The sequence below is a fragment of the Zonotrichia leucophrys genome, chromosome 10, assembly GCF_028769735.1.
Source record: "Zonotrichia leucophrys gambelii isolate GWCS_2022_RI chromosome 10, RI_Zleu_2.0, whole genome shotgun sequence".
Lineage (NCBI taxonomy): Eukaryota > Metazoa > Chordata > Aves > Passeriformes > Passerellidae > Zonotrichia > Zonotrichia leucophrys.
In genome coordinates this window covers 19,957,181-20,068,892 of record NC_088180.1, presented here as the reverse complement: position 1 = coordinate 20,068,892, position 111,712 = coordinate 19,957,181, and the positions used below count along the sequence as shown (strand labels likewise).

The window sequence follows — 111,712 nt, the reverse complement described above, 5'->3', positions numbered from 1 at the left end:
GGCCTAAGCCTTGGAAGCTCTCAGTGGTGTTTCCATCACCCTCTGTATCTTCCAGAGGGATCTGAACTGAACCAGCCCCATGGGGGAGTCCAGAGGCTGGGCCTGGCACCAACCCCAGCCCAGCCCAAGGCCGCCTGCCCCCAGTGCTGCAGGGCTGCTGTCCTTGGGGCAGTGGGACCCTCACCCCCTGAGCACTGGGCACGCTGGGGCTGTCCCTGGGCACTGCTCATGCCCAGGTACCCCCCAGCCTCTGCCCCTCCAGGCACATCCCTGTGTCTGCTCAGGGGGCTTGGCAGCTCCTTCCATACAATAATTATACAATTATTGTTGTTATTAATGCCAGCTGCCCAGCTGTTGTTGCATCCAGGACTTTGCAGGCTGCCACAGGGGTCTCTTTCTGTGCCACTGTTCACAGGTGGCAGCTTTGGCACAGGAGGCACTTCTGCTTGGTGCTGAGCCCCCTCTCAGCCCTGGTGGGGGCTGCAGCAGTGAAAGGGGACGTGGGACCTCCCTGATGGGGCTGGAGAATGGGAAGGGAGAGAGCCCTGGCCATGGAGGGGAGCTGGCCGTGCTGCTGGGAAAGCCCTGGAGCTGCAAATCCCCCTGCAGCTGGGCACAGGGGCAGGAGGGGAGGCTGAGGGGCAGGGCTTGGGCTGAGGGGCAGGGGTTGGGGCAGTGCATGGCTCCAGCTCTGCTCTGGCACAGACCCAGGGGCAGGGCTTGGGCTGAGGGGCAGGGTCGGGGCAGTGCCTGGCACCAGCCCTGCTCTGGCACTCGCGCCGTGTCCCTGAGGTGGCCGTGGGCACTGTTCCAGCAGTACCCAGGCCAGGCAGCTCCATCCTGGCAGTGCCAGCACCTTTCCCAATTCCAGCCTGTTCCCTCCCGTTCCCATGGCAACCTGTGACCTCAGCGGGCTCCTCAGAGCTCTGCCAGCGTTTTCAGCAGAAATGGAGCCAATGACCGGGGCTGGCCTGCTGTCCCCCTGTCTGTGGGGGTCTGTCACACGTGGGGCTCGGCTCAGGGCTGGCCCTGCTGCAGGGCTGAGGCGCCACATTGCAGGTGCCACCCTCGGTGCCACGGCTGTGGCATCTGGCTGACCCGGCGCTCCTGGCAGCGCAGGGCCCTGGGGTACAGGGGCACCAGGGCACTCCCTCCCTGCACAGGCTTCAGCTGCAGCCAGGGCCTGCTCTCCAGTGCCCACGCTTCCCAGTTTTGCCCTGCTCGGCAGAGCCCACAAGGCAGGATCGAGAAGAGGGATCAGGAGTGAGACAAACAGAAATAAAACCAGAAATAAATGGAGAAACTGGTCCCTGTGCTCTGCCTGCTGGTGCCACTTCTCTCGAGGTCCTCCCCTGCCCAAGGGTCCCTTTTGGCCTGGGATCCACCTCCCCAGGGCTCCCATCTGGTCTGGGATCCCTCCCGGCCGAGGCTCTGGCTGTTCCGGGGGTCTCTCGTGCCCGGGGGTCCCCCTTGCTCTCGGGGTTCTGCGTGTTTGGAGCTGCCTCAGCTCTGGCTGTGCCCGGGGCTCCCCCTCTGCCCGGGGGTCTCTCGGTGCGGGGATCCCTGGCGGTGCGGAGCTGCCGGTGACGGTGCTGGCGGCGGCCCCGGCATCCCGCGGCCCGGGGGCGGCCCCGGCGAGCGCAGCGCGGCGCGACCACCCCCGCAGCCGGCGGCAGGGAGGGAGGCTCGGGAGAGCGGCAGCGAAGGAGGGCCGCGGCTCCGCTCGGCTCCGCTCGGCTCGGCGCGGCTCCGCTCGGCGCTGACGGTCCCCGGTGCCGCCGCCGTCACTCGCCCCGCCCGTGCGCGGTTCGGCGCGGCGGGTGCGGGACCCGGACCGGGACCGGGCTCGGCGGCGCAGCCGGGCCGCGGGATGAGCGCCCGGCGGCTCCCCGGGGGCAGCGGGGGCCGCTGATGCTGCGGGGCCCGCGGGCTCTGCGGGGGCGGCGGGGGTGGCTCGGCGCGGCCCCGCCCGCGGCGGGGGCCATGTGAGCGCGGAGCCGGCAGGATGCAGAAGGGGATGCGGCTCAATGACGGGCACGTCGCCCACCTGGGGCTGCTGGCGAAGAAGGACGGGGCCCGGCGCGGATACCTGAGCAAGCGGAGCGCCGACAACACGAAATGGCACACCAAGTGGTTCGCGCTGCTCCAGAACATGCTCTTCTACTTCGAGACCGACTCCAGCTCCCGGCCCTCGGGGCTCTACCTGCTCGAGGGCTGCGTCTGCGACCGCGCTCCCTCCCCCAAGCCGCCCCTCTCGGCCAAGGACTCCCTGGAGAAGCAGGTGGGGACACGGGGGTCCCGCCGAGGGGGAGGGAGGGTGCCCCGTGGGGGGAGTCCTGGCCCCTCGCCCCCGGAGCTTGCGGCGCCCGTGACCGGCGCCACGCGTGACCGCGATGGGGAGGTGAGGAAGAGGCCGGTCCGTGCGGGGGAAGGGGATGATCCCCGGGGCTGCAGTGCCGGAGCAGCGGGCGGGCTCACTGTGGGGGTGTCGGGCTCTGCCCGGGGCACCCCCGCTCCCCCTCCCGTCTAATTAACCGCCGGTAATTAGCGCGGGGCTGCGGGGCGCCTCCCAGCGGCCGCGCTGGGCACTGCAGAGCCCCGCGCCCCCCGCGCGTCCCCCCCGGCCCGGCGGGTTCGGGGTTCGGGGTCTGGAGCGGGGGCACGGCAGAGCTCCCGTGGGGCGGCCCCGGCGCGCGGCCCCGCTGTTGCCAGCCCCCGTGCCCCCTCCGTGCCCCTCCGTGCCCGTGGTGTGCGGGCAGCGCCCCCGGCCCGGCGGTGCGAGCAGCCTGCGGTGGGTGCGCGCTGCTCGGCGGGGGCAGCTCAGGGCCTTGTTTTCAGGCGGATTTCACCCTGCTCCCCTCGCCACGTGTGCGGTTTGCGCCTGCATCCCCATCCCTGGCGGGGAAAGGCAGAGTGCGGGTCCCCGAGCCCCCCGAGCTGGCTCCGGCGTCCTTTGGCCCCGCTGATGGCTGCGGGCGATCAGCGCGGACACACCTGGCGAGAGCCGGGGGCCATCCAGGTGCCCCCAGCCCCGGGGCTGCTGCGGTCCCCGCCGTGAGCGCCGCAGCCCCTGGCGGGCCCGGGTGGGTTTCTCGCACCAGCTGTGCCTTTCCCGGCCGGGCAGGGCATCCCGGAGCAGCCCGGCAGGGAGGCTGGCAGCCCCTGGCGTGTTTTCGGGGTGCTTGGCTGGAGCTGGGGTGCGCCGCAGCAGCCGGGAGAGCGGGGATGGTGCCAGGCAGGGGGAGAGGGGCTGGATTCCAGCTGCGGGGGCAAATCCCACTGCATTGCCTCCAGAGCCACCCCCGGTCTCATCAGCGGGGACGGGAGCCGGCTGGAGTCACCCTCTGACCCCCTGGCGGTGTGTGCAGCGTGGCCGGGTGCCCTGCGGGCGGCACCGGGGCCCCTCCGTGGGGCAGCGGGAGGTCCCGGACCCCCATCCCGGGCGGGCACCGCGCGTTCGGGTCCGGCTCTGCAGGGCTTGCATAATTCTGCCTGGCGGGCTCGGGAGCGCCGGGAGCGCTGCCGGGGACTGCAGGATGGGCCCGGGGCACCCCCGGCACCTCCGGGGCATGGACAGCCGGGGAGGAAACCAGCCCCTGATTCTGGCTGTTCTGGCACCTGGAAAACCCTGCCCCGAGAGCCAGGCATGCAGCACCACTGCTCCCTGGCACATCCCTCCCGCCTGGCTTGGAGCACAGAATATTCCCTGCTCCTTTCAGCCCAGCTGAGGGGAGCAGCACCTCGGGGGCTGTGGCAGTGAGGGGGGTCTGCAGTGGCAGGGGTCACACTGCCGTGGCTGTCACTGCTGTCCCTTCAGAACAGACGCTGTGTGCTCCTAGCTCAGCCTCCATGAAGTTCAGCAGCCAGGCTGCCATCAGCCCTCCTGCCAGGCTGGAATCCAGCTGGGAATCCAGGCTCTGGGTCCTGGTGTTTGTGCAGGAGGGTTTCCACCCCTCAAACCCCATGGGGAGGCTGTCACATCCCCTCTCCAGCTCCAAACGCACCCCGAGTGTTGGTGCTCGCTGTGAGTGAGGGGCTGCTGGCACAGGGAGCTCCTGCCATGGCACACACATCCCCTGCCTCTCACGGATTTGCCGCGGTTCAGCGCCCGGCCTGGAATGCTGTGGAATTCCTAGGGCCAAACCGGAGGGACTGCCAGCCCCAGCGCTGGGTGCCCGCTGCTCTGCAAGCTAATTAACGGCCCGGGGATGAGATAAGCGGCGAACATTGATGGTGCAGATCCGCAGGGCCGTGCTCGGGCAGGGTCTGTGCCCCCACGCCAGGCAAAGCCTGAGAGCCAGCCGGGCCAGCAGCCTCTGGGGAAGGTGCTGAGGAAATTTCCAGCACTGCCCGTGTTCCCAATTAGCCGTGGGTATTTATCTATCCGTGCATTCCAGCTCTGAGGACACTGCTCCTTGCAGCACAGGAGCTCCAGCTCTGGATTCCTTCCTGGCTGGAGTGCAGCCTGACAGGTTCCCTGTTCCCTGCAAAGGAGAAACTTTAAGAGATGCAGCTTTCAACCCCCTCCCTTTTAACGTACTCATGATTTGCTTTGGGGGGATTTTTCCCTGCAATACAGTGAATTTTAGCATTGGTATATGTGAGAATGAGGGAGCAAAGACATGTGGAAAACTGGAGCACCAAAGAGGAATTTGCTGCCTCTGGAAACTTTGTTCTGTTTTTCCAGAAATGGATTTTCCTTCCAACCAGTTGGATGGGGAAGATAATTTCCCATTATTCTTCTGCTGGGTGAGGTCAGGCTGTGGCCTGGGAAGGGTCTGGGGGTTGGGATGGGGAGCTGTGATTTGGCTGCTCAGGGCAGCAGTGCCAGCAGTGCTGGGGGACCCGGGCTGGCAGTGAGCCCCCTTTCCCTGCTGTGGTGTCTGGGTCGTGGCACGCCCCAGCCCTGCTGCTCCCAGCCCATGAGGTGTTGGGATGTGCTCTCATGGGTCACTGTCCCCTCCCTGGGCAGGATGAGGGTCCCCAGGTGGGAGGGCATGGCCCAGGTGAGGTCCTGGTGGAGGAGCTGAGCAGGTGCAGGGTGCAGAGCTGATCCCACCAAGCCCAGAGACGCCCCAGTGTGGGGTGAGGGCTCTGCTTTGCCAGCTGGGCAGCGGCAATCACGGCTGGGTTTGCTCTCAGGATCCAGCCTGGGGCTGGATTTACAGTCCAGCACCACTGGGGCTGGATGAGCCCCCTGAGCCCCTCAGCCCAAGCATTCCCTGCAGAGCCCTGCACCCACACAGCTTTGGGCAGCTCCAGGATGGGCACTGCACAGTGCCCGGGCAGCCTGGGCTGGTGTCCAGGGCCATTTCCCAGTGCCCTGGGCTGTTCTGGGCAGGAGCCCTCAGTGAGAGCCAGCGTGCAGCTGAGTCAGGCCCAGGACTGGGCTGTGTCCCCGGCTGGGGCTGCTCCTGAGCTCACGCTGCCCGTGGATGGGATTTCCCTCCCCTCTGCAGAGCCTTTTCCAGGGACGGGGCCAGGGAGCACCGAGTTCAGCCTGTGCTGTGGCCCCCGTTCCTGTCAGTCCGGGATATCTGGGTGCCCTGAGGCCGTGCAGCAGCCCCAGCTGTCCCAGCTGTCCCAGTGCCAGCCCTGCTGGAGCCATTCCTGCAGTGCCAGGGCCTGGGCAGCTCTGTGGGGTGCAGCAGTGGGGCCCAGCCGTGCCCAGCCCCGCACGGGGGTCCTGGGTACCCCCAGGAGGGCCCTGCAGGGTGCTCGGGGGGCCAGACCTGTCAGTGGGGCAGGGCTGGGCAGGGCACCGTGGGCATCCTGAGCAGGGCAGGTCACTGTGGGCATCCTGAGCAGGGCAGGGCACCGTGGGCATCCTGAGCAGGGCAAGGCCACCGTGGGCATCCTGAGCAGGGCAGGGCACCGTGGGCATCCTGAGCAGGGCAGGTCACCGTGGGCATCCTGAGCAGGGCAGGGCACCGTGGGCATCCTGAGCAGGGCAAGGCCACCGTGGGCATCCTGAGCAGGGCAAGGCACCGTGGGCATCCTGAGCAGGGCAGCTGCCAGGCTGTTCCCAACTTCAGGATTGATGTTCCAGGCACTGGATCCCCAGATCCCAGCGCTGGCTGCAGGTCCATGAGCATCAGCCATCCGGGCCAGTGAGAATTCTTCTACCTGAACGTCGTTCCAGGCAATCTGATATTTGGAGACTGTAAATCATAATTTATGGACTTAAACCTGAACTATTCCTCAGCGTGGGGGTGACGCTGGGTTTTTAATTAATTAGTGTATTGAGTGGTGCCATGTGGGGATTTCTGAGTGAGGGGATGCTCACGGTGTTGGTCCCAGCCATGCCTGCACGCCTGCCTGCCAGCATCACTGGATAAAATCAGGGGGAAAATTGATTTATTTTAATTATTTTACAAATATTTCTGTGCATGACTCTGAGCCTGCTCCACAAGGGTGATGCTCACCTCTAGTATCCATTTCCAAATATCCTGACAGCCCGTAGTGAAACAAAGAGGGGAAATTGCAGCCTCTGGGATATTTTTCCTTATTGTCAGCACGGAAATGAGCTGCTGGAGCATCCAACTCCGAGGTCCTGTTTTCCCAGAGCACATGGTATGTAGGTCAGGGATGTTAAAAGCTGCCATGGCTGGCTGTGGATTTTTAGACTCATCCATCCAGAGCAGGAAAATTCTCCTCCTCTTGCCCTTTGTGTCAGCTGGAATAACCATCAGCTTCACGAGCAGGCGGCTGTGGATCCGCAGGGCGGGCAGCTCCCGGGGTGCTGGGGCATCCCTGTGGGGAGAGCCCCAGAGATGGCACCCCAAAGCCAGGACAGGGGGGCAGTCCCTGCTCTGCTGTTGCTGGGGTGCCTCTCCCGTGGTCCCCCCTGCAGGGACCATTGTGGGGGTGCTGGGAGAGCGCCCACCCCCAGCCACAGCCACCCAAGGGGTCTGGTGGGTTCTTCAGGCTGGAAAATGCCCTTCTGCAAATTCTAAAAAATTCTGTGAGAGGCTGACTTTCTGCTTTGGAAATAATGTGTAGCTTTAAAGCTAATTTGAGTTTATTTTGGAGCCTTTCTGCGCACCAGGGGCCTTGGGAACGGGGCTGTGGTGGCCTGGAGAGCCGGGTGACTGTCACCTGCTGGGGTCATGGGGCTGTGGGTGCCCCTGGGGATGCTCTCATCTTTCCCTTGGTGACCTGGGACGCTCCCACGGCATTGTTTGGGGCAGAATTGCTGTGAATTGCTGTGAAATCCGTGAGGTCTGGGTAGCTGGGCATGCCCAGGGGTGGTTCCAGGGGCTGTGTGTCCGGCGGTGCCAGACGGACACACGGCCACAGCCCGGGGGCTGTGGGGGCACCATGGAAACGGGAGGATGGAAAACTCCACAAGGAGGGATCCTCCAGGAGCCAAATGTGCTCATTCTGGAGAGCAGAGCGAGGGGGTGGGATGAGGGGGGGTCTGGTCTCAGGGCTGGGGTTGTTGAGGTGATAAATGAATAAAAACCGGGCGCAAGGAGAAGCAAAGTGAGGCTGTGGGCAGCTCTGCCCTGCCCCGGGGATGCCCTGGTGGGGCTGGGGGCTCACACTGGCACTCCCAGTACAGTGGCTGGTCCTGTGCTGGTTGTGACCATGGGTCCAGCCCCGTCCGTGGGTCCAATGCTCAGGATGCAGCGAGTGCCAGGACGCGCTCCCGGGCTGTTGGTGCCGTGTGTCACTGCGATGGCAGAGAGGGATCATCGTTTAGGCGGAGATAAAAGGTGGTGGGAGTTTTATTATTCAAATATAAAATAACTTCCTCCTTCCCAGCACGCTGCACTTCCTGGGAATTGTGTGGGGATAAACGGGAGCAGCGCATGGAGGGGGTGTGTGCTGGCAGGAGCCGGGCTGGGCTCCCAGCCTGGGACAGAGCAGCCCAGTGTGGCACTGGGAGCTGCTGGGGCACCAGGGGCACTAGAAGGGGCTCCCCCACTCCTCCTGGTGTTTAGGGGGGCATTTCCAGCCTTGCCAACCTGATGAGCTCCTCTTGATGCAGTTGCAAGGGAAGGGATGTCAGGTGGGTGTAGAGCTGGGGTACAGAACCCTCCCCATGGGGATCTCAGTTTTTTGGTGAGTTTTCCCTCAGAGCTGTGTCTTTGCCAGTAAAAGCCTTTGGGAGTGGGAGGGAGGGAAAGGGGGTGGGATGCTGAGGCTGGGGAGCTGCTGCAGCCCCAGGGGTGTCCTGCAGGCACCCACGGAGCTCTGGGCACCTGAACCTGGCAGGGGAAGGGGTGGGCAATGGGTGGTGGTGTCTGACACTGGGGTGTGTGATGGGTGGTGGTGTTTGACATGGGGCATAGCTCTGTAAGGTGAAAGCTGGGCCACAGGAGCAGCAGTAAAGGTTCCTGCACTCAGAGGATCCATGGCAGGAGTGAAGGAGCTGCATTCCCCAGGGCCCTGCAGCTGCGGCCCAAAGGTGGAAGCTGTCTCTGGAGGAGGGCCCTGCTGTGCCCATGGGCATCGTGGGCTCCTGGCCCCCTCTCCTCCTCTGCTGGACCCGGAGGGGCTGGGTGAGCTCTGAGGGTGCCCCTGAGCCTGGGCACGGGCTGGGGCTGCTGGCTCTGCTGTGCCCTGTCTCCCCATCATCCTGCTGTGCTCTCTGGGGGTCCTTGTGCCCAGCACCCCTGGGCCTGCTGGGGACAGGAGGGGAAGGGCATTGTGGTGCCCACGGGTGTTTTCAATGGGGGCTGCCCAGGCTGTGCTCCTGGGTTTGAGGCAGGTTTTACCCGTGAATTCAGGTCCCTGGTGAAGGCCAGCAGATGATGTCAGGATGAGCTCGTTCCAGCGGGCTCGGTTTAGCCCAGTTATTCCGGGCAGCATCCGGCACTGCAGCGTGGTACCTGTTTCCTTGGAGACTGCAGGGAAGCAGAGCAGCGGCACAAACCCGGCGGCGGCACCGCACACAATCAGCACAAACACGGGAAATGTCAAGGGAGCCTAAAAATAGCCCCGCACCGCGGCCACCTTCCCCCCGAGCCGGGGAGGGGACGCGGGGACCCGGCTGTGCCCGCCGCCCCCTCCGGGGGGCTCCGGGGGGCTCGCTGGCCAGGGCCGGGCTGCAGCAGGGAGCACAGCCAGGGGAGCGCTGGGGATGGAAAATCCCTCTGAGGGCAGCATTAACTGTGGTGTGGGATGCGGGTGCAGCTCAGCATCCCTGCTCCTCTGCCTGCTCCCCAGGTGAGCAGTGGGTGGCCACAGGTTCAGCAGACTGCAGTGCCCTGGCCTTGGGTGGGCTTGGTGGATTTAGGCTTTCCTGGAGCTGGGTCTTTGCCCAGCAGGATTTCCCCTCTGATTTTCCTCACCAGTGGCTGGCTGTGCTGAGGGCACATCATGGCTGGGCTCCTGGTGTTCCCAAAGCTGCATTTTGGGATAAAATAAACATCAAAGCTGTTTATTTTCAATGACACAGCCTGGGGTGGGTCAGGAAATCAGGTCCAGAAATACTTTCTGCCAGCCCTGTGCGGGGTGTGACCGTGCCCCCTGTGCAGGGTGTGACCGTGCCCCTGTGACCGTGCCCCTGTGCAGGGTGTGACCGTGCCCCTGTGCAGGCTGTGACCGTGCCCCCTGTGCAGGTGTGACCGTGCCCCTGTGTGGGGTGTGACCGTGCCCCTGTGCAGGGTGTGACCGTGCCCCTGTGCAGTTTGTCGCTGTGACCGTGCCCCCTGTGCAGGGTGTGACCGTGCCCCCTGTGCCGGGTGTGACCGTGCCCCCTGTGCAGGGTGTGACCATGCCCCTGTGCAGGGTGTGACCGTGCCCCTGTGCAGGGTGTGACCATGCCCCTGTGCAGTTTGTCACTGTCACCGTGCCCCCTGTGCTCCCCTCACAGCACTACTTCACGGTGAACTTCAACCATGAGAACCAGAAGACGCTGGAGCTGCGCACGGAGGACGCCAAGGACTGCGACGAGTGGGTGGCAGCCATTGCTCACGCCAGGTGTGCCCCGTGGGTGAGGGTGAGGGGAAGCCGTGCTGAGGGTGGCTGGGGAGCAGGGTGAGCTGGGCACTGCCAGCAGGCCGAGCAGGACACTTCTGTCCCCCTGATGCTGAGCGGGGGCTGTGCTCAGGTGTTCCCCTGTTCCCATCCCAGTGCCATGGCACCAGCCCCCCTGGCACGCTGGCACTGCCCGTCCCAGCCTGCAGCCAGAGGGACTCACCCTCAGGCTGAGGGAATCTGGGAAGGGATGGCAAACCTGGTGGGGACAGGGATTGTCCAGGCTCCTGTCTGTGCCCTGGCAGTGCTGGCACAGCCCAGCTGCCACGGAGAGCAGTGAGGAGCCAGCATAGTGCAGCTGCCTCTGGGGAAGGAAATGAGGTGTGGGAGCACGGAATGGGACAAACACCATCCCCTGCAGCCCCTGCCAGGAGCAGGGAATGGGACAAACCAAACACCATCCCCTGCAGCCCCCACCAGGAGCAGGGAATGGGACAAACACCATCCCCTGCAGCCCCCACCAGGAGCAGGGAATGGGACAAACACCATCCCCTGCAGCCCCCACCAGGAGCAGGGAATGGGACAAACCAAACACCATCCCCTGCAGCCCCTGCCAGGAGCAGGGGCCTGGTAGAAGCTTGTGCCACTCATGTCCTTCAAAACTCTTGGAACATGGCTGTTTGCAGAGGTTTGGCCACGGGTGTTTGGGGGTCCTTTCTGACTCCTGTGCTTTCATTACCGTTTGCTCTGTCCCTTCTGTGTGCCCCTTGTGGGAGCCCATGCCCACGGGGCCCTTTGGGAGCAGCAGCACTCCCAGCCGCAGGAGCTGCCCTGGGGGCTGTGAGCAGGGGGGAGCAGGGAGGATCCCAAAGCCCCCATCCCGGTGCTGCAGGGCAGGCTCCGGGGCAGGGATGCTCACGGCCGTGTCTCTGCAGCTACAGGAACCTGGCGACGGAGCACGAGGCGCTGATGCAGAAGTACCTCCATCTCCTGCAGATCGTGGAGACCGAGAAGACTGTTGCCAAGCAACTCCGGCAGCAGATCGAGGACGGGGAGATCGAGATCGAGCGCCTCAAGGCCGAGGTGAAGCGCCCGCGGATGCTCTGGCGCGCCGGGGTGACCGTGGGGGACGGGTGCCATCCCTGTGTGGGCAGGGGTGGCACCGCCGGGGGTTCTGCTGCTTTCAGCGACACAGGGCTGGCCCTGCCTCCCTCGGGGGTTTCCCTGGCAGGAGGGGCGCAGCAAGGGGCTGTGGCTGTGCCCCCCAGCACGGAGCCCTGGAAGCTGCTGGAACACTGAGGGGGTCCCTCAGCCAGGAGCACTGGGAGCGGGCTGGGGAGCCGGGCATTGCCTCTGGCGGGAGAGGAAAGCAGTGACTGTGTCCCGGAATGCCAGAAGGGGTTGGGAGGGATCCCCCAGACCGTCCTGTCTCTCTGTGTCCCCTCTGAGCCACCCCAGCAGCTCCAGGTCCCTCTGCTGCCGGGGTCCCGGAGCTGGGGCCGCGCTGCCCTGGGGCTCACCCGAGCGGGCAGAGGGCACCGGGTGCTCCCCGATATCGCTGTGCTCCCTGCAGAGGGCACCGGGTGCTCCCTGTGCTCCCTGCGGGATCAGCCCCTGCCTGCCGCCTGCCCCAGAGCTCCGCAGCGATTCCCTCCCTCGGGCTCGGGGTGGGAAGGGTGACACGAGGCCAGGAAAGGCAGACGGCAGCGAGGTGCACAGATGACTCAGCGGGGACACGCGTGTCCCTGAGGCATCTGGAGGAGGAGGCTCAGGAGATGCCCGGCAGCGGGGGTGATGCTCCTGGGAGCGGGGGAGAGCCCTGAGTGCTCGGGGCGCTGTCGGGGTGCTCCTGGCAGTGGGTATCCCCATCCCTGGCCATCCCGTGCTGCCTGACGCTGCCTGCAGCTCTGTGCCCTCTCCCTGCCTGGGCTGTGCCCGGGGTGGGTGCTGGCCCTGCCGCAGTGGGTGGGCAGCGGGCACAGCGAGTGTGGGGCACCCTGTGCTCTGCCAGGCTCTCCTCGTGCCTGGCACGGCGTTGGGAACCAGCCGTGGGGTGGAGGCAGCCAGGAGTGGGCTGGCAGGGCTGGGACCTTGACCCCAAATCCCTCAGAATCCCAACATCGTCCCAGAAGGGGCATCTGAGGAGGATGGGAGGTTTCATCTGTCCTAATGGTGGGGTTTTCCTAAAATTTTCAGTTTTTGGGTTAAAATGTGCAGGTCAGTAACAATCCCTGACCATGTGTTGGGGTGTGCAACAAGCTCTAAAATCTCCTCTAACATCTGATCCATATAATGAAATGGGGTGAAACAGATGTGTAGAAGCTGGATGAGTGACCATGAGCCTGTGGCCGCCAGTTCTGGTGTATTTCTGCTTTTTCCACCAGTCCAAACTCCACCTTTTTTCCTCCTTTCTCTCCAAAATGGGACATCTTCCCCCTCCCCCCCAGGAAAGCACTCTTTCCAAGTTGTTTCCTTCCAAATCCAAACCCAGATCACATTTTCCCAATTTCCCACGTTCTGGATGGCACATGTGCTGTTTCTTGCCTTTTCCTGTCACTTTCCAAGTGGTTTTGGCCGTGGGGGCCGGGACAGGCGATGAGCAGAGGAGGGAGAGAAAGCACAGGGAGAAACAGTGAAAGCAAACCCGGGAGCTGATGGCTCTGATCCCACATGGGAGGGAGTGCCTGGGGGCTGCTGCCCGCCTGCACATCTCGGGGTCCAAATGCTCATTGGATTTTTCTGCCATTTTCTCCCCAAGCTGTGTTTGCTGAGTTGCTGTGAAGGCTTTTTTGGGAGGCAGGGATGGGGCTTGGATTGGGCACCCATCAGGATTTCCAGGTGCTGGTCCTGGCAGGGTTCAGAGGTACTGAGGAGTTGGTGACAGCTCTGCCACCTTTCCTCACCTGCTTCATCCACCAATTGAATCCCCACCCCTGGAGAGGTTTAAAAGCCGTGTGCATGTGGCACTTGGGGACAATGGTGGGCTAGTGGCAGCGTTGTGATCGGGTGGGCTTGATGATCTCAGAGGGCTTTTCCAGCCTGAAGCACTCGGTGGCTCTGTGAGTGTGTGATGGCCATTAGGACAGACCCAGCACAAGGTGTGCCTGTGTCTGTCATTAACCCAGAGGCTCACGCTGTTCCTGGCACCCGGGAATGCCCGGGTTGCCCTCAGCCCCTGGGATACCCCGGGATGCCCCCAGCCCCTGGGATACCCCGGGATGCCCCCAGCCCCGGGCAGTGCAGGGCCCCTGCTCACTCACCCCTGTGCCCGCAGATCGCGTCCCTGCTCAAGGACCACGAGCGCATCCAGGCCAGCCAGGGCAGCGCGCCCAGCGACGACGACAGTGACATCAAGAAGATCAAGAAGGTGGGTGGTGGTGGCGAGGGCTGGCACTGGGGGCCCAGCAGGCACGGCAGACGTGGGCCCTGGGGGCTGGAGGAGGTGTCTGAGCCAGTGCTGCTGTCAGCAGGGTTTCAGGAGGAAAATGTGTTCTGCCCAGGCGGGAGCCCATCTGTTGGCAGGGCACTCGCAGCATTGCTGGGAGCACGAGGCTTCCCAGCCAGTGCTGGCTCCTGCACCTCCAGCCCCTCTGGCTTCTGCTCCCATGGCTGTCACAGCTCCTATTGTGGCCAAGGAAAAGCCATCATCACCTGGCAGCATTACCACAGGGAGCAACAGCCCCAGGCACCCCCTGTGCTGGGGAGGGAGCCCTGGGCAAGAGCAGGACGTGCTGCCGGTGCCCAGCTACACCAGGAAGGGATCTGAAACCTCATCTCCTTCCACCCCCTGTTGTGGGCTGGCACACTTTTCACTGTCCCAGGCTGCTGCAAGCCCCATCCAACCTTCCCCTGACCACGTCAGGGATGGGGCAGCCATGGCTGTGTGGGCAGCCTGTGCCAGGAGCTTGGACGAGCTGTTGGATCCCCAGCCTGGAGGGCTCAGAGCAGCACCGGGGAGAGGCAGCAGCACACACACCTGGGTACAGAGCCAGGGACCTCACTGTGCTCACCGAGGGTCCCTGCCTGGCCCCAGCCCCGTCCCTGAGCCCAGCCCTGCTCCCCCAGGTGCAGAGCTTCCTGCGGGGCTGGCTGTGCCGCAGGAAGTGGAAGACCATCATCCAGGACTACATCAGGTCCCCCCACGCCGACAGCATGCGCAAGAGGAACCAGGTGGTGTTCAGCATGCTGGAGGCCGAGGCCGAGTACGTGCAGCAGCTCCACATCCTGGTCAACAACTTCCTGCGGCCCCTGCGCATGGCCGCCAGCTCCAAGAAGCCGCCCATCACCCACGACGATGTCAGCAGCATCTTCCTCAACAGGTGAGCTCTGTCCTGGGCTCCGGGAGCTCGGTGGTGTCCCAGCAGCTCTGCACACCCGCTGCCCTTCCTGGTGCTGGGGGTCTGCACTCCACCATCCCTGGTGCTGGGGGTCTGCAGCTCCACCATTCCCTGGTGCTGGAGTCTGTCACTGCATCATTCCCTGGTGCTGGAGTCTGCAGCTCCACCATCCCTGGTGCTGGAGTCTGTCACTGCACCATTCCCTGGTGCTGGAGTCTGTCACTGCACCATTCCCTGGTGCTGGAGTCTGCAGCTCCACCATTCCCCCCTGTGCCCTCAGGCACCCTCTGCACTGCCTCGAGCAGCTGCCCCCAGCCAGCACAAGGGCCCCCTGCTGCCCCTGGGCTGGGGAATTTGTCTAATTCCTCCTTATTTACCTCTTACTCACTGTACATCTGTCTGTTCTTGGTTCCTCTTCCAGTGAAACAATCATGTTTTTGCACCAAATTTTCTACCAAGGCCTGAAGGCGCGGATCTCCAGCTGGCCCACGCTGGTGCTGGGTGAGTGCTGCTGCCCCCTCCTCATCCTCCTCCTCATCCTCCTGCTGCTGCTGCTCCTTTTCCTTCTGCAGCTTCACAGGCATTTGCCAACCAGCAGCAGAGCACTGCACACCATGTCCTGGCTTGGTCATGAGCCAGGAGTACACAACCACAGAGTACAAACCGCAGAGTGACCAAATTCTGGCGTTCCTGGTTCTGCTGGGAGGTGGGGCTGGAGTGTGCACAGGAGGCTGATGCTGGAGAGCATCGCTGGGTCCCATCAGACCCTCCTGAGCTCAGCAGGGCAGAGCTGGGGGGCACGAGGAGCAGGACAGCCCGGGGCTGCTCTGGCTCCCAGGGGGGGCTGCAGCAGCCCACCCACCCACGCCCCTGCTCTGCCTGCAGCCGACCTGTTTGACATCCTGCTGCCCATGCTGAACATCTACCAGGAGTTTGTGCGGAACCACCAGTACAGCCTGCAGATCCTGGCGCACTGCAAGCAGAACCGCGACTTCGACAAGCTGCTCAAGCACTACGAGGCCAAGCCCGACTGCGAGGAGAGGACCCTGGAGACCTTCCTCACCTACCCCATGTTCCAGGTGAGCCCTGCGGCCAGGGCTGGCCCCGGGGGGCTGGGGAGGTGGGATGGCCAGCGCACACCGATGCCCACAGCTGGCAGTGCACACCCCGTGCCCACAGCTGGCAGTGCAAACCCCGATGCCCACAGCTGGCAGTGCACACCCCGTGCCCACAGCTGGCACTGTATGGTGGAGGCAGAGCCTGGGTGAGGCTGCCCTGGGGCTGCACCCTGGTGGTCCCACATGGTGGTCCAGGGCCTGCTTGGGGCGTCTCTGTGGGGGACTCTGGGTGCTGCTGGCTCCCCAGTCATCCTCTGGGACTGGGACAGGGACCAGCAGGGTCCTGGGCACAGCCCCACGTTGTGCCCCCTCTTCATTCAGCTTTGGCACAAGGAGCTTTGGAGCTTTAACCACTCAGGCTGGGGTGTCCCCAGGCATGGCAGGAGCAGCCCAGGGTGGGCCCTGCTGTCCCCTGTGCCCCGCTGACCTCAGCTCTGTCCCTCGTGCTGCAGATCCCCAGGTACATCCTGACCCTGCACGAGCTGCTGGCCCACACGCCCCACGAGCACGTGGAGAGGAACAGCCTGGATTATGCCAAGTCCAAGCTGGAGGAGCTGTCCAGGTGAGAGCTGCTGATCCATCCCTGCGCTGTGGATGGCTCCTGGCTCCTCTGGCCAGGGGCAGTGTTTCCCTGGGCTCCTGGAGGATGGAATGAGGGCTTTGGAAGGCTGGGATGGTGCGAGTGTCTGGTTCTGGCCTCTGCTCAGGGCTGGTGGGGCTGCCCCATGGGAAGGCACCAAGTGCCTCCAAGATCTCCACATGAGCACTTGGGAATTGGCCATAATTCCCTGCTTTCTATCCTCTTCCTTCCCAGCCTGTGGACTGTTCTGGAGTGTTCTGAATGTTGGTGCCAAACCCACCCGCACACTTTAAGTCCTGTAAAGAGTTTCCATCCCTTTTCCCACTCCTCAAGGAGCAGGGATATCACAGGGGGCTAGTGAGAGGGGGGGTCTGTCTGCCCTGAATCTGAATTTTGTGATTTCCAAGCACTCCCATTTCAGTGTCTATCAGCCTGGTGGCACAGCCTGGGCAGATGTACAGGTCACCTCTGGAGCTCCTGGCTCTGTCTGGGTGGATCCTCCTGCAATTGCCTTGACATTCCTTCCGTTTTGGTTTTACCTGCTGCAGCCCCACCATGTGTCCAAAGGGAAAACTTGTGCAGATCCCAGCCCAGCTCTGATTTTCTCCTCTCCATCCTTCAGGATAATGCACGATGAAGTGAGTGAGACTGAAAACATTCGGAAAAACCTGGCAATAGAGAGGATGATCATCGAGGGCTGTGAGATCCTGCTGGACACCAGCCAGACCTTCGTCAGACAAGGTCTGTGTCAGTGCCAGCGTCCCTCCCCTCTGTGGTGAACGTGAGCCCCGTGGCCCTGTCCCTGCCCTGTGTGCTCTGGTGACCTGGGAAATTTAAAGACATAACTCAGTAATGCGTTTTCACTGATCAGAGGCACATCAGTTCGGGCAGCTCTGGCACTTTGGGGCAGTTTTGTCCTTGCGCTTTCCCCATCAGGGCACGGGAGGTGCACCTTGGCTGTTGCTGGTGCCCAGTGGGGAGGCAGCATCACCATGCTGAGCTCTGGTCCCGGAGTGGGCTGGGGGTGCAGGGTGGGCTGGGTCTGGGGGCAGCCCTGGCTCCGGGGCACACTGGGGCTGTGCTGATCCAGGTGCCCATGTCGGAGAAAGGGAAGATCACACAGGGCTGGGCTGGGGGCAGCTGGGGGGCACACAGGGGCTGTGCCATGCGGGGCTGACACCGTGTCCCCGCAGGCTCCCTCATCCAGGTGCCCATGTCGGAGAAAGGGAAGATCACGCGGGGCCGGCTGGGCTCGCTGTCGGCAATGGGGCGTGCCATGCTGGCTACCCTTCCCTGCACCTCCATCATCCAGGGCCCTGTGGGAAAGGCAAACTCACCCCAAAGGTGAGCGGCCGCGGGCGCTGCTCCCGCCCGGGGGACACAGGGGCAGTGCCCATGTGGGGTCCCGGACACCTTGTCCCCGGCACGCCCCTCCTAGTCCACGGTATCACCATTGTCGGAGAAAGGGAAGATCACGCGGGGCCGGCTGGGCTCGCTGTCGCTCCGCAAGGAGGGCGAGCGGCAGTGCTTCCTCTTCTCCAAGCACCTCATCATCTGCACCCGCGGCTCCGGGGGCAAGCTGCACCTCACCAAGGTGAGCGGCCGCGGCTGCTGCTGCTCCCTGCCCGTGGGGGGACACAGGGTGGCCCAGCTGCAGCCCCAGCTGGTGACACAGGGGTCCGGGACCACCTTGGCCTCCCCTGACACAGCCCCAGGGATGCTGGGCTGGGAGCCTGCGCCCACCTGGATTTACTTCACGTGGTCCTTGTCGGAGCTGAGTCATGGGAGAGATGAGAAACTACACGATCTTGATAAAAGAATTCACCCTGGCTTGCAGAGAAATGTTGACAGCCTGTTCTGGAAGAAGCTGGAATCACAGCCTGGGCTGTCTGTAGCACTCCCAGCTCCTCTGGTTGCTCCCTGGGTTCCCGTGTTTATTTGGGAAAGTTTGGCAGTTAATTGAGCAAGAATCTTACAGAAATTGCTTGTTACTGGCATTAAATTATCAGTTTGAAGAATTACAGTCCGTGGCAAAGAGCTGATAATTGCAACAACAGACTTTGGGAAAATTAAATTTAAAGCTCCTATTAAATAATTTATAAACGAATTAGTTGATCAATTTGACAAGGAAAGCCCAGAGATCCCAGCAGGCACAGATCTTCTTCCCAGTGCAAGCAGGGGCTGTGTGTGTGTCCCCTCCCCTGGGCTGTCCCCTGGGGACACGGACCTGTCCCCAGCCCTGGGGTGGGGGACAAGCACAGAGGAACCCTGGGGGGGTCCCACTGCCGAACCCTGACTCCCGGCCTGGTGGGGCTGTGCTGGGGATGCCCAGCCCCAGGCTGGCAGGGCTGAGCCCCCTTTGTCCCTGCAGAACGGGGTGATCTCCCTCATCGACTGCACGCTGGTGGAGGAGCCCGAGAGCACCGACGAGGACGGTGGGTGCTGGGGAGCTGGCTGGGTGTGCTTGGGGAGGGGGTCACATCCAGGTGCCAGTAGAGTCAAGGAATCCATGATTGAGGTTTAATTAGATTAATTAATTACTGTGAACCAAGCCGACCCACACTTAGACCTGACCTTCCTGGGGCAGCCAAAAACCCACAAAAACCTGAATAAACCTTCCTTGAAAGCTGGCTGGAAGAGAGGGGATGGGAAAGGCTTTCCCAATCACTGTGTGGGCTTTTTCTGTTCCAAAGCCAAAACATCAGGACAAGACATTGACCACCTTGACTTCAAAATCGTGGTGGAGCCGAAGGATTCCTCATCTTTCACCGTTATCCTGGTGGCCTCATCCAGGCAGGAGAAGGCTGCATGGACCAGTGACATCAGCCAGGTAGGACCCAGCAGGGAGGGCTGTGGAGCTCTCAGCACGAGGAGCTGCCACGGGGTCCCTGCTGGGTTGGGGCACGCAGGTAAAGCTGGGTTTGCTGTGTGTGCCCATGGCCCCACTGCCCACCCTGAGCCTGGGTTTGCACCCTTGGAGCTTTCCTGGCGCCCCTGGGGTGTGGGAACCCGCAGGGAGCAGGGATGTCACTGCTCTGGGGAAAGCCCAGCCCTGAGCTCCTCCACCTGCTGCCCATGTCTCTCCAGTGCGTGGACAACATCCGCTGCAACGGGCTGATGATGAACGCCTTCGAGGAGAACTCCAAGGTCACCGTGCCCCAGATGATCAAGTGAGTGTGCAGGGCCAGGACACGGCTCCTGGGGCAGCCCAACGCTGCCAGGAGCCTCGGGAGCACTGGGACCCCCTGGGACCTCACCGTGTGCTCCAGGGGCCGTCCCAGTGTGGTGATTAGCAGCATTAATTGGCTGCTGAGGGATTTGTGCCTGCTGGGGAGGTGGGATTGCCAAGGGGGAGGGTTCAGGGAAAAATAGCAATAGTAAAGAGGGGGTAAAAGTGCCAGAAGGGAGGGGCAGGGAGGCTGTCCTCTCTGTAGGTCCTGGGGTGCAAAGGCTGTGCTGGGACATGTGTGGGATGAGGGGGGCTGTTCCCAGCTGGGGGGACGGGGCAGCACGGGGTGTTCCTGCCCCATTCCCTGCTGCCAGACAGGGGAGGGGGCTTGGCTTGTGTGCACCTGGGGATGGCCTGTCCACATCCCTCTGCCTGCTGAGCACTCCACCATTCCAGGAGCCCATTCCAGGGTGTGGGTTCCTGGGTTTTCCCCTGGGAGCATCCCCACCCGTGTTTCCCTTGGGGACACCCATAGGAACAGGGCTCCCTCCTGCACTGCTTCCCATGGTCTCTTGGTTTCGTTCCAGGCTGGAGCCACAGAAATCTCGTTTCTCTGCAGGTCTGATGCCAGCTTGTATTGTGATGATGTTGACATTAGGTTCAGTAAAACGATGAATTCCTGCAAGGTCCTGCAGATCCGCTATGCCAGCGTGGAGCGGCTGCTGGAGAGGCTGACGGACCTGCGCTTCCTGAGCATCGACTTCCTCAACACCTTCCTGCACTCCTACCGCGTCTTCACCACCGCCCTCGTCGTGCTCGACAAGCTCATCACCATCTACAAGAAGCCCATCAGTGCCATCCCTGCACGGTGAGGCTGCAGAGGGACCTGCGCTGTCCCTGCTGCCACCCTGGGACTGTCACGGCTCCCCGTGAGCTGTGATAACCCCAAACAGGGGATGGAGATGAATCCAAGCTGTGCGGGTGTCCCCGCTCCTGGGAAGGCCAGGAGCTGCCCACAGGGTGATGGGGCTCACGTTGGCTCTGCTGCTGTGCCTGGAGGGACACCCTGGGGTCCCAGCGCCACAGGGGATCCCCAGCACCTCGTGGGCAGGGCGGGTGCCAGCTCAGCCTGTCCCTGTCCCTGCCAGGTCGCTGGAGCTGCTGTTTGCAAACAGCCAGAACAACAAGCTGCTCTACGGGGAGCCCCCCAAGTCGCCCCGGGCCAACCGCAAGTTCTCGTCGCCGCCGCCGCTGTCGCTGAGCAAGTCGTCGTCGCCCAGCCGGCGCAGGAAGCTGTCCCTCAACATCCCCATCATCACCGGCGGCAAGGCGCTCGACCTGGCCGCGCTCAGCTGCTCCTCCAACGGCTACGCCGGCGTCTACTCCTCCATGGCCCCCTTCAGCAAGACCACGCTGGACATCAACAAGCTCTACGTGTCCAGTGCCTATCCAAACAAGATCCCCGACGAGGGAGAAGCGGCCGCGGAGAAGCAAGAGGAGTCCCTGCCGGGCAAGCAGAGTGAGTCCCTGTGGGTTTGGGCTCTGGCACTCAGGGGCTGGTTTAGGTGCACGCACAGAGAGATCCTGCCTCCTGAAAACTCAGTAATTTTTAAAAACAAAGCAAAAAAAATCCACCCAAATCCCTCCACCTCAAGGAAAAAACCTGTTCCAAAGTATCCCACAGAAACGGCAGACATCTGTACCTTTCCCACACATGGTAGCTTTGTCCCCAGCTGGAATGGGGCAGACTTGAGGAAAATGGGGAAGAACTAAAAGGTGGCTGTGTTTGTGTGCAGCGGGTGTAAAGGGGTTCCCTGTCCTCCCAGGCTCAGAGGTGTCTGTCAGGGAAGAGTCGGACACAGATCCCAACCACAGCGATGAAGCAGAAGCTGAAGCTTCCCCAACAAAATCTCCAACGACTCCCAAGTCCGTCAAGTGCAAAAATTCATCAGGTAACGAGTGAGGTCTGGGGGTGCCCGCGTCTCGGGGGGCTGGCACGTGTGGGGCCCTGTCTGGCAGCAGCAGTGCCCACAGGGGTGTTGGATTTCCTCTCCCGCAGATTTCTCGCTGTTTTCCTACAACAATGGCATGGTGATGACGTCCTGCCGGGACCTGGACAGCACCCGCAGCGCCCTGTCTGCCACCTCCGCCTTCGCCATCGCCACGGCGGGGGCCAACGAGGGCACCCCCACCAAGGAGAAGTACCGCAGGATGTCCCTGGCCAGCGCAGGTACCTGCCCCAGGGGCACCCACTGCCACCAGGGGGGTTTCCCTGCAGGCACACTGTGGGCTGGGGGAGCCCAGAGCCCCCAGAGCCTGCTCCAGCTGTGCCCTGGGCTCTGGGCATGGCACTGCCCAAGGGCTGTGCAGGTCCCCGGGTGTCCCCCTGCCTGCTGACACAGGGAGGGGGTGCTCCTCTGGCAGCCCCAGAGGGGCTGCGAGCCCTTCCCGAGGAGCTGTGCCGTGCTGAGGGCTCCTGGCAGTTTCAGGGTTCCCGACGGACCAGCGGAACGGGGACAAGGAGTTTGTGATCCGCAGAGCCGCCACCAACCGCGTGCTGAACGTGCTGCGGCACTGGGTGTCCAAGCACTCCCAGGTGGGCAGCGCCGCCTTCCCCCGCGTGCTGGGCAGCTCAGCCAGCACTGCTGAGAGGGCAGTCTGGCACTGAGGGCCTGACGGAGCAGTGCAGATGGTGAGGGGCAGGGAACAGGGTCACATCAGTGTTTGCACAGCTGGGGTGCAGAGGAGGGGAGCTGGGCCTGCCAGCACCCCTGGCTGGTGCAGAGCAGGGGCAGTCTCTGGGTTTGGTGCCTGTTGGGATGCCCAGGATGGGGTCAGGGCACCCCTGGCTGGTGCAGAGCAGGGAGAGTCTCTGGGTTTGGTGCCTGTGGGATGCCCAGGATGGGGTCAGGGCACTGGGAGCCGTCCCTGCTGTGCTGTCCCTCCTGCACTGGTGGCGGGGCAGTGGCAGCAGTGCTGTGCTGGTTCTCACTGGGAATACACAGCTCTCCCAGGCTGGGGATGCTGATGCAATGGGACTGAGCGAGCCTGCTGCCCTCCCGTGCTGGGACTGTGCTGGAAGATACAGCCCCTTGCCCAGCCGGGAAGGAAGCAGCTCTGCTGGATCAGGGTCACTCCAGCACAGTAATTAATCCCAGGCTGTGCTGGCCTTGGCAGGACTTTGAGACCAACGAGGAGCTGAAGTTCCGGGTGATTGGCTTCCTGGAGGAGGTGATCCACGACCCCGAGCTCCTGACGCAGGAGAGGAAGGCAGCTGCCAACATCATCAGGTGAGGGGCTGCAGGTTTTGTGCCAGGCCTGTCCTGGCACTGCCAGCTGCTGGCTGCTCCTGCTCTCACCCGGGAGCACAGCAGGCTCAGCAGGGGCTGGGAGCAGCCAGGGAGGAAGATGAGGAGGAGGCTGGCTGCTCTCAGCCTCAGGGCAGGGTGGGTGTGAGCCCCTTGGTGCCCTGCTGAGGTTCAGTGCTGAGCCCACAGGGTGCTGGCCCTGCTGCTGCCGGGTGCTGGTGTGGCACCGTGGCTCCCAGGCTGTGCTGGCACTCAGCGTGTGCCCACCCCTCACTGAGGGCAGGACTCTTGTCTTGCAGCAGGGCTGACACTTGTGGGGACACTGGCCACGGCTAAGGAGTGCTTTTCTCTGTAAAATGAGGAATGGCACTGAGGGGGTCTCCTGACACACAGGCTGAGCGTTGCAGCCGTGCTGTTCCTCGGGGCTGTGCTGTCCTGCTGGAGCTGTGTGGGTCTGGTGCTCTCCCAGCTGCAGTAATCCTCTCTTTCTGTGCCACAGGACCTTGACACAGGAGGATCCAGGAGACAACCAGATAACCCTGGAGGAGGTGGTGCAGATGGTAAATACACCTTCCCTGCCTGCCTGCCCCTGGTGCCTTGGGGGGGTGGAAGGGGAGCAGCCAAAGGTCCTGGTGCTCACTCAGGCAGAGCCAGCCCCCGGGGCAGTGCCAGGGGTGCAGCTGCACAGCAGGAAAGGCTTTCTGGGAGGGGCCAGCTGTGAGCACAGCTGGATCTGTTAGGGCAGAGGCAGCACCAGCCAGCCCACAGGCACATTATTCCCCTGCAGTCAGCAGAATGGCTGCAGAGGGCACAGAGACACCTGCCTGCTGCTGCCTGTGCCCCAGGGGCTCCCATCATGTCCCCAAAGCCGTTCCAGTTCCAAACGAGGGGCTCTGGCTCAGCCAGCATCACTGGAAAGGGAGCCCTGGGAATGTGCATGGATTTAGAGCCCCCAGGGCAGCTGCAGAGCACTTGCTGCCCTTCTGCACTGAAAAAACCCAACCAAACCTGTTCCCAGAAGAACACAAGAGCCACTTGAAACGGGCCTGGAGCACCTGAAACACCCACGACTCCGTCCCCTGGCTCTGCTGGTGCCTTCTGGAGGGGGCACTCCCTCCTGGGCTTTGTTTGGGCTGTTCCCATAACTGCATGTTCTGGAAACTTCCTCTGAAGAGGAGAGGACAGAAGAGCCCTGAGGGCTTTGCTCTGCCCCTCAGGCTGGGCAGCAGCACCTGCAGTCCAAGGGTGCTGGGATGTGAGGGTGCCCTGGGCTTTGGGGTGCACACCATGAGCAGGGGGCTGCGTTGTTTGCTGGAGCTTTCCCAAGCCCTGTCCCAAGGGATTGTGCAAGGGGCTCTTGCCCTGTGCTGTGCTCTTGTGTGTGTGTGTTGATCCTGGGGGGTTCTCCTGTGTCACCAGGGCAGTTTGGGGTTTATTTGGGCGGGATGCCAGTGCGGTTTGTTGTGTTTGGTGGCTGATCTTCTCCCTGAAGGCAGCAGGGTGGAGCTGTTGCAGGGAGTGGCACCAGCCCCTGGTGGTGTTGCAGGAGTGGCACCAGCCCCGTCCAAGCCCTGTTTGTGGGGCTGTTGTGGGGGGTGTGGGGTGATCCTGAGCTGTGCCCAAGGACTGGTCTCAGTGACCATGTCTCTGTGATGGTTTAGGACAGTCACCAGTGGCTCTGTGCAGTCGGGACCTCAGGCCTTGGCTCCATGTGGGGGCACCCTGAGGCCTGCTGTGCTGCTTGGCCAGAGCCAGGCAGTGGGACAGGGTCCATCCGTGCTCCCCTGCTTTCCTGGAAATCCCTTGGCAGGCCCGCCTTGCCCCTCCTGGGCAGGGGCAGCGGTGCTCCAGCTGGGATCCCTGGGTGCTTTGCTAATTAAACAGCCAAAGGCTGCATGATTAAATCCCCGGGGTTCTCGAGGCTGGCAGGAGCACAGTGTGGGCTGGGGTGTCTCTGGAGCACTGCACAGCCCAGCTCTGCTGGGGAAGGCCTTTGGCCTGGCAGCCTGGCTTGGCTCTGGGCCTGTGTCCATGGCATGTGGGATTCTCTCTGAGCTCCTGCCTGCTGAGCCCCACTGTTCTCTGTCCCACAGGCCGAGGGGGTCAAAGCAGAGCCCTTTGAGAACCATTCAGCCCTGGAGATCGCAGAACAGCTGACGCTGCTGGACCACCTGGTCTTCAAGAAGATCCCATATGAGTGAGTGATCCCCGTGGGTCAGGAAAGGCGGCTCTGGTCACCCAGGGCCCCATGGGCAGCCTGGCTGGGCTGACCCCAGACAGTGCAGAGCCTTCCTGGGCTTTGCCAGTAGCCCAGCCTGGGCTCAAGGGCAGATTTGGAGCCCTGTGGCTTCTCTGCTTTTGTGGGATGTCCCAAGGTAATCGGCTCAGGGCCACCCTCCCACAACCAGCACACCTCCAGCCACATCCATGGTCCCTTTCCAGCAGTGTGGGGCAGACCCCGGGATCTCCATCCTGTGCAGAGGCAGTGGAGCTTGCAGGGCTTGGACATCCCACAAAACTGATGAATAAAAGTTGACCTGAGCACTGTGATTTGCAGGGAATTCTTTGGGCAAGGCTGGATGAAGCTGGAGAAGAACGAGAGGACTCCATACATCATGAAGAACACAAAGCACTTCAATGATGTAGGTGCAGCTGCAGGGCACAGGGGGGTGGGCACGGGGGAGGCAGCTCAGCCCCCTCCCCAGGGCTGGGCTGAGGGAGGGTCACCTGCCCCATGGCCCTGCCTGTCCCACGGGCCCTGCCTGCGCCACAGGCCCTACATGCCCCATGGGCTGTCCCTGCCCCACAGGCCCTGCCTGTCCCACGGGCCTGGGGCAGCTGCTGCTGGTGGGGCTGCAGCAGCACGGGGAGATCTCACCCTGCTGTGAGGCTGGGTTGCCCAGAGCCACGCTGAGGGCCGGGCTGGGGTGCCCAGAGCCACGCTGAGGCCAGCTGGGGCCAAGCCATGTGAAGTCGGGCCTGGGTGCCCAGAGCAGCTGAGGGCTGGCTGGGTGCCAGAGCCAGCTGAGGCTGGATGGGTGCCCAAGCCATGTGAAGGCTGGGTGGGTGCCCAGAGCCACGCTGAGGGCTGGATAGGTGCCAAATCCATGCTGAGGGCAGGCTGGGTGCCCAGAGCCATGTTGAAGGTCGGGCTGGGGTGCCCAGAGCCACGCTGAGGGCCGGGCTGGGGTGCCCAGAGCCATGTTGAAGGTCGGGCTGGGGTGCCCAGAGCCACGCTGAGGGCTGGGATGGGGTGCCCAGAGCCACGCTGAAGGCCAGGCTGGGGCTGTGTCTCCCCAAGGTCAGCAACCTGATCGCCTCGGAGATCATCCGCAACGAGGACATCGCGGCGCGCGCCAGCGCCATCGAGAAGTGGGTGGCGGTGGCCGACATCTGCCGCTGCCTGCACAACTACAACGCCGTGCTGGAGATCACCTCCTCCCTCAACCGCAGTGCCATCTTCCGCCTCAAGAAAACGTGGCTCAAGGTCTCCAAGCAGGTAGGGCCGGCCCCTCCGGGGAGCTGGGCTTGCTGCAGGGCGTTGGGGCAGGGTCAGGAGTTAGGAAATGGGGAGAAGGGTTTCAGGTTGTTCTCAGGAGGGAGGTGGTGGGTGGACAGGCAGAGCCTGCCCTGCAGTCTGGTTATTCATGGAAACACAGGATTGTTTGGCTTAGAAAAGCTCTCTGAGACTGTGCAAATCCAGCTGTTCCTTCAGCACTGCCAAGGCCACCACTAACCCCTGTCCCCAAGTGCCACATCCACGTAGCTGTTAAATCCCTCCACTGACTCCACCACTGCCCTGGGCAGCTGTGCCAGGGCTGGACAGCCATCAAGAAATTTTCCTAGTATTAAATCTAAACTTCTCCTGACACAACTCCTCTCCCTTGTCTTGTCACTAATTACCTGTGAGAAAACACTGTCCCCACCTGCAAGGCAGAGGTGCAGTTAAACCTCTCTGAGCTGGCACCACTGTGGGCTCCCACCAGCCAGCAGCAGTCATTTTTGCTATAAAATGAGAAACCTGTGAATGAAAACAGGTGAGGGCAGAGGTGGGAGCAGTGGAGGCAGCGAGGCCTGCTCACCTGCAGCCAGGTGTGACAGCCAGGGCACACGAACAGCTGCTGGAAGTGCCCCCGTGGCTCTGCAGGCTGCCCCCCAGCCACAGGGAGTGGGGGCTCTCCCAGGGGCCCAGCCAGCAGCACTCTGTTTTCTTGCAGACCAAGGCTCTGATTGATAAGCTCCAGAAGCTGGTGTCGTCGGAGGGCAGGTTCAAGAACCTGAGGGAGGCACTGAAAAAGTGAGTGAGTGGTGCTTCTCCTCCTGCCCCAGGGCTGCTCTGGGGCCTGCAGGGGGGGGGAGCTGAGTTCTGCTCCCAGGGGTGCTCAGAGCCTGCACTGAAGGCTGCCCTGTGGAGCCAGCACAGTGCCTGGCAGTCATCCCCAGGACTGAGCTGCTCCTTTGGGCAGCGTGGGGAAAAATGGGAATAAAAGGGACTGCAAAGGGGAAAATCACTGCCAGGCACCAGAGAACAATTTTTCCCATCACTGTCACAGAATCATCAAATCTCAGAACGGTTTAGGTTTGAAGGGACCTTAAAGCTCATCCTGTTCCATTCCTCTCTGTGGGCAGGGCCCCCTTCCCCTAGACCAGGTTGCCCATGGAAGCTTCTAAAGGTCTTCCTGACCCTCTGTGCTGTCTAAGCTGCCCCAGCTCATCTCCTGTATCCTATGGCTTTGTGAGGGGCACAGCCACAGGTCCTGCCTGTCCTGCTGTGCTGGTGGGATGAGGCCCAGGACACCAGGAGCCTTCCCTGGGAGAGCCCTCCTATATCAGAGAGAATCCTTCCACCTCTGCTGGCTGCAGAGCTGTTCCCCTCTCCTCTGCCCTGCCCCAAGCTCCAAAGTGAGGGAGTTTTGCTCCTCACTCCTTTCTGGTTCACTCCTGAAGTTGTGACCCCCCGTGTGTCCCCTACCTGGGCATGTACCTGACGGACCTGGCCTTCATCGAGGAGGGCACCCCCAACTACACCGAGGATGGCCTGGTGAACTTCTCCAAAATGAGGATGGTGAGTGCTCCAGGGGCTGGGCTGGGGCGATGTGGCTGTGGCCAGGTCTGCGTCCCCTCAGCCTCCACCTGCACAGCACCAGCAGGCCACATGTGTCCCCTGCACACACCTGGGGCTGTTCCCAGTGTCTGGAAGGGACAAAAGGCCTCTGCATTGTGCTGTGCTGGGTGCCCCTGCCCTCCTGGGCACTGGGACGGGTTCTCTGGGTGATGGCTGAGCCATGAGCACCTCCTGTGTTTTACCCCTGCACAGATCTCACACATCATAAGGGAGATCCGCCAGTTCCAGCAAACCTCCTACAAGATCGAGCACCAGCCCAAGGTACAGCCCTGTCCCAGAGCCTCGGGCAGGCTCTGCCCCTCATGTCCCTCTTCCATCACAGCATCTAAGCCTTCTAACCTGGCAGCTCCCTGCTGGAGTCTGTTGGAGGGGTCAGGGGATGGAGGGAGGCTGTGGGGGCTCAGCAGGCTCCCCCGTGGGCCCCAGGCAGCCGCAGCAGAGGGCAGCACCGATGGACAGCCCCGGAGTGCTCAGGGGGGCGCCCGGACACGCTGAGGAGCAGCGGTGTAAGGGCAGCACACCCTCCCCGGGAGCAGAGTGTGCCCCGCCGCCCCACGGCCAGCACCGGCTGGCATCTGCCCCACCATGCGACGGGCTGGCAGCTCTCACCCTGCCCTGCGGCAGAGTTTGGGTGCCCCCGCTGTCGGGCTGTGCCCTCACGGCCCGCTCCGTCCCCAGGTGACGCAGTACCTGCTGGACCAGTCGGGTGTGATGGACGAGGAGTCCCTGTACGAAGCTTCTCTGCGGATAGAGCCCAAGCTGCCTTCGTGAGCGGCGCGGCCGCCGGACTCTCGCTGTACCCCTGTACATAGCCCCGCTCCACGGGCGCCCTGGAGCGACCCCCGTCCGTGCTTCCCCCGCCCCGGCCCGGCCCCGGCCCCGCCGCGCTCGTGTAGGATTCCCCGCCCCGTCACGGTTTAACGCGCCGACACTTCGCTGGAGTCCCGGGCTCTTTTCCATGATGTTACTTTTGTCATTTGTTCCTCTTGGGGGGCTGGTGGTCGGGCAGGCGAGTTCCCGCGGGGCAGGTGAGTCCCTGTGGGGCAGGTGAGACCTGTGGGGCAGGTGAGTCCCCCTGGGGCAGGTGAGCTCCGTGTCCCCGCGGGGCTCTGGGGCAGCACAGAGCAGCTCTCCCTCGGGCAGTGCTGGCGGTGACATCCCAACTCTGTAAGGTGGCAGAAGGGAGCGCATTAAAGGTTGTCCCTCGGTGTGAGCTGCCCTCTGTGTGTGTGCCGCCCTGGTGCTGGCCGGGCACGGGGGGCCCTGGCTGCTGCCCTGGTGCCCCCGAAGCTGGGAAGATGGAAGCATCCCCTCGCCTTTCCTCTCCTCGCTGCATCCGGCTCCTGTTGATATGCTGTAGATCCGTGCCCTTGTGCCCACTCTGAGTACCATGACGTAGAGTTAGAGATGACGAGTGTTTTTATTACATCTACTGTAATCCTGGCTAACCACCCGCTAGCAGGATATAGTAATGTAGTGCTTATTCTGTGAATAGTACCTGGGTTTTTTACATTGTACAGTCCCTGACACGGTTCCCCGGCAGTGGCAGGCATGCTCCACTCACACAACACTTGCTGTAAGCAATACCTCGTGGTATGGGAATTCTCTTTCAAGCCCTAAAACTATTTCAACTTACAGCTTGTTTGGGAAAAAAAAAAGATATTTCCATTTTTTTTGTAAAAATATATGTTTCCTGATTACCTCTTGCTAATAAATCTATTCTATCTCAGGGTGAACCGGGGTTTGTGATAGTTTTGCGGGCGGGATAACGCCGGACCCGCCGGGCCGCAGGCCACGCCCAGAGCCGATGCCCCGCCCAGTGCCCCGCCCAGTGCCGTACCCCGCCCATACCACGCCCACCCAATGTCCCGCCTCTTGTCCCGCCCCCTGGCCGCGGCTCGGCCCGTTTCGGCTCCGTTCGGCCGCGCTCGGCTCGGCTCGGCTCGGCGCGGTTGGGTTCCGCTGCGTCCCGCCCGTCCCGGTTCGGCCCGGCGCGGTTCCGCCATGGGCTGGCCCGTGCTGCTGAGCGCGGCCGCGCTGCTGGCCGCCGCCGCCGCCGCCTGGGAGCCCTCGGCCGAAGGTACAGGGGCACCGGGAGGGCAGGAGGCGGCTTGGCACGGCCCGGCCCGGCTCGGCTCGGCTCGGTTCGGGCCGGCCCCCGGTGCAGCAGAGCCGTGGCGGTGCCGCTGACGGGCCCGTTCTCTCCCGCAGAGGAGCAGCTGTTCAAGGCCTGGATGCTGCAGGTGAGCTCGGGGCCGGGCCGGGCCGGGCCGGGCCGGGTTCGGGGCCCTGACGTGCCGGTTCCCCGCAGAACGAGCGGCGCTACGGCCCCGAGGAGTACCCGCGGCGGCTGCGCATCTTCCTGGGCAACAAACGGCGCGTGGAGGAGCACAACGCCGGCAACCACAGCTTCCAGAGTAGGAGCCCGAGCCCGCCCGGCCGCGGCCGGCCCTGGGCAGCACCCATCGCTGAGCACAGTGTCCCCTTTTCCTCCCTCTAGTGGGCCTCAACCAGTTCTCGGACCTGACCTTCGCGGAGTTCAAAAAGCTCTACCTGTGGAGTGAGCCGCAGGTAAATGCTGGCTGGGCAGGGAAGGAGGGGGTCCAGTGCACCTGTGAGAGGGTTCTGTAGCGATCTGTACCCTTGTGAGGGGGTTCTGCATGACCCACACCCGCTGCTGGGCCAGCACCCCTCGCTGTGCTGCCTGCAGTCTGCTGTGATCAGGTCACATCCTGTGCTACCAGCACTGGGCAAGAGCCAGGTCAACCCTGTTCCCCACCTTCATGGCTTTTAGTGCCTTGCCCCTGACTCCAGCCCAGCTGTCTGTTCTGCTGGCAGCTCCCTGCGCAGCCGGGGCACTGCAGCCAGGGCTGTAGGGGTGCAGGCTGGCAGTGCTCCCTGCTGCAGTGGCCAGGGTGTGGGCTGGTCACCAGCCCTCACCCGGGCAGGGTGGCTGTCGTGGCCCACTGGCCTGGCGGCTCACCACAGCCCTCCTGCCCCACCTGCAGAACTGCTCAGCCACCAAGGGGAACCTCCTGCGCAGCTCTGGGCCACATCCCGACTCCATTGACTGGAGGAAGAAGGGGAATTTCGTGACACCCGTGAAAAACCAGGTGAGGGGAGTGTGACACGGCCGGAGGGGGCTGATGGCTGCGGGCAGGCGCCGTGCCCGAGGAGCAGGGCTGGGTGCCTGTGCCAGGGGAGCTCCTCCAGAGCTGTGCCATGCCTGGGGCTGAGCCGAAGGCCAGGCCCAGCTGCCAGCACGGAGTGGAGGCTCTGCACTGCTGCCATGTCCCCCTGCCTGTGTTTTGGGGAGCCTGGTGAGCCTGCAGCACCTCCTGGAGCAGTTCCTCTCCTGTTCCTCGTGCAGGGTCCCTGTGGGAGCTGCTGGACCTTTTCCACCACGGGCTGTTTGGAGTCTGCTATTGCCATTGCCACGGGAAAGCTGCTCTCTCTGGTGAGAGGTGTTCAGAGCCCTTTGGGGAGCAGGATGTGTCAGAGGGGCTGGAGGCTGCTGGGAGAGGTGTGGGGACAGAAGCTGTGCCTGGCCCTGCCTGCCAGCCTCACTGCAGGCAGCACATTGGGACATGTTGGTTTTTCAGCTCCGGGAGGATTTATATTCCTGAAGAACTAGAAAGACAGTAGCCACTTACACAACTTAGCAGAATAACTGAGGGCTGGGTGTGTTAAAAACATACCTGACCTTTGGAAAACATCTCAGCCAGTGCTTCTGGGGCATGGATTCCTGGCAGGCGTGAGGAGGAATGCCTCTGGCAGCCAGGGCACCCCAGGCTGCTGCTCCAGGTCTTCCTTGTCTGCCTCCCTGGGACATGGAGCCATTTCCAGGGACTCCCAGGGGTAAAGCAGTGCTGGTGGTGGTTACAGCCAGCTGCACGGATAAACCAGCTCTCAGTTCCTGCTGTGCAGTTGCTTTTTGAGTCACTGACTCTGAGCACAGGTGTGGGACAATCACTGACTCAAAACTCTCAAGCACTGACTCAAAACCCTTCTCTGCAGGCAGAGCAGCAGTTGGTTGATTGCGCCCAGGCCTTCAACAACCACGGCTGCAGTGGGTAAGTCACAGAGGGTCAGAAAGAGCAGAAATTGGAGAATCTTATATCCTGTGATGGACAGCCTTCCTCCAGATCTAGGGTCAGGCTCCTTCCACATTACAGAATGGCTTTTGTCTTCCCACAGCTGCAATGTGTCAGGGGAAGCAACTTTGGATTTGGTTGCTTGTTTTAATTTCACCCTCTGTAGAGGTTACGATGTTTCACTAAATCTCCAGCATTTCCCAACCTCTGCTGTTCCTCTTTTGTTGTTTTTTTATCTGAGGTTTTTTCACACAGCAGCTGTAGGCTGGGCTCTGATGGGCTCTGGGACAGCAAGGGGACTTCTGGCTGTTCTGCCCTGAGTCACGTGTGTCTCGTGGCACCCTGAAGAACCCACAGAAACTTTAACTTCCTCTTTGGGAAGTACCTCCTGGCCTTGCCAGAGAAGGCAGAGAGTAGAGCTTTCTGACTGCTTGTGTTTTCTGTGAGATAAGCTGCCCTGGAGGGACGCTCAGAGCTGAGCAAAGCCACTCTTGGTGCTTTTTATCTCTCTTGTGACTCCTCCTTGGGCGTTTCCACATCAGCACTTCTGATCATCTCTCTTTTCTTCCCTCCTGAGATGTGCTTCTGGAAGGTGGCCAGGGAAGGGAGCAGCTGCTTGCTGGAGCTGTGGGTGTCTCAATGTCCCCCAGCCAGGCTGGGCAGAGGGCACCAAAAAACACCTTTCATTTAGTATGTGAGGCTAGTGCTGTGTGGGCCAGCTGGTGGCACACCCTCAGGGCTCCTGGTGCTCTCCAGGGATCTGGCAGCTGGAGAATGACCATGCTAGGCAGCCCAGGCAGGGAGATGCTGCAGGCACGGACACTGCCCCTCCCTGGCTGGTGAGAGTGGGCTGCACAGTGGGGAATGTCGACGGCTTTGCTCTGCAGAGGCTGCAGCATTACTGAGTTCATCGTTACTAATTAGCTGTTAGCATCCTAACGGAGCTGTGTTGTCTCGCAGGGGCCTGCCCAGCCAAGCCTTTGAGTACATCCTGTACAACAAGGGGCTCATGGGGGAGGACAGCTACCCCTACCGGGCCAAGGTACTGCAGCACAGCCCCGGCCACCACCGTGGGGGCACAGCAGGGCTGGCACAGCCCCCACAGCGCCTCTCTGTCCCCACAGAACGGCACCTGCAAGTTCCAGCCCGAGAAAGCCATCGCCTTTGTCAAGGATGTGATCAATATCACACAGGTGAGGCCCCGAGGGCTGAGATTCCAGACTGCCAGGGCTGTGCCAAGGGGAGGTGCTGGGGTGCCCAAGGTGTGCTGGGCTCACAGCTGCAGCCTGTGTGCTCCTGGGGAGAGAGAGCTGCTGGGCACACTCCTGCTGTCCTGCACACCTTTTGGAAGTGGCACCAAGGAGGTGCTGGAGCCAAAACGCAGGCCCTGGGTTCCTGCCTGCTTCCCTGGGGTGCCCCTCCAGGCTGGCACAGAGTCCCGGTTCTCCTGTTACAGCTCAGTGCTGGATTCCTTGTCCTGCAGGACAGCAGGGTTATCCATCCCCCGTGGCCTGGCCAGCACAGCCAGGAGATGATGAGGATGATGAGATGATGACCCGGATCCTCTCTTGCAGTATGACGAGGACGGCATGGTGGAAGCTGTGGGGAAGCACAACCCAGTGAGCTTTGCCTTTGAGGTGACGAGTGACTTCATGCACTACAGGAAAGGAGTGTATTCCAAGTGAGTGTGTGCCCCTCGTTTGGTGAGGTGAGGGCAAGGGGAGCAGGTAGGGCTGGAGTCACGTGCATCCCTGTTTATCCTGCTGCGTGCAGGAACACTGCACTGCGTTCTCACACTTCTTTTAAGTAGAAAATAGAAAAAAAAAGGGTAAACAGAGCCTTGATGTACTGGTTCCTGAGGGGATGAGGGTGCAGCACAGGGAGGAGGGCTGCAGGCTAGGAACCTGTCCAGCCTGGAGACCAGGTTGTGGTGGAATGAAGGTCAGTGAGTCAGGCAGCTCGGGGCACTCTGCAGCTCCCCATGGGGCTGGGGCTGTCCCAGCAGGGGAAAGTGTGTGTTTGGAGAAACAGAAAAATATTTGGGAGTAATGAACCCTCGGTCATGCAGAACTGCAGCGAAAGTGCAAGGGAGAGGCTGAGGCTGGGGATCTGCACCAGGGAGCTCTCAGGAAGGAGCAGGTGGTGATTCCAGAGGCTTTGCTGGGCCAAGAGCCAGTGATGCCACAGGTCAGTGCCAGCCCTGGGCAGGTGTGAGCTGTGAGGGCAGGGACTTGGTCAGAGGAACACGCCAGCAGCAGTTATCCTGTGGATTTACAGTCTGAGGTGGATTTGAAGTCAGAGTGCATGGAATAATTGATGCTCCAGTGCTTTCAGCACAGAGCAGCTGTTAACAGATCAAAAAAAAAGAAATTCTGAGGTGGATTATTGATCTTTTCCTGTGATGCAGTTTGAAAATGTTTAAAAATAGATGCTCTTGAGATGGGAGCATGTAGCATGAGCTGTCTTGTTTCACACCACAGGCAGCAGCTTTCAGCAAGTGCAGTTTAAAGGTTGAAAATTTAGAGGAAACACATATTTAGACCCAAGAACTCATCGTTCCTGTGCAAAACATGAAGCAGTGCCCTTGAATTTCAGGGCAGTACAAATGAGCACTGGGAAGCACTAAGAGCTGCTGGTTCCAGTTGGGAAAGTTCCTTTACCCTGTAGCTCATCTTGGTGGGCCAGGAGCTCAAAAGTGCATGGATCCCCTAACTCCACATATGGCTGGTAGTTTCAGAGTGGAGAAACAGAGCAGTGTCTCCTTTCTGTGCCTGCCCTCGCTCCTCTGCAGAGCTGGGAGTCAGAGCATCCCCAGCTGTGTTTGCAGTGTGGTCAGCACTGCTGCTTGAGCAGTCCCTGGCTAATTGCAGGCTGCTGCTCAGAGCACCCCGTGTTGTCTCCCTGCAGCCCCCGCTGCGAGCACACCCCTGACAAGGTGAACCACGCCGTGCTGGCCGTGGGCTACGGGGAGGAGGATGGCACTCCCTACTGGATCGTCAAGAACTCCTGGGGCCGCCTGTGGGGCATGCAGGGGTAAGGCTGCCTGGGGCTGCCCCCTCCACGCTGTGCCTGGGGCTGGGCACACACCCTCAGCCCTGCAGTGAGCTCTGGCAGCTGGGAGGGTGTGGGCAATGGTGCCAGGCTGGGCGGTGGCACGGCTCACCAAGCCTGGCCTGGGCTCCCTGCCCAGCACAGCCTTGGCCCAGTGGAGCTGCTGAGGTGCCCAGGGCACAGCCAGCCTGGCAGAGCTGCTGGTTCCCTGGCTTCTCCCTGCTGGTCACACAGCCACTGAGAACAGCTTGTGCCAGGAGTGAGATCCCAACCTCACAAACGTTCCCAGCTTCACAAGTGGGATTCTTGGGAGTGAGATGTAAATTCTGGTTTGTTCAGGGTGTAAGGGGCAGGGGATGGCATTGCCTGGAGAGCTGAGGGGGAAGGGACCTCACAGCCTGTCCAGTGCCACCCCTGCCGTGGTGGGGACACCTCCCACTGCCCTGGGTACTCCAGCCCCATCCAGCCTGGCCAGGGAGCAGGGGCAGCCACAGCTGCTATGGGCACCTGTGCCAGGGCCTGCCCACGCTCACCTGCCACAGGAGGGAACTCTCACTCACAGCCATTTCTGTCTCTTTCAGGTATTTCCTTATCGAGCGAGGCAAGAACATGTGTGGGCTGGCTGCCTGTGCCTCCTACCCCGTTCCTCGGGTGTAGCAGGGCACAGGCTGGCCCAGGGCACGGGGCTGCAGTGCCTGACGTGCTCCAGGGCTGAGGCTGGTACCAGAGGGGCAGAACCGGTGCCAGGCCCGCCTGCTGGCGGTGTCACTGCTGGGGGTGTCACCTGCAGGCAGCCTGGCCCTCACACACAGCAGCCAGGTTCTCCTGCAGCAGCAGCCCGAGCTGAGCCTGCCCTGTCCCTGCCAGGTTCCCTCCTCCTGCCGTGCTCAGGTGTGCCCAGGTGTGCCTCCATCCACCCCGGGGGCAGCAGGGCCCGCCTGGGTGCAGGGAAATCCCACAGGAACCGATTGAGGGCACACAGAGCTCCCCCAGCCCCTCGGTGGCTTTCCTGCAATCACCAGGTGTAAATTGTAGCGATTTTAAAATTTTCCTTGAAGGCAATTTCCCTGTTCTTTATAGGAAGGATGAATGAGTGCTGTGATTTGTACACTTTTACCAATTTTGATGAAATGCTTGCTATATTTTGTATTAAAAACCAGGGTATTTTGATGCACATAGAGAAGAAACGGGTGATTTTTTTTTAACCCATCAGCGAAGACCGCAGAACCTCGGTGCCGAGGAAATGAAGCCGCGTGTGAGCAGGGGCACGTGTGTGTTGTTTCACAATGAAATCTGTCACTGACAATAAAGCTGCCTCGTCACCCGAGCGCTGTGCTGTGAGCTCTGAGCTGGGGGCTGAGGGGCTCCGGCCTCCCGGCGCGGGCCAAGGCCGTGCGGGGCGCCGAGCGGGTCCGAGCCGGGAGGGAGCGGGCCCGGCCTGAGGGCGGCGCCGCCATTTCCGGAAACACGTCCATTTCCGCCGCATGCTTCCCGTCGCCGTGCGTCACTTCCGTCCCGTCGCCTCCGGCCAATGGGGGGCGGGGGCGGTTTTGGCGGCGAATGCGAAGCGCGGGCGGGAGGCTGCGGCGGGCGCCCCCTGGCGGCGGGGCGGTGCCGCGATGGCGGCCGTGCCGCAGAACAACCTGCGGGAGCAGCTGCAGCGGCACTCGGCCCGCGGGGCCCTGCGCGCCGCGCCGCCGCCGGCGCGGGACCGCCCGCCGTGAGTACCGGGGCGGCGGGGCGGGGCGGGGCGGCCGCCGCCGCGGCTGGGGAGTCACCGGGGCTCCTCTCCTTGCAGGGGCTTCACCTTCAAGAAGGCGCCGCGGGGCCTCGGCGCCGCCGCCGTGCTGAGGGACAAGGACGTGAACATCTCGCTGGCCCTGCCCGCCTCGGCTCCGCCGCACGCCAAGGCGCCGCCGCGGGGCTGTGTTCCGGCCTCCCCCGCGGCTCCCGCGGCCAGGCCGGCCAGCGCCGCTCCCGCCGGGAAGGCCGGCTCCGCTCCCGCTCCCGGCCCCGGCTCCGCTGCGGGCCCCGTTATCAGCTTCGGCGATGAGTGGGATGACATCGATGACTTCGACCTGTCGGGAATCGAAAAGAAGTTCTGTCGGCCGCCGCTGGTGTCCCCCAAGGGGCTGCGAGCCCCCGTTAAGGAGCCCCCGCGGCCCGGCCCCAGCCCGGCCCCGCGCGGCTCTCCCGGGACCCCGGGGCCCGGCGGCGGCGGGGAGGCAGCGGCGGAGGCCGAGCCGCGGCCCTGCTCGCAGAGCTCCGTGATCTGCCTGGAGGACTCGGCTGCGGGGCCCGGCTGCGGGGACCTGGATGCTGCTGAGCCCCGCCGGGATGCGGGCAGCGCCGGGGCGCGCCCAGGTAAGGGCTGGGTGTGCAGGTACCGGGCTGGGTGTGCGGGTACCGGGCTGGAGGAACGGCTGGGTGTGCGGGTACCGGGCTGGAGGAGCAGCTGGGTGTGCAGGTACCGGGCTGGGTGTGCAGGTACCGGGCTGGGTGTGCGGGTACCGGGCTGGAGGAGCAGCTGGGTGTGCAGGTACCGGGCTGGGTGTGCGGGTACCGGGCTGGGTGTGCGGGTACCGGGCTGGGTGTGCGGGTACCGGGCTGGGTGTGCGGGTACGGGCTGGGTGTGCGGGTACCGGGCTGGAGGAGCAGCTGGGGTGCAGGTACCGGGCTGGGTGTGCGGGTACCGGGCTGGAGGAGCAGCTGGGTGTGCAGGTACCGGGCTGGGTGTGCGGGTACCGGGCTGGAGGAGCAGCTGGGTGTGCACCCCGGGGCTTGGCTTGCCGTGGCTGCTCAGGAGTCACGGGTTGCTCCGTGCTCGGCTCTGGCAAGCAGCCCCGATTCCCTTCTGGGTACCCCCAGTCTGGAAGCGGGACAGCGTCCTGCAGGAGCAGCAGCTGCTCTTGTACTGCAGTTACAAGATTTATGGCATTCCTGAAATGATCGATAACCTATAGGGATGCTATGGAGAGAAAAACACTCAGAAAATTCATGCAGGAGACACCTGAACAGACCTGAATGCAACAAACCAGAAAAAGTGATTGCTCTCCATTTTTAACACAAGCATAAACATCACAAAAAAACTCCAACTCTCAGTTATGATCACAAAATTCCTGCCTGTCATTGCTTTGGCAGCTCTGTCCCACAGAACTGCTTTATTTTAGATTCCTTACCTCCTGTGTTTTGAAACTTTGGACCTTTATTTGGGAAATTAACATGTTTATGCAACTGAAAACATCAAAGAATGTTCCGGGATGCTGCCCTTACACTGAGTGGTGAAAACATTTGTGAACTGTATTTCTGTTTTTAATATTTTGTTGTCTTTTCCTTTCTCGGTGAAATTAATTTCAATAAGTTAATGATATTGACCTCTCTTTGTAGGATTTGCCTTTTAAGACACAATACATGTACATTTACCTTCCAGTTCCAGTACAGGGATTGTGCCAGCTAATGAGTCTGCACTCTTTTAAGGCTAGGATTTCATATAATAGGAGCTTTTAATAGAAACAGGTTTTTGTAGAAAAGTATTGCAGAAAAATAGATCTCTTCAGTGTTTCACTTCTGCCAAGGACAGGTGACTGTATGGTTTATTCGTATCACTTTTCCACTTCCATGAGGGTTTGTGGGGATTTGTCTGTCTGTTTTACTGGGGAGACAAGGGAGCAGCAGGTTTTATCCTCTGGAACTCAGAAGCCGTATCCAACGAGCGTTTTGAAGCCTGGCTGCTGTTTTCCCCTCTGTCTGTGGCAGGCTGGCGCAGTGTGCAGTGTCACCCAGCAGTGTCAATGCCCTTCTCTTGCAGCTGCAGGGGGCCAGGAGCCACAGCGGGCTGGGAGCAGCTCCCCGACGCTGGATGAGGCCGCGGGGCCGTGGGCAGGCGCTGACATCGCGGAGGATGACCTGGACATCATCCCTCCCTCCCCGGAGGAGGAGGAGCTGCCGCCCTTCTCCCCCTCTGCACAGAGCGCCGGGTAACCAGAGCTCACTGCTGAAACCATCTGTCTGCTGCAGGAGCACGGAAATACCAAAAACAGCCCAAACTCCTGCTTGTTAGTGAGGCACAGATTGAGCTCTGTCTCTTTGCTGCTTGCCAGGTTGATGGCTGGCAGCTGCAATTAATGCTTTATCAAATACTAATTTTATGGCTGATAAAATTAGTTTTAGCTGGCTTTCACTTCAGAAAAAAGCAGAGTGACTTCTGTAGTGGGATGGGAGAAAATTCTACATGTTGGCACCCAGGATGAGTGATTGCTCAGCTCTTGGGTTCTGCCTGGGCCTTCAGGAATTTATCTTACCACACGCCTTAAATCCCACTGTTCTGTGGAAGTGCCTCAGTTTACAGAGATCTGTATTTTCATGGCTTTTCCTTTTGGTGTTAGCAGTGTTTTCAGAGACTCTCCCACTGGAGGAAGGTGCACACCTGGCATCTCTGAGGCCAGGCAGGAGAAAGTTCCCTCAGCACATCCTGGTGATGCCAATGCAGGAGATTCAGGTACACAAAATGCTTTGGAATTTCATATCTCTAATTTTGGGGGTAGTTTGTAACTATTTATTATCCTGTGTAATCCAAGAACATTAACAGATGGAGAATGAACATCTGTAGATGGAGAGTTGACATAAATGGTTGGATTATAGACAGATAAAAAAAGACAAGGGCAAAAATATGTAGATTCATGGAGTTCCTGCACACAGAAACAGTTTCTTTGTGCACATGGACTAAAAGTATGTTGGAAGTAAATTGCTCAGACGGATTGAGTGCAGTCACTGTCCTCTGGAGGGTGGTATCCCGTGGGCACTGTTGTGATCAAAGTGCCTGTGCTGAGCTCCCTCCCCGTGGCAGGTGAGGCCGTGCCGGTGGCGCCGCAGCTGCTGGCGGTCATGGAGGCCATCTGCGAGCTGGTGGATGCCATCCCCCTGCAGGAGCTGCAGGCCCTGCGCTCTGCCCGCGCCCTGCTGCAGCACCGGGACCTCAGGTAGGCGGGAGCAGCTCCGTGTGGAGCAGGGAGCCGCCTGCAGGTGTCCCCAGCACTCTGGAGAACGAAGCTGGGAGCGCCGGCTGAGGGAGGGAACAGAATGCCCCGAAGTGCTGCAAGCGCTGGCGTCCCTGTGTGCTGCCAGAGCCAGGATCCAGCCCCACGGGCAGCCTGAGGAGCTGCCTGGCACCAGGGGCTTCTGCACCCACAGGGGATGTGCTGTGACCTGCCAGGTGTCCTCCTCAGTAATCCTGCCATGGGCAGTCAGCTTGGTGCTGTCTCCCCCCTCGCTGACTGCAGGGATGGGGATTTCTCCTAATACCCCCAAACTTGTCATCTTCCAGTGGAGTTATTGCTGCCACAACCTGCTGCTCTGTCTGCTGCCTCATCTGAGGCACAATGCATGGATAAAGTATTGGGATTTGGCATTTTGCTTAGATTCTTCCTTGAGTGGGACCATTGAGCTTCTGTAAATGTTCTCAGTTCAGCAACTTGTTTTATTTCTCATTGTTGTAGTCAGACATAGTCTTTAGAGAGTACCTAAAAACATGATGTGGTTCAGGCATACTTTTAACTTCAGGTTTTGCTTCTTAAGGATTTATTTTTTATATTCTACCTTGCCTGGATCTGTTCCTTGCTTTTAGGAATTGTTTTATATTGTGTCTGTAGAGATGATGTCACAGTTTTGTCATTGGTTTCTTCTGGTGGTATTTTCTCTTCCTTAGATTTGTTTGAAATCATTTTCAAACATGGTGACTCAGAACCATATGTTAAGATGTTTAATAGCAGTGAGACAAAACTGTTTAATGAATGTTGTAGAACTTGGTAAATCATTGCTTGTGACTAAATATACATTTTTTTCATTCTTCCTTCCCTTGCTATCTCTCCCAGGAGAAAACTGCTGGCTAATTCTGTCAGTTTGAAACAGAATGGCATCAACACCAGTGTTCCTAGAAGCTGGAAGTCTCCCATGGAGCAGAGCCCTCGTGTGTGTCCTGGTGCAGGCTCTGGCCCAAGCTGGAGCTTCAGTTCTGACAGAAACTCTCCCAAATCCACAAACCTCCCGTCGGTGCTTTCTGTTCATTCCAGCAGCTCTTCTGCCAAAGCCAACCAAACCCTGGACAGCTCTTGTGCTCCAAGGCAGGGTGCTGAGGAGACGCCGTGCCCTGCAGCGCTGCCTGGTGCCAGGGCAGGTGCCAGGGAGGGAGCTTCCCTCAGGCTGAGCCTGCAGTCCTGCGACAGCAGCTGGGACAGCAGTCCTGGGCCGAGGAGCGGGGTGCAGCCCCTGACCAGCACAGCCCTGAGGGCCCAGAGCGCAGTTCCCACCGCAGGGCACAGCCTGGGCAGCGACCTGGAGCTGGATGCGTTTGACATCGATGACCTGGAGGAGGAGGACTGGGACAGCCCGGTGCCCGTGCCCGCCCCGGCGGGGCCGCCCACGCCGCTGCGCCCGCCCTGCCCGCAGGGGCCTCCTGCCCAGTCCCTCCTGTCCAAGATCATGTCCCGGGCCAAAGGGTCGGCTGTGGGCTCCACTCCTGCTGCTGCACAGCCAGCCCTCCCCATGGCAGCAAAGAACCATCCAGGTGAGCTGCACTCCTGAGGGTTGTTGGGGTTTGCCATTTTTAAATTCTTATTTATTTCTTTTTGAATCTAATACCAAGTAACTACTACAGATCACATCCATGCCTTTTGTTTCTGTGGAAGTTTCTTTTGGTTCCTTTTTTGCAAAGTCATCTTGGGGTTTTTTTTCCTCTAAATGATGCTAAACTTGAATATTCCCTTCCTGTGCTGGTTTCAGGCTGCTGGAAGATGAGGCTGCTAAAATTGGAAATGAGGGTATTTCTATGTTTTAGTTAAATAATGATTCTGCAGCTTTTGATTCAAAGTGGTACGATGGTTTTCACTGCAAGATGTTCCAAAATGGGTTTGTAGAAGCAAACTCAGTCCCCCCAGGGCCCAGGGTTGGTCAGTGTCATTTCAGGTTAATATAGGGACAGGCTGGCAAAAGGGGAGGTGAAAATCAGAGTCAGAGAATGGTTTGGGGTGGAAGAGACCTTAAAACCCATCCAGTGCCCCCCCTGCCATGGCAGGGACACCTTCCACTGTCCCAGGGTGCTCCCAGCCCTGTCCAGCCTGGCCTTGGGCACTGCCAGGGATCCAGGGGCAGCCCCAGCTGCTCTGGGCACCTGTGCCAGGGCCTGCCCACCCTCACAGGGAACAATTCCTTCTGTAACTTCATGTCATAACTTGCTCTAATTACATTTTTTTGTCTTCCAGATCCAGTGGTTCATAACCCTGCACTGGAGCGTTTCAGGGGCATGAAATTTCCCCATTCTGCAGAAATGATGAATATATTCCACAAGAAGTTTGGATTGCACTGTTTCCGGACAAACCAGCTGGAGGCCATCAATGCTGCTCTGCTGGGGGAGGATTGTTTCATCCTCATGCCCACAGGTACAGGGTACCAACCTGCAGCTCCTTTTGCAAGCTTTGGGACAAGCTTTTCTTTTCCTCTGTGCCTTTGAGCTGCTGGAATTCTGTGACTGCAGGATTTCAGGACTATTTTTGCACTGGGGTATTTTGAGTGAGGGGATTGAATTTCTGCTTTCCTTAGTAATTCACACAGTAACACTTCCTTATCCTACAGGTGTCACTCAGTGGCAGGCATTGGTCGAAATGTGTTGTTTCCGGGGGTGCTGTAAAATGGGAAATAAGGAGTAGGTGTCCATCCCTTTTCTCCATAGCCAACCCTTGCTGTGTTGTCTCATCCTCACAGGAGGTGGGAAGAGCCTGTGCTACCAGTTACCAGCCTGTGTCTCTGCCGGGGTCACCATCGTTATTTCTCCGCTCAGGTCGCTCATCATCGATCAGGTTCAGAAGCTGAAGACTTTAGATGTAAGTTCCAGCAGCTTTATTGAGTGAAGCTGCAGGTAACTGGATTAGAAATCTGAAATTTTACAGCAAATCTTGTGTCTCCCAGATATAAACTGCATAAATAGATTAGGTGGACACTGTGAACGGCACAGGAAGTTGCCTGGGAAGAGCTAAATTGGATGAACTCGAATATCTTGGCAGTGTGACCGCTGGATTTATTGCTGCTCCTGGTGTTGGGTGTTGGAGCTGTGTTTTGCAGAGCAGGGGCTGGTTCTGAGGTTTGTGATCACTGGCCTACACAGGAGCAGCCTGGCCCTGCAGTGGGAGCGAGCCCCAGGGGCTCCTGAGCTGGGGGGGTTCTGGAGGTGCTAAACATCTTTGGAAACATGATATACAGAGCAGAAATGCAGGTGCAGGAGATCACGGGATCCCAGGATGGTTTGGGTTGGAAGGGATCTTAAAGTTCACCTTGTTTCACCCCTCACCATGGGCAGGGACACCTTCCCCTGGCCCAGGCTGCTCAGATGTGTGTTCCAAACGTGTGTTCCCAAGGCTGTCTGCTTAGGAAATGGTTTGTAGTGAGAGGTTGGGAGCTTCTTCATTTGGAGGTTCTGTTTTGCATGTAATAAAACTCAATATATGTATTTATAATTTTTTTTTTAATATAGATTGCTGCAACATACCTGACTGGTGACAGAACAGATGCTGATGCCTCAAAAATCTACATGCAGTTGTCGAAGAAAGACCCTGTGATAAAGCTGCTGTATGTCACCCCTGAGAAGGTCTGTACTTTATCTTCAGTTGTAAAACCATAGGGGCTAAGAGGGGGGGATGTGAGGTGCTGAAAATCTGCACTCAGAGTAGGCTTCTGGGGAAAAAAATGCTAGGTTTTGGGTAACTCATTAAGAATCTATACGGATGTAGCTAATTTCAATCAGTAATTAGCCAAGAATAAGAACTGAGTATGTCTGTAAAATGTAAATTCCTACAACAAGCTCCCATGCCCAGCTGTTTCAATCTATCTTGATGCACATTAGTGTTAATCACTGTCCTGTAGCTACTAAATCCAGACTGCTCTGAATAGGGTAATACAGGAAAAATGCAGCATTGTCAGGGTGATAGGGAATTGTCAGAGCTTGCCTTGGGCTGCATTATATGCTGCCTTAAAAATATGTTATTGCACAAGAGCTTTGTAAGAGGGGGCTGGTTAGCGTGCTGATTGTGTTTCTCTCTTCAGCATTATTTTTCTCTGTTTCCTGACATAAGTAATTTAAATTTACTGCAGTTTCCTCAGAATGAGGGGCCTTGGGGTGGGTGATCCCAGAACCTGGTGGGAATCCCACAGCAGCTGCTTGGTTAGAACGCAGCTGGCTGGGATCATCTCTGTGCCCTGAGCACTCAGCTGGGCAGTGCAGGGTGATTCTGCAGCGTAGGACAGCGGTTTGTGTGCTCTCAGCCAGCCCAGCTGACACTTGCAGCCCAGGTATTTTGCTTTCCATTCCCACTGGTGGCGTGTCCCAGGTGTGTGCCAGCAGCCGCCTGATGTCCGCCCTGGAGAACCTCTACGACAGGAAACTCCTGGCACGTTTTGTCATTGACGAGGCCCACTGTGTCAGCCAGGTAGAGCCTCCCCTTGTTTTCAGGAATGCCGGAGGGCTCAGCTGGAGCGTTGTACTGAGTTGCACTGAAATTGTGTTTTCCACGCAGTGGGGCCATGACTTCCGCCAGGACTACAAGCGGCTGAACACGCTGCGCAGGAAGTTCCGCTCCGTGCCCATGATGGCCCTGACTGCCACCGCCAACCCCCGCGTGCAGAAGGACATCCTCAACCAGCTCGAGATGCTCAAGCCACAAGTGTGAGTTGCTCCGCAGGCTTCTGGAACCCTTTGTGTGGTGCCGCGGAATTTCTGAGTGGAACGCTTAGCGAAGTAAAAAAAGCCTCACAGGTCCATCTAAAATCCTTGTGTAGCTGTATCTGATGAAATGAAATTAAATTAAATGCATGCATGGAGTTTAATAGGAGGTAGATTTAAAATATTAACGTAAGAAGCAAAAAACTCGCCAAGCCCCTCCTTGCATGATGAAGGAAGCTGTTTAACACAACATAGCTGTATCCATAAGGCTGACAAGCACCATGAACTGTCACATTTCAGGTTTACAATGAGCTTCAACAGGCATAACTTGAAATATGATGTGTTGCCCAAGAAGCCAAAGAAGGTGGCGATGGATTGCTTGGAATGGATTAAAAAATATCACCCCCGTGAGTACTCAGCAGCATGGTGCCCACAGGCCTTTTCATGAACCACTTCTCAAGGCAGTAAAAGCTTTCATAATGCTGTAATAGTGATATATTTACCAGAAAAGCAAGATGGGGGTAAAGTGATGTTACTGAAAATGGGAATCAGATTTATGTGCATTCTAAAGTTGAGAATTTAAGTTAAGATGGAAAAGTCAATTGTGCTGATGCTCTTGAATGACCCTTCTGGAGCCTGCCAGAGCTTTTAGGATCATGTCTTCAGAGAATAAAGGTCACCCAATATCTTAATTGTTTAATTGCGTTGGTCTGCTTATCTGTAATTCCCCCTGAAGCTATCTTCAGAGATTCCCATCTTTCTAGGCTCACTTTGGAGTCCTGCAGCTCCTGCTGCTGGAACTGGATTACACCAAGCTCCCTCAGAGCTTCTCCCATGCTGTACCCTCAGAGAGAGCATTTCCTGGAATGCTCTAACTCTTGAATTATATAGGTTTCGTTCATGGATGCTAAATCCTGAGATTGCAAAATACTGATGAGGAAAACATTTCTTCATTCCACCTCATCAAAAGCCCAAAAAGACTGTGTAGGAAAGACTGTCGAGACTATTTGTACTGATAAAATAAGTTCTATAGTGAAGCAGTTATATCTTTACTCTTATCTTTATTCCGCTGGGGAGAGGTCAGTGTCTGCTTGGCAGGCTGAGCAGGGAAAGCAACTAAAACTGTACTGTAGTTCAGATTTCTTTTCCCATCTCTTTGCAGATGACTCTGGGATAATCTATTGCCTTTCCCGGCACGAGTGTGACACCACAGCAGCCATCCTGCAGAAGGAGGGGCTGGCTGCCCTGGCCTACCACGCCGGCCTCACCGATTCCAACAGGGATCTGGTGCAGCAGAAGTGGGTTAATCAGGAGGGATGCCAGGTGAAGAAAAAATGGGAGAAAAAGGGAAGAAAATTTGGGCACTTTTATCCCTCTTGGCCTGGGAAATAATAGGGAAGTTGTTATTACCGAATGCAGTATTGAATAGCTGATCCCAGCAGCTCCACCTTCCACTGGGAATTCTGTGATTGAAAGGTTGTAGCACTGCACCGAGGTGTGCTACTCCAGCAGGGAGGACCTGAGCAGGGCAGGCTTAAGAAACAGCTCCCGGCACACTGCTGTGCAGAGCCTGGGGTTTGGGTTTTCCTGTGTGTGGAGCAGCTCCTCCAACAGGAGGGGAGGTTGTTGCTGTTTTGTGCTTGTTCTGCACTGTTACAGCTGAAATTCTGAGTCCTCCAGGTTTGCCAATCCAGGTCCCTCATGGAAAGGTCTGCTTTCCATGCAGTGCTGCAGGAGTGATTTCCCTAATGTGTGTCTAGAGCATGATGATCTCCTTCCCAGGTGATATGTGCAACAATTGCCTTTGGAATGGGCATCGACAAGCCCGACGTGCGCTACGTTATCCACGCGTCCCTTCCCAAATCCATCGAGGGCTACTACCAGGAGTCTGGCAGAGCTGGCAGGGATGGAGAGATGTCCCACTGCCTGCTCTTCTACAGCTACAGTGATGTCACCAGGCTGAGAAGGCTTATCCTGAGTGAGTTCTTCTCTGGGGACTTGGAGATGACATTACAGCATCACATTGTTGCTGGTCTCATTTTAGCCTGTGTTACTTTCCTTTTACAAATGCCATGGATAGTTCAGTATTGCAGGGAGGGAAGAACTGGGAATCCTTACCTGGATGGTTTTCATTCAGGTGCCAGGAGCAGGATTTTTGTCACTTGTACTTAATTTTAGTTAAAACCATTTTGCTTCACAGAATCGTGGAATTGTTAAGGGTGGAAAAACCTTTAATATCATCAAATCCAACTGTCAGACCAACTCCACCCCCCTGTTCACCACTAGAACATGTCCTCAAGTGACACATCCAGATACTTTTTGAGCACTTCCAAACATACTGACTCCATTTAGGGCATCCTGTGCCACGGCTTTGCTACCCTTTCTATGTAGAAACTGTTCTTGATATCTTATCTAAATCTCTCCTGACACAACTTGAGGCCACTTTCTCTCATGCTGTCATGCTTACCCTTCTCTTGATTTTTGTCATTCTAGCCTTATTTCCCTTCTCCAGTTCTCTAAAACTTGAGAGATAAAATCTGTCCTACATCTGTTCTGTACTAACCCACTCATCTTTTCTTGAGCAAAGCCAATATTGCGTTTTAAACAAAGGCAGTATTGCGGGTTTTTTAAGCAAAGCCAGTTTTTATTCGCATTCCATGAAAGGGCAGAGGGGCAGCTTTAGCAAACACCACTGAATTTGCTGTGTTTCAGTGGAGAAGGATGGGAACAGCCACACGAGGCAGACCCACTTCAACAACCTGTACAGCATGGTGCACTACTGCGAGAACGTGGTCGAGTGCCGCCGCGTCCAGCTGCTCGCCTACTTCGGGGAGACCAACTTCAACCCCACCTTCTGCAAAGATCACCCAGAGGTGATTTGTGACAACTGCAGTAGAAAGAAGGTAAACCCCAAAGGTTTTATTTGTAGTGGTGTTAAACTGAATTTGTATTTAGTTGCATCTGTAAGCGGTTACACGACAGGGAAGGGATCCTGATCAGTTTTGTACCTGTGGATATTGTGTCTCAGCTCTGTGTTTGAAACATTTCCTTATACAGCTGTGATTGGAACCAAATTTGATGAGGATCATGCCTATTTAGTCTCATTCTAATGTTCTAGAGCACAGCAGGATAATTACAGGAATGCTTCCCAAATGATTTACCTTGATTGCCAGTATTTACCCAGCAATCTTGCACCTCACTCTACACAAATAACCCTGGGGGGATTATATACAGTCAGTTGGACTGGTTTTGTGTTACCACATCCAGAATCCCTGTGACTGTATCCCTGTAGGTTTCTAACTAGGAAATCACGGTTTCTTTATTTGGAACAAACTCAATTCACAGCTGAGAAAAGCTCAATCACGAAAACTGAGGCTGTCAGTAACAGCCTGCATTAGGGCAGGAACACGTAATGGCATGTCCTGATGGGGTGTGACTTGACAGGATTATAAATCACGGAATGTGACCGAGGATGTGAAGAGCATCGTGCGGTTTGTGCGCGAGCACTGCGCGCAGGCGGGGCGGATCAACGGCAGCAGGAACCCAGGCTCTGGCCGGTACACCCTCAACATGATGGTGGACATTTTCCTAGGTGAGTGTTCTCCCAGAAACTCCTCAATGACCTGGTGCACAAATCCCTGACCAGGAATCAAGAGGGCTGTGCAGTGCCAGCAGGTGTTTAAAAAAAAACGTGTATTTCGCAAAGTTAATTTTCCCAAGAATCTCATGGTGGTAAGTGATCCAAAATAAATGAAACTGAAGATTTAATCCATTTTAGGTTGCTATAGTGATAATATTGGTTTTCCAGTGTTTAAAGGCTTTTTTGAATGTGAATAGACTGCCTTGGGAATCTCCCACACATCTGTAAATGCGTGTACATGGGCTATGTGAGCACAAGCTCATCCTATGCTTTCTGTTGCACAGGTTCAACGAGTGCCAAGATTCAGTCTGGAATATTTGGGAAGGGAGCTGCCTATTCCAGGCACAATGCTGAAAGGCTGTTCAGAAAGCTGGTCCTGGACAAGATCCTGGATGAGGATTTGTACATCACAGCTAATGACCAGGCAGTGGCCTATGTCATTCTGGGAGAGAGAGCTCAGGCTGTGCTGGATGGGTCACTCCAGGTGTGTAACTATTTCATTTCTTGAAGGCATTGTTTTAAGGAAGGTGCTGCAGTTTTCCTTTAGCATATTCCCTCGGGTAGCTTAAACACAGTTTGCCTCCAGCTGAACTGATGTCTGGTAGGTGGAAGGAACAGAATCCAACACGTGTGATTCCTAGCCCAGTATTCCAGTAATAATATTGTGGGGCAAAAAGTGAGTTTGAGAGGCTTGGAGAGGTCTAAACCTTTCTCTTCTTCCCCACCCATCTAATTCCTGCTGGACAGTGAAGGAAAGTTCTGACCTCCACAGAAAGATGGCTAAGAAGAGAAAGAAGAAGAACCAGCACTCCCTTCTTTGTTTTCTACTCTATTTTTTCCTAGTCATTGATGGGATCTGATGGAATAGGCACTTCATGAAGGTCGTGGAACAGTCCCAGGTTTCTTGAAGCAACACCTTCTCTGCATTAGTGCTGTGTTTGGAGCAGGACAGAGCCCTCAGCATTACCCCAGTGACCTCTGTTTGAAGCCAGCTGGGAATTGGGCTCTTGGAGGTTTTCCTTCTCTCTAAACTCTTCCAGCCCTTTGTTGAGGAAACTGGGGTGGGGCTGAGTAACCTGTAAAAACTTATTTTAAAAATGTGTGCTGGGTGAACAGCTTTTTTTGGTCCATCAGAGGATATCTCAGTTTCCTGTGCTGTGTCCCTGTGCTATCAGTCAGGGTGTGCAGGAACTCCCTGGCAGCAGTTACCGATGGCTCATTTTAACAGGTGGAGTTCCACGAGACAGAGAGTGCCAGTGCCATCAGAAGGCAAAGGGCTTCCATGGCAAAGATGTCCCAGCGGGAAGAGATGGTGAAACAGTGCCTCAGTGAACTTACAGACACCTGCAAAACCCTGGGCAAAGTCTTTGACGTGCATTACTTCAATATCTTCAGTACTTCCACCCTAAAGAAAATAGCAGGTAAGGCCAGATTTCTCAGAAGTCCTTTGGGGCTTCTGCACAGAGGGGCATGGAAAGGAATTTATTTCCTTCTTTATAAAGAGGTATCTTTATAAAAAGTTATTTGTTTGACATGTCTGAGGGATACTTTTGTGCTGCAGAAACCTTGTCCTCAGACGTGGAGGTGTTGCTGCAGATCGATGGTGTCACAGAAGACAAACTGGAGAAGTACGGTGCAGAAATAATTAAAGTGATGGATAAGTACTCAGAATGCTCCATCCCAGGTGTGCTTTGTACCTCAACATGTACTTCTGTTCAGTGCCTTTCTCTCCTCCTCTAGCAGATGGTTGATTCAAAAGTTACCATGATTTAATCACAAATAACTAATTTTTACAGTTCAATAATTCCAAAAGGGAGCAATCACTTTCGGAACACACCAAAGTCTTTCTGCCTTCCCACTAGAGATAAATTCAGGTGTGGGGCAGTGCAGAGGAGGTGAGGAACGGCCAGGACAGATGTTCTGACGCCAGCAGAGTGTCCTGACTGGCCTGGGTGCTCCCTGACTGAGTTGGTTTTCCCTCCCTGCCTGTGTAGAAGATGCCGCCTGCCCGGGCGGGGACACGGCCACGGGGAGCACGGGCTCGCTGGGGAGCGATGGGGAAGCAGAGGATGCAGGCACGACCTCCAGCTATTTTGGCAATAACACAAACCAGAGGAGGAAGAGGAAGCGGGCGCCCACCTCCAGGGACACCAAGAGGAAAAGGACGGGTGGTGGTGGCAGCCAGCAGTTCCACCCCAGAGGGTACGTGCCTGGGGTCGCTTCTCTCTGCAGCAGTTATCCCACTGCACTTAAATGGGCTTAAATAATGCTGTTAAAACTATCCAGGTGCCTGGTCAGAGCTGCTCCGCTGTGCTTTTCTGCATGTTTGCTTTTTAAAGCTGGTGAGGAAGGATATTTAACAGCTGTCCTCACACTTGACTGCTGCAGGCTGAGCAGGGAACACTCCATTTCAGTGTTCTGCCATAGCCAGCATTAGCAGGCTCACCAGGTTCCTTGCTTGAAATCACAAACAGGTCTTAAAACTTTGAACATTTGATGGAATATTTGAACTTCAGCCCCTTGTTAATTCAGATTCTCCTTCTGATTGTATCATGCAAAGCAACACCTGCATCTGCTGTTGGTTGGTCTTGAACTTCTCAGGCAGATCTCCCACTTCCCAAGGATTTCCCCTTCCCTCCCCCAATTCTCATCATTCTGCTCCCTGGTTTTTGTAGCAAATGGTTTTCCCAGCCCAGCAGGTTTTGTCCCATCCTTGGAACTTTCCCATCTACTGGAATATCTGTCATTAACTCTGCTGCCTCGGAAGTGTCGCTTGCTGTTGCTGCTCACCCTTGGGTACATCCCAGAGCAATAGCTGTACTGTTTGCATTTCAGAGGTCGTTTTGCAGCCATGTGTGTAAAAAAAAAAAAAAATCACAAAATGAGTGTGTAGTCTTCCAGAAAATGCAGTGGTGGTGCCTGTGTGAGCGCAGGCTGGTGCAGGGGCCAGGGCAGGTGCCACAGGTGTCTCACACACACCTTCTCTGATTTTTGCAGTGGCTACAGCAGGTACAGAAGGACCAAGAAGCTGCCGAGTTCAAAGGCTCCAGCCTCCTCCGGTGCCAGCTCCGGGTCCTACAGCGTTGGTGGCACACAGGGAGCTGCTGGGAAGCTGGCCATGATGGCACTGCCCAAACCCAAATCCAGGAGCTTCCTTCAGCCTTCGTATTCCATATTTTAGCTGAGAAATGCAATTACAGGATGAATTTCCTGAAGATGGAATTACTGTTTATTAAATTTTTGTTTAGTTTGCTGCTGCTGAACCTTTTGGGACTTGTGTATTTGTCGAGTACACCAGCTCACATTAAATAAGTATTTTTTAACTTGTCAGTTTATTTGGGCCTTTCTGCTTGTGAGTGGTTCTAGAAACTCTCCCCTGTTGGTGACTCCTGCCTGTGCTGCTGCTGTACAGCCCCCTCAGGGACATGATCATGACCCCACATTCTGGGGGCTGCATGTCCCCAAGGGTGTGGCTGCCTCTGTCCTCACTTGCTCCTGTCTCAGTGCTCCGGAGCTGGGCTGCCCCTCTGGAAAGAACAGGTTGGGAAGGAGAAAGGTAATGAATGTTTTTAAGTTATCTATTTGATTCCCCACATCCTGGAACTGGGAGTGTCTAACCCTGCCCTGGGTGTGCGTTTTTTCAGTTACTGCTTTCTTTTTTAGCCAAGACCTTGTCGGTGCCGTGGTGCAGGGCGCGGGCCTGCCCTTGGCCGGGCACGGCGGTGTGGGTGTGAGGGTGGCTGTGCCCCGGGCAGGGCAGGGCAGGACGGGCCGTCCCCTGCGTGCCTGGAGCCCAGCATTGCAGCCGCTCTGCCTGGGCACCGAGTCCGCACGCCTGGGCTTGGGAGGGACCTTAAAGCTCATCCCTGCCACGGCAGGGACACCTTCCACCACCGCAGGCTGCTCCCAGCCCCAGTGTGCAACCTGGCCTTGGGCACTGCCAGGGCTCCGGGGGCAGCCCCAGCTGCTCTGGGCACCTGTGCCAGGGCCTGCCCACCCTCACAGGGAGGAATTTCGCACTGCCCAGCGCTCCGTGCCCAGCGGGAGCCGGGCGGTGCCGGCGCTGAGGGCGCTGAGGGCGGGCCCGGCCGGCCGGCCCTGCGCGGGCGGGAAGCGCCGCTCCGCCCCGCGCGCGCCATGGCGCTGTCCCAGCCCGGGCCGCGGCAGCTCGAGGAGGCGGCAGCGCACCGCCGGCAGCAGCTGCAGGTCCGGGAACGCGGGAGGAGAGGCGCTGGCATGGGAGGGGACCGGGGGCTGCCAGGAGAGGGGACACGAGAGGAGCTGGGCTGTGAGGGGAGAAAGTGGGGGAGGTGAGGAGCGGGGCGGGCCGGGTTCAGGGCCCGCCGGTGCCGGGGGTCCGCCCGCGGGTCCCCGCCGACTCCCGTTCGTCTCCGCAGGAGTCCTCCTCGCCCGGCCCTGCCGAACTCCGTTCGCCCCATCAGGAGTCCTCCTCGTCGGGCCCCGCCGAGCCCCGTTCGCCCCATCAGGAGTCGCCCCCGGAGGGTCCCGTCAAGCCCCGTTCGCCCCCGCAGGAGTCGCCCCATCAGGAGTCGCCCCCGCCGGGCCCTGCCGAGCCCCGTTCGCCCCATCAGGAGTCGCCCCCGCCGGGCCCTGCCGAGCCCCGTTCGCCCCATCAGGAGTCGCCCCCGGCGTGCCCTTCCGAGCCTCGTTCGCCCCCGCAGGAGTCCCTCCCGGAGGGTCTCGCCGAGCCCCGTTCGCCCCCGCAGGAGTCGCCTCCGGCGGCCCCTTCCGAGCCCCATTCGCCCCCGCAGGAGTCGCCTCCGGCGGCCCCTTCCGAGCCCCCTTCGCCCCATGAGGAGTCGCTCCCGGAGGGTCTCGCCGAGCCCCATTCGCCCCCTCAGGAGTCGCCCCCGGCGGGCCCCGCCGAGCTGGGGCCGAGCGCGGCCGCGGGCCTGGGCCGGCAGCTGCGGGTGGTGCTGACGCCGCTGCCCGCGGCGGCCTGGCCCCAGAAGCGGCTGCGGAGGGCCCGCTCCCCGGCCCGCAAGAGGCTGTGCCGGGAGCCCGAGAGCGGCCCCGGAGCCCCGCCCGGGCCCAGCTCGGCTGCCCACGGCCAGGACGGGCTGCGGGATGTGGACAGCGACGGCAGCGACGGGGGGGACGCGGCTCCGGTGAGTGCCCGGCCCCCGGTTATTATCTTTATAGAAATAAAGCTTTTAAGTGTTTTTCTTCTGTAAGTGGGTTTTATTCCCCCTTTTTAACCTCTGGCTGGCAGTGTCCCACTTCATTTTACCTTTTCACTGAAGTTTTAAATTCTTTATTGAGTCTCTTCATTATTGCTTTCATTATTAAAATTTTTGTTACAGTTCGCTTCATAGAGTTAATGCCAGAGTAAGCTTTGTAAAGCAAACTGGACCTGTATGGACAGATTTTGTTGTTGATACGTGACCACCCCAATTTGTATGGTCTTACATTTGTTACTACATTTGTTAAAAATAATTTAATCAGTCTAGGACTCACTTCTCTGAGCCCGGGACCCCTCTTGCAGCCATGTAACTGTATGATGGAGAGTGACTGTCTTCTCGTTCTGTAGGATGACTACTCCCACCTATCAGCCTATGAAAGGAAAAGACTAAAGAACATCACAGAAAATGCTAAATTCTTTGCTTCTCTAGAGCTGCATGAGGTTTGTATTTGGTCTAAATAGCATCAAAATGCTCTTTCCAAGACTCGTAATTGCACTGTCATCCGTCCTGGTGTGAAACCCTTTCCTCACTGGGGCAGCTGTATATGAGGAAAGCCATGACAATCACAGAATCCTGGAATGTTTGGAAAGGACCTTAAAGCCCTTCTCATTCCACCTCCAGCTGTGGGCAGGGACACCTTCCATAGACTAGGGTGCTCCAAGCCCCATCCTGGCCTGGAACACTTACAGGGATGGGGCAACCACAGTTCCTTTCTTATTATTATAAATAATGGCAGTAAGTTTATCACTGCCTTGAGATAATTGTATTTTATACTGGTTAATGCTTTATGCTCATTATCTATAATTAGTCTCTTTTTTTCTCTTTAAGTCAGCTGCAAGACTTAACCAACTTACCACTAAAAGGCAATCTCGGGTCACTAAAAGGTACAGTACCAGTAGATGAGATTTATATCCTTGATTCTTCATTGTGGGAGGAAAACAAATATTGGGAAAAGGTGAGGGGAAAAAAAAGAGAGGGCGTGGCCACGGTGCAGGGGAGAGGGTAACCAGTAAATGTGGAGGAGAAGACATTGGCCGTGCCAGAACAGTGCCAGGTGGAGCAGAAAATGAGCTGAAGCCCAAATAAGGAGTCAGCTGTGTGATGGGAGAAGGTGGGAATGGCTGGGTGGGTAAGGAATGAGGAGAGCTGGGAAGGGATGCATCCCAGGGAAACAGGGGTGGCACCTGCTGTGCAGTGCGGAGTGCTCGTGGTTTGTCTCAGTGTCATGGATGGAGGAGCAGGGCCAGGAGGGGCTGGTGCCTGCCAGCTGTGCCCGTGGGTCTGTCCCTAGCTCTGCTCTGGTTGTTGCAGGGCCAAGCCTAAGAAGGCAGAGGATGAGCCGGCGCGGCGGCGATCCATGCGCCTGCTCAGGGAGCCGCCGCTGGACGTTCCCTTGCTGGACAGGTTTCCCCGGCCAGAGGCAGAGGAATATGTGAGATGGGGAGGGGCTGCAGGAGGGGTGGGCGCACAGCAGCTTTCTGAAGCCGCTGATGGTGACGCTGATGGGTGGCACTGGGCACTGCACTGAGGCGTTTGGGAGCTGTGACACAGGGACAGGAAGGCAGGCTCAGTTCTGTCACCCTGAGCAGGTGCCATGGTCTCACCATGAGCCAGGCAGTGCTCTGTCTCCCAGGCTGATGGCATGGTGCAGTTGGGATCTGCAAAAGGGTCCTGATGTAGAATGTTCCACATCAACAGCCCATGGAGCTGAGCAGCCTTAAATCCAAAGGTTTATTACTCTAGTTTTTATTTCGCTGTAACTTCTGAACTGGTTTTATTTTCCTGGGTAATAGTCACCATCTCTTTGGAGCAGTGATGGAGCAACAAGTAAAAGGCATGCTGTTCTGAGAAATGGGAATTTAAATCTTCCGTGGAGCTGTAGAATAGATTTGAATCTGTAGTAAAGGTCTTGCTGCAGTATCAGGAGAGGAAGAAATCCAGGGAGGCAGTTGTTCTGTGCTGCCAGTGAAATTCTCTTTATTTTTTAATAAGGTTATGATCTCACCTTCTGTTTTTACTGTTTATTTCCTGTCCTAGTGTAGGTGTGTTCTCAGAATGTCTGGTGGGGAAAGTACCAATTCACCTTGTTTGTGGTTTAATTGGTTTGAGTTACAAAAATTGCCAATGTCCTCCCAGCCTCAGGTTCCAGGCGGACCTTTGCCCATGGTTCCAGAGTACCAGACAGAGAGCAGTAAATGGACAGAGGCCTTACTGAACACGTGGATGAGGATAAGTGAGGTATTATTGGTTTTATTTGTTATTTTTGGATCGTGTAATTTCACTTGGGCTCTGATTTTGATTAGATATCTCCATTCTGTGTGTAGGTGAAGGCGGAAGATGCTGAGCGGGACACACCTGACATAAAGAGGTAATGTGAAAACATTAGCCAAAACTGGGGATTATCTGGCCCCCCTTCCTTCCTTCCCTAATGAATGTTTTGGGGATGGTTGTCATTTTGGTTTCCCAGGTACCAGGAGAGCCTGAGCAGCATGGTGCTGAGAGAGGAGAACATCAGGAAGGTGGTGAAGTCCCGGGTGTGTTCCATGGCCATCCACCCTTCCGAGAGCACCATCCTTGTGGCAGCTGGAGACAAGCTGGGGCACGTTGGCCTCTGGAATGTGGTGAGTGCTTCATGTGCTCCTCACCTGAACAGGTGTGTGGTTCAGGACAGCTGCAGGTGGGGCACAGCCTGGGGTAGCATTTTGTCAGGCTCTTCAGAGTGTTCTAGGTTTTTTCCATTCTTAGGGATAATCCTTGGTGGTTGTCAAGAGTGATTGTCAGAGTTGCCAGAGCAGCTTTCCCATTTGCTCTCCCTTGTATTTTTCTGAAGTTTGAAAGCAGAATCATCTTTGTGGGATGAACCAGAACTTGGTCCAAAATGACCTGTTCAGTTTCTTTTAAAATAACAAAATGATGCAAAAGTTAGAAGAGAAGACACAGGAGATGCTGTGTTCATGCAGTTTGGGTCGCTAGTTCAGCCTGAGCTCTCAGTAGCCCAGTGTGTCCATATTTTGATGTGGCAGCAGAAGCCAGCTGTGCGGGTGTGCCAGGTGCTGCTGTCCAGGCCCAGGGCTGGTGGTGGCTACAGTGGCACTAATTGCAGCAGGAAGTTGCAGCTTTCCATGATTAGGGACCAGAAGCAGTCGCACTGTTCATATCGCCTGTGCTGTTGTCTGCTCTCACCCAGCACCCTCTGCCTCCTCCAAAAAACATTCAAAAGCCAGAGATTTGGCTCTAAGAGTTGTAGTCATTAACAAAATATCTGCAGTGATCAGCACCCGTGTCTGTGGGATCTGTCGTTTTGCAGAGCTGCGGGACGGAGGAAGGAGCCCACACCTTCATCCCCCACAACTTCCATGTCAGCTGCATGCACTTCTCTCCCTGCAACCCTGCTCACCTGCTGTCCCTCAGCAATGACACGCTGCGCTGTGGCGATGTCACCAGGGCTGTCTTTGATGAGGTGAGGCACTGCTGGAAGGTTGGGTCTGCTTTACCAACTCATTCTTTGGTTGTTTTATTAACAGGAAAGTTCAGGTTCTAGTTCCACAAGGACATATGGATCAACACTTAATTAACGTCGCATAAATAGGGAGATGTTTCCTCCTCACCAAAACCCAGAGACAGCCTGCGTTCTCCCACTTTCCAGTTTACATTTCTGCACATGATTAAAAGCTTCTGGAGCACTGGAGAAGGGAAAGATATCCTTAATCCTTGCTCAGTGTGTGCTCGAGGCCAGCAGCTCTTTGATTGCTGGAACACAGAGGTGATAGTGCCTTGTAGGAGCTCTGACAGGGAATTTGGAGTGTGCTGTCGCTGGTCTGGTTTGGATGGTTAATTATCTCCTAATTATTTCCCCTGTGGAAAGCATCCTTGTTTCACAGAAGGGTTACCTGCACAGCTGGATGAAGCTGTCACATGGGCTGCCTGGTTTTTAATGAATTAAAGAGGGAAAGGATGGAACCCACAGCCCAGGGAGTGTTTGGGTGTTGGAACAACTGCCTGTTCCCTTTAGTTCTGGTGACATTTAACCTTCCCTGGGCTCAGATCTACAGGGGTGAGGAAGACTTGTCCTGCTTTGACTTCCTGGAAGAGAATGCCTGCACTGCCATTGTGAGTTGCTGGGACGGGCCCGTGGCTGTTGTGGACAGACGGACGCCAGGGGTGTCCCCAGAGCTCTCTGTGGACATTGGCTTCAGGAAGACACGGACAGTCCACGTGCACCCCGTGAACAAACAGTATTTCCTGGCTGCTGGCTCCGTGTACGTACCCAGCCTCAACAGGCTGGATTTTCAGTGCTCTCTGTGCTGGGGACAGCTGGGGCTGAGGAGTTTCTCAGCCTCCATTTACAGTCAGAGCTGTCTTGGTCCTTTTAGAAAACAACTTTTCAGTCCTTAGCAGGATTTAAGGTGGGATTTGGTTTGATTTCCCAGATCAAATGGGAATCAGATGGGCCCTGGTGGGTCTTGGCACAGAGGGACTGTGGAGGGCTGGTTGGGGATGGTGGTTTTGGTGCTCCCAAAATCCCTCAGAGCCACCGTTTGAGTGGATATTGAAGCTCTGAACCTGCTCCCACACAGCCTGCCATGCTCTGGAGCTTTTTTGGTGAATGAAGGATAATTACTGAAGTGTTTGTGGTACCTTTGCAGGGACGTTTGTGTTTTTGATGTTCGGTACCTTCGGAACACCAAGGAGAACAAGCCCCTGAGCTCTCTGACAGGACACACCAAAAGCGTGGCCTCGGCCTATTTCTCACCTGTCACTGGCAGCAGGGTGGTGACAGTGTGTGCTGATGACCGGCTGAGGTAAGGCTGTGGAAGGAAGAATCCTCATGGAAAATACCAACTGTTTGGGTGATTTATTGTCATTATTATTATTACTATTATTACTGCTCCACCTGACCCATCACTGACCACCTTCTGTCTTTATCACTTTAAAAAATTATAAAGATTTACGTGCATTAACATTTTTAATGTAGTTTTTAATGGTTTTTTGCTTTGGTTGTTTTTTTTTTCTAATTCTCATTTTCCCTCAGGATATTTAAAAGTAAAAACATACAGGTACTTGTTATCTTTAAAAAACAAACAAAATGAAAACCCACAAAAACAGCCAGCCAAAACCTGGCTGGTGAACACAAACACAAAATGCTCAGAAACGAAATTTCTTTGTAGCTGGTACTTGAAATAATGATGATATCAGCTCTTCTGTAAATAGCCTACCATTTCATCATTTAGGCTGCTGTCAGTTGCTTGTGTTAGACGTTCTTTTTCTCCTTTGTGACTGCAATTTACATGATTACTGATTTAGTGTGGGCTGGGCAGTTTTTGCCCCGGGGGGTGAGACCCCCAGGTTCATGAGGTGGAGGAGCAGAGGCAGGATGCTGGGCTGGCCTTTGGGCTCTGCAGCCCCTCCTGCAGAGCTGCCAGCCAGGTGGGCTGCAGATCCAGCTGGCAGCAAACCCAGTTCTGAGCACATGCAGTGGTTCCAGCTGGGATGGTTCCAGCTGGGGTGCTGGTGCCCATGGCCAGGCTGGCTGGCTGGGCACACTCCTGGGCCCCAGGAGCTGGAGCTCTGTGAGGGAAGGGCTGCCTTTTTAGCACAGGTTCTTGGTGTTAATGTGCTCTTCTGTGCCCAGGGTCTACGACACCACGTCCTTGTCATCCACTGTCACACTGCTCAGCTCCATCAGGTGAGGACAGCACACCTGGGCCAGGGCAGCGCCGTGGCTGCTCCTGTGGGCCTGGGGGGACAGGACACAGGGAGCGGCTGCCACTGCCAGAGGGCAGGGATGGGTGGGATTTTGGGAAGGAATTGACCCCTGGCAGTGTCCCAAGCCAGACTGAACAGGGCTTGCAGCACCCTGGGATAGAGGAAGGAGTCCCTGCCCATGGCAGGGGTAGCACTGGGTCATCTCTAAGGTCTCTCCCAGCCCAAACCATTCTGGTATTCTTGCCCCATCCTGCCCATCCCAGGACAGGGATCTACTGCAGGGATCTGAGCACTGCAGCGTGAGCGCTGAAGGTTTAGAAGGCAAGGGAGCAGATGGGACATAAATGATGATTTAAAATGCTGGATTCACAAGGAGTAACGTTGCTCTTGCCCTGCAGGCACAACAACAACACAGGCCGCTGGCTGACCCGCTTCAGGGCCATCTGGGACCCCAAGCAGGAGCACTGCTTCCTGGTGGGCAGCATGGCACAGCCCAGGCAGATCGAGGTGTTCCAGGACACCGGGAAGTTGCTGCACTCCTTCTACAACGTGGACTGCCTCGGCTCCGTGTGCTCCATCAACGTCGTGCACCCCAGCCAGAGCATCCTGGTGGGAGGCAACTCCAGCGGCCGCCTCCACGTGTTCCAATAGAAGTGCCTTAGGTCTTTATTTTTTACCTCCCTGCACTGACTTGGTTCATTCTGTATTAAGCAGTTCCGAAGCTGACTGTTGTTTCTCAGGACAGAAATGTACTTTGAAAGTCTTAAAATAAATAGTTTAAACTGCCTTTGGCACACATGTCTTCCATGGAAATAAAAGTGACCCTTGAGCCCCCAGCTCCCTCAGCCGCTCCTGGGTCTCCAGCCCAGGACACTCTGCAGCCCCTAGTGCCTTCCTTGTAGGGAGGGGCCCAAAACTCCTGGGTGCATTTGTGAAATTGTGCTCCTGGATGCAGAGACGTGCGAGGGACTCACCTGCAGCTCTGGAACTCTCACTCCAGTGAGAAGCTGCTAAAAGACCAGATTTCTCACACTTTGAGCTGTTTCATAAGAAAAATCAGAATCGCTGAACAAAGCTCATCCCAACTCTGCTTTTCATGATATTTAAATATTTATTTAAATTTAAAAATACTTTTCATGGCACCAATGATTTTATGCTAACTAAGGTATTGGATATGTAGAAAAAGGTACATTTTGAAGGAAAAAAGAATGTAACTTACAGTATTTGGCACATGAAAGGTTAATCTCTAGGTTTTCTTTATGAAAACTAAGAAATTCACATTTTCAGGTATTTTACTGTCTACTGCTGAAAGATGCAGTATGCTAGGACGAGATTCATGGGTTTCTGCTCTCAGAACCTATGGAAACAACATTTTGATAGAAAGACGGGCAGAACTAACAGGGCCTGAAACACACGACAGGATCTGGGACCGACGGGAGAAACGTACAACGGAAAATCACCAATTCTCGTGGTTCTGCAGTAAAACGCTGGGGGACAAGGGCAGAGGTGACCTGGGGCTGGCACAGAGCGTCACCCGAGGAAAGCCAAGGTGGAGGGGCCCAGCTGGGGCTCGGAGGACGTGTCCGAAAAGGATGGAGCTGTGCTGTCACACGTCACACAGAACATTGCAGTGAGAAGAGGAGGAGGAGGAGGAGGAGGAAGGACGACACTGCAGCGTTAACCCGGGGTAAAAAATGTCAGCGTCGGGACGAGCACAACTGCATAGAAACATCAGCGCTATGGGCTGAGGTAGGAACACTACACTAAGAGTTAATTCTGCTATGTTGCATAAAACAGGATTATCATGTAAAAAAACTGCTCCTCCGCCTCCTGGAGCCTTCCCTGGGCTCCTGGAGCCTTCCCTGGGCTCCTGGAGCCTTCCCTGGCTCCTGGAACTTCCCTGGGCTCCTGGAACTTCCCTGGGCTCCTGGAACTTCCCTGGGCTCCTGGAACTTCCCCGGGCTCCTGGAGCCTTCCCTGGGCTCCTGGAACTTCCCTGGGCTCCTGGAACTTCCCTGGGCTCCTGGAGCCTTCCCTGGGCTCCTGGAACTTCCCCAGGCTCCTGGAGCCTTCCCTGGGCTCCTGGAGCCTTCCCTGGGCTCCTGGAACTTCCCCGGGCTCCTGGAACTTCCCCAGGCTCCTGGAGCCTTCCCTGGGCTCCTGGAACTTCCCTGGGCTCCTGGAGCCTTCCCTGGGCTCCTGGAACTTCCCCGGGGCTCCTGGAGCCTTCCCTGGGCTCCTGGAACTTCCCTGGGCTCCTGGAGCCTTCCCTGGCTCCTGCCGCGCTCCGGAGCCGGGGCTGGAGCCCACCCTCGCCGGGCCTCGTGCTGTGAGCGGGCTGTGACCCGGGCAGGGGGACTGTGCCCCCCACGGGACCTCTCCCCTTATTGCAGTGACAAGGAGTGGCCCAAGGTCACCGTCCCGCCCGGCGGTGGGTGCTGGATGCTCAAAGACAACACGGACATCAGGCTTTGTAAAACGGCAGTTATGGCCCCAGCTTACGGAAAAATCTCTCCCTGAGATGAAATTAAACTTGCTCAGCTGTTTCTACCCTTCTTTTTTTTTTTTTTTTTTTTTTTTTTTTTTTTTTTTTGCTGATGTGTCCGACTTGTCACCCCAACCTAACCAGAACTGGCTGTTATTGCTCCCTGTGGATGGGCTGCTGCTCCAGTCTGGGGGTCCTCACGATGAGTTGGGTTTATTGACTTGCAATCAACGATGGTCGGGGCTAAAGGTGTCCGTTGGCTTCTTCAGTGTCACCTGCGCTTCTGAACTCGTGTCCTCTTGGGAAGAGTCCCAAAAGCAGAGCTCCTTCTGTGTCCCAAACCCAGCAGGGCTCGGCTGGCCTTGGGGTCCCGGCCTTTGCTCTTAAACCATTGCTCACAGGGAACCGCTCGGTACCGGCACCCACGGTCACCCCGTCCGTAAAATAAAAAAAGACTGGATTAGATCTGATAACAAAATAGCATTTCCTTGTTAAAATAGACCTTGAAATGTCTCTCTTTTTTTTTGTTTTGTTTTTTTTTTTGTGTTCTTTTTGCTTGGTTTTTTTACAAAACAGGTACAACTGGCGGAGGGTAAAGGTGATCCCAATAAATCTGACACAGTCACTAGAGCTCCACGCCAGGTTTGCGTCCCCTGGCTTCCATGCTCCCCTGCCCTCGGGAGCACCGATGCTTCAAGGCTTGAAAGAGTGGCGAAGGGCCGAGTCCGCAGCAGGGCGAGGGCTCCGGATGGCTGCGCTGCGCTGCGCTGCGGGGAGAGGGCACGGGGCGCCCCCAGAGCTCGGTCACCTCCTGGGAGGCTCCGGCGGGCAGGGAGGGCTCTGCCAAGCGCTTCGTGGAGGGCGGGGGCGGCGGGCACAGTGCGGATTGAATACCGAAACAGTACACGAGTGTTAAATGAAACCTCAGTAGCACCATTGCTAAAGCTCCTGCGAACGGCCCCGCCAGCCGCGGCCGGGCTGGCAGAGCAAAGAATTCCCCTCTGCTCGGTGCTTCCCCAGTCGTGAGCGTGGGGTCGGGACGGGAGGTGCCGTGCGGGCTCCGGGGCTGGGAGCACGGGGAGGAGGGGGCTCCGGGGGCTGCGCCCACCCTCCTCTTCCTCCCGGAAAGCCGCCTCCTCGGCCGGCCGGGCCCGGGTCGGGAGGGGAGGGTTAGTGAGTGCCGGCGGCAGGTCCAGGCCCCCGCGGTGGCTCCTGCCTTCAGGTGTCAATGAGCAGGTTTACCACGGCGCGGAGCTTGCAGGCAAACCATCGCCTGAGGGGACAAAAGTATTGGTAATGGAACTGCTCGAACTCTGGGGTCTGGCGGATATCACGGAAAAAGGCAGTGTCAAGGTCGGACTCGGTAAGGACGATCAGGAGGAGGAGCAAAACAAAGAGGAGTCCAACTGTCACAAGGAGCAAACGGAGGACACTTAAAAGAAACTTATTCACCTGTTGGGCCTGTGCGGGCCCCAGGCCGGCGGCGCCCGGGCACAGCGCCCGCAGCTCGCCCTCCGCCTCTGCCGCCGGCGTGCCCGCCTCCGACTCCTTCTCCTCCTCGATGCTGCACGGGGCGCCGTTGGCCTGGCGCGACAGCAGCATCAGCTCCAGGCTGTGCTCGGCCACGGGCGTGGGCAGCACGCTGTCGGCGGGGCTGTAGCTCTCGTCCGCGATCACGGCCACCCGCTCGCTGCTCTCGGCGCGGCCGCTGCGCCCCGGGCCCGCAAAGGCGTCGCCGTGGGAAGCCGAGCGCACCGGGGTCGAGTGGGCGCTGTCACGGAGGGACTCCAGGCCTGGGGAGACAGGGAGGGGCAAGGGACACTCAGTGGGGCGCAGGGTTCCTGTCCACGGCCGGGAGCTGCCCGCAGTGCCCCACACCGGTGTGCCCCACGGGACAGAGCGCGGCGGCTGCCCCGGCTTGCTGCTGCTTCTTGTTGTTATTGTTGGCCCTTCGGCACCTGCAGCCCCTTCAACACGACCTGTGACTGCGGTGGTGACACCTCAACACCTGCCTGGCTTGTCACTGGCACGGCCAGCCCCTGGCTGCCAGCCGGGACCGGGGCAGGGTCTGGGCTGTTCCGCAGGCAATCACACACACACGTGGGCTGGAGCTGCCCTGAGGTGACAGTGACAGTGACAGTCCCCCTGCAGCTGCCCACAGTGCTGGCACTGCCAGCCGTGGCACTGCGGCACCACGGGCACCTGCCCGGGACAGGTGACACAGCCAGGAACAGGGCTCGGCCATCACGGGGACAGGGATGGGCGGCAGTGATGGAGAGCCCCAGGTGAAGGTGCATGAACAGAGGGTCGTGCTGGGCCGGTGGGGGTGCGTGTCCCCCAGCACACGGGGGAGGTGTCCCCGTCACGTGCAGGAGCCCCTGCAGCACACACAGGCTGCTCTGAGCTCCCCACAAACCAAAACCCAAATGTTTTACATCGCTCACACCCGAGCAGGAGCCATGGCAGGAGTTCTGTGCCAGCCCCCGTGCCTGCTCCCAGCCCCGTACCAGGCTGAGCTTTGGTGCTTTGTGCCAAGCAAGTCCTGCCCCTACCAATAGCTCCTCCAAATCCCCAAATTGCAAGAAACCACACACATAAGGGACTTGTTTCAGGCAGTTCTGGCAGGCAGGGGGGGATAGGAACTCTGCCATTGCAGGGGCCCCAGCTCCAGGGAGGGTGTCTGAAGGTCATGGTGGGGACCAGCTGGTCCCCAGGGCCACCCTGCAGGCGGCTGGAGAGGGACAGGGCTGGAGCTGTCACTGAGGGAAGAGCGCAGTGCACTGAAGCACCTCGACATGCTGTCACCACGGCCCGGCTGCCGGAGGGTGAAGGGGAACACCCGGAGCTCATCCGGCCGCATTCCCGGGGATTTGCAGCCTCTCCTTTGTGAGCGCTGCCCGGGTGAGTGCCACAGCAACACTGTGCTCCCGGGCAGTGAGGGGGAACGCGCTCTCACCCTGCCAGCTCTGCGCCCTCCCCTCTCAAGGGAACGCTCCCCATGGCACCCACTGTGTCCCCGACACGGGGGACAGCCCCTGAGGGGGAGCCACTGCTCATCTCCACAGTGACAGCAGGGCTGGCCCCCAGACCCAAACCCTGCTGCCATCTGCTCCCACGGGACTGGCAGCAGACGCTGGAAAATCCTGGAAATCCGAGTCCAGCCCCACCACCAGAGCTGCTCTGTGGTAACAACAACCTGGAGTCCAGGAGACCCCGGCCCACTCCCTGCCACGCATACCCTGCACCCCACAGTCCTGCACCCCACGTTCCTGCACCCCACATTCCTGCACCCACCAGCTCCCCAGCTGACCACGGCCCCACAGTCCATGGAACCCCGTGGAGCCCCAGGAGCCCCCGGCCCCGCGTTACCTGGCTCAGGTGGGTGCCCAGCGCCGCAGGGATCGCCGTGCCCGGGGGCAGCGGGCAGCAGGGGCAGGATGCCCAGGGCCCGGGACAGCAGCCGCGGCCCCAGCGCCAGCACCCGCACCCGCACGGCGCGGCAGCAGTGGTTGATGAGCCACAGGTGCACGCTGACCCGCGTCCTGATCCTCACCAGGCACTTCACCATGGTGGCACAGGGACACAGGGACTGTGGGGACGGCTCTGCGAGCGGCACTGCGCCGGCCCTGGGCTCTGCACTATTTTGGGCACCCGCGTTCCCACGGGACCCAGCTGAGGTGAGAGTGAGGAGAAGCAAAGGGGTGGAACCAGCCCGGGGTGATTTATGGGGGGAGGTGATGGAATGCACTGGCTGCTTCCCAACGGCACTGGGGCACAGGCTGTCACATGGAGCTGGGCGGCAGAGGTGACCCTGTCTGCTTCCATCCCCAGAACTGGCACAGCCATGACCCAGGGATCCCTTGGTGGAATGAAATCCTGCCCATGGGCAGACAGTCCCTGTCCCTGCCTGCATTCCGGGCCCAGGACCAGGATCGGGGTGGCTGTGCTGAGGCAGGGCTGGCCCCATCCAGGGGCAGGGAACAGCCACGTCACTGGGAGCTGGACACTGCTGTCACCAGCAGGCAACACAGCCACCACCAGCAGCACAGCCACAGCTTTTGCCAGACCTTCTTCCCAGTGCATCCTCCTCTGACACGGCCTCAGCATGGGGAGGAGCAGCCTCCCTGCTCCAGCCTGGTGGAACACCGGCTTTGCAGAGGGCAAGCTCCCAGGGCTGCAGCCTCAGCTGGACATTGTGCACGTGTGTGTATCTTCGTGCACATTGTGTGTACCTGCGTCTGTGTGCACACCTGTATGTCTGTGCACACTTGTGTTTGTGCCCCTGTCCGTGTGTCCCTGTGTCTGTGTGTCCTTGTCCATGCGCTCCTGTCCCTGCAGGTGCCCCTGTCCGTGTGTTCCCGTGCCCAGCATGCCGGGCAGGGCTGCCCCGTGTCCTACCTTCCATGATGGAGATGTGGACGGCTCTCCGCCGGGTGCGGGGCACGCTGCTCAGCCTGGGGCCGTGCGTGATGGAGGGGCAGCTCCTGCTGGGCACCAGCCCGGCCCTGGGGACAGCAGGGGACAGGGTCAGGGCCGGGACAGAGCCAGCGCTGCGGGCACACGGCAGTGCCCTGGGCACACTCCCAGCCTGGGCACACGGCAGTGCCCTGGGCACGCTCCCAGCCTGGGCTCCCACCCCAGAGCTGCTGCCAGGCTCTCACCGGTGGATCTCGGGGGGCTCCCTCTTGATCTTGGCGCTGGACTCCATCACCTCCTTGGCGACGCGGCCGCTGCAGGTGGGGCAAGAGCAGCAGAGGTGAGGAGAGGAGCACAGCACCCTGTGCACAGCCTGGGCCCCTCCCCACAGAGCTCCAGGGAAAGCAGAAAGGTTTTCTCAGGGGACTGGGGGCGATGGAAAAGGCTGGGCTGGCACCTCTGCCTCCATATTTTGCTCTTTCCTCTGGCACGGGGTGCTGGACACCAGGGGTCACCTCCCCTCAGCTGGGATGGACGTGCCAGCACTGTGCACCTCGGTGAGGGGACACACTGGGGTGTCCCATCCTGCAGACAGGATGTCCCCAGTCCAAACTCTCACTCCAGCAGCTCAGCACAGGAATTTAGGGATAATGGTGATTTGTTTCACTCCTCGTTGTTCTCAACCCTCCCATCCTCCACTCCTGTCCCTCCAAAGCCCCTCCTGTGAGCTGGGGACAGGGGTGGCCTCTGTCACACAGAGACAGTGGCAGAGGTGGCCTGGTGGGGTCAGTGCTGCATTTGGGGATGTCTGGAAGATCCTGAGATGTCCTTGGGGCACTGCAGCCCCACACTGCTCCCCAAGGAGCGCACAGCAGCACACCCAGCATCTGCTCCTGCCAGGATTTACCTGCACCAGGAATTCCCTGCGCCAGGATTCACCTGTGCCGGGATTCACCTGTGCTGGGATTCACCTGCGCCAGGATTCACCTGTGCTGAGATTTCCCTGTGCTGGGATTCACCTGTGCTGGGATTCACCTGTGCTGGGATTCACCTGTGCCGGGATTCACCTGCGCCAGGATTCACCTGTGCTGAGATTTCCCTGTGCTGAGATTCACCTGTGCCGGGATTTACCTGTGCCAGAATTTACCTGCGCCAGGATTCACCTGTGCTGAGATTTCCCTGGGCTGAGATTCACCTGTGCCGGGATTTACCTCACCAAGATTTCCCTGTGCTGAGATTTCCCTGCGCCAGGATTTACCTGTAGCGGAAGCGGCTCCCCTTGAAGAACAGGTTGCTGCTGGACACCGTCCGCACCTGGCTCGACTTCTCCAACCTGCAACAGCCCAGGAGCGCTGTGAGAGTCCTGCTGAGCTTTCGGAGCATTGAGCAGGGACCATTGTGCAGGGACTGGCGCTCTCCAGGGCCAGCAGTGACACCCACGAGCAGGGACTGGCCCTCTCCAGGATCTGAAAGCCCCCCATGGCCTGGCACCTGCAGGGTGACAGGCTCGGCCCCGCCTGGGCAGGTGGGCACTCACCGCAGGGACCATCCCATCTCCTCCCCATCCCGCAGGAGCTGCTCCCTGTCCCCAGCAGTGCCCAGCAGCCCCTCAGGCCAGCCCAGGGCCCAGCAGCAGGGTGCAGGACCCAGCAGCGATCCACTGCCACGATTAATCACAGAGAGATTTGTAAAGCAATATTGCAATTTCATTTCATGTTCATGTAATGAGGAGTGAAACCTGCTGATTGCAGCTGCTGATTGCAGAATTCCCAGTGGGAATGCATCGCATGCTCTGTCTCGCAGCTTGCTGATTAAAATAAAACTCATTACCAGGCACAAAGTGGCCTGGGTTAAGGATGGCATCAACAGGATGCTGCTGCTTGGCATTCCCAGCTTCGTCCCAGATAATTAGTGATAATTTCCTGATGGGAGTTTGCTGGGGAGGGATGAGCACAGAGGGGCTGGGAAAGGAGGGCAGAGACCCCATCCAGGGCAACAGTGCTTTTGGTGGCTTTGCCAGGGCCACTGGGACAGGGTGCCACATGGCCAGTGAGTGACCACTGGGACAATGTACAGTGAGTGACCACTGGGACAAGGCGCCACATGGCCAGTGACCAACCCCACAGGTGGGCACCAGCCCACGGGGGCTGCAGTTCACCCCACAAAGCAAGCAGCACGTACTTGTAGAAAGCCTGGTTCTCGATCCCACACTTCCAGAGGTGTTTGCAGGCTTCTGGTGTCGGGGCAAAATAGGTGAGAACAATTTTCTTCTCCTAAAGGGGACAGACAGGGAGTCAGGGGGAGGACAGGGAGTGGTGCTCATCCCACAGACAAAGAGTGGAGCAGACAGAGCTGGAGAGTGGCACTGGCATGGACAGACCCTGCTCTGGAGCCATTTGGGGCGCAGGGATCAGCCTGGTGCAGCAGCTGGCGTGAGGGATGGGCAGATGTGCCCGCTCTGCTCCCAGCCTTTGGGAACAGCCAGAAACACTGGGGATTTTAAAAATTCCTGCTCCTGTGGAGCCAACCCCAGCCAGAGGAGCTCTGGCTGAGTGAGGGATGGTGGCAATGAAGGAGCACCTTGGGAATAACCCGAGGGAGGGCATGGCCAGGAGCTGAGGGGCCCTGTGTGGCCTGGCCTGGGGTCCAGTGCCCACCTTGGGGCAGCAGCAGGAGCAGGAGCTGACCCCAGCAGGGGCACAGAGCTGCAGCTGCTGTCCCCATGCCCCTGCCCTGCAGGTGATGCTGCTGTCCCATTCTGGAGAGCCCACCGTGCCCAGGGTGTCCTGGGGAGGGGCAGCACTCACCTCCTTCTGGCTTACGTACAGATAGAAAGTCTTCCCCTCGAATTTCATCTTGGTCACCTCGTTCCTGGAGGGACAAGGACAGGCAGGTGGGAGCTGTGCCAGCCCAGCCCGGAGCCCACCAGCACCCCCGGAGCCTGAGGAAGTGAACTCACACTGGCAGTGAGCTCACCACCTGATGAAATGAGCTCACCACCTGGCGAAATGAACTCACCACTTGATGAAGTGCACCCTCTTGTTGCCCTGCAGCACGACGAAGCCGAAGGGGGTGAAGGCCAGGAAGGCGGCGTTGCCGGACACGTCCTGCAAGGCAACAGCCAGGGCTCGTGCAGCTGCTGGCCACCAGCACAGCTGGCACGCCACTGTCCCCTCTGCCCCACAGCCGGGCACCGCACTGCACTGGGCGCCACAGCTACCTGTAATTGTCTACATTAAATGCCATGTTGGCATTTATAGAATTCCTGCTATTAATATAATATCATGTTATAATTGGTGCAATTAATGTGTATTTTTGTATATATTATATAACATAATTATTTAGTTATAGATATTTTATATATTATATATTTATATACATATATATATGTATATGTATCTATTTATGTATATATATATATATTGTAACTATATTACTCCGTGTAGGTATATATAATTATTATGTAGATATATGCTATTTATTTGGTACATATAATTGCTATAATATTTATAGTTTAATATGGTTATTTATTTATATTATCACAGAATATTCTGAGTCACAGTTATCTGTAATTGTCTACATTAAATGTCGTATTGACATTTATAGAATTCCTGCTATTAATATAATACCATGTTATAATTGCTGCAATTAATGTGCATGTTTATATATCTATATATATTGTACCTATATCTAATTATTATATATAAGTATATATAATTATTATATATATATATGCTATTTATTTGGTATCTATAATTACTATAATATATATAGTCTAATTTAGTTATTTATTATATTATCACAGAATATCCTGTGTCGGAAGGGACTCACAAGGATCGCTGACGTCCAAGTCCTAAATATATATATATTATATATAGCAATTAGCCCAGAACACGATAACCCCCAGCTGTACTCGCCTCCCTGGGAGCCCTGCCCAGCCAGTGCCCGGGTGGCACCGAGCCAGTCCACAGCCAGCAATCAGTGCCAGCCCTTAGCCCAGTCCCAGGGACTCCTGGGGACAGGCTGAGCTCTAAAACCCCAAAAGCTGTGGGTCAGCAGCACTGCTGGATCCATGCCTGGGGGTTTGGCCAGCAGATCCCCAGAGGGATTTTGAGGGTGCTTAGGAGCAAAATCCATCTGAGCTGCCAAGGCTGGATGGCCAAAGGAAGGCAGAGAGTGCTGAGCCTCAGCCCCACACCTGCACACCCAGGGGCAGCCCAAACTCATCCCCAGATGGCACAGGAGGGACATTCCTGCCTGGCACAGCAGGGACATTCCTGTGTTCCTGTGCCCCAGCCAGCCACTGCTCAGGCCTGGCTGCACAAAGGGCTTGGGCTCATCCCAAATGTGGGAAAAGCTCCAGGGAAGGAAGCAGAGTCTTGGCAGAAGGGTTTATCCTCCTGGGGGTGCCAGACGGGCACAGGTCCCCACATGGGCTCAAAAAGATGTGTGGATGTGGCACTCAGGGACACGGATAGCGGGGGCTTTGGGGGATGGCTGCATTCTATGGCCTCTGAGGGCTTTTCCAAGCAAAACCATTCCATGGCTCTCTTTGGCCAGGCCAGAAGCTCTGTCCATCACAAGAAACAGAGAAACAGAGGGACCCCTGCTATTCTCTCACACACAAACACACAAATCCCACATTCCTACAGGGATTTACACACAAAACAAGCACCAAGGGCAGCCCAGGACTCAGTCAGCCCTGCTTAAGAGAGAAAGATCTTTCTCTGTGTTTGTTTTTTGGGGGAGAAATCTACGATGAGAGTACCATGAAAACTTCAGGCAGGATTGAGTCAAGGGACACTGAACTGAGGATGGCTGCTGAGGGAAAAACCCCTCATCCAAACTTGTCCACTGGGGAAAAGAGAACAGAGGAATCAGCTTCATTTAGCTTTGGTTTTCAGGTCCTTTAAACACATTAACAGCAGCTCTTGATGAATTAGGCAAATTCTGCTGATAGACATACAGGAGTGTATGTTTGTCCTCATAGGAACATTAATTAGTGTAGCTCAAATATGTTCAAAAGGTTCTTGAAGTGAAGGATGGCAATTACCTGATCTAGCAGCAAAGGTCACAGGTGGGTGGCTGCTGGCAGGACCACTGCTCCAGAGCAAAGCAACCTCTTGGGCATTCAGAAACTGCCCATAAACGGGGAACCCCCCCAAATTTACTGCAAATGTGTGTTTATGTGGCACAATCCAGGGGAAAAGCCCCAGGGAAAGCCCCAGCACAGAGTTTTCTGTTTGCTCTGTATCCCAGGTCCATCTGCATGTGACGGCATTACCAGGGAGCAGAGAGCCACATCCTCAGTCAATAAAGAGCATTTCCAGCAGCAAACGGGATTATGGGCTGGGCAGGGCAGAGGGATGGGCTGTCCCAGCCAGATTAGTGCCCGCTGGCTCCTCAGCCACGTCTCTGACCTTGCTCTTGCCTCCATTCCTGCTTCTGCAGGAGGGCATCGACCACCCTGCCACGGCTGTCTGTGCTGGAAACGCTCTCCTGGAGCTGCCCTGGGGGCTCCAGAGCACCCACCTCCCCTGTCCCCTGGTGCTCCCACCCTGGCCAGGGACGGGCTGAGGCTGAGCAGGGCTGGTGGCCCCAGCACGGCCCCCTGGGCACGGCCCCAGGGCTGCTGGTGGGTGACAAACGCCCTGGGGACAGTGCCCAGCACCTCAGCGGTCATCACTGGCCACAGAGAGGAGTCCAAGCCCAGCACAGCCTCAGGAACAGGTTCAGGAGCTGCTTTACCTTGCACGGGTGTGGGTCGACCCCGTAGGTCTCCAGAGTCTGTGCTTTCCTGAGGAAGTTCAGCTCCGAAGTGGCCGGAGTCTGCCCACTGCAGGGGGAACAGAGAGCATTCCATGGCAGGCAGGGAGGCGAGAGGCAGGGCAGGCACTCTGGGAACGAGGGAGCATCACCACAGCACGCTCCCACTGCACTGTTATGGGATCAGCCTGGCCCAGCCTCTCTGCCAGCTGCACCCACAGCAGCCACACCGAGCTGGCAGCCCTGGCAAGGGTCAAAAGGCACCTGCCAAATGTAGGGAAGGATTCCCTGCTTGCAGCACAAACACTGGGGGGAGCTTGGTGGCAGAGGGCAGCAGCCCCTGGCACATAAGGACACAGCTCTGATGGGTTTTTGGGAAGTTAAACCCACCTCCCTCCCTGGGAACCCTTCAGGACACAGCTGCAGAGGCACCAGCAGTGCCATGGGATAATGGGGATGGCCAAAGGTCTGTACACCTCATGTCCCTGGAGAGGGATGAGGGCAGCAGGGTTTATGAGGGGTCCCTGTCCCTGTGAAGGTCCCTGTGAAGGTCCCTGTCCCCATGAATTTCACTGCCCCCACGAAGCCCCCTGGGCCATTCTGGCTGAGGCAGGAGCAGGTCCCAGCTGGATGTGACACACGAGTGACAATCCCAAAGGGGCACAGAGGTGCTCTGGGTGCCGCTGACCCCGCAGCTCCCCTACCTCAGCTCTGACTTGTGGATCTCTGCGATTTTCCTCTCCAGCTTCTCCGAGTGCTTGGGGAAGAACTGGAACTTGGAGCTGTAGCCCTCTGGGTGCTTCCCCGGGTCGTAGTCCCCAATCTCAGCTGGTGGGAGACAGATCCAGTGGGGAAGAGCAGCAGGACCAGAGCACAGCGTGCATCCCCATCCCCATCCCCATCCCAGCCAGGAATGCCCTCCCACCCCTCTGCTTCCCACTGCAGGCATCCTTTGCCGGCCTTTAACTGCCCCCGATTCATTTTGCTGTTTGTGTGGCTGTCACCTGGCAGCAGAGGGTCACCATCCCAAATTTATGAATTCCTCAAGCTGCAGGAGCAGGCAGGAGGGCAGGGGCTGGATGAGCCCAGGGCTGCTCCTGGGGACACCCAGTGCAGGTGTGGCCTGGCAGGTGAGCGCCCAGCACCCATCCTCACCCAGCCAGCCCAGTGGTCAGGGCAGGTGCTGGCAGGGCCTGGCAGGGTCCTGGCAGGACAAGGCAGTCCCTGCAGCCCCAGAGGCTCACCCTGCAGGATGTAGGCAGCCAGCAGCGCCGCGTCCGACGTCTTGCACAGCAGCCGGCCGTGGTACAGATCCCTCTTGATCTGCAGGAACACCAGGTACCTGGGCACAGGGGAGAGCCCTTTGTTAGGCACAGTTCAGATTGCCCAAACAGCCCATCCGGACATGGAGTACCTGCCACCAGGCACCTGCTCTCTCCCAGCGGCCCAAAGTGGCACTGCGGGGCTGACCCTGGCCAGGTCTCCTGATCTAGAGCCCAGCAGTGCCTGCTGCATTCCCCCTGGGTGTTCAGCTTCCCCAAAACGTGATTTTCTCCTTCCCCAACTTTCTGTGTCCTTCCAGGTCTCGGTGTATGCACCCACATCCTCCTCCGTGCTCGCTGCATCACCCAGGGCCAGCTGCCTCCTGTGCTCCCCATCCCTGTCTCTGGGCCCAGCTAAAGGACAAACCATGTCGGAAAAATTACACATTCCAATAAATTTAAACCTAAGTAACATTTTGGGCTGCGTCATGTGGCGTTTGGGAAAACCTTTAGCTGGTAAAAACATAAGTCATGAGGGAAGGAGCAAAATGGAGCTGCGCTCAGAAATGAATTTAAATAACCAGACTTGCACTCTGCAGTCCTTGGTCACGCCTCATTGCTCAAATCTGAGTTTATGATGAGGTAAACCATTAATTTTCACAGATAAAATACATTAAAGAGAAATCTTGCTATTAGAGTGCAGTCAGTCCAGGGAAAGGTGAGTTTAAGCCCAGGTTCCAGCTGCAGCTGCAGGCACACCTCAGAGGGCAGCAAGCAGGGGCAGCTCCCCTGCACGGGGGCCTCAGCCTGGACCTGTGGGGATGGCAGAAGGCAGAGCTAGATCAGGGTTTGGGGGGAAATTCTTCTCTGCATTGCCCCCCTGCCATGGGCAGGGCCCCACCACCCTGGCAGAGAAGGATTTCTCCCCATACCCCGCTCAGCCTGGCCCTGGCACTGGGCAGCCAATGCCCCTGGCTGGCACTGCAGCCCCTCAGGTCCCCTGGGAGGGACCCCTCTGGCCCTGGGGGCTCTCAGGGGTCCCCACAGAAGGTGCCAGCTCAGAGCCCTTCCATGCAGGCTCCAGGCAGCCCCCAGGGCTCAGGGCTGCTGGGGACCCTCAGCTCAGTTTCCAGAGCTGCTCCGTGGGGCCCCGGTGTCCTTCCTGCTGGCAGGAGGAGCGGCACGAAGAGCCCCTAAAGATAGAACTGAGGAGAGGCTGTGCTGTGCCGTGCTGTGCCAGCCCTGCCGTGCTGCCAGCCCTGTGCAGCGCTGCCCGCGTCACAGGGACACGCTGCTGCTGCTGCTGCTGCTGCTGCAGGATCCCAGGGGGCTGCAGGCGCTCCAACCTGGCTGCTGCAGGATCCCAGGGGGCTGCAGGCGCTCCAGCCCTGCCCAGCACGGCAAGGACACTGAGCTGGGGCAGGGCACAGTGCCTGCCCTGGACTGGAGCAGTCTGAGCAGCAGGGATTGTGCCATGGAGCTGGGGCTGTGCTCTGCCCTGCAGTGTGGGCCTGGAACTGACTGCACCCAAAGACCAAGCCAGAGCCTTTAACCACAGAGCCCAGGGATGGCTCAGGCTGGAAAGGACCTTAAATCACACCCCATCCCACCTGTGCCATGGCAGGGACACCTTCCACCATCCCAGGCTGCTCCCAGCCCTGTCCAGCCTGGCCTGGGGCATTCCAGGGATCCAGGGGCAGCAGCCACAGCTGCTCTGGGCACCTGTGCCCACCCTCAGCCTGGGCTCCCCACCAGGCACAGCAGCTCCAGGTGCTCACCCAGCTCAGGTGGGCACTCCTGTGCTTCCTTCCCACAGCAGGAACAATCCCAAAGCACTGGGGCTGGCTGGGAAATCCCAGTGGCTCTACAAAGGGATCCCATCCGTGTGCTCCTGCCCCGCTGCCGGGGCTGGGCAGGCCCCTGGCAGTGCCATCCTCACCTGGTGATCTCTTCCTTCAGCGCCGCTGGGTCCGTGGGGTAGAACTTGACTCGGAAGCACATGGTGAAGGGGGGCTGGGCTGCAGAGAGCAGGGACACGTGTCACCAGAGGCCAGGGCTGTCCCCTGCACCCCTGCAGCTCTCTGCTCGAGCCAGGTCACACTGGGGCCCCACCTGCCCTGTTCCCCCAGGTAAGGAGGGGCAGGCACTCCTCACTGCAGGGCCATGGCGAGGGCAGGTCCCTGACAGAGCTCTGGGGAAGTGCCAGTGGCTCTGTGCCCACTGCCCCGTCCCCAGTGTCACCCCCTCGCTCCATCCCTCCCGTCCCGCTCTCCTGGAGCTGCTGCCCCGTGCTGCCTGTGGGGCTGGTGGGGATAACCCTGCTCCAACCCACCACAACAGCTCCTGAGGGGGCTGCTCCTGGCACGGGGGCTGGGAACTGACCCCCGAGGGGACAGCGACGAGAAAATGGGAATAAATCCAAGGTGGAATGAGCAGAGTCTGCCCAGACCTCCAGCAGCACTCACCCCGCATCTGCTTCACAACCGACTTGGTGAACTCCAGCCAGTGCTGCAAGGAAAAGAAGGCAATTAGCGCCGTGACTGGGTAAGGGGGGGAGGATGAGGGAGAGGAGGGTCCTGCTCCGGGTGAGAAAAGCCCCCTGAGTGTGGGAGAGCGGCCCTGGAAGGAGCAGGAGGCTCAGAGCGTCCCATCCACAGTGAGGGAGCGGCTCCGTGCCAGCTGCTGGCCCAGCATCGGCGGCTCCCTGTGACAGCAGAGGAGCCCCGGGAGCAGGAATCGGCTGCTCTGTGCCTTGTTCTGATCGGTGGGGAGCGCGGCACGGGGCTGTTATCCACAGCTGTTATCGATAGCTGTTATCGATAGCTGTTATCAACAGCTGTTATCGATAACTGTTATCCACAGCTGTAATCCACAGCTGTTATCGATAGCTGTTATCGATAACTGTTATCCACAGCTGTTACCGATAGCTGTTATCGATAGCTGTTACCACAGCTGTGCCCGCACAGCCATTGCCATGCACAGCCCCGGGGCTCCAAGGGCAAGGAGGGACTGGAAGGCCCCGGAGCTCGTTCTGCACCAGCCCTGCCCGGCTATGGGGGCTCTCTCTCACCCTTTGCTTGTCGGGGTCCACAAAGCGGATGCCGAAGTAATCCTTCTCCAGCAGGTTCAGGTGGTGGCACAGCAGGTCGAACAGGTACTGGCCCTTGGCATCTCTCTGCAGGACAAAGAGAGGCAGTGGCAGCCCGGGGGCGGTGGGGCAGAGCTGGGGATGGGTGTGAGGGCTCCGGAGCTGGTGAGGTGACACCGAGGACAGCCCAGACCCCGCACAGCTCCCGGTGGGACATTCTGGGCTCCGGACCCTCCTGCCATCCCACCCGAGGGGCAGCTGAGCCGGTCATGCCCCATAAGAAGCGATGAAAACCCCCAGGCCAGGTGGGAATGTCCCGATACCATCCCGGGGGGGCAGTTCCACACCTGAGCCGGCTGGAGGGGAGATCATGCCCTGATAAAAACCATTATCCCCCTGCAGGATCTGCTCCGCGCCGGCCTCTCCTCACCTGTCTCCACACCCAGCCTGCCGCACAAAGGTGGGTTTGTGCGCTCAGCCCCCTCTGCCCCCGGGCTGCTCCTGTGCAGAGATTTGGCCACCACACCCCCAAAATTCCCCTCCTCCTCTGCCTCCCGTTGGGCCGGGGGCTGCAGGTCCCGCAGCTGTGCCAATGCCCGCGGTTTGAGCCATCACCGCCTCCCATCCCGCTTCCCCGGTGATCCGCTCCCGCTCCGGCAGCCCCGGCGTGCGGAGCCGCCGCATCTCCGGCGATCAAAGGCTGCTCCCGACAGCCGCTGCCTGCCTCCTTCCCCGAGCACACGGCTTGCTGACACATACACGGCACCCGCGTTATCTGATCAAACGGGCGCGTTATCGGATCAAACGGGCGCTCGGCAGCCGCGCACTGCGGCGGGGGAAGCCCACGGGAGCCCGTGCCCGGGGCTCGGTGCGGCGCAGCAATGTGTTTGTGTTGTAAATAAAGAGGGTTCCGCACCTCGCACGGTGCGCCCGGCGGGATGAGCAGCCCCAGCCCCAGCCCGGAGCCGGGCCCTGTTACTGGGGGTGGAAAAGCCCCCCGAGAGCACCGAGCCCACCCAGCCCTAGCCCGGAGGCACTCACGGACACCGGGGGTGGAAAAGCCCCCCGAGCCCACCCAGCCCCAGCCCTGCCGAGGGCAGCACTACCCGTGCCCCAAGTGCCACATCCGCACGCTGTAAATCCTGCAGGGCTCTCGGGGTCCTTGCTGCTCTCAGGGCCCCCTGAGCCCCTTTTCTCCAGCCCTTTCCAGGCAGGCAGCTCTTCCCTGGGCTCGGCGCAGCAGCCGCACGCCCTGGAGGATGCAGGAGCTGCTGCAGCCCAGCCCCGCTGCTGGCCCGGCCCTGCACAGGATGCGGGAGCTCAAACTCCTGAATCATTCTGTGAAGAGACACAAAGAACATTCGGTCATCTCTGCCTAGGGCAGAACAAACTGTGGGATAAAACCTCGCCGCAAAAAGCAGCGGATGTGAGCCGAGGGGGAGACTCCGGCACTCGGAGGTCAGATCCGACTTCACCCGGCTCCAATCCCGGGCTCGACGTTGACTCTTTGGTTGTGGCGGTTTCAAAGACCGAACTTCGGTCTCGCAGACAAATTAATAAATCTTTGCTAAATTTTTGATAGTTTTGGCTCACAATTTAATCATTTATAACAATTCCCAGCTGGACCCCAAGGAAGGAGTGCCAGCCCCACCTGGGGCCAGTGCTGTGGAGCGGGAGGGTGGATGGCACATCCCCAGCATACTTGGAGCTGGCTGCACATCCCCAGAACCCTGGGGGCTGATTGCACATCCCCAGCATCCTGAGGGCCTGACTGCACATCCCCAGCATCCCTGGAGCTGGCTGCACATCCCCAGCATCCCGGGGGCTGATTGCACATCCCCAGCATCCCTGGAGCTGGCTGCACATCCCCAGCATCCCGTCCCTCCTCTGAGCAGATCTCACAGGGACGTGCTCGAGGCCCCTCTCCCTTCCCCTGCCCCAAACCAGCACAGAACGCTCTCCTCTGCCATCTCCACAGAGGAATTGCAGGGAAGGACAAAGCAGACACCCCCCGGTGCCTGAGATCTGGTGAAAGTGTGAAACCACGGACGGCATTACAGGGAAAATGCTCCCTCTTTGATCTCTCTAACTTGAATTAAACATATTCTAAATTAATCATTAGCAGAATGTCTTTCAGGAAATTATCTGAACTGCCTTTACAAATCACGACTTAAAAGAGCTCCCATTGCATAACACCGGCTTAAATAGTCCATGTTTGGATCTCTACATGTTCCCACAAAATGAGAGTGCTGTCTGCCTGCAGGATTTGAGGGCAGCCTTTGGGGTGCCCGGGCTGATGGGACACCTCGGGCAGCCTCTGGCACACGCTGGGCTGCCACGTGCCAGGCTGGCACCAGGGCTGGCTTCCAGTGCCAGCACCTGCCAAGGGTTCAGCTTGGAGGCCCTGAGGGAGAGAGGCCTCCATCAGGCATGACAGACAGCAGTGACACACCAGGGGAAAGGCTGCCCACTGCCACAGGGCAGGGACGGGTGCGATATTGGCAATTAGGAATTGTTCCCTGGGGGTGAGGCCCTGGCACAGGGCACCCGGAGCAGGGTGCCAAACTTTAAGAAGATTAAAGTAACCTTGCATTCTTTGCTTTCCTAAGCTCCTCAGCCAAAATTAGGGTCATCCAGATAGAAAAATAAACGAAAAAAAAAAAAGAGATATTTAAAAATAGCAGCCCATCTGCAAATGAGCAGAGGGCTCAGTTCAGGCAGGAGCCTTCAGTCCCACCCCAGTGACTGAGAACGAGCCCTGTCCCAGTCCGCTCAGGGTGGGAGGCCGCTTTCCAGACATTCCCAGCTCGTGGCAGGTACATCATGGACTATTTAAGCTCCAAGTGCTCCAAGGGACCCCTGCCTGCCCCACGAGGGGCTGGGGGCTGTTCCAGTCCAGCTCTCAGGCTCAAACGCCACGGTCCCCCCCAGCTGCTCCAGGGATTAAGCCCAGGATTTACAGAAGCAATGGAAGCAGCTGAAAGTGGCTCCTTCCTGCGTTATTTGGGTTGGAAATCTCCTTGTGGGCTGCCCACTCGTCCCTGCTTCCTGAGCTTAGGAGGAGATTATATTTTTAAAGGAAAGCGTCAAAAAAAGTCTATTTCACAAAGTGAAGTTTAGGCTTAAGTCTCTTTGGCAGCAACATCTGAGCTGGGAGAGATCAAAGACCCTCCAGCTCCACTGCCAACATGAAGAGATTTTCACCAGCAATTTGACTGCAATATTGTGGTTTAAATGCTTCATTTTCCAAGTTCAGCACCGTGCTGCAGGAGCCCGGGATTTATCATCCCTCAGACAAAGTCAATGTTGGCTCTGCAGGCAGGGCCGAGTCCTGGCTGACAGCTCTCAGCCCTCATGGTGAGCCAGAGCCTCTGCTAAGCCCTGGAATGAGGAGGAAATGGGCAAAAATGGGCCTGAGGATATTCATTTCCAGGCAGGGAATAGCTGGGCTACTTTATTTGATGTTACACTCCCCAGTCTAATCAGGAGAACTGGGGGTGGAACAAGGGCAGGGGATACAAGGGAGGAAAACTGCTTGGGACAGGAGGGGTTAACAGCTGGATGCGGGAGGAAGGGGTTTGGAACTTGGCAGAAAAGCAGCTAAATAGCAAAGAGATAAACGGACACCTGGCTCAGCTGGATAACAAAGACAAGTCTGTGTCACTCCAAAAGCAAGGGGGGAAAAAAGCCCAAAAACCTACCAAACAACAGTCAAACAATAACCTGCAAAATAAACGCACACTGCAAAGAGCAGAGCCACGGCAGGGACACCTTCCCCTGTCCCAGGTGCTCCAACCCCAGCGTCCAACCCGGCCTTGGCACTGCCAGGGATGCAGGGGCAGCCCCAGCTGCTCTGGGCACCGGTGCCAGGGAACAATCCCTGCCCAAAATGCCCCTGAACACTGCCCGTTGGAAGCCATCCCCTGTGTCCTGTTAAGATAACAAGAATAGATGCCCTAGGTGCCATAGGTGAGGGCAGAAGCTCAGGGCATTGCCCACCTGCCCAGCAGAGCCCTGCCCACCCAAGGAGACTCGGGGAAGGAAAAGGGCTTTTACATAACTCCAGTGTAATCCTGTTATATTTATAGCATATGCATTTCAGTATTAATTCCCTGTTATCTCTAATCCTTCCTCCTCGCTGACACAGTAATTTCTGCCTTCAAGACTTATCTGGGCAGCTGGATGCAGAAGTTTGTAAAGCTCCTGAGGAGGAAAGTTCCTAATGAAGGGCCCCACGGAGCCTCAAATTCCAGATTATCGATTCTCCTCTTAATCCTCAGCAGGTCTCCAACCCTTTGTGCTGGCTATGCAGAAGGATCCACACGCTCTCCATCATGGGATTTCAGCCCCTGATGCCCTCATTTAGCAAAGTCTGCAGCGGGACAGCAGTTGAGCACTTTTTAAACCCGTTAATAACCAGGAACTTGTGCCAGGAGCATTTCACAGCTCCCACAGCACCTGCGGAGGGTTTGCCTTGAGCTTTCCAAGGGCTTTGCAAAACCTTCTCTGTGCTTTCCCCGGGGCTTGCCCACGTGAAATACAAAGCTGTGTTTCGTGTCAGGTACAAACAGGCAATGTGTGTATTTGTGATTGTAATATGTGTGGAGACCAACAGTGGGACAGTTACGAATTCTAATCATAACTGAGGAAAATAAAGCATGGAAAAAGGCCTTTGCACCTATCTTTTGTTTGCAATTAACCCTGGTTGATTTAGGAGCATTGGAATTAAGGTGTTAAGGATGTTGTTTTTTGCTTGCATTTAATCCATAAAGAGCAATAATAACCTTTTGAAGTATAATTTTAGAATATTACTTATATCCTTGAAACTATAGCTTTGGAATATATATAAAGGAAATATGCTTATCTCACACCTTGACAAAACAGAGAAAAACAGCTTGAGAAAGGAAGATGAACATCACCTCAAGGATTTATGGTTTCAACCAAGGGAAGCTGGACAGGGCTGGCCCCAGCCTGGATCCTGCATGGACTCACAGAGGATGCAGGGAATATTCTGAATATTCTCTAGCCAGCCCTTCCCTGCCGGTGACTGATGACACGCCACCTTCACTCTGCTGCCACGCAGCTTTTATGAATTACATTTAGGATTTATAACTCTGTAATTGAGAGGCCCAGAAAATCTCTCTCCATAAAGCCAAATTGGTTTTTCCAATAACTCAAACTCCCTTTTTTTCATTCGTGCAGCCTGGAGTGGCTCCATGTGGCTCCTGTTGAATTTGGCACTCCCCTGCCATTAGCATGCAGAAGGCTCTGGGCACAAGCGGTGTGAATTGTTTGGAGGCCAATAAACGCCTTGAGAGAGATGGTGCCGTGAATGGCTCTGCTCAGGAGCCAGCCCTACCTGCTGGGGCAGGAGAGCTCTGCTCGCTCAGGCTGGGCTGGGAGCCTGGAACGCTTTGCCAGCGGGGCTGGGACGGGAACGGAGCCCAGGAGGGGCTGGGGGAGCTGGGAAGGGGCTCAGCCCGGAGGCTGCTGCCACAAACTGTCCCCAAACTGTCCCCAAACAGCCCCAGGGTCCCCAAAGAGCCCCAGGGTCCCCAGGCCACACTGGCCCAACCACAGCCTTGTCCCTGAATGACAAAAGCCAGTGGAATAACTCAGTATGAGCTGTCAGACCGAAGCCCCGGGCCAGCAGTGTCGCTCAAGCAGCCAAACCCCATGCGAGGGGTGCCCTGCACCGATGCCTTCACCAGAACCAGTGCCAAGGATTACAGCTTGCCCCAAATGATTTCCCAGGAAAGATGTGGATCCCTGCAGGGGAGTGTGCAGGGTGCTCAGCTCGTGCTTCCCGTGTAAAACCAAAAGAGACAAAATAAGACAACAAAATAATGGGGAAACAAAAAGAGACAAAATAAGACCACAAAACAGGGAAAATCCTCACTGCAAACAAAGGGCAGACACTCAAAACCCCAATTCAGACTCAAAACTAAGCGCAGGTTAAAAAATAATTCACATTTCCATCTCCCAGAACTGCACCTCAAGGATAAAGAGCATCATGCACCGAGAGCAGAGCTGGAGCCTGTGAGTGAGGCACAGCAGCTTTATCTGTGCTGCAGCAATGGCCATATGTGGAACCCTTCTGGGAGGCCGCAATCAGTCAGATTAACACGATGATGAACTCTGATTTGCCCAGCCACGGCAGGATCTCTGTCCTGGGAGAGGCGGCACTGCTCCCTGAATATTAACAGCAGCACCGGGCTGTTCCAGGCAGGGCCAGCCCAGCTGTGAGAGGGCTCCTGTCACAGGGGTGATTGCCAGGAGGGGCTCTCCAGGTGTGAATGATGCTCACCGAGACAGGGGCAGGGAGCAGAACCTGCCCAATAAATCCGACACACCCTGAGCAGCAGCAGAGACACAGACAGCGCTGGGCATGGAATGCTGCCACAGATAGCTTTTCATGAAAAATCCGTTCCTTAGGATTGTTCCTCCTGAGAAGCTGAGAGGCCTCAGGAACAGAATGCAAACAATGGTTATCTGCTGCTGTGGAATGCAACAGGTGCACCTGGGATTGGTCTCATGTGGTTGTTTCTAATTAATGGCCAATCACAGTCAGCTGGCTCGGACAGAGAGTCTGAGCTACAAACTTTTGTTATCATTCTTTCTTTTTCTATTCTTAGCTAGCTTTCCGATGAAATCTTTTTTTCTACTCTTTTAGTATAGTTTTAATGTAATATATATAATAAAATAATAAATCATCCTTCTGAAACATGGAGTCAGATCTTCGTCTCTTCCCTCATCCTGAGACCCCTGTGACCGTCACAATCCTGCTGCCCCGTGTCCTTCCCGAGGATGGGCAGCCCTGGCAGGGCAGGGTGTGCAGGGTGCAGGGCAGAGAGCCCAGGACAGCCTCAGCAGGGCCATGGCATGGGCTTTGCTCGGCTCAGTTTTCACAGAAAAGCCCCCAAAGCCCCCCCATCACTCTGAGCACCCCCATTCCCCGGGAGCAGCCCCCCCAACGCGGAGCAGGAGCCAATTCCCAAATCCCAAATCCCAGATCCCCGGCGCCGCGGGGAAGCTGCCTTGATGTTAACGTGTTTGCTTTGCACATCAAACCCGGCAGAATAAAGGATCGCGGCTCCTCTCCACGGAAGCGCGTTTGACAGAGCGCCACGGCTGGAGAGCGGCCCTGGAGGGGCGGCTGGGGCTGGGCAGGACCCGGAGAGGGGCCGGGGGTGTCCCCAAGGGACAGCCGTCACCAGAGCCCCCATAGACATCACACGGGCGCCAAACCCATCCCCTGCCACACACACAGGAACCAGGGGCAATGCCACACTCCGGCGGCAAACAGGACAAAGGCAGCAGGTCCAGGAGCTCTGGAGGCGCATTGTGACCCCTCCCCAAAGCGAGGGTGGTGGGCGAGGCAGGGCAGGGTCCCTGCAGGGCAGCAGCTGCTCCCTGACCCTCACAGTGCCTGCCCATCCCCATGCCCACCCCCATGCCCATCCCTTTCTATTCAATTTACAGCTGCCCTCCCTGCCCCACATCCCAGGGCTCAGCCCTTGCCCTGCAGGTGTGGCTCACCCCAAAGCCTCCCTTGCTCTCCCCAGGGCAGCCAGGGGATGCTGCCAATGGGCACAGCACACACACAGGGCTCCCAGCTCCCACCGGGCTCCATTCCACATGCAATCCAAGCCATTCCCCCTGCCCAGACCTGTGGGTGGCAGGCAGGGAGTGCTCCAGGGCCCCAAAGCCTTGGAGCGTTTCTGCTCTTGGAAAGAATGTGGGGTTGCAGACGGACAGAGCGCCACCAGCCCTGCCAGCTCATCAAACAGACCCCAGCCAGCCCAAATTCCTTCATCACTGCTGAAAACCAGCTCCTGGCAAGGCTAAAATCAGAGCCACGGAAAGGAACTGTCTGAATTCCCTGTCTCAGTGTCCCAGACAGCCACCCCAGCCAGGGCAGTGACACTGCTCTAAATGCTGCTTCGAAAGAATTTCATATTTAGAGATAAAAATAATCCACAGAAACACGGCCCAGGGCTCTCCCAGGGGCCCAGGAGCAGCTGAGCTCGCTCACAGCCTGAGCTCCAGGACAGATCTGTGCTGACAGCAGCAGCTCCCGGCCCTGCTGCAGCTCCCCAGGGCAGGGCAGCCCCTGAGCCCCATCCTGGCAGCCCAGAGCGGGACAGGGGCTGTGCCCAGTGCCCCCAGCAGCCCCAGGGAGTGTCCCTTGGCAGCAGGAGCCGCTGGGCAGCAGCTCAGAGCAACCTGGATTACAGGCAGGGATTACTCGTGTTGATGGGCAAAGCCTCTGTTCCCTGCCCAGATGGGCCCTAAGCTCCCTGAGGCTGGGTCAGCCTGGGCTGGGAACGGGGCAGGGGCTGTGCCAGGCTGGGCTGGCAACGGGGCAGGGGCTGTGCCAGGCTGGGCTGGCAACGGGGCATGGGCTGTGCCAGGCTGGAAAGGGCTCAGGGATGGATGGGATATTGGGCAGAGGCTGTGCTGGGCACGGGCTGAGCTGATGGGGCTGAGCATCCCAAAGGGAGCACACCTGCACACACACTGCACGCCTGCACACGCACACTGCACACACACACTGCACACACCTGCACACCTGCACACACCTGCACACACACACTGCACACCTGCACACACACTGCACACACACACTGCACACACACACCTGCACACACACACTGCACACCTGCACACACACTGCACACACACACTGCACACCTGCACACGCACACTACACACACCTGCACACCTGCACACACACTGCACACACACTGCACACTGCACACACCTGCACACCTGCACACACCTGCACACACCTGCACACACACTGCACACACCTGCACACACCTGCACACACCTGCACACACACTGCACACACACACTGCACACCTGCACACACACACTGCACACCTGCACACACACACTGCACACACACACTGCACACACACTGCACACACACCTGCACACACCTGCACACGCACACTGCACACACACACTGCCTTCCCCCAGCACTGGGATGGAACTGAGTTTATTTTAAAGCAGAGGCCTGCAGAGGCAATAAAAATAATTACAGTAATGAAGTCATTGTGCCTGCACTATCACATCGGATTATCTCAGGGCTGACAGAAGATGAGTCCCCGAGGAAAAGTCTCCCTTTACTCAGCGAGTCAGGAGTGCTGGGCACTGCCAGGGCCAGCAGAGCCCATCACCATCACTGCCAGGGCCAGCAGAGCCCATCACCATCACCGCCAGCACAGCCTGGGCACTGCTGGGCTCGCTGCCACCATGGAAGTTCCACTGGAACATCCCTTTCCTCCCTGTGTCCCCAGGGGCAGCCACCTTCTCCCAGCAGCAATGTCCTTTTGCAGCCCCCTGCTCCCAGCCCAGCCCCTGCTGCCACAATGTCCTTTGTGCATCTGTAAAAAATCCAATTCCAGCTGAATTCTACTCCTCCCCCATTGCTCACTGTGAACAGTCACCAATCCCTGGGGCAGAGACCCTGCCCTGCCCAGCTGCCCCATCCCAGAGCAGCAGGAGGAGGCAGCAGGAGCACCCCGGAGCTCCTTCCCCCTCCCTCAGCATCCTGTGCCACGGATTATTTCTGATTATTCACGCTAAAAAGGGCCCTCAGCCCCCCTCGGCAATATTTACCTCCCTTAATTAAAGATGGCAGCAATAAACATGAAATATGGACAAAAGGAGATTTTAATAAATGCTGCCTCGGGGAGCCCAGAGCCAGCCTGGAAACTCTTCTGCTGCATTGTTGTGGAATTCAGACAATGTACGGCCACATAAAAGCAATATTAAAAATAATTATCATGAATTAGGCCCGGCTAGATTGGAAGGCTCTGGATGGGGGGAAAGAGCCTTCCCACAGGTTCTGGAGGAAAAGCCACAAACCTGGCTCATATCTGCTCCATCTGACAGGAGAGCCCAGCGCTGGCACCCCTTCCATCACAATAAATAACAATAAATAACAATAAATAACAATAAACACCTCTCTGCCTCCCAAACTCGCTCTCACTTGTGGATTTCAATGTGGCCAAGCCTGCAATAATTAGTCAGTGCCTAATTAGCTTTCCCCTGCCCTGTGGAGCAAGGACCCAGCTCCCAGTCAGCATCCAAAAGCAGAATTCGGATATTTGCATTCAGGAAGACAAAACTCTTGGCAAAGTCCAGGTTTGAGCATTTAAATGGGAATTTCTTTGGGACAGGGACCTTGGGACCTTTAGGGTTATGCAGAAACTCATCTTATTTTACACCTCTACAGGAAAGGGCTCCAAAATCTGATGGAAAACAGGATTCTGGAAATATGTAAAAAGGATGAGTATCTTCATGGGCAAACTCATCCTCTGACCCCGTTCCACTGATAGCAGAGAGCGGGCACCAAAATTGGTGAAAAATGAACCCTGTCAAATCTGTTTGAGCTTTTGATGAGTTTAAAAATTGGTTAATAAAGGCAACCGTGCCAATGTAATAGATTTAGACTCTGGCAGACACTTAACCTGGTATGGCATGACATTTTGATTAAAAATTAGAGTGATACAAGAGCAACATGACACGCGCTAACAGGATTAAAGGCTGGCTGCAGCACAATTAGGATGCTGCAATGCTGGGTGGTTTAACAGGCATCCTCAACAGGGAAAACAGCTCCAGCTCGCAAGGCTTTGAGCAAAAAGCCACAAGAAGCCAAGGAAGTGCAGTGCAGCTGGCAGAGAGCACAGAGCAGGGAGGTGCCAGGTGACTGGTACAGAGCAACTGGAATTGTCAACTAAATGCAAGTTAAAAATCAGTGTCCAAGCTGGAATGTTCACCAGCATGCCCTGGAATGTTCCAGGCCGGGCTGGACGTGGGATCACAGAATGGTTTATGCTGGAGATGCCCTCTGAGATCCCCCTGTCCTGTGCTCCTCCAGCACTGCCAGGGCCACCACCAGCCCCTGTCCCCAGGTGCCACCACCAGCCCCAAGTGTCCCCGGGTGCCACCACCAGCCCCAAGTGTCCCCAGGGTCACCACCAGCCCCTGTCCCCAGGTGCCACCACCAGCCCCAAGTGTCCCCAGGTGCCACAGCCCCACAGCTTCAAACCCCTCTGTGGCACAGCTGCAGGATTGTGGGGACAGCCAGGGGCCTGCTCTGCTCCTGCCCTTCACCTCTCTGGGAACGTTGTATGGGAATATTGTATGGAAATATTCCTGGGATTGTCTCTGGGATATTGTATGGGAATATTGTCTCTGGAACCTTGTAAGGAAATACTGTATGGGAATATTGTTTCTGGGAATATTGTATGGGAATGCTGTGGTGGGCGCCCCTTCCAGACCTCCACGCTGCACAAGCAGCATTCAGCTGATTATTTCCATCCTGGCTTTCTGCAGAGAGCCACAGACCACGCCAGTTCCACCCAGACTCTGCTATTTTGAAGCCACCAGATAACTGACTTCCAATTTTATCTGTAGAATAGAACAAGGCAAGGAGCCCCACCAAATGACATCGTGCACTACCACAGTGTGAGATAAACCAGGCCCGTGGCTCTGGGAGCTTCAGTGAGACACAGACACACAAAACTCCATCCTTTCCCTCAGTAAATGCTTCCCACACCTCCAACACTCGCTGTTGAGGTGACACTGAGTCCTACCAACATCACCCCCGTGACCAGACCTGGTGGCATTTTGGGCGCTAACTGGGATCAAACCACATTGAACGCCTGGTTTCTCCCCCAGATCCCTCTGCCTCCTTCCACCTCAACTGAACTCCTGAAATCCCAGTTTCCAGCCCTCTGTTTTTCACTTTCTGTTGTTCTGTGCAGCAGCCACTGCAGGCTGGATGAGCAGCCTGGCCCCAGCCGCCGTCCCAGATCCCTCCAGGTGCCTCGAAACACAAGTGCAAATTTAGGAAAAAAGGCCAAGGTTTGCCCATTTTAGCATCAGAGCTCACCCCTGGCCCGTCCCAGCCCAGCTCTGCAGCAGTGCCCTCCCCAGCCCTGTGCCTGCAGCAGCAGTGCCAGGGCAGCGCTCGCTCGTCACGCCGATGCCTTTTGACTAATTACTGCTATAAAAAGCAAAAAGCTGTCAGAGGGAATTATTCAGCCTCTGCGAGAGTGAAACAGAGACACGTCTGAGAGGAAATGGTGCCCCTTCAGACTCCAGCGGTGCCTGCAAGGATTAACTCAGCCCCTGCAGCACCCACCAGTGACATTATTTACTGCACCCATCCCAAAATGCCCCAGATGCAGGGGAAAGGAGGGGGAAGGTGCAGGACAGGCCTGGGCAGCAGGAGCCCCAGAGGAGGGTTTGGCTGCAGGGGTGGGATGGGATAATGGGATGGGATGGGATGGGATGGGATGGAGATGGGGATGTCACAATCACAGAATCACAGGATGGCTTGGGCTGGGTGGGAAGGGACATTGGAGCTCATCCAGTGCCACCCCTGCCACGGCAGGGACACCTCCCTCTGTCCCCGGTGCTCTATTCCCTGTCCAGCCTGGCCTGGGACACTGCAGGGATCCAGGCACAGCCCCAGCCCAGACCTGCCAGGAAAGCCCTGCTAAAATCAAAACATCAAAATCAGATTCAGAGGGAGCAGCGTGGGCAGAGTAACCCAGAAATCCCACAAAAACAGGGGAATTAACCATCCATTAATTGTCCTGAGGCTAAAAACCACAACGAGCTCATTTTTGGCTGAGCTGTTTCTGACCACAAAATCTCTTTCATGTCACGGCCTCTTCCCCTTCTTCCTCTGCCTTGGGTTTCTAATTTGTTCACTCCAAAGCCTGGCTTCGTGTTTGCATTTAAATTTTCACCTCCACTGATTTCCTCAGCCAAAACCCATCGGGTGAGCAAGGAGCTGAGAAATCCTGCAGGGGCCCAGGGGATAATGGGATGGGATGGGATGGGATGGGATGGGATGGGACGGATGGGATGGGATGGGATGGGATGGGATGGGATGGGATGGGATGGGATGGGATGGGGATGGGGATGGGATGGGATGGGACGGGACGGGACGGGACGGGATGGGTTGGGATGGGATGGGATGGGATGGGGATGGGATGGATGGGATGGGATGGGATGGGATGGGATGGGGATGGGATGGGGATGGGATGGGATGGGATGGGATGGGATGGGATGGGATGGGATGGGATGGGATGGGATGGGATGGGATGGGATGGGGATGGGATGGGATGGGATGGGACGGGACGGGACGGGACGGGATGGGATGGGATGGGATGGGATGGGATGGGATGGGATGGGATGGGATGGGATGGGATGGGGATGGGATGGGGATGGGATGGGATGGGATGGGAGAAGACACCTGCCAGGGAGCACCAGGAGCTCAGCCTCTCATCCTCAGAGAGCAGAGTGAGAGGTGACATGGCCATCACCACCAAATGCCTTCACAGAGAGAAAATATCAGCTGCTAAAGGGCTCTTCAATCAAGTGGAGAGCGGCAGCGCAGACCCAGCCCCCAGGGGCTGCAGCAGCCGCGCCTGGATTGGGAACAAGATGCAGTTTTTAAAAACAAGAGTGATTAAGTGGCGGAATAAACTGCCCTGGGGATGGTGGATCCCACAGCTGGCGGTGCCAGGGAGAGGAGCTCTGCTCACAGCCCTGGGCACCTCCACAGTGCTGCCAGCTCCTGCGAGGGGTCTGGGAGCCCGGGCACCACCAGGGTGGTCCCTGGCACAGCAGGGACCCAGGATACCTCCCTGTGCCCAGCCCTGGGCTCAGGGTCCTGATCTGCACCAGACTCTGAGCGAGCTGCCATTGTCACCCACTGCCCCGTGCTGGCAGAGTCCAGGGCCAGGCTGGACCTGGAGCACCCTGGGACAGTGCAAGGTGTCCCTGCCCCCATGAGGCTCCCTCGTGGAACTGGATGAGCTTTAGGGTCCCTTCCAGCCCAAACCATTCCAGGATTCCGTGAGCACAGGTGGTGGCACACGTGGCTTCTGTGCAAACGGGGAGAGGTGAAAAGCTGGGGAGGTGGCCCATGGTAGCCAGCCATGATTTCCACAGACACAGATTTCTAAACAAAGCCAAACGATGCAATTTGCAGTAAATTCTCCCTCTGGAGCCAGCTCTCCATGGGTTTGCCTTGGGGCAGGGCGCTCTGCTCCCGGATCGCGCCGTGTGGGAAAGGAGGCAGGGATGAATGGGGACACTGTGACAAGGACGGGCTGTGGCAGTGAGGCCGATGGTCTCACATGCAAATGCCCAGCCCGGGCCTGAGGAGCAGCTGGAGCATCGCTGGAGGATGCCATTGCCATGGCAACGGGACGAGCCCGCCGCCGCGGATCAGGGACAGATTCCATTGTCCAAATGCCCGGGATTTCACAGCCCCGATCCTGGGGACCACGGTTAATAGCAGTGGCATCCCGTTTATCCCGGGCCCTCGCGGTGCCCGCGATGAGCTCTCCAGGTTTTCCTGGAGAGCGTTTCCTCGGAGGCGCCGCGCCAGAAACGCGACTCCGAGTTAAGTGGTTTGCTTCGCCGGCAATTCCCTGCCATGCCCACACGCTCTGAAACGCACAGCAGCCTGATTAACTATTAACAACAGGGCACTGGCAAACCACACCTTCTGCCCCACTTTGTGCCACCGGGGCCCCCGGAGCCCTCGCTGTGGCTGTGGGGATGCTCCTCACCCTGCCAGGGTGGGACACACCATGGGCACCCCCAGCCTGCCCACTGTGCCCTGTGCTGGCACTGCCCGCTGCCCTGGAGCTGCGCAGTGCTGAGGTTTGGGAGGGCATCAGCGGAGGTGGATGATGATGATGATGATGGATGACAGGCCATGGCTGTGTGTGCACACAAATCTGCCCAGTGCCCCCGAGGATAATGCCACAGCCACGTGAGTAAAGCCTGGAATTACCTTCCTACTCACAGAGGGTTGGACTCAATGATCTTGGACGTCTATTCCCACAGAAATGATCCCATGATTCTGTGAAATACCTTGATATTATTGCTGTGCTGTTAAACTATTTCCTGCATAGAAGGAAAGCTTTCCCCAGCAAGGTCTGGCTCCAGGGAATCCAATCCCTTGTCCCCTCAGCATCCCTGTGCCACTACAGCTGCTGAAATCTGCCATGAGAACAGGGAGCTCCAAGGTGCCTGGGAGCCCAGAACAGCCCCATGCAGGCAAAGGTGAGGATTCAGCAGCACTTTGGCAGCTCTGAGTGTCAGAGCACAGCAGCAACACTGGATGGTGTTTGTTGTGGTCCTGGGCTGTTCCAGAGCTCATTCTGTTGGATGAACGTGGCCAGGGCCTTGTCTTCAGTGTTTGGGCAGGAGCACAAATGTCACTGTGCAGCAGGGAAGGTGCCCAGCCCTGTTCAGAGGAGGAGGAGGCTGTTCCTGGATGGGAGTCAGTTTTCCCTGGGTCAGTTTTCCCCATGTCCATTTTCCCTGTGTCCATTTTCCCTGGGTCACTTTTCCCTGCAGATCTGTCACTCACAGCATCTCCCAGTGAGTGGGGATGTGGGAGGGAGTGAATTGGGATGAAAGCATCCTCAGGTCTGTGCTGCTGCTGATCTGGGGGTGCTTTCACCCCCCTTCCCTCCCTGCCACCCCGTCCTGGCTGAGCTGCAGCTGCGGTCACTCTGTGCTGCCCATTTAAACCCCAGTGGCTGCTGCATCCCTGAGGATGAGGGATCAGCCGTCCCCACCCGCAGGGAGCAGGGGCTGCCAGGCCCAGCTCTGCAGCCACTCACCCTCTGTGCAGCCCAGCTGCTCCCAAAGCTGGGATTTACCCTCTGCCAGGGCAGAGCTGCCCTCTCCAGGAAGAAATTCCTCCTGAATCTCCCCTGGCACAGCCTCAGGCTGTGTCCTCTTGTTCTGTCAAATTTCATCGTGTTCAGAGCAGCTCCCCATCCCAGCAATGACACACTGCAGTGTGACTGTCCCAGTGCAGGAACCAGGCAGCAGCCCTGCTTTCCATTCCGTTTCCATTGAGTGCCATCCCTGCTCAGCATTGCCAGCTCCTCATCCCTGCTCAGCATTCCCAGCTCCCCATCCCTGCTCAGCATTCCCAGCTCCCCATCCCTGGGCAGCCCACGCCAGCCGTGGCAAACAACCCGGCCCTTCAAACACACACACAGAAGTTCTCTTTTCTTCTTTAACCAACAAGCACTGTCACTAAACCCCCTTTCTGCTTAATGCAGCTCTGCATCAAAACACCTCCGAGGCAATTCGTTTACACCGGGAGAACTTCTGAGGCTGGAATTTTCCCTGATGGCACTGCTGGGAGGCTACAGCAGCCCAGCAGGTCAGCCAGCTGAAAGCAGTATTTCATCTGGCAATTTATTCAAATAAATCTTTCAAAACATGAAATAAGCCATAAAGATGGAGCCTGTCAAAGGCTGCGGTGCTGAGCTCCTGAGCGGAATGACCAAGCAGGAGCAGCAGCTGTGGGACACCAGCCCAGCTCTCTGTGCTGGGGATGGGCTGCTCCAGGAGGGGCTCAGTGAGGTGACAGTGGTGGCTTCACCATGGAAAGGTTTTGTTAATTGCTGTCATTATATGTGCAATGAGATATATGGGCACCCAAGAGAATGGGGAAAGCCACCAGCTCCCGGCGGGGTTTAGAGGGTTTGAACCCCCCGGGTGTGAGCTCAGAGCAGCCCCAGCCAGCTGAGGGAATTCCAGCCCAAGGGAAGGATGCCCTGCTGCTGTCTGGGTGCAGGAGGAGCTGAACCGAGTGCCCAGGTGTGCTCTGGGCAAGAAGAGCCCCTTTGTGGTGGGCACACCGTGGGCATTGCCCGCAGCCGTGCCCAGGAGAGCTGCCCTGCTGGGCATGGGCTGCTGTGCCAACAACACAGCCAGGCTCACCCTGACAACGCCTTCAGCCCCTGCTCACCTCACCAGCCCCAGCAAGCGAGAGAAGAAATGATGGAGACTGAGTAATCACAGATTTGGGTTGGAAGGGGCCTCAAAGCCCTTCTCATCCCAGCCCTGAGCTGCCATCCCACCTTTCACCATCCCAAGCTGCTCCAAGTTTCATCCAGCCTGGTTTGGGCACTGCCAGGGATGCAGGGGCAGCCACAGCTGCTCTGGGCACCTGTGCCAGGGCCTCATCCCCCTCACAAGGAACAATTTCTTCCCAGTATCCCACCTAAGCCCACTCTCTGGCATTGAGCACACATCAAATCATTAGTACTTATGTTGGATCCACTGTGCAATTCCAAAACTCTAAGCCTCATACAAATGTGAAGGAAATTATTTTGCTAAAACCAGTTCAAGGTTGACCTTGACTGGGGCTCCTGCTTCATCAAAAATGCTGAATTTTGGAGGAAAAGAGAGCAGGTAGCTGTGTTTTGTGCTTGCACTGCATCCCTGCCTGCTGCTCAGGGAAAAGCAGGAAACAAAGGTCAATCCAGCAGCTGAGGTGCTGATGCTGGTGTGAAGATTACAGGCCTGGCAGGACCTGTGGGCTTGGCCCTTCTATCACGGATCCCCCAAAATGAAAAGCTGCTTTGACAATTCTGGAATGGTTGTGCTCACTGTGGGGATCTGAGGGTTCTGACCCATTCCTGCAGGGTCTGGTGCAGCCCCACTGCCCACGAGCTTTGGGACCTCAGGGAAGCTGCGTCCCTTCCTCATCCCCCTCAGTGGGGATCAACCCCTGCCCACGTGGGGCAGGTCCCTGCAGGGCTATCCCTGCTCCTGCTCCCCATGGCACGGCATGGCACGGCACGGCATGGCACGGCCTCTGTATGCTGGGCACGGCTTCCCCGTGCCAGGCACAGCTTCCCTGTGCCAGCCAGGCACTCTGCTGATGCCCATTAGCTCTAATGGGAAGCTACAGAGCCATTCCCTCCCATCAGGGCTGATGGCACGGCAGGGATAACAATGTGGTCACCCTGGCCGAGCCACAGCGGCTTCCCAGCAGCTCAGGAGCCAGCAGGGTCACGAGCCACGGCCTCATTCCCTGTTCACTCCCAGGAGACAGAGCCAAATTACTCTGTGCATGGGCTGGGGGAGCAGCTCCTTACAGCAGGGTGATGCAGGGTGAGCGCTGGAGCACGGAGACACCTCCTGAGGCACAGCCCTGGGCAGCTCTGGGGCAGCCTGGCAAAGCCTCCCCCTGGCACCGGCACCACTGCACCCTGCAGCCTCCCACAGATCACAGCTGGCCCTGGGAGAGCCCTCTGGGCATTGGAGGGAGGAATGCGGGCAGAGAGACACAAAGGGAGCACTCTTCCCACTCCAGCATCCCACTCCAGCATCCTGCTCAGTACCCGCTCCAGAATCCCATTCCTATACCCCAATCTAGCATCCCACTCCAGTACCCACTCTGCCATCCCAGCTCCTCCCCACTGCCCAGGCAGCAGCATGCAGGCTCTCTGCTCACTTGTTCCACACCATTCACCTTCACTCCCAGCTAATCCCCTGCACCTGCTGGGTCACAAAAGGATTTTCACATTCCTCTCCCCTCACAAGCACAGGAGGCGCCTCCCATGCTCAGGATGGAGCCCGACCTGCTCTCCGGAGCAGCTGGCAAAGCCTAAATCCCGATCCTCCCCGAACATCCTGGATTCTGAACAGAAACTTGGTTGTTTCTGGGTCTGCTTTGAAGCGCGGGTTCCACAGGAGCCGTTTGCAGCATGAGAATGAGGATTGTGTAACGATTGCTCCTGGAGATAAGGCTCTGCAGGAGCTGCCAGCCGGGAGCACTGGCACCGATGGGATTGGCATGGAGGAGCCCAGCCTTGGGAGTTTTTATTTTTTGTGAGTGTTAGTATTTCATAATAAAGATGGTGATTACTAATCCTAGGAAAATAAAGCATCTGAAGGGCCCTCCAGGTCTGCTCTGGGCTCGCAGCTGCCCGGCCTGGCCTGGGGGCTGGCACTGCTGCTTGGCAGCTGAGCACAGTCTGCTCACATCCAGCATCCCGGGGCACGGGAAGGGCTCCAGCATGCAAACCCAGGAACGTTTCCTCCTCCTTCTCCTTCTTCTTCTCCACACACTCACCACCCTCATCCCCAGGAGTGGGACCCTGCACTCCCAGCCCTTTTCTTCTCCCCCGCACCCCATTCCAGAAGCGAACCCCGACCCCTATTTCCCTTTACCCACATCATTTCCCTTTGCTGCCCTGGTTTGCAAAGAACCTTTTGCTTCTCTTCCCTGACTCCTGTGGTGCTCCCCATTCCCTCCATGCCCCGAGTGCCACTCTGTGCCCCCAGGGGTGCCCCCTCCAGGGGTGCCACCATGCCCATCCTGGGCAGGACAGGCTGTGCTCGGAGCTGTGCTGTGAGCCCAAGCTCTCTGCAGCTGGAGGCCAGCAGGGAGCAGCTCCTCTCTCCAGCACTCCCCACCCCAGGCCATCTGCAACTTTCTGGATGTGGTTGCTGTTTTTGTCCTGTTTTTGTCCTGTTTCTGGGATCAGCTGCCAGCCCAGCTGTGGTGACAGCTCCCACAGCAAACCCTGGCCCCAATGCACCAAGGGGTCTGGCTTTCATGGGGACAAGCAGCCTGGGGAGCTGGCCAGCAGTGCCAGCCCCTCATCCTGCAGCAGGGCAGGGCCTGGCACAGCCCTCGAGGGGGCACAAAGGAGGGGCACTCCCATGGAGGAGCAGCCTTGGCTCCCTTGGTGAGCTCGGCCAGGGCTCTGTGCCCCCTCGGGGTCCCTCCTGGAGCAGAACAACCTCTGCCTCCCTCCCCGTGCCAGCAGTGCCCATCCCCGAGGCACACAGCCCCAGAGCAGCGCGCATTAATTATTGAAGCATCTCGTTAAACATTGAGCTCATGGTGCGGGGACAGCGACGTCAGCAGCAGCTCTGCAGCTGCACAGCTGCCTGCGCCTGGCCTTGCTCCCAGTGCCAGGGGACCCCAGCTCCTCCCGTGGCACACACATCGTTCATGGAAACCCTTTCCTTGGGATTTCTCCTCCTGAGAAGCTGAGAGGCCTCAGGAACAGAATGCAAACAATGGTTATCTGCTGCTGTGGAATGCAACAGGTGCATCTGGGATTGGTCTCGTGTGGTTGTTTCTAATTAATGGCCAATCACAGTCAGCTGGCTCAGACAGAGAGTCCAAGCCACAAACCTTTATCATTCCTTGCTATTCTATTCTTAGCTAGCCTTCTGATGAAATCCTTTCTTCTATTCTTTTAGTATAGTTTTAATGTAATATATATCACAAAATAATAAATCAAGCCTTCTGAAACACGGAGTCAGATCCTCATCTCTTCCCCAGCTCAAGAACCCCTGTGAACACGGTCACACCCCCTCCGGAGGGCAGGGCAGGCTGGCAGGGCTGGGTGGGGGCACTGGGGCTCTTGGGGACAAACAGCACCATTGTCGCACCGTGCACTGTCCCTTGCGCAGGTGTGACACTGCAGGTGTGGCAGTGCAGGTGTGGCAGTGCAGGTGTGGCAGTGCAGGTGTGGCAGCAATTCCTCGAAAGCCGCTCGCCACACGCCCACAGAGAGGGCCTGGCACCGAGGGCAGGGCCGGGGCTGGCACCACGCTCAGCCTGGCACCGCATGCCCGCTCCTGTGCCAGCAGCTGCAGCCTGTCTCTGTGCCAGCCCAGCCCTGCTGCCCCTCCTGAGCTCCCTCCAGCCCCTGCTCCCACAGCCCCCTGCCCTGTGCCCCTCTGGAACCACTCCTGGCTCCCTCCCTGCACAGCCCCAGAACCCCACACAGCACAGAGCACCTCGGGCTCCACCTTCCAGGGCATTGCCTGCACCTGTGCCTGTGCCAGGACACGGATCCTGCCCTGGCAGGGGGGGCAGGCCTGGCACAGCTGGGGCTGCCCCCGGATCCCGGGCAGTGCCCAGGGCTGAGCTTGGAGCACCTGGGACAGGGGAAGGGTCCCTGCCATGGCAGGGGTGGCACTGGGTGGGATTTAATCCCTTCCAACCCAAACCATTCCAGGGCTCTATAACCACCACCCAATCTCAGCAAGGAGTTCGACCATGGAGCAAATACCAAGAGCTGTTTGTGCACCTGAATCCTCCTCAAACACAGTTAAATCTCTGGTGCCCTCTGGGACTTTTCTGTCCACATTTTAAAACACGCCCTGGTTACTCCTGTGCTGGCAGCAAACCATCCCCAGCCCCGCCAGGCCGTGGCCAGAGGAATTCCCTGTCCTGCTGTAAACCCCAGGAATTCTGCAGCCTGCTCCTCCTCTCCTCAGCCAGGGGATGTGGCATGGGCTGCAAATGCCACCAGGGCTCTCTATTTAATCTGAATTTTTGGTGTTTATGTTTTAGCTCGCCTCTCTGTGCAGTGGCTGAGCTGAATCACCTCCGTGTGATTAATTCCTGGCTCGTTTGGAAGAGCCCATGTGTTGTTGCTGTCCACATTGCCTGGAAAGCCTGTGTGGGCACAGACCCACCATCCATTTGCACTGACACCTCATTTTTAATGGGGACACACGGAATGGTTAACTGCATTCTGACCCCCAAAGCACCCATGGAGCTGGGGGTGCTCCTCCCCACATCCCCACCCATGGCAGCAGGTGACAGCAGCTTGTCACTGCAGTGAGCTGGAGAATTCCTGTCAAGGACTTCAATCAACCACTTTGGGCTTTCCCAGGGGGGTAATCCACTCCAAGGCAAAGAAAATATTTATCTCTCCATCTTTAACCCAGTTTGGTGCTGAGGCAGACCCAACAGCTCCTGATCCAGAGGCACCTGAGGCCAAGCAGGGCCTCTCCCCTCTCCCCTGCTCTCATGGCTGGTGGTGGATGAGGAACTGCACAAAAAAATCTCTCGTGAGTCCTGCATCCAATTAAAATTATTTCAGGCCTAATGATCCAAGCTGCTGCTGGTGATGGAGAAGTTGCTGCTGTGTGAGCTCCTCGTCTCACACTGCCCCTCTGAAGGCAGCCAGAGAGGGCAGTGATGGAGCTCCAGGTGTGCAACACCCGGGGAGCAGGTCTGGGATCACACTGGGTGTGCCACAGGATCACACTGGGTGTGTGACAGGGATCCTGTCAGGGATCACACCCTGTGTATAACCAGGATCATGTCTGGGATCACACCCTGTGCGTGCACAAGTTTCCCTGTCTCCAGCTGAATGCAGGAAAGGTTCTGCCTGTCTGTTCCAGTTACTCACATCCCAGTGGGTTTCACCAGGGATTAGTGCAGCCCTGCTAAAGGAAAGGGATGCTCCGGGAGAGCTGCAGGAACACACATGGAATTAAACCTCTGGGACACCTGTGGGCATAGGGAAAGCAGTGCAACTGGCACAGGTCTGTGTGCACACTGGTTTGCAGCACAGGTCTGTGTGCACACTGGTTTGTAGCACAGGTTTGTGGCTGCCCCTTCCATCCCTGGACGTGTCCCAGGCCAGGCTGGACAGGGCTTGGAGCAACGTGGGAGGGTGGAAGGTGTCCCTGCCATGGCAGGGGTGGGACAGGTGAGCTTCAAGGACCTTCCCAACTCCAGCCATTCCACGATTCTCTGATTGTTTTAACCCCAAATAAACACTCTGATGTGTTATTTGTCCTACCAAAACCATGAAGGGGCTCAGAGCACTGTGATTTACAGGCACACACAGATGGCACAGGGAAATAAAGCTGAGGAGGTTCCTCATCCCTGGCCTCAGAGAGGGGTGACTGCTGTGCTCACCCACCACGGGGCCATCCCAGGGGCAGTGCTTGGAAAGGAGCCCCTGCTCCCCCCAGGAAGCTGCAGGGAGCTGCAGCTCTGCACAAGGAGACGCTGCTGCTGACCGAGCAGGACAAGCTGCAGCCCCGGGTGCTGCTCTGCAGGAGATGCACTGCAGCATGGCTGCGCTTCCTACCCACTGCAGCCCTGCAGGATGGGGCTCAAACAGCCCAGAGCGGCCCTGGCAGGGCTCTGAGCTCTGCCTGAGCTGCTCCTCCCCAGCTGGGCACCGCAGCTCTCCCAGCCTGGCTCCAGAGGGGCTCCAGCCCTGGGCAGCCCCTCCAGGCTCACCCCGCAGCTCCAGCTCCTCCTGCCCTGCCCTGGGGTCCCGAGCTGTGGGCAGCTCCCTGCAGGCCTGCAGGAATCCCTCAGGGTGCTGCCCCGCAGAGGGAGCAGGGCAGAGCCTCCATCCGTGCTCCTGCCCTGGAAAGCAGCTGTGGAAAGCAGCTGTGCCCCTCAGTGCCCCCTCTGATGGAGGGCGATCCATCCCCAGCTGCTGCCTTTCCTGGGGAGCAGCAAACAGAGCAGAGCCCGGGTGTCACACATCCCTGACCTCCCGAGCTGTGCCAGCCCCTCCTCAGTGATGCGATCCCGTTTCACCGGGCTCCACAGGGCCGTGCTGGGTGCCCGTGTCCCTTCTCCATCACTGAGAGCGCCGAGCTCTCCATCCCCAGCACTGCCCGCAGAGCCCCAGCTCCATCAGGGCGGAGTTTGCTCCATCAGGCTCCGGAGAGGCACAAATTGCAGGGTTGGTGGCAGAGGAGGTGGCCCTGTCACTCTGAGCACCCAGGAGCTCCGGGGGCTGCAGGGGCAGCGCGGATCCCGGGTCTGGAACGGGCAGAGGGGATGGAGAGGGAACACAGATCCCGTATGTGGAATGTGCAGAGGGAACACAGATCCCAGGTCCCACAACACAGGGACACCAGGCTCTGGTGTCACCTGCACCCCTGGCACTGCCATTGCACTGCCACCCTGATTCTTTAAGATTTTCTAACCCTTCTGATGTTGGCAGTCTTGTAGCGAACTTTCTCACACACTTTCTGTAAATAACTTATTGTTTTGCATTCTTTTATGGAGGAGGAGAAATTTGATGGGCTGTTGGTTTGTCCAGCGATGTTGGAGAGGTGGCACTGTCAGCCTCCAATCCACTGTCACTTTTGGCAATCTATAAATGTTGGAGTCAGAAAATAAACTTCCCTTTCCTTCACCTTGAGAGCAGCAGTGCCTGGCTGCAGGGCACACCTGGGTTCAGGTAAATACCTGGCTGCAGGTACACACACCTGGCTGCAGTTTTGGGGACACTTTGCAGGCTGTGATAAGGAGGAGCCCCGCGATCAGAGGGGAAAGGCTCAGCTCAGGAGATCAGCCCTCTGCTGCACAAAGGCAAATTGAGCCAGACAAAAGCGCTCTCCTGGTTTATATTCTTAAGATGGTATCGAGTTCGTTAGGAAGACAGAACAGCGGGAGATGCAATTTACCTGTTCCATACAAACCCTGGATATTCTGCAACAGGGCATATTGATTTACGGAGCAGGGAGGCAGCGCAGTGCTCCCAGAGATTATTTATGGACCCACAGAGGGCAAAGCCTCGGGGGGGGAAAGGTGAGTGCAGCCTGCCCCAGCAGCCCCCAGCACCAGGGAGAGGGTGGGCACAGGATGGGCACAGGATGGGCTCCAAGGAGAGGATGGGCACTGAGGACAGGATGGGCACAGGATGGGCACTGAGGAGGGGCAGGCAAAGGATGGGCACCAAGGAGGGTGCACAGAGCCGTTTCTCAGGGGTCCCTCAGCCCTTTGCCAGGGCACAGAGCCGTTTCTCAGCCGCGCTCCCCGCCAGCCCAGCACGCCCTCTCCGGCCCTTCCCACCAGAGGTAATTACCTTAAGAGCTCATTAGGGCCGCAGGATGTGCGGTGCTGCCTGGAATCAGCCTCTATTTTTATCCCTCAGAGCAAAACGGGGCAGATTGACAAGAGCTGTCCCTCCGGCAGGAAGGCAATGGGCTTGCTAAAAAATTACTTTTTTTGGCTAAAAAACCAGTTCCTGTCCGTTCTGAGCGGGTGGGACACCCCTGCCGGCCTGGCCCCAGGTCCAGCGCTGCCTCTGGGGCACCCTGCCACAATTCCAGCTGTGTGGGCAAGCACAGGGTGAGCCCTGCATCCACAGGGATCCTGCATCCCAGCCCTGGGCTGCAGCTCCTGGGTGCTGTGCAGAGCCCCTGCTCGCACCGAGGGGCTCTCCAGGAACAGATCCCATGGGTTCTTCCCAAATCCCAGCCAAAAACCTGCTCCCCATAGCCCCTGATCCCCCCATGGCCGGGCAGACGCTCCCAGAGCCTCCCCAGCAGCAGGAGCAGAGCAGGAGGATGTCAAACACGCTGGAAATGTGTATGGATTGCAAGGCCATAAATATTTGAAGGGGCTGAGTGAGTCTGTTCTAGCGCTGTGCAAGCTCCAGTGCCCCTCGGCCCTTCCCTTGGCCAGGATGCCAATCCCTGTGGCTCCCTGGGTGCCCAAATAAAGACCAGGGTAATTGCAGCACTTACAGAAGTGCTGTGGCGGGGCCTCTGCAGTTTATCAGAGGGATTTCTTTCCCGAGCACACCTGAAAGGAGCCAGAAGCACTCAGCCCTGCCGTGCCTGCTCCGTGCCAGGCTCCTGTGCTGCCAGGCTGCTCACCTGGAAGAGTGCAGCAGCCAGAGGGCTGTAATTCCTCTGCTGGACCCCAGAGCACAGCCTGGGGATGGGGATGGGGATGGGAACAGCTCCTGTGGGTCCCCAGCACCCCAGAGCACACCCCGGGGATGGGAATGGGGATGGCACCATCTCCTGTGGGGGCTCTGACACCCCAGCACCCCCAGAGCACACCCTGGGGATGGCACAGCTCCAATATTGCTCTGTTGGAGCAATTTTGTGTCAGCACCTTGCTCGTGCCCAGGTGTGGAGCTGGGGGCCCATGGAGGGGTTTGCTCCTGCCTGGAAGGGCAGAAATCTGTCAGCAAAGCAGAAATCACGGGCAGACAAAAGCCCCATCGTGTGCTCCAGGAGTTGCTCCCAAGGATGGTGACAGGCTGGGGAATCATCCCCTGCTGCTTTGGGGTTTGTACCAACCTGCACACGGGAACAGGGCCAGCCTGAGACCACCCAGGCAATAATTGCTGGGGACAAAGGAGGGACAGCAATGACAATGGCCACAGGGAGAAAAGTCTGCTTGGGGTTAGGAGAAGAACCTTAATGGTGAGAAAGGGCCCAGGATCACTGAGATCTCAGCAGGATCTTGGTCCAGGAGAGCCCCTGGGCAGGAGGGAGCTCTGACAGGAGCAGGGCAAGGAGCAGAGCCAGGGCTCGGTGCCACAGTGCCAGGGGGCCCTCAGTGTCCCTGTGCAGGTGGAGGAGCACGGGCTGGCACAGCAGGAATGCCCCCAGTGCCCACCACACCTCCATGCCCTCTGCTGCCCCACTGCAGCCCAGCCTCTCCTCTGCTGCCCCCACAGCCCTTCCCTTCCAATGCCCCAGGAGCTGCAGGTTTTCAGGTCCCAAAAACACTCTGTTCTCAGTCCACATTTCCTTTGGAAAGCCATTTTTACTTGCAAGCCAGAAATATTAGTCAGCAAACTGTACAGTGCAAGGCTAATGAGAACTAGATCGATTCGTGAAAACTACCTGCTCAGCAAATTTATTATTTTCCAAACATAAGCCTATTGGATTCCAGCTTTTTCCCCCCAGTCCCAAAACACTGTCCATTTCATGAGTTAAGTGTATAAGGGATGGCTGCAATTGCTACCTGATCCATGTATTCTTAAAGCCTCTTTGCAGCTCCAGAATGGCTGACTCAATTTCTGTCATTTTTTTATTAAAGAAAAATCCCCCACAGGCAGCTGGATGGATATTTCCTTTGGGACCCCAGCCTGTGTTCCAGAGTAAGAGCCAGCACGAAACAGCCACTGTAAACCCTCTGAAAAACCCAAGCCCCTCATCGATGTGACAGATATGCCACTATAATTAACGTCTTTGGCAACAGACTTTATGCAGCCAAAATATTCTATTTTGGGCTGCAGCATTGATCAGATCCTGACATCACACATTAACGAGCTGGGGCCTTGCTGGCTGTGCAAGCTGCTGTTAATCAAGGTGGAGAAAAACCACCTGGACTGTGTGGTGAGACACCAGTACCTGCCAGGCCCACCTGCATCCCCCTGAGCCAGCCCAAGCGTTTGTCCCTGCTCAGCAGCCCAGGGCTCGTGTGCTTTATGAGGTAGGAAAGATTAAAATATGTGATTGAAACATGTGTAAGATTAAAATAAAGATTAAAACATGTGCAAACCTTGAGTTTCCAGTGAGCTGCCCAGTGCAGAGACCTGGCACTGCCAGGACAGGAGAATGTGACCCAGCCTTGGCTCGGCTGTGGTGGGACTGGGGGAATGGAGGGAGGCTCCGAGCTCAAACAGCCAAAGAAAGGATGGTAAAATTATCATGGCAAAATTATCCTGATAAAATCATCAGAGCCAGCAGTGCCTGCACCTCCCCAGGAGGAGCTCCCCAACCTCTCCATTGTCCCAACACGAGGCTCATGACAAATAACCAGGGAGGTTTGCAGGCTGCAGATAGCTGTTTCCATTCACAGCAACCTCCCAGGGAAAATTCCTGCCCAATATCTCATCCATCCCTGCCCTCTGGAAGGAAACACACTTCCAAAGGATTTATTTTGGGGAGAAAGGAGCTGGTCTCCATGATCTGGGCAGAAGAGCGGGCGCATCTCTGCCCCAGCACCCCGTGGCACCCTGACACAAACCACGCGGGCACACACACAGCCTGCTGGGTGACACATTTCATGCGGTTTCATCCCATTTTCAGTTTTTATTTCTGTTTGCCAGGAGTGCCTGTGCTGCACACGCTGACGGAGCTCGGTGGGGACGTTCCCTGTGCCAGTCCCTGCTCAGTGCCCAGCCCAGCACGGTGACACACACGTTTGGTGTCCCTGAGCCCCAGTGCAGGCCTTCCCTCACGGAGCTCGCGTGCTCCCAGCCCGCTGCCCTTCACGCTCCTCTTCCTCACGGAGCAGAGAGGCTGTGGCAGCGCAGGGCTCTGCAGGGCCGAGCTGCTCCTGCTGTTCCTGCCCTGGGCACGGAGCCTGCCCGCTCCAGGTGCTGCTGCTGCCTGGCAGCCCCGAAACACTGCATGGTGTGTTCCTGCCTCTGTGACCCCAGAAACGCTGCACTGTGTGTTCCTGTCCCTGTGACCCCAGAAACGCTGCACTGTGTGTTCCTGCCTCTGTGACCCCAGAAACGCTGCACTGTGTGTTCCTGCCTCTGGTGGCATCCCCAGAAACGCTGCATGGTGTGTTCCTGTCCCTGTGACCCCAGAAACGCTGCACTGTGTGTTCCTGTCCCTGTGACCCCAGAAACGCTGCACGGTGTGTTCCTGCCTCTGTGACCAGGGATGGCAGCCCAGAAACGCTGCACGGTGTGTTCCTGCCTCTGGTGGCAGCCCCAGAAACGCTGCACTGTGTGTTCCTGCCTCTGTGACCCCAGAAACGCTGCACTGTGTGTTCCTGTCCCTGTGACCCCAGAAACGCTGCACGGTGTGTTCCTGGCTCTGGTGGCATCCCCAGAAACGCTGCACTGTGTGTTCCTGCCTCTGCTGACGGAGGGTGGCAGCCCAGAAACGCTGCAGAATGTGTTCCTGCCTCTGCTGACCAGACAGTGTGTCTGCCTTTCTGCTGGGGCTGGGCAGCAGCTGGCAGAGCTCTGCTGGCGTGGGCTGAGCACAAGGGAAATGCCTCTTGTGGTGACAAAGGTGTCACATAAATCAGATTTTACAGAGGGACCAAATGCCACAGTGGGTGCAACACTGATGGCAATACAAAGGGAGAGCCCACAAATCAGGATAGGATTTATTTTCCTGAGTTCTGAAGTAGGAATAGCCAAAACTCAGCAATTTCTGATCCTGTCAGAGGAGGGCATTTAGCCCCACCCTTGGAGCCACATGCTCTAGTGGGAGGTGTCCCAGCCCATGGCAAGGGCTTGGAACAAGATGAGCTTTCAGGTCCCTTCCAACCCAAAGCATTTAATGATTCTGTGATTGAGTGATCCCTTCCAGTCACCCCCAGCCCTGGCATGACAAACTGTGGCCCAGGGCAGCCGCAGTGTCCATCAGAACCTGCTGCCATCTCCTGTGCTGTGCAGGGGCCACAGTCCCTGCAGACACTCACTGTGGACACACCAGCCTCACAGCAATTCCAGATCATCAATGCTCCCCTACTGCTGGAATCATTTACCCTGGAAACATTTCAAAGAGAAGAATTTGACCTGAAACCTCCTTATTTGCAGAAACAAGTCCAGAGCTTGCTGTAACCAAACAATAATTGGGTTTTCTGCCCACTAACAAGTGGCTGATGGCAGTGGCAGCATTCAGGGCTCTGCCACAGTCCCCAGCCTGACCCCAGGCTAAGGAGGGATTGTCTGCTCTCACAAAACGGATGGCAAATAAACCCCAGCTCTTCCCCACAGCAAACCCTGGTCTGGCTTCTTCCCGGTGCTCTCAGTGGCACACGACTCGAGACAAAAATGAGCACAAGCCGTCCTGGAACGCCGAGGGTCCATCAAGGAGCTACCCCTAGAGCCAAGGGGCAAAACCCTGGCACAGGGTGCCCAGAGCAGCTGCCCCTGGATCCCTGGAAGTGCCCAGATAGGTTGGGCACTGGGGCTGGGGACAGTGTGAGCTGTCCCTGCCACGGCAGGGGTGGCACTGATGGGATTTGGGGTCCCTCCCTGCCCACAGCGCTCCAGGATCCTGTGATGCCACCCACCCTGCAGGGACCCCACCCCTGCATGGCTGGGGAGGAGTTTCCACGGGCTGGGGGCACCTCCAGCAGGGCCTGCCCACCAGCCCGGTGGCACCTCGGGAGGGTCTCATGCCCACACCGTCCCTGTCCACCCCACACACGCCCCCAGAGCAGCCAGCTCGGAGGTCCCAGCGCTGTGCCAGCTCACAGAGGGCTCTCAGGGGCTGCCAGTGCCCCTGGGCTGTGCAGGGCACACCAAGCACGGAGTGAGTCCTGGCACTGCCAGCGCGTGGCCACCAACGTCATCCCCGCGGCCACGGCCCCGCTGGGCTCCCAGGCTGACTCAAAAATCAGAAATAAGCGGGCTGCTCACGGCACTCTCAGTATTCCCCAGACGCCTCAGAAAAAGCCTCCTGCTGCACATTACCTAATCCTGACACGACAGAAGGAGCAAATCCCTTTTTGCTGGTGCTGTGCTGCACATCCCTGTGCCACGGCGGCTCTGTGTGTGTGCACGAGCGTGCGTGTGGACATCTACATCTCTATCTGCCTCTGTGTCTATATTTGCCTTCAGCATCTTCCACGGGAAAGTGATAAGCAAAGTAGTTCTGTCAGGAAATTGGCTCCTGAGAGGGGAATAGCCGGCGGGTTCACAGCAGGTAACGTTGTAAAACAGGTATGAAAAGTGAACAGAAAACAGACATTTCGGCTCACAGGGAAAGAGCAGCAATAGAAATGTTTTCCACGGGTTTGCAAAACAACTTGGGGTTTTGTTCCCACTGAATTGTGGGTGAATATTGTCCCTCATTTTCAGTGGACATTTAGTGGATGTTTTCCTCAGCTGCCTTCTGCATCTTTTGGACATAAATTTAAGAGGAAAAGGAGATGAAATGCTTCTTTGACTGCTGCTTTCCCTTCAAACTCATTGTGCATTTCAGGCAGTTCCCTCTGAGCCTACAAAACCGAGTGTATGCAAATGCTGGAGCCAGGGGCAAAGGAGCTGCCCCGCCAGCACCGCTCACAGAGCCACAGCTGAGCCACAGCGACGGCTTTCTGCTGCAAACACACTTCCTATGAAAGGCTATGAATAAAAACATGGCTTTGAGCAGCCAGCAGCAAAGCTGTGCTGACGCCTTCAGCCTCCCTGGGACCCGCAGGCCGGAGCACCCCGTGCCCACTGCCCCAGCCTGGGGGTCCCTCCCTGCTCTGTGCTGGGGCTGCTCGGGGGCTCTGGAGGACCAGGAGAGCAGGGGATGCTCGGGGCACCCATCCTGGTGCTGGCCCTCAGCCTTGAACCCTCAGCTTGGGACCCCCAGCCTGGGACCCTCAGCCCAGGATCTTCAGTCCAGGACTCTCAGCCCGGGACCCTCACCCTGGGACCCCCAGCCAGGGATCCCCAACCCAGGGCCCCCAGCCCAGGACCCTTAACCTGGGACCCTCAGCCTGGGACCCCCAGCCCAGGGACCCCCAGCCAGAGACCCTCATCCTAAGACCCTCAGCCAGGGACCCTCAGCCAGGGACCCTCATCCCGGGACCCCCAGCCTGGGATCCCCAACCCAGGACCCCCAGCCCACCACACGCCGCATTTCTGTCAGTGGCTTTGGCCCCGGTCCCTGTCCCCGCACTCGGGCTGCAGCTGTGGAGGAAAGGGAGGGCTCTGGGACAGACAGACAGACAGACAGACAGCACAGCTGGGCGCAGAGCCCTGGCTGTGGCACGGCTGGGGTGGCCCTGTGCCCCCAGCTGTCCCCCTGTGCTCGGGGCTCCGGGCAGAGCCGCCCCTGCAGAAGCTGCGGTCTCCTAACCTACTTCCCGGGAAAGGCAATTGGAAACTCTCAGCAGATAAAAAGATAATGAACAAATAACCTTCACTGCCACAAACCCCCAGCTCCCCTTTGTGCTGCTGCCTGATATTAATGATCCTGTCAGGGCTCCCAAAGAACTCCGTGCTCCAAGTGGCGAGCAGGGGGTTTGTCCCACAGTGCAGCCAGGAGCTCGCTTTCATTTCTTCCCAATCTCGGGCAAGAAAGTTCTTGCATTCTGCATCTAAGAAACCATGTATTTATTTTCTCACATCTCCGCGTTCCTGTCGTTCTACTGGGGTTTGAAACAAAACACCACTGTCTTTTCAGGAAAACGCTTGATGCATCGAGCAACGGCAAATCATTAATTATTTCGAGCCTTTTATGCCACCACTGACACCACAGCGAAGAATTTAAAACATTTCCTCAGACAAGCAACTCACTGACAGCAAACCACAGCCTTGCTGGGTGTCTCAGAGCTCTTTTCATGCCGAGGAGCCTGGCCAGCAGCCTGCACCGCGGAGCACGAGGGGCGAAACTCCAATTAAACACTCGGCCACGCCGGCCCCTCACCACGGAGACCAGCCAGACGCCTTCAGGAATGGCTGCCCCTCTCTGGGAGCCCCCTGTCCTTGGAGACACGTCTGGGGACAGCGACACCCGTGACCAGGGTGCCCACGCCCACAGGTGGCAGCCAGGACGTGCCAGGGGATGGGGCAGGGATGGCATCGCTGCCTTCCCACACCTGATGGAGCCCACACACAAATCAGCACCTCTGTTGCCTGAGGAGGGGCCTCGTGGCCTGAGGCACTGTCAAACATCAGCTTTTCCCAGCCAGGAGCCCAACATCTCCCTGCTCAGGCAGCTCTGTGAGTCCCTGAGGGCCCGGCCCTGCTGCTGGCAGACACGGACCAACCCTGACAGATGCTGCGACAGCAGCTTCCCCAAACCAGCAAATACTGAAATTCACCAAAAAACCTCATGACAAAAGGTTCATGGAGGTGCCAACCCTGCTGCCCCAACCCACTGCACCCCACTCACTGTGCCCATGGCACCTCTGTGCCCCCAACAGCCCCAGGGACGAGTCCTCCAGGCTCCTCTGCCTGCTTGGATGGGCTGTTCAGGAGTGAAAATTCGGGGGAAAAAAAGAGGAAGGATTCATCCCAGCTCAGACAATGAGCTGCTCGTTCTGCATGGGAATATGAACAAAGCAAACCTTGGAAAATCAAATAAAAAAAGGCTTTATTTAGAAGCAGAGTGCTCAGGTATTATCTGGCAGCAGCAAACCCCTACTCACACACCTTCATCAGGCACAGCCAGAGGTTAATTTCATGACAGATTTAACCGGTGCCATGATCAGAAATGTAAATAAACCTTCTCAAAAAGCAGCCCTGCCTCCAGCGCTGCTCCCTCCTCCCCAGCAGCGCAGCCAGGTGACCCGGCAGCCAGGCCGGGCTCCAGGAGGGCTCCGAGCCCTCTCCATCCCCGCTGCCAGGGAGGACACTCGGGCACAGCAGCAGAACCAGGCACAGGCGCAAACTTCCAGCCCCAGACGCACCCAGCACTGCCGAGAGCCGCTCCGGCCAGGTTCCCCGGATCCCAGCAAAAATAGAAAGACATAAATTACATCCAACAGGCGCAGAACCAGCCGGGGTGAGGAGACACCGTGGATCCGGGCGAGATGTGAAATCTCCGCGCTCGTGAGGGAATGACCTTCAAAACTCATTCAGCGCTCGCAGCCTGCGCGGTGACGGCTCCTCACTTGCGAGACATTACACATTCCTGCTATGTTCTCCCTAATTTCGCATGGACTATAAATACTTGGCTCATAAGGCAGCATGAAAGCGAGCGAGAGCAAACATTTAAGTGGGGTAACCTTGCTTGTCAGGGTAGCAGGAGCAAATTCTCCATCCCTCAGGTCGCGCATGCTAAATGCCAGGAATCCCTGTTTACTATGCTACACGTAAAATAAACCGGAATATGGGACCGAGTCATATTTTCTCCTTAAAAAAAAAACTGACATGCGAAATGACGACACCTTGTCAAATTGTCTTAAGGGCAGAAAATCCAGATTTTTCTGAACTGCTCTACCCACACTTTCTCTCCCAAACTACAGTTCCCCGTTTAATTAGTATTAAAAACAACCTCTGAGAGACGAATTAGTTTGGCTTATGCAAAATAAACTGGGCTGCTGCTCCAGCCGTTTACTGGGTCACACTTTACAACCTCGGTGGGGGAGGTGATCGGGGGCCGGCAGCACTACCACCATTCTTCAGTGCTATTTGCACAAATCACCCTGTTTGTCGATTTCAGGCTCCTTAAGCCAAAATGACGGTGCCTGCCATAGCCTGCAGCACCCTTGGAAACCGTCCTTTGGCATTATCACCAGGAGCAGGTTTGCGCCTGGAAATGAAAGGATGTTCGCCCCTCCTTGGCATCACAGGCCGGGGAGAGCTGGGGGCCCCCGAGGCTGGGCGGGGGGAGCCGTTGCTATTGACGTGTTGAGTCACCTTTACTCAAAACTCTGCCCCGAATTTTCCATCGCCCACGGGCTGGGCCGGGGCCAGCCGCCTCCAGCAGCAATCCCCGCGCGTGCGGCTCCGCACAGGTTTTCCTGAGCTCCCTTGCGAGGATGATGCTGACGGCAGGAACGGAGCGCAGGAGCAGCCGGAGCCAGGGACGCCTCTCTCAGCCCCCGGTCACACGGTCCCGGTACCGGACTCGCTCCGGCGGAGCCCGGGAGTGCGTTTCCCTAGTTTTCAGCAATACGACACAAATCCCTCGCAGCCCTGGCAGCACAGGGACACCGGCTGAGGGGCGACGGCCCCGACCACGGGTCCCGCTCCTTGTCCCGGTCCCGGTCCCTCCCGGCACGGGGGCGCAGGGGGCGCGGATGCGCGCCCGTCCCCGCCGCTCCGGACGATTACAAAACCCGAGCGCTCATCACGGCGAGCCGGGCGCTAACGGGGGAGGCAGAGCGGGGCCCCGGCCGCGGCGGAGCCGGCAGGGTCTGTCCCCCGCGGCAGCAGCACCCCGCAGCATCCGTGCCCCGCTGCATCCGTGCCCCGCTGCATCCGTGCCCCGCTGCATCCCTGCCCCGCTGCATCCCTGCCCCGCTGCATCCGTGCCCCGCAGCATCCCCCGTACTCCGCTCGGCACCCACGTCCGCCCCGCGCTGCGCGCAGCCCCCGCGCCCGGCACGGAGGGCTCGCCCCGAGCGGCTCGGCGGGCACGGCCGCGGCTCCCCAGCCCCGGGGCGGCCGTGCCGGGCTGTCCCTGCCCCGCTCCGCTCCGGTGCTGCGGGCATCCCCGCGCCGGGGGCAGCGGGCGGCTCTCCGCGCCATCCCCGCACCCCTCCGCGGCCGGGGGGTCGCGGGCGTTGGGGCTCAGCCCCGGGGCTCTCCCGCCGCCGGCAGCCGCGGCTCCGGTGGCCGCCGAGGGCCGGGGGGAGGCGGGCGGCGGGAGCGGGGGGGCGCCTTTGTTGGCGGCGCGGGGCAGCACCGGCCGCCCCCGCCGCTCCGCTCCGCTCCTTTTGTCTGCCGGGGCCGGCGGCGGCGGCGGCTGCGGGGGCAGCGCGGGCGCGGTGCCGGTGCCGGGGGCTGACCTGGATGGTGCAGGTGTACTCGCTGTCGTCCAGCAGCCGCACGGTGCAGTTGTACTCGCGGTCCAGGTTCCTGCTGCTGCCACTCATCCACCTGCTCAGCATCTTCCCGGGGCGCGGGGCGGCGGGCGCTGCCGAGCCCGGGCTCACATCGCGCTGCGGGGCGGCGCGGGGCGGCGCGGGGCGGGGCTGTGGCCGCGCCCCCCGCCCGGCTCGGCCCGGCCCGGCCCGGCCCCCGCTGCGGGCGGCGCGGAGCGAGCGAGCGGAGCGCGGTGCCCGTGCCCTGCCCGGGCCGCGGCGCTCGGCGGGCGGAGCAGGCCGGGCCCGGGGGTCGCCCGGCGCCGCTGCGGGGCCAATCTCGGCGCGGCGGCCGTGACGGGCTCCGCCGCAAACCAATGCGGCACGGGCGGCACGGCCCCGCCGCCTCCGCCCCGCGCGGGGGGAACGCGGCACCGGGGGCGGCACCGCGGGCACGGGCACCCGGGGCTGCCCCTCGGTGTCCGCCCCTCCGCCCGCAGCCCGGCGCCCACCGAGGGGCTCCCCCGCCGCGGGGCAGCGGGTCGGGACAGAGCGGGGCGGCCCCAGTTCGGTGGCACCGAGCATTGCCGCGATGGCCAGCGGGGTCGGGCATGGGGCAGGGGGAACCCGCAACCCGGACAGGTCAGAGGGGCGGGGGCTGCCCCAGGGGCTCCCCAAGGACAGCAGGGGACTGGGCGTGACCCAGCTGGTCCCGGCCAAAGGACCAGCCTGTGCCCAGCTCTCTTTTACTCCAGCTCCATTACTCGGTTGGAATCCCCTTGGAGGGTTGGCAGCTGCCCTGGTCCTTCCAGCAGAGCCAGCCAAAGTGCCGACGCGGCCCCCAGGACTTGAGCTTGTTCCCTTGGTGCTCATTTATCATGGAAGGGAACCTTTAAATCTCCACTTTTGGACAAAATGGACTCCAAGAGCCATCAGTGCTGGTGGGAAGC

The 111,712-nt window shown here is 58.0% G+C and overlaps 5 protein-coding genes across 12 annotated transcripts; 4 read left to right on the top strand and 1 right to left on the bottom strand.

Moving 5' to 3' along the window:
• Positions 1–1,816: 1,816 nt before the first annotated feature.
• RASGRF1 (Ras protein specific guanine nucleotide releasing factor 1) lies at positions 1,817–29,300 on the top strand. 5 transcript variants are annotated; one of them, XM_064722470.1, is made up of 28 exons: positions 1,817–2,281; positions 9,824–9,930; positions 10,863–11,010; positions 13,202–13,294; positions 13,993–14,246; positions 14,686–14,765; positions 15,150–15,343; positions 15,835–15,944; positions 16,585–16,703; positions 17,156–17,176; positions 17,417–17,556; positions 18,334–18,397; positions 18,656–18,792; positions 19,050–19,132; positions 19,751–19,999; positions 20,280–20,650; positions 20,958–21,083; positions 21,191–21,361; positions 21,621–21,727; positions 22,309–22,421; positions 22,939–22,999; positions 24,533–24,636; positions 24,997–25,081; positions 25,741–25,938; positions 26,657–26,736; positions 27,387–27,504; positions 27,757–27,825; positions 28,243–29,300. In XM_064722470.1, the coding sequence occupies exons 1-28, from the start codon at positions 2,006–2,008 to the stop codon at positions 28,333–28,335; spliced, it is 3,771 nt and encodes a 1,256-aa protein (XP_064578540.1). In that variant the 5' UTR covers positions 1,817–2,005; the 3' UTR covers positions 28,336–29,300. The 5 variants fall into 5 exon arrangements, with proteins under 5 accessions (XP_064578540.1, XP_064578539.1, XP_064578538.1 ...); XM_064722469.1 differs by having other exon boundaries at positions 1,818–2,281; positions 21,615–21,727; XM_064722468.1 differs by having other exon boundaries at positions 1,818–2,281; positions 17,156–17,223; positions 17,464–17,556; positions 19,790–19,999; positions 21,615–21,727.
• A 155-nt stretch (positions 29,301–29,455) lies between these two features.
• Positions 29,456–36,050, top strand: CTSH (cathepsin H). The gene is made up of 12 exons (XM_064722471.1): positions 29,456–29,644; positions 29,776–29,807; positions 29,876–29,981; positions 30,065–30,135; positions 30,573–30,677; positions 30,935–31,021; positions 31,582–31,637; positions 32,619–32,700; positions 32,783–32,851; positions 33,233–33,339; positions 34,566–34,691; positions 35,291–36,050. The coding sequence occupies exons 1-12, from the start codon at positions 29,569–29,571 to the stop codon at positions 35,364–35,366; spliced, it is 993 nt and encodes a 330-aa protein (XP_064578541.1). The 5' UTR covers positions 29,456–29,568; the 3' UTR covers positions 35,367–36,050.
• A 233-nt stretch (positions 36,051–36,283) lies between these two features.
• BLM (BLM RecQ like helicase) lies at positions 36,284–51,390 on the top strand. 2 transcript variants are annotated; one of them, XM_064722464.1, is made up of 21 exons: positions 36,284–36,429; positions 36,508–37,073; positions 38,518–38,686; positions 39,098–39,207; positions 39,556–39,688; positions 40,580–41,271; positions 41,966–42,142; positions 42,465–42,583; positions 43,231–43,344; positions 44,084–44,182; positions 44,270–44,418; positions 44,716–44,822; positions 45,578–45,738; positions 46,198–46,393; positions 47,128–47,318; positions 47,860–48,007; positions 48,340–48,539; positions 49,284–49,476; positions 49,617–49,739; positions 50,050–50,257; positions 51,053–51,390. In XM_064722464.1, the coding sequence occupies exons 1-21, from the start codon at positions 36,329–36,331 to the stop codon at positions 51,234–51,236; spliced, it is 4,140 nt and encodes a 1,379-aa protein (XP_064578534.1). In that variant the 5' UTR covers positions 36,284–36,328; the 3' UTR covers positions 51,237–51,390. The 2 variants fall into 2 exon arrangements, with proteins under 2 accessions (XP_064578534.1, XP_064578533.1); XM_064722463.1 differs by having other exon boundaries at positions 39,095–39,207.
• A 778-nt stretch (positions 51,391–52,168) lies between these two features.
• Positions 52,169–59,751, top strand: WDR76 (WD repeat domain 76). Of its 2 annotated transcripts, XM_064721783.1 has the most exons (14): positions 52,169–52,261; positions 52,453–52,657; positions 52,688–53,184; positions 53,607–53,699; positions 54,088–54,143; positions 54,571–54,691; positions 55,396–55,497; positions 55,584–55,627; positions 55,727–55,880; positions 56,567–56,719; positions 57,304–57,518; positions 57,906–58,061; positions 58,892–58,945; positions 59,364–59,751. In XM_064721783.1, exons 1-14 carry the CDS (start codon positions 52,193–52,195, stop codon positions 59,614–59,616), a joined length of 2,172 nt encoding a protein of 723 aa, XP_064577853.1. In that variant the 5' UTR covers positions 52,169–52,192; the 3' UTR covers positions 59,617–59,751. The 2 variants fall into 2 exon arrangements, with proteins under 2 accessions (XP_064577853.1, XP_064577852.1); XM_064721782.1 differs by having other exon boundaries at positions 52,453–53,184.
• Positions 59,752–61,518: 1,767 nt separating this feature from the next.
• On the bottom strand, positions 61,519–110,958 carry FRMD5 (FERM domain containing 5). Of its 2 annotated transcripts, XM_064721785.1 has the most exons (15): positions 110,748–110,958; positions 75,965–76,069; positions 75,360–75,402; positions 74,834–74,912; positions 72,877–72,974; positions 72,337–72,460; positions 71,615–71,702; positions 68,885–68,973; positions 68,674–68,737; positions 68,048–68,139; positions 67,125–67,199; positions 66,112–66,180; positions 65,849–65,955; positions 62,903–63,243; positions 61,519–62,723 (listed from the first exon to the last, which is right to left on the bottom strand). In XM_064721785.1, exons 1-15 carry the CDS (start codon positions 110,847–110,849, stop codon positions 62,676–62,678), a joined length of 1,524 nt encoding a protein of 507 aa, XP_064577855.1. In that variant the 5' UTR covers positions 110,850–110,958; the 3' UTR covers positions 61,519–62,675. The 2 variants fall into 2 exon arrangements, with proteins under 2 accessions (XP_064577855.1, XP_064577854.1); XM_064721784.1 differs by having other exon boundaries at positions 61,519–63,243; positions 110,748–110,957.
• Positions 110,959–111,712: the final 754 nt, after the last annotated feature.

What these genes read in the sequence shown, in the direction of transcription:
- RASGRF1 (XM_064722469.1), top strand. Translation starts at nt 2,006, where the DNA reads ATGCAGAAGGGGATGCGGCTCAATGACGGGCACGTCGCCCACCTGGGG. An exon ending in ACATCAAGAAGATCAAGAAG is followed by an intron (nt 13,295 to 13,992) that starts GTGGGTGGTGGT and finishes CTGCTCCCCCAG; the next exon opens with GTGCAGAGCTTCCTGCGGGG. An exon ending in CTGGCCCACGCTGGTGCTGG is followed by an intron (nt 14,766 to 15,149) that starts GTGAGTGCTGCT and finishes CTCTGCCTGCAG; the next exon opens with CCGACCTGTTTGACATCCTG.
- CTSH (XM_064722471.1), top strand. Translation starts at nt 29,569, where the DNA reads ATGGGCTGGCCCGTGCTGCTGAGCGCGGCCGCGCTGCTGGCCGCCGCC. An exon ending in TCAAGGCCTGGATGCTGCAG is followed by an intron (nt 29,808 to 29,875) that starts GTGAGCTCGGGG and finishes GGTTCCCCGCAG; the next exon opens with AACGAGCGGCGCTACGGCCC. An exon ending in TGACACCCGTGAAAAACCAG is followed by an intron (nt 30,678 to 30,934) that starts GTGAGGGGAGTG and finishes TTCCTCGTGCAG; the next exon opens with GGTCCCTGTGGGAGCTGCTG.
- BLM (XM_064722463.1), top strand. Translation starts at nt 36,329, where the DNA reads ATGGCGGCCGTGCCGCAGAACAACCTGCGGGAGCAGCTGCAGCGGCAC. An exon ending in CCGGCGCGGGACCGCCCGCC is followed by an intron (nt 36,430 to 36,507) that starts GTGAGTACCGGG and finishes CTCTCCTTGCAG; the next exon opens with GGGCTTCACCTTCAAGAAGG. An exon ending in ACAACTGCAGTAGAAAGAAG is followed by an intron (nt 47,319 to 47,859) that starts GTAAACCCCAAA and finishes GTGACTTGACAG; the next exon opens with GATTATAAATCACGGAATGT.
- WDR76 (XM_064721782.1), top strand. Translation starts at nt 52,193, where the DNA reads ATGGCGCTGTCCCAGCCCGGGCCGCGGCAGCTCGAGGAGGCGGCAGCG. An exon ending in CGTGGATGAGGATAAGTGAG is followed by an intron (nt 55,498 to 55,583) that starts GTATTATTGGTT and finishes TTCTGTGTGTAG; the next exon opens with GTGAAGGCGGAAGATGCTGA. An exon ending in ACGTTGGCCTCTGGAATGTG is followed by an intron (nt 55,881 to 56,566) that starts GTGAGTGCTTCA and finishes GTCGTTTTGCAG; the next exon opens with AGCTGCGGGACGGAGGAAGG.
- FRMD5 (XM_064721784.1), bottom strand. Translation starts at nt 110,849, where the DNA reads ATGCTGAGCAGGTGGATGAGTGGCAGCAGCAGGAACCTGGACCGCGAG. An exon ending in ATCCACAAGTCAGAGCTGAG is followed by an intron (nt 71,703 to 72,336) that starts GTAGGGGAGCTG and finishes TTCCCCCTGCAG; the next exon opens with TGGGCAGACTCCGGCCACTT. An exon ending in CCACATCTCCATCATGGAAG is followed by an intron (nt 63,244 to 65,848) that starts GTAGGACACGGG and finishes CTGTCTCCCCAG; the next exon opens with GCCTGGAGTCCCTCCGTGAC.